Below are 122,191 nucleotides of genomic sequence, written 5' to 3'. Positions count from 1 at the left end.
GGGGGGGAAGCAGTCAACCATAAATCAAGACCAAAATTGCTTTGGATTTTAAAAGCTTATGCAATTTCTACCATGAGTCTGTAGCTAAATCTGTTCCAGTTTCATAGACCCATAGATAAAATAACAAAAGACAACAGACCCCTTAAAACAGCAACAAATGCTGTTGGCTTAAGACATTCCAAGCACTTCCTTTGACCCTCTAGTCTGAAGCATTAGTTGAATCTCTCTAGAATCTATATCAAGGCAGCAACCCCTGACTGACAAACATTGAAGAAATTGAGGAAAAGCTTATTGTGAGAATGCATAAAAGGCTAACAATATGAGAAATAATCTAAATAGGAAGGGCTTATTACAAGGGTATGAAAAGTACTCACTCTGAAACCTTGTCAGCCAAATTTGATGAAGTGATGGTACAGCCTAGACTTGTAAAAATATTTGTGTAACACTTAAGTGGTTAATTTTTAATAATAAAACACTACAGTTAAGATAGACTTTCTACCTTAAACAAACAAAACATTGTCAGCTCTAACACTTGCATTACGAATTCTGTTGTTTCTTTAASCTCAAGACTCTAGAAACAGAAACAGAAGCCTTTTGGCTTTCATTTGAAAGGAACTGCAAATATTATAGTGTAGAAAAAGTTGAAAACACACCTTGAWTCAACCCTGAGCAGAAAGACAAGAAAAGACACAAAATGGAAAGTAATAGACTACTGAGAATGGATGTAGAAGGAATATATCTGAATCACTATGGCACTGGGCCCAAACTTGAAGGAGCAAGATTCCAGCACTGCTCTGAAGTGCTGCACACCAGCTTCTCAGCCAACTTGTGCTGCACTGTGGGGAGATATTCACAGGGAATACAGATATCTAGCTGTGAAAACATCCTCCTAGGCAAATGCTAACAAATTAAACACATTTTAAACAAGGGAGGAAAAGGAAGAAAACCTGAAAATGTTTGATTTTTAGGGGAAGTTGCCTTGCTTAAGATAGTGAAGGAAAATATTACTTCCCTTTGCATCTGAGCCCATGAATGTTTGAAATGAAAAATGCTTTATCAAGGATGATCAGATTAAGGAAAAGGACAATAGCAATGTTATGCTTTTTCTCATGATGATCTGCAGTAGATGATCTCTGCTGTCCACTTTTCTCAGCAGGAATCCAATCAGGAACTGTTCACATTGTCATATCCAGCCTACTGTGACTTCATTTTTTTATTAGCTGAGAGGATTACTTAATGTAGTCCTAAAAAATAATACTTTATATGAATCTGTACTTGTTCTGTTAATTTGCTTGAATTAGTGTAATACATAAACAGTCTTAAAAATTAATGTGAAAATGGTCAATGTAAGAAAGTAATAAAGTTTGAAAAAAACTACTTCAAAAATACCATGAGTAAAAAAAAAACCCATCTCATGTGTTTGATTTCTCAGTATGAAAAGAGGGAAAATAAGAGAACATCTTGCTTATGTTGAATTWACTGCTTTTACGAAATAGAAATGTTATTTTCAGTACTTTTGCAGCACTACTGAGACTGATTATAACCACATTAAAAAGATACTTATTGAAAACCAGGAGACAAAAACTCAAATATTTCAAGAATGCAGTTATGTGAAGAAATCTAAGGTCACAGCAAACTAAGCCCCGCAACACTGATCTAGCTACTGAAAATAAACCCTACAATACTGACCTACCGAAACAGCTGCATTTCAGCTAAAAGRAAAAGGTTAAAATTTGATAAGATGAAGCTTAAAGATGCAATAAAAATAGTTGTTCTAAACCAATCCATGAATAGTTCTACTTCAAGAGGGAGTAATTCTGCCAGTGATGTTACAGGAAATAAACTGCTTCACCCAATGACTACCACACATTAGTCACTTGGATTATGCTGGTTATAAAATGGCAACCTGTTCTGGAAAGTGCAGCTGGAAAGAGGTGCAAAGGACTCCAAAACATKAATTTCTTCAGTAAAACCAAAAAGCGGTTAAAGGCATACACCTTCCTCCTCAGTGACTCACACACATATCCTGGGGAGATGCTAGAGACCTAGGAGATGCTACCCTATGCTCTGCTTCCTAAGCAATGGCTCTCTTGTAGCAGCCTGCTTGAGATACTCTCTCTTTCTATTTAGATGGCAATCCTTCAGGGAGAAGGAAACACCCCCTGTGATGTTCCACTTGTGCTGTATCTTGTCATGTGCTCTGTAGGTACAACTTTCATGTAGGAAAACCTACCCGTTGTGACATTCCATACAAGGAAGGGTAGGTTTTGGGGGAAGTTCCTTCTTTAGCTCAAATATTAATTAAACTGTAGTCTGCAGCAGAAGTGGCAGCACTTATCTTACTTAGTTATAGCAAGTTCTTAGCTGTTGYAATTGTAAAAGTCATTCATGAACACATAAATAGTTCTTTTCAATTATAAGACAAGTTTGGATTACCAGCACATACTTTGGCTCAGTATTTCATGTCCATCTCTGGTATTAAGCTGCAATTAGTGATCTATTCCCTCTGGGTTTAATAGCAGTATATTTTCAGCTGCAGAGTTGCTCTGGTGATGGCATACTTAAATTACTTGGCCACATGGGAAACTTTAGAGAGAGTGAGTGACATTACTTGGCTGTGTGGAACATAGGATAACAGTTTAAATGGAAGGAAAAACAGCCATTTTTGATAGATAGTGCTACAGAGACATCACTTAGGAGTGTATACTGGATTTTACCTTCCCTCTAAATTTAATTTTAATACTCAAATAACGACATGCTAAAACAGCAGTCTAATCTACAGAAGAGTAATTTGTTATTTTTTGGCATTTCAAGCTGACTGCTCTCACTAACACACCTTTTTCTGCCAGACTAGCACTGAAACAAGATATATCATTCTCATAAGAACACTTTGAGAATAATAAATATTTTAAATTAGTACTTAAGAAAAGTTTCTGTTCTACTTGGGTTTTAAAACACCATGGAGTCGTGTTGCATATTATATATATATATATATATATATATATATATATATATATATATATTTGCATATTAATATTTGATKTCACCTTACAAGTCTGTGTTGTTTAAAGTTCCATTTTTTTTCTGCCTTACTGAAACATAGCTCTACTTTGAGGAACAATTTTATAAAGTAACATGAGTTTACTCTGATCAAGTGTGCTCATCTCACCATGGGAGCTGTGTGATTGTTTTTTCTAGCTCTAAGAGTTTGTCTAGATACAATGTAGTCTTCATACATGTGTGCTTTTGTGTAGCAGAACATGCACGYAATGAGATTGAGACCACCTCACCCTTTGGCCCCACTATCATCAAATCCTTAGTCTCTAAACACTGACAATAAACAAAGACCTGAAAATAACTGATGAAAAATTTCACTGTCTATTCTAAAATGGTATAAGCTGAGAGCTCTATTCATGGTTTAGTTACCCACATAAAACCAACCCACATCTATTTTATAAATATTTACTGTAGAGGTTCATTATAATGCTTGCTTGCTACAAACAAGGATAGTTTGATATACGGAAGTGACATCTCTATTTAACTATACTAGCTGATATAAGCAGACAGGACATGAAGAATATTGGTGTTCTTGAAAGCCTGCCTGCTTTTCACTAAGCTAATTAGATGATGTGATAAGAGCTCATCTGCTCAGATACAAACTTTGTTTCACCTAGTTACATGCTCACAGCTTTAAGAGCAYTACTGGTAGAACACAAACATCATATTCCCATTTTTCACCTTTCTATACAAAGGACAAAGATGCCTGTAAAAAATGGTCATCTGCCTCAAATAATCATGTTTCATTTACTTAGAATTAGGTCAATAACAGGAGCAGAAATWCAAGTAGTGGAATTAGCTAATACCAATGAGATTTACAAAAGCAGACCCTATAATTAGGAGACAGCAGTACTTTTAATTGTATATTCTCCTGAAATGCAGTGACTGAACACTAAATATATATCCTGACATATATCCTACATGCGTGATGTGATTTTAGGGGTTTTCCTGTCTGGGGCCGGGAGCTGGCCTTAATGATCCATATGGATCCCTTCCAACTCATAATATTCTGTGTACTCCAAAATTTCAGGTGTACATTTCTTCATCTGTTAGATATTAGAKATTAAATGATAGTTTCTCCACACATCACCATTTGTAAACTATTTTGAATTTTATATGAGCAYAGGGTGATAAAAGATCTAAAACTGGAATGCTTACAAATCATACTTCTTCCTGGTGATCCAAAAGTCAATGAGCAGACCTGAAGTTGCCTGATTTTTCTGCTCTGTCAAAAGCTCATTCTTTCACTTGTGTGTGAAATGGAAACCTTTCCAATTGTTCATATTAGAGTTTGAGCTTTCACTTTCCTTTCATTTCTCTTCATTTTCATTTAGAACTGACAACAATGCAAAGAAATGTTTGGGGTGTAACTTTCAAGGCTCACAGGGCCCCTAACCCAGATATCAGCARCAACTGGATTATGAACATATTTTTGTATATCTGCACACTGATTGAGGTTGTCATGAAAATTCAAAGTCTAAACTATTAGATTAAGTATTGCTACCTGGGCTGTGCTGCTTGTCACCACAGACAGGGAAGTGATAGATAACGGGTCCCTCTCTCACAGCATTCCTGCTGTTCTGCTCTAAGGCTGCTKGTCCAGCTGCCTCTGCTGAAGGAAAAGGAACAGGCTGTATATCAAACTTGGAATATTGGAGGTATCTGCTGTCTGTGTTCATATTCCCACTATTCACCCTAACCCAGTTTGTTGGATCTTGTGTCTAAATGACCATGTCGGTGGTTATGCTGAAATATCCTCTAGTCTCATTGTTTCTACCCTTCTATTTTCTTTTGCAATGTATCCTTCAAATATCAATYATCTGCAATACTCATTCATAAAGCTATCACACAATTCATCATTTAACCCTTTCTGTTTTACCAAGACACTGACAATTTCAAGGTTTACAATTGCAGTCATGTGAGAGAAGAGCTCACCACTGAAGGATGTATTCATTTGCAGATTGTATCTGCAGAAGGCTACAAGGTTTTGACTGTTCTAGTTAGACTTTTTAATTACACTTCATCCTTGCCCCCAGCTTCCATAAAGCAGTACTTACATGACAAAGAGCCATGCAAAGCTGTCTGTACAGGAGTGAATTTTACCTTTGGGGATTAATTATAAAGAGGCTTTGGTGATGAACAATTTTGCAATGTTTCAATAAGATAGTTAAATCTCCCCAATGTGTTAAAAAAATTAATTCAAAATGTCAGATTTTGATGGGGTTGTGGTATCAAACTGTAAGCATCTGTGACTATTTTAATTTCTCTTTACCCCCAAATTAATATGAGATGAAACATACAGGGAAACCAGCAGTAATAATTCCTGTAGCTTCAAAAAAATTGTACTGACTTTGTACCAGAGCCATTTCTAAGTAACAGGCACTCTGATCCCATAAAAATTAGCTAGGACAGACAGCTAAAATTAACTAAATTGAAACTATCCCTCAGTGCTCCAGCTTCTGTCCTCAATCAGCTTGGAGTTTTGATCCAACCCTTGTTCAGAAAACTGAAAATGTTTCTATAAAATCGAGTACAAATCCACATAAGAAGTAATCTCTTGGCTGGAAAGTCACTTTCATAGAGAAGACAAAACAGTACCATTAATGCAAAAATAACATCCTTGAAAGTTTGATGAAATAGGATCCTTGGCTTACCTGGTTCAATTTCATTTGGAAAAATAAAACATCTGCAAGGGAGGGAGTGGTGCAAAACTARTCTCTACAGCATATCTGATTTCTAGGCAGTACTTTTAGAGGGACTCAGAGTTCAAAACCTAGGCAGCTCTAAAATTGAGCTGGGAATGCTTGCTTTCTCTTTTTCTCTTCCTTCTCTCTGGAATCTGCTCACCAAGCTTTTTAGTTGTTACTTCTTTTTCCTTTCATGGCTGGAGAAGTCTCTCAAATAGGAGAAAACTTGAAACTATAACAAAAATTATGTTAATTTTGCAAAATTAGAGGAGGGGTGTAATTCCTTTCTACCTTTCATATAATCAYGGAAACCTCAAAATAAAACTCTTCAGATGTGGAATATTTGTGTCCCTATGAAACTGATTCATGTCACATAAGCTCAGGGATTCAGTTAAACATCATTCATTTAAAATTCCTCTGTGTTGAATTCATTAAGCTCAATTAGCTGTTTTACAGAAGTGACAAAGTTTATTTTTATGAAATTTCTTTACAAAAAAAAAGAAAAAAAAAATGTGCCATCTGTTCCCAAAGCTTTGTTCATTCCAGTAGAAGCAAGCAATCCCTGAATGTGTCCTTCACCCGTAAAAAAAGAACATCTTTATGAAGTTCGGAAGGCAATATCAACCAGGTAAGGTTTGCAGTAGAAGCCAATGCACAACAGATTTTTTTTTCTAATCAATCTTATGGAAAAAAAAAAAAAAAAAAAAAAAAAAAAGAGAAATTTTTACATGAGGGCTACTATTAGTCTGAAACTGATACATTCTCTCCAAATCAGGTTACATTTTAGTTTTGTGTGAGTTTTGTGTCTTCTCTGAATTACCTCAGTTTTTGCCTTTTCTTTGAGACAAGACTSAAAATTTTTGTTGCTGTTTGGAAAGCCAGTATGAGACCCAAGGTACTTGTAACAGATCTAAGGTGAATAACGAGGCTGGTAAATTGCTGCTTTTTTGTTGCTGACTGTCATGCTGAAAAGTTAGACGAAGCAACAGGCTGCCTTTTCATCTGCACTTCCAGTCTYGCCATTCTCCTGGAATGCTCCACTAAAAGGTGGTAAGGGCTCCACTCCTACATAGSCTTGCTTCCAACAGATTACACAGATATGGAGAGGGATTAATTAGAGAGGAACATTTTGCCCTTCATTGTTCAAACTTGAAGCTCTTCYGCAGTTTTTACATGGTGTTGCTGCTGTTGACTCTGCTCATACTCTAGAACATGAAGACAATTGGGTATAGGTGGAATTATATGGTTCTTTCCAGCCTTGCTCCTTCAACCGATATAATGGAGTAAGGGGAGAAGCAATGATGCCTTGTCTTTTTAATGGGCTTATTAAAACCTGGGTTTTTTTACCACAACCTTCAAATAAGCACACAAAATGTAATTTCTTGCTGAAGTAACACTGTTAACAAAGACTTAGAGAAGGGGAGCATGAGGGAGGGGGGAGGCACTCAAAGCCCACCAGGATCTGAGAAAACTGCAATATCTAGATTTTTCTGTCTGGTGAATTAAAGACTGGTAATTGYTCTCATGCAAGGCATGGGGACTGATTGTCACATTAGACTGGTGAGGAGRGATATGTGTCTTGTGCTGGAGGCACAACACCAGGGTGACTGTGAAGAGGCGCACAACCGCCCGTCCAAGTGGTTGTCAAATGCTCCAGGTAATCCAATCTGACGTTTGTGTGTYAACTTTCTTGCAGTTACCTTAATCTGACTTTAGTTTGTAGGTTGATAGTAAGCCTTCTCAGGCGTGCTCCCAGATACTGAACTGAACTGATTTGGCTCCTAGTTTCCACACTAGTCTCTTCCAAAGGGGTGGTGGGAGMCAACGCTGTGTGACGCCAGTTCCCAGCAAACCTCTCTGTCCAGCTGTAATTGACCAGCACCTTCATAAAAATTGGACTGAAAGCAGAGCTGTAGAAAACTGCCGCGTGAACCGGGCAGCAGTTCAGAGAACTTTGAAAATCTCCATATAGAGTGAATCTGGCGAGCTGGTTCGGAAGGCACAGAGCCGTGTGACAGCCGCGTCCGTGCGGTGGTGGCAGGGACGGAGAGGGCTGGCGGCCCCGGGGGCAGATGTGGGCGAGGGGCTGGAAAAGGGRGCGAGGGCACCTGAGCCAGGAACCCGGCTCCAAGCAGCGCGCAGGGCAGACCGTGGGATGAAGGCGAGATCCGCGCCGCTTTCGAGGTGCTCTGAGAGCGGGGCTGTGAGGCGCGGGGCGCTGGAGCCGCTGACAGGGCCGGCTGTGCTGCCCACCAGGGGAGAAACCTCGGGGGCGGCGCCGCTCCCCTCCCTCAYGAACTACAGCTCCCGGCGTGCCTTGCTGCCGCCTGCCCTGGCCGGGCCGGAGCAGRTGGCGCGCTGCCCTGCGGGAGCTGTAGGCCGGGGGACATCGATGGGCAGCGGGGCAGTGGCGGGCGGAGAAAGGTTGTCGGTTGTCGGCCCGGTTCTCGGCCCGACCCGCGGTCTGTCGGGGAGAACCGGGGCCTGGGTAGGGCGAGCGGCGGGGCGGGGGCGCCGCGGGAAGCGGGGACGCGCGTCAGTCACCCCGCCAGGCGGCGCGCGCGCTCCCCGCGCCGGATGCTGAGGGGGGAAGGGGGGACGCGGGCGCGCGCTCAGCGAGGCAAAGGGGGGTGGGGGGGAGGGAGAGGAGCCGGGGGAGCGCGCGCTCGTATGTAAATGAGCGGGCGTGAGGTCAGAGGCAGATGGAAAAGGGAACAGAAGGAATGGCCGCCGCGGCTCCCGCTCCTCCTGCCGCCGCCTCCCAGTGTCGGAGCCCCCGCTGCACGGCGGAGCGCAGGGGAGTCCGCCGAGAACTCGACTCCTGGCGGCACCGGCTCATGCACTGTGTGGGTAAGAGAGGGGGCGGCAGCGGCGTGTCCCGGCTGCAGCGGGGGAACCGAGGGTCGGGGGACAGGGCGSCGAGCGGGGTCTGAGAGGGGGAACGGGCAGCGGGGTGGGCGAGGCTCTCCGAGCCCTGGTCTGTCTGGTGGGCGGAGGGGGGAAACGGGGGGATGGAGAAGCGGCTCCAGTGGCTTTCTTGGAGGGCGGGAGCGGAGACTGGGTCTGTAAGAGAGACCGAAGGTCCTAAGCCGCCTCCGGGCAACAGAGGGTGGGTGTTAAGGCTTAGGCTGGAGCCACTGGGTCCCTCCCGTCGCTGCCGACCAAGACCCTTGCTCGGCTCGGGTCCTTTTGTCTCGGCTGCTCGTCGTTCGCGCGGAGAGCGCCGGTGGCTGCCCCCCTCCTCTCCTCCTCCATCGCCAGTGCCTGGGGGGCGGAGGGGGGAAGGGAGTCCGCCTCTGTGTGTGTGTGTCTGTGTGTGCGTGTGCCTTTAAGAGGGAGCCGCTCCTGCACTGACGGTTGGGATTTGAAGTTTTCCCTCCCCCTGGAAGTTGTCATGGCGACGGCAGCTCTCCCCCCCCCGCCCCCGGGGCTGCCCCGGTGGCTCTCGTGCCGGGAGGTTCCCCGGGTCACGTGACTSCCCCGCGCGTGTCCGGCTGGCGGGGGCGCGCGGGCACCGGCGGCGTTCCCGCCTGGAGGAGCCCCGGGAGCGGGGCTGTTCTCACCGCGCTCCGCCCGGGCCCATGCAGCCTCCCCTCCCCTCCCCTCTCCTCCCCTCGCAGCCCCGGGCCCTGTCCCTGCAAGCGCTGGCATTCGGCACGTGTGCCGCCTCGGGGCGGCGAGCGCCTCGCTTGCGTTTTTTGTTTGTTTGTTTATTTGTTTGGGGGAGGTGGGGTGTGAACACTGATGCCAGGAACTGCTTATTTGTATTGTTTCAACAGACGTTTCCCTTCTTGGGGAAATAGAATCCTTGATCTTCAAGTAGCGTGTTAACAGTCAGTGCCGATCCTCTCCGATGGCTGAGCAGGGAAACAGATCTAGTGTGGCTGGCAGGGTGAGCCGCACTTCATTCAGTGTTTCTGCGTGCGCTTGAGACAAGAGCAAAGAAAGAAGTGAATGTCTGACAAGCTGGTACGCCTGTATTTGCAGGCAATTAGCACTGTCCGAGTGGATTTTTTTACATTTTTCAGTAACCCGTTATCTATTTCATAGGCACAAGCTCTTGATCTTGCTAWGTTTCCCCAGTAAGACTTGTAAACACCTGTTATAACACCTGTGTATATGCAAACATAYCTACGTATGCTTGCATTGGCTTTTTAGTCTTCCAAGTTATAGTATTGTTTAGAAAACAGTGTTTATGTATTTCTGTACACTACTATGCTATATATCACTAAAAACATAGTTCAATTACAATATAGAGGAGAGACAGTTCAATTGCACAGGTGCTGTGATAGGCTATTAAATCTAAGGATGGATCTCTCASAAATTGCACATTCTGTGGTTGCCTGTTACTTAATGTATTTCTCTTAATGTAAACTAAAATCCTAAAGGTCTACTTGACAATGGATGACTGAAGGGACATTGGGGTGGTAATTGTATACTGCCAGATGTGTTTGGGAAACGGTTGCAACCCACACTGTGGAGGAGCTCAAACAGATACCATAGGTTGAGTCCTCTGATGGGCAAATCTGCTGGGTTTAGGGAACTTCTTCAGAGTTGCCTTTTGGGTTGCCCTTTCACTGAGAATTGCACAGTGCAAAAGTGTCACATAATTACTTACATTTTACACTGATTGCACTATGATGGTGCTTCGCATTCAGCTTTCTCTTACTTGGAAGRAAATTTATTTAGGGTATGATTTCTTTGTATGTTCGCAATGTAAAATTCTGTTAATAGAAAGGAGCCCTGAAAATAGCAGCAACTTCTAAGGAGAAAGGTTATGGTTTAATAGTTAGTCAAGAGCTATCTCGGTTAAGAACTGTTACCTGGYATGGCTGTTGAGCAGCCCTTATCAGAGAGAGAGTGTAAACAAAGTGGCAAGAAAGTGAGTAGTCAGGATAATGGGGGTAGAGTACGCTGAGCAGGTTTGGGCTGGGTTTTTTGTGGGTTTTTTTTTCCCCTCCTTTGACATTCTATTGCATTAAGTTCTGTAAAATAACCTCCTACAATAGTACAATAGCTCAAAATAACTTCTAAAGTAAAAATGGTTCATTGTTCTCACTTGCCCAAGTATTCCTAAGGATTTGAAGAGTCTAACAAAATTAATATAACTGGAAGGTCTGAACAGTGGCTGGGTTGATTGTGGCTGAAATTGCACCATGGTGGAGAAAGGAGTGGTGTGTATGATTCATTTGGCACAACTTACTTTTTCTTTTTCCACTCTTCTTGAGAATCATATGTTTGTAGTAAAGTGAGAAAAACAATGTGATGAGGCAGTAGTCCCCCAATTCTTGAACTAGCTTACTGTCAATCCTAATAAAAAAACCCCCGCCACTGCCAACAGATTATTCTACCCTTAAAATTCTTCAAAATTTAAAGCWAATATTTAAAGGTGATATGGTTCTGTGGACTACCATTTGTGAAGCATTATGTTCAGAGAGCAGAGTAAGAAAATACAGACTCCTATAACAATGTCATAATGTTTCTGCTTAACTTTTTAGATGAACAATTTTATTTTTATGTCTTKTGTCATTTACTGTATTGATACTAAATTTGATATTGTCATTTCTGTAGTATAATCAATTGAGCACTTTGAAATCCTTTATCTGACAAGGATCCCGCATCTACTTTCTTTATGGAAGTGGTAAATGGAGAAGGATTTGCAGGAATACCTGCAAGTGAAAATTCTTGAGGCTCCCAGTGGGCATTGTTCATATTTACAGCAGTGAGGCTGAAATAGTATTCAGTGGAGGGCTAATGATGGTTAGGGACCTCAACTWGAAGGGCTCAGTTGCTGAATGGTTTGTCTGTCAAAACCTTGTTGCAGACTTGAGTCTAAAGCCCATATATATAAAAGCTTGAATTTCATCAGCCTAATATGTTAATTTGTGACCTGCAGAATATGATCTAGTCATGTCAAAATGTTCAGACACCTAAAGAATTTGAAAAGAAAAACAGTGATAAAATTTCACAGACATTACTGRAAATTTGTTTGTTTGGTATCTAAACATGCTTGTAGGTACAAAAGACTCCATGTGGTAAATGAATGGAATACATTAACAAAAATATGAAATATGTGTTCAGTACAAAATGTCTGTTCAACTGGAAATCTTTGTGTGTGTTATGTTGAGCACTAACACTCCTAAGATGCTTAGACTTGTTCTTATTGGATGTTCCAAACTCTTGCATGACTTGATCAGAGTTCAAAATTAGATGCTCTTCAAAGGCACCTGGTAATCTCAGTTCTGTTGGTGTCCTTACAGCTGCATAGTATGTGCTAACAAGTACTGTGCACAGCAGTGCTCACTAATATGTATTGTCTTAAGTGCAATCTTTGTGGCATAACTAACACAAAATACTCTAATTCTAAATTCAGAAAACTTAGAGTTGAAGTACCTAACTTAGCCAGTAATTGAGTTCCTTGGTGGTTTAAATTGCAAGGTATTTTATAGAGGTGAGTATTAGAAGAGTTAAAAATTGTTCTCTGTTGCTCTTTGATTAAAACTTTGTGATGTGACTTGATTAATTCTATTCCATTGGATTAAGAGGCTTTGGCAATATGGAGCTGTAAGTCTAGCTTTGTGATCAGCTTTAAGAAACAGGACTTTGCTGTTTTTTTCATGCAGTAATTGATCCTACTCCCCAATTTCATTTGAACTTCATAGGTAGAGTGTTGGCAAATACTTTCAGTTCCCATTACTTTTCATAAATAGGCACAGAGGGGAGACAGAGGAATTGCGGGGATACAAGAAAGCTTCAGGCACCAGGTTGGGCTTTTTGCTATTTTATCACAATAGCCCGTGGATGAGGTTTGGARCAGTAACATGAGGCTTTTTAATGGAAAGTGCCAGGTAATTCCAATCATGGATGTTGGAATCTTGCTAGGACCCTGTAGTGTGTTGTGAAAATATAAGAGTGTCTGAGTAAAACTTCTATTTTCAGTGAAAGATTAAAATATTATTGCCACTTTTTCTAAAAAAAAATATATTGCTACTTTAGGAAGGGCAGAAGTTTTACTGTTCCTCTGCTGCAGCTCAAGGGCACACTTTTAACAGGAAATAGCCTTGGTATTGCTTTCTTATGAAAGCCGACATTTGATCAAAGTGAAAATTCTTTTTTTTTTATGCTTGTGAAATCTAGCATACAAATACTCCTTTACTCTTCTAACATTCTTTCAGACTTCTTTTCTTCAAAACTAGGATCCATTAGTGCTTCTAACTCTGTTTTGATACGTCAAGACTTTCAATTTTTGTTTCAGTATTTGAACTTCTGCTCCAGCGTACTATTTTTGAACAAGCTGTCTCAAAAGTGCACTTTGCAAGAAAAGGAATTTACTCCAAAATGAAAGACTTACAGCAGCTTCCTTTGGTGGTATCCCCACACTTACAACACTCCTGCATTAAATCCTCCTATCCTTATTCCCACAATATGCAGCAGTGTTCTTACTTTCCATATGCAGTAAGTACTTTGCAGCAGCCTAGTGTCACTTTTTTTTTTTGTAATTCTGCCAACAGTTGCAGGTGATTTTCTATAGTTGCYATAGTAGTAGTGGGAGAACCAGTTATTTTACTACATGTGTGTAAGGTACTTGTGTATCTACTAATGATTCTTATGGCGGCTCAGTATTCTGTTATGTGTTAGGTCGCTAACAGACTGCATGCAATAATGACTTCAGTATGATACCTGCTTTGAATGCTTGCTTCCTTGGCACTCCAACATCTTTTAGCAGCCAACAAGCCTGCTATGGCCATAGTGCCATCATCCCAATATGATGGGCAGTAATACTTGCGTTAAGTGTTCCTGTGGATCTGTTGTGCTTTGAGGTGTGATGTGAAACCCTTGGAGTGATTCCAGTGTGAAGCAATTCAAGGAAGTAATCTCAGAGTTGCTGCGAATGTGGGAAGAACAGGACTTAAATCTCGATCAGAATCACAGCACAAGTTCACGGGCAGTTTTTGATGTAATGAGGGAAGATGATCTCATGTAAGGGAATAGCTCAAACTAATATTACAGAGTCAAGTGTGCAAGTTGGCATTAGCATTGAACACTAACTGTGAACCACAGTTTAAGAATGCAATAGAGTGCCATTTTGCATTGTCAAGTCCCCTGGAACTGTTACCAGAATGGAGAAATTGCAATTCTGACTGCATGTTTATACCTCTTGGATGCTTGCATAAACACTCACAGGGTCATTGTCTGGTCTGCTTTAACTTAGTAGCTGGTCAACTGGCTGTTGAGGAGTTGGGGGTTTGCAAAAATAAATAAAAATCTGGTGGATGCTGCTGCTAGCACAAGGATAGGGATGAGCCTTTGTAACAGAAGCAGCATGGGTAATAACAGAAAGGAATCCCTCAATTGGTTTAGCTGACAGGAATGGAGCACAGTCTTAAATGTACCATCGCAATTTCCCCTGAACAAAACAGGTTAACAAAAGAGGAAAAAATGGTCAGTGTGTGTATATATAGATATGCCACTGGAAATTGCTGCGATGTATATATTGCATTAGTTGTCTTTAGATTGAAGTAAGAGAAAACACATGGGGTTTGTTTTGCTTGTGTTGGAGTATCTTTGTTTCAAATATGTAGTCTTTGTTTCAACTATGTAGTGTTAAATCAGCTTCTTTTCCATATCCTCTCACAATCAACTCATCAGCTTTTCTCTCAGAAAGAAACAATTGCCCACTGCTGTCATTATGTGTTTTTGAAGGGCTATCTTATGATTGAGRGAAATTTCTATGTGGTGAAAACAGCACAAGAAAAGTTACATTAATGACACCCAGAGACTCAGTTGAAAAGGCAGAGGGAGGAAGTTCTGTGTGTTTAGCAGTAGATGCAGTACTAGTTCACTGATCCCTTATGAACCTCCTGTAGGGCTTGTAAGGATCTATGCAGCATAATTTTTGTGAAAGACGAAACTACACCTGCTACACAGACTGATCCATGGATTGTGTGGGATAGAAGCAGCGCTTTGTTTGAATTCTTTGCACTTGGAACAGAAATGTGTTGCTGGGCATGCAAGTAGATACACATATCATCAGTAGTGTTGATAAAACCTGTGATTGTTTTTGGTGCTCCTATATGTGCGTACTGGTACAGTTCAATTTTTAAGTGTTCTAGGAACTACTGTAATCTTTGTCAGTGTTTCTAGGCATAGCTTGAACTTTCTTACTGTATGTTCTTATATGGTAGCTGTTTACTTTTTATRTGGCTGATGGAAAGCTGGAAAATTTAAACTCTGATAGTCTTTCTACATTGTAGGCACTGAGAATTTCCTAAGCTGGAACTTGTGTAAGCCAATTACCATGAAGTGCAAATAAAATCACTGCAACTCCCTCTCAGTTCTTCTCTTGATTTTGCATTCAGTAACTGTGTACTTTAATGCTTGAGGTTGGTAGCTTTCAGGGGATTTAGTTTTTTGTTCATGCATAACACAATTTTATTGTTTTTCTTTCTGAACTCACTGTACCTACCATCATGATTTATTGTTGCMTGGTATGAGCATTCATTTGTTAAACAGTTCAACAAACTAGACTATAAAACTAATCTAGCTTAACTAACCTAGAAAACAGGAGAGGAAACGTGGCAAGAGGAAGAAGTGGAAAGAAAAGGTCAGGTCTAGTTTAACTTGGATCTATTTTCTAATCAGGTTTACTACGTACCTGTTCTTCCCCCTGAGGCAAGAGTAAGTAGCTTTACTGAGGAGAGCAAGGCTTCTGATTTTTAGCAACTGCTTATTTTAGCAACAGTTTTTTGTGGGTTTGAAGTGAGCTGGAAACKAAGTTGGCTGTAGAGTGTCCTAACCAACAAAACCATTGATGAGAGAGAATACAGTACCAGTAACAATAAGGTCTTTCCACTTTTTCTCCTTTTGTAGTGTAACTTGTCTGGTGTAACAGTGAGCTGCCCTTCTGTTTGGTCTAGGATGCCTACTGTTAGTTTTTTTGTCGTTGGTCTGGGTTGGTGCTTTGTCAATTGACTCTCCTGAACTGTCTTGCTATATAAGGGAAATAAYAATAGGAATGTGTTATGCTGATCARTTTATCAGATCAGTCTATATTTTTGAGGAGCTGTATTCCAGCTACTGGCWAATAGCCAGGGCTTGTASTGCCTACAGCTAAAATGGGAAAAATAAGTATCTCTTTCCCTTTTCCACCCTTGCCTTTTTTATTTTTCAGCTGYATTATATGGGTGTTTTGAGTAGATAGTTACAATGGATCCCTTCTTCTTAAATATGACTCAAGTATCAGGGCTTCAAACAAAGTTGTTATTCTAACCTTTAGAGTTCAGTGYGTTTATGCAAAGTGTAGAAGTCAGGCAGAGCTTTATAGACTTCACTAACTTAAAATTCTTTGTCCAGGTAGAACCACTGTCTTTCATGTTATTCTTGAACCTTGCTCTCTTCGATGTGCTTGGTGGGAACTTTGATAAGATAGGTTGAAACATTAATAGAGSTTGGAACAGCACTGAATTGGTGTGATTCATATGTCTAGTATCAAACTCCTGAAAAGTGAGATGAACATTATAAATTTAAGTACCCTACATTAGGAAAAAACCCACAGAACTAGAAAGCAAATACAAACTCTTTGGGGGGTTTAAAGTTGTTATGTGATACAACTCTTCTTTTTTCACTACTAATCTACCACTTCATCCTTCSTTTCACTAAGGATACTAAGAAGTCAGGGAGAAGGAAAGGAAGAGTAGGGAAGATGGATGGTAGTGGCTCATCTGTTTGAATGTGTAAAGGCACGAAAGATGTATTGCAAAGAGGAGAGGACACAGAATCTGCAGAAATGCATTGAGCTGTGGAGGCTGAATTCCTTTTTATGGGGTGTGGTCAGCAGCATGTCACTTTGCAGATCAAAGAGCCACGTGTCAGGGTTTTTTTTTTTGTTTCCACTTCTGGCACGGTCCAGGTTCTTGTGTAGTACCTTGAGAAGCTGGATTAACCCCTTCTTAGATAAACTTCCTATTCTTGGCAAAATTATTTTAGTGTCTTGGCTACTGCTTTTGTGTTTGATTCTCAACCATCCAGGTTTGTATCTCCACAGCAGCATGTACTGTATTGCAGAAGTGAGAGTTRGGTAAATGTCACTTAATGTGATTTTTTTTTTTAATATTTTTTTAAGTTTGTTGGTAAATGAAAGCTCACTGAATTTGTGACCTCTTTAACTATGTTCCTCGCTTTCAGTTTTTGTATAACTTTGTAGAGTCCTGATATCCAATTATGAGACATCYTAGCTTTGGTGGCACCTGGGGATTGATTACTCATGTTCAAAGTGCTGTTCAGTGGAAAAAATTACTGGTTTTCAGTGTGTTTTATTGTAAAATGTTGCTAATTTMTTTTAAAAATGCTTAATTTTCAAGCCATAAGTATTTATCTTCCTCCTTTCACAGTTCCCAGCTTCTTCAAATTATCTTAATTAAAGGCTAGTTAGTGTTACATGTGAATAATWGTTCTCACTGTTACAATTCCACTGCTTTATAAACCAGCTTTAGTGCATTTCTAGCCTCCTGGTCCACSAATAAGAAGTTTTATTTTCCATTCTAAAAGCACAGCACCATTTAGTAATGCCAGATTAAAATACTACTGGTGTAAAACTGCCGGACATCTTTTGATTAACAGTGAATTGGTATTGCTGCCATATATAATGTAGATTACAGAAGACTGCTTTAAAGGAGCCCTGCTTGTGATTGCAGCTGGCAGTTYGGCTCTCAGAACACAGAGTGTGCCACAGCAAGGCCCAGCTAAATACGAAGATCTGACTTTACCTAAGTGTAGCTATTAAGCCCCCTAATCTGAAAATGGGGGAGGATTATCAAATGGCTACTGTTTTGTGACCTTAGTTCAGATGTAGGTCATTCTGGTGTTAGCTACTGATGAGGGGGAAGAAAAATAGAATCTGCTTGAGTTTTATTGCTGCCTTAAACTGTTCTSTGTATGGGCTTCAGTGCTAGCTGTGACAAACTCTTTCAAAAGTTTGCTGTGCTATCAGCTAAATAATGCAGKGATTGTGGAGTTACCTGTGATTCTGGTACATACTCTTTCAATTTTCTTATTCCTCCTGTCTCTGTTCTTCTCTCCATCTGTCAACGTTCATGAGCAGTTTTTAAGTGACTAGATCTTGAAAGTGGTACAGTACAATGCCTGTTGGGGAAATATGGTGTATAAACTCACTTCTGCCATTTTGAAAGGTGTCCCTACCCACAGCAAGGGGCTAGAACTAGAGGACTTTATGGTCCCTTCCAAACCAAGCAATTCTATGATCCCTATTTGCTTGGGAATTTTTGCCACCTGTTGTGTGTTCTATTCTGTGATGACTTCTGAGATCAGAGATCTTCCTGTAATATTTAGAGTTTCAAAGCTCTCCTGACTGAAGTCTTGCCACACCTCTTTCTCTTGATGCCTATACCTGAGGAATTGTTCAGTTATAGTTGTCCTGTTATCTACCAGGAAATTAGATCCTTTGGTCAAAGTAATTTCAACTGTGTAGCTCTTACTGGATTCTTTACTTGTTTACAGGTGTGTTCCTGCACATCATTTAATTAGATGTGAAATGAAATTGTAATGTATTTGTTTATCTTTGAAGCCTACGTCATACCCTCTCTTGATTCAATGAGTCAGATCTTCAGGTGTACTTGGATGCTTCTTTTAATTGTTAGTTAAATGTATTTAGCAAGGTAAAACTTACTCTTAAGGAATTTGTCTTCTCTAAGCTGAACCATCTCCTTAAGAAATACTTGTTCTTGTCTTCCTCTTTTTTTGCCAGTTCTGTGCCTATTTTACATGCACAATTCCCCTCAAGCTTGACGAAGTTTTGTCTTGAGATGCAAATTAGTGTTTAAATTGCTTAAACCATGACAATATATCTGTCATGACTCTGACTGATGTGTATGCCATAAGCACTTAAAACCAGTCTGATGTAGTGATGTCCAAAATCCATGTCACCAGGCCCTCACAGCTATCTAAGGACATCAGAAAYGTGAGGTGGTTCTTGATTTTTGGCCTTCCTCTTTTTTCTTAGGTGTCTTACTATAGTTAGTTTTAATCCCTTACTACTTTTTAAATGGCAACAGCAAACTCTCCCTCAAACTGATACTGGCCTTCGTTTCAAAATGCCAGATGTTTTACCTTCTCAAAAAGAATTTCTTCAACAAGGCCATCAGACTGGTTAGGATATATTGGAAAGTACTTTTRTTTCCCATCTGCATCCACATCAAAGTCTACTGACTCTTGAGCAAATGGTTTCTACCCAGTGAAATAGGATTTAACAAAAAATGGTCCATTGGGAGCTTGTGGTGTTCATTCTTATCTTGAAATGCTGGAACTTTCCAGAGAGCTTTGAGCTTAGTGCTGATGTGAYAAACTACATTTCACATCAAGATCAACTTTTGTACACAGCCCTCAGAAGCAATGGTAGATTACTCAAGTCCTGGATACTTAGTACCTCRCTATGTCACTTGCACAGAGCAGAGTGTTGTCTTAAAGCTAGWGTTTCTCAGCCAAGCATCAGCGTTTCACTGGAGAATTGACATTAGAGATAAACTGCTTAGTAAATCCTAAAATACCAGAGTTTTTGAGGAAGCATTTGTCTGTAAATCAGTAGTGTCTAAATTACTGTTGCCTTCTCTGGCAAGCATTCTTTGTCCCACAAAYCTTCAAAGAGTGAATTGAAAATATAATATATCATGGATTTCTTATTTAGGTAGTCAATGCTTTTTGCAGTTACACTGCAGGAGAAAAAGCTGTGAGATAAACACACTGTAATGTGGCCTGAGGAAACTTACATGATAAATTTAGGTWATTGAAGTCTGTGACATTACTTGCTGCATGTCTGTTAATTAGTRACTTTAAGAGTACTTTTCCAGTGCTTCAGGAAGGGGTTTTGCTGGCCTTTATAAGGCCTTTACTCCAGGTTGTCACATATGGTAGTAGTTTGACGGCTGCTACTTGTTATAACTTGAAGTAATTTCTGGCTCTTTCATATTTTTTGAGGAGATCCTGACATCTTCTTGTACTGAGGAATTGAATCGCTTGCTTTGTCTGCCCCTTTTAGCCACCAGCATCATAAAATAAGAAGAGCCAAAACAGCCTCTTCTAGTGTTGTTTGTGAGAGTAGTCACTTGATAGTGGTTCGGAGGTATATTCGAAAAGCCGTTAATGCTCCTTTGCTCTGTGCAGTGCTGCTCTTCTCCACCTGCCCTTAACTGACCCGATTAAGTGGCATTAAGGGTAGTTGCAAACTGTGTACCCAACAGCTTCGTCAGTTCAACATCTAAGTGGCAATCAGGCATTTTCTCCTCTTTCATTCTCAATCTTTCTGATAGGTAATTAATGTTGTTTTGCTCTTTGTGTGAGAGATGTGAGTGTTCTTGACCTATGAGACTAAGAAATTTAGTATCAGATAACTGACTTTATARGAAGTTTTCCAGAATGCTGGAACTTGAGATTTATCTGGTTCCTGCAGAAGTTTCCCTCTTGCTGGAAATGCGGACTGTAATCACACCTTTCTTTTGAGAAATCCTATTCATGTATTCTTGACTTTGCAGTTCACTTGGCTTCCCTGTGTGGTTGCAGTTGTCTTTCCAAGTTGTTTCTTCAAGAGGGAAGAGTATCCTACTCAWAGATCAGCTCAAAGCACTGAAGTTTCCTGTTTTGTCTTGCTTGAAACTTGTGAGAAACAGTGGGGTATTGCTGTCTTGGATCAAAGAAACTCACTAAACTGWGAATGAACTAATGAACTCTGGTAAAGATTGTACCTCTTGTGTTTATTTTATAATTTACAGTTCTTATCAAGGGAAAAAAAGAACCCCAAAACAACTGATTCAAATACTTCTTTTTTAATTTTTTTTAGCAGCTTGCTCTTAGTGCAGAATTTGTGATGGGTTGTTTTTAAGGCGTAAACCAGGGACATTAACTTTTTTCCTTTTTTGCACAGTATAAAGTGAAAAGGTATCTCTTTKTTCTTAAAGCAGACTAACAAATTTAGAAGTGAAGATCACTGTCTATGGAAATAATGAATGTTTGCTTTGCTGAGGAAGAGACAGTGCTGGAATAGAGAAGGAACAGAGTGTTTCTAAGACAGGATAGCTACTGTTTAAACCCATCTGCATTGTGTAAGAGCTCTTGTCTGTTCCCCACATGATTCAAGTATTCAGAATTTTGCCAGTGGGTACTTTAAAAATGTATCTGGTTTCCCTTTGTGGTGTTCTACTCCCTGCTCCCCAACTTAGTTTGGACAGTTGTTAGTAATGTGAGTTTTATAGAGTCTAATCAGCAATTCAATACATAACTGTTTCAAAAATCTCTGAATAAATTCTCAGATCTAGTGTGTAGTTGGATTTGAGTGCTATATGAATTGTGTTCCATTGCAGATGAATTCAAGTCCCACACTTTGAAGATTACCATTTTGTCATTTATCTTTTGCCATTTAATGATTGGGAGGAAGCTTACCAAAAGTTTTTGCAGATTCATGCTAATTGTTTTTAAAATGCCAGAGCAAAAAAAAAAAACACCACCCAAACACACCCGCTTAATCTTTGAATTGTGTTAAATACTCAAAGCAAATCCCAGAGACATTTTTTCTGTTCTCTTATATGTGGCACCTTTTATCTGATGAAAATACCTAATGTGAAGCTAAAATTTGTGTTTAAAGTCTTTGTTTCTGTATTTCTGCTTTTCTAATATCCAGGGGGAAATGAAAGGATTCAGCCTTCTTAATCAGAAGTAAAACAATTGGAAACCTGTGTCTATTCATTTCAGTATATTCTGCAAGTTCAACAGATGTTGACTTAAACAATGCAGATTCCAGGCTGGTTGTCCATGACCTGTAAGCTGGGATACACTGCCTACCTGCCTTGAGCAATGTCATCTTTCCTTTTATGCACTGAGGATGTTTAAGAACTGGTTTGAAATMACGGTTTACCTGAGTTCTTTCAATCTAACTGGAGCATCTGAGGCACTTGTGATTTTAAAATGGAGCACCAAAAAATTTTTTTTAGAGAAGTAGGCATAGTTTAAAAGTTTCATTTAAAGTGAAGGTTTTMATTAGATRYAAGTGTGTTTCTTGTTAACATGTTGCTAGCTCTAAATTTTRTCTAATTTGACAAGACAAATTTTGGCTTGATTCAAAAATGATGGCTTTGAGAGGGGCTTAGGGGAAGGGGTTTTTTTGGATTAGTTTTTTAAAACTAGGTATTCATAAAAATCAGCTGTAAATTAAAGGTGAAAATATATGGCATAGGTATTATACAATGCAGAAAAGTGAACTTAAGACAAATTAAAGAAATTAACTACTATTAAAAAGGTATGTTCCACTCATTTTATGCTAACATTTTGGTATTTCTAGGATTATTAAATTTTTTTAATAACTTGTTTTCAGCAGTTGTGTTAAGGATACGTTTGAAAATAAATATTTTTAAGAATGCAACASTAAGATTTATAGAGTTGATAGTTCACTTACTGTGTTATAATTTGATATCTTGATACAAGATGCCTTTTCTTCTGGAGCTTCAGCAGGTAAGAGAAGTGTAGAATTCACTGCAGTCTAGTTGTAGGATTTCAGTCAATTTCAAACTTTTTACTTTAAATAATAGAAACCAATAAATAGTTTCTGAATAACAAATAGTTTCTGAATAGGAGGAAAATGGATCTGCTGGGAGATAAGAATGACTTCTCCGGTTCATAATTTCAAAACTGTTTGTGGGGAATAGACAGGTTGTTTAAATGACACAGAAATTATAATTGAAAAGAAACCTGAAAATTCCCTTGAAACTGATTCTCTTCTGAAATTCCTCTTYCTTGTAAGACTTAGTGTCAGGAATCAGTTTCATGGAATGCTCTGAAGGCTTGTAACTTCATTAAYTTGCAGTAAACAGATAGTGTAGTATAGAATCCTAAGGCTCAGTTTCTCAAAAGCCCGTCAGGCTAGTAATGTTTTGATTTTTGTTTAGTGAACTGGTGTTTTCTGATGAGTATTTTTTTTCTTAGCTTTTGATACTGATAGTTCAGAAAGTGAGCGAGATCTGTTTATTTGTTACTTGCCTCCTAGACTTTCTCCCAGATGCTGGTTAGATGTGTGGTACCGCACAGTACTGAAACAATGGGACCTATTTATTGTTACAGACTCATTGTGGACTTGACTTTTCTGTGGTTTAGTGAGTGAACATCTGACTAGACCTTCATGGAGGAAAGAAGAATTTGTCTAACAGTTCTAAACTTGTTAGGTAAAAYAGCCACACTTTTTATTCCTCTTGTAAGTCTTAAAATGATGATAAAGAAACAATCATATGCTTTAGGCACATGGTTTTCTGAAAGTGACAGTTGTTTCTGTGTTTTACACTTGGGCATTATTCTGCTCATGTTGTAAAACACAATGATATCTAATGAGAAAGTCGTGAGYATTTTTCCAAGCTTGATGTTATTGTATTTTACAGTGACTTCCTCCCTCTGAATTTCCTTCTCTAAGAATACAAGCTAAAARCTGGTCAAATTATTGCAAGGTCTGTTCACTATAACAGTTGGTATCTATCTAGCTCTGATGTAGAGTCTTGGAAAAAGATAGGTAGTAGGATAAGCTTCAGAGTCTGAAGAACACCAGCATTCAAATCAATTCCATATTCAAATGTCCCAGTGCAGCAGCTGGGATTAGATCACTGTTCAAAAAGAGTTTTTAGTGAGAAAAGAAATGAAGTTTTARTAACTGTCACTTGGAAGCCTTTTCTTCTCTCCCTATCCACAGAGCAGCATAGTCACTTCTGAAGTGTCTTCCTTACTCCTTTTAAATGATAAATAATGCAAGTCTCCCTCTTTAGTAGTCTCTGGCTACTAAATTAGAAATTAAATGTACTTTGAATTTTGGCAGTGTCTGGGAGGTACAGTAAAAGGTGTCATGTCCTGTTTACAAGTCTGCAAGGATACATTGGCATAGATTACTTTGGAGAATGGAGATGCTTCCTTTTTACTGAACCTTATTTTTCTTGCTGAGATTTATAAATACCCGAGCTCAGATTTGATGCTAATTGTAGTCTTTATTTAATCTACAAAAACTTCTCCCTCCCACCCCCATTTGCTGCTGCCCTTTTCTCTAAAATTGTGAACAATTGGGGGGCAGGCACRACATTTCCTCTTTTTGTTCTGCCTCTGAGGTATGGCCAATGTAAGTCTCCCTCTTTGTAGTCCACTTAATGCTTGTAACTGCTTCATGTTATAGCTAGTTCTTTTGATGTACATAATATTTTTCTGAAACKATATTTCATCACTGTCTTTATCCTCACAATGAAACACTGCTCAGAGGGTTGAAACCAAGGATTTTTGTCCTATGTGAAAAGTAAGCAGTTAGAGCTGAAAGTGGTCCGTAGTCTGATTTCAAGTTTTGGTCACCCTGTCTTGTTGGCAGCAGCAGTGTCCTCAGCTGCATTAGTTCTTGGAGTCAGGATTTGCAGAGAAGGAAAAGCATMATTTTAGCTATGGTTTGGAATTTGTATTGGAGTCTAAATAGAGGATTTCCTCCCTTTCATTTTGGAATCTCTGGTATGTTGGTTCCTGTTTGCTCAGGGAACTGAATCAATATGGTAAAGAAAATGAGTGTTTTAAGTTAAATGTTTAGAACTTTCTATTAGAAGAAAACTTCTAGTGTTGTAAACAAGAAATGGATTCAAGCTAGRCAATGTATTCAACAGAAGCCCCCTTCTTGTTCTATTCCTATGCAAAATCTGTCCTAAATTAAGTCTCAAGAATTTTTCTGCAAGAAAAATAGCCTGCATTTTACCTGGTAATCTGGCCAACACTTTACCAAATAATGGCTTTTAAGAATAGATATTCTGTAGTAACCTTACAAACAGGAAAAATATTTGAATGAAGATCAATTAATTTTTTGCTTTTTCTKTCATGCCATGTCTTGAATATTCTAACAAGTTACTTTATTGTTTTTCTCTTGACATTTGTATAAATGGCAAAAAATGTTTTCGTGTTTGATTATTGGTTGTGTGTTTATATTTTTGGGGTTTTTTTCAGGTTGGTTTTTTTTTGACTCAGTGTTTCAGTTGTTTCATACCATAGTCAATCCTTTCCAGATTGTTGTAGTAGTAGATTTAAAAAGAAACCAAAACAAGCCACCATCAACAACAAAAACCCTGTGACTTTGAGATTTATGTCAATATATAAGCAAGACTAAAATTATTAATCCGTCTGTGGCTGGGGGGGGGGCAGTGGGCAAAGAGGACAGCTGCTGACCTGTGGAAGGAAGGGAAAGGCAAAAGAAACAGCCACAGATGTTAATGCTTAATTTAAATTTCTCTGCTAAACCCAGTGYTCCACTCTTATAAATATTAAAATAACTGTCTTCTCTACAGAGAAGTATTCTCCTTTAACAAATTATRAGGGAGCTGCTGCATAATCCTAATGGTGGGATAAAGGTAAATAGGTATAATTAAAAAAATAGATGTAATTCTTTTATGTTTTTTCCARATTTTTAATTAGTGCTACACAAAGCTCATAAAATGTTTTTAAATAATTGAGAGTGGCCTGATATATCAAAGGAACTTGGTGATGGCTGAGTATTAAACACATATTCTTAAGGGGGTTGAGTTTCTGAGTTTCTGATGTAATTAATTTTATTCTCYTGTCAGTTGGAGACAAAAGAAACAATGCACGTGTTTGGAGTAGATAACCATTTTTCAGGTAAACCTGTTCCCTTCTGTAGTGCCAAATAATGGTGGACAACAGAATGCAAGCAGTACCTGGAAGATATAAGTGATACTTCAGAAGGCTGTAAYTTAATATGATTTGAAACTAAAAGATGACTGAACATGAGCTCCAGGTCCCTTTCCTGTGAAAGATATAACTTGTAGGAAAGGCAGATGACTTTTTCATTTTTAAGTAAACCAAACCAAAATAACACTTCCTACTTTTGCACATGTATTAATGATAAATAATATAATCATAACTTATCAATAAATATTGAGGCACTATTGAGAGAGAATTTGAAGAAAAACAAAAGTTTTTCTTTCAGGGAAACTGTAACTGGTGCTTTGTCTTCCTGGGGTACTTTAAAAAAAATAAGGCAGTTTTTTACGAAAACTAATAAAGCTGAATTCTGTCTGTGGTATGATTSTTTTAATCCAAGGTAGCTGTCTTAGTAATGCAAACCACAAAACTTCCTCCCTRTATACTCCTGTATTGGGCCAAGCTAAATAAGGCAGTCATGAAAACGTACAGAATGGGGAGAAGGAGAAGTGGAGTTATTTTATTTAGATACAGTACTTTTTTGAATACATGCTGTTTTCAAAAGCAATCACTTTTCAGGTGAGTGAAAGAGGGCAAAGTTACAAAGGGAGTGAGGGGAAATCTTAAGCCATTGTTCTTGTGGTTATGTCAGTGAGTTTTAGCTTAGAACTGCTTGTTTGTGTGGCATGAAGCTAATGCTGCTTAAAAGTGTGGGGTGAAGGGGGCAGGTAATGGAGAAGATTGGCCTGTTGGTTGGATCATAAACCAGTGTGCAAGATCTGTCTTTCAATCCTTACTCATCCATAATTTCTTTTCAATGTSATTTTAGTTTCTGAGACCCCTCATACAAGTTAATAGTCCTCATTGATCAAGAAATACGACTCAAAATAAAAGTTGTGTAACTTCAGAATCAGAATAGAATTTATATGACAACTAAATAAGTGTTCAGAGGCAAATGCCGAAACAGGAATTGAACTCTTGAGTTTTTGTCAAGTCTGTTTAACAACTGGGTAAAGCAACAGCTAGTTGGCTAGTTAGCTAACTAGTTAGCTAGTAGCTGCTACCACACCAAAAAATAAAAAGGTAATTTCATTTTAATGCTGTGTCTGGCACTACAGTGCTCAAGCTCATTAAATGTAATCTTATTCTTTGGATTTTCCTAATTAGATTTTAAAGATCATTTATTAAATTTTGCAATCTTTTAAGAATTGAAATCAGTCATTCTGAACTTACTTCCACATTAGTTTTGATTTTAAAAGCAGCATTAATGGACTAAATTCCACACTGCTTAGAATGTGCAATTTTTTTTCTACTTCAACTTTCAATTGTATTCTCTGCTAAGAATATTTATTTCAAAAAACTAGGAGGATACATGAATCTTCCTTGCTGATGCTTGTTACTTAACAGGATCTTAAATAGGAGTAGGAGTGAGGCCTGATCTCATGTAAGAGGCTAAATAACAAGTGTTCTGGACTTCAGTAAAAAAACTTGAACTACCATAGTTCAGATGTGGTCCTTGTTAAAATAARCCACAAAGTGAAGGGTGCTGGAAGTTAACTTTTGGGCAGATAGAAATTTTGAAGATTTCAACATACACTTCTGCTAACTTTCTTAGGTGGGTTAACAAAAACATGTTTTACAGAGCCTCAAGGTTCTTTTTTTCCTGCAATGCCTCCAGAAGCTGTAGCTAAAAGTTAGCTGGTTAAAGCTAAAAGTCTCATTTCATTGTAGTAAAAATATACATGCATGCCCTGTCCTTCAAAGCAGTGTGCAGCAGTCTTACCCTGTGCCTAGGGATATCCTGGAAAAGAAGAAAAGAAGCAAAACTTAATTTGCATGCACCCAGAACCTTCCAAATTCCTTAATACATAGTAAGAGAGGACAAYAGGATCTCATCTAGAGGGTAACTTTTAAGATGAAAAGTAGAGCAGTAACTGTGAATCAGATGAGCAATCTTCATAAGCATCTCCCTCTTTCATTTAAATTTTTTCTATTCCTGTAAGGAGCATTCATCTACTGTTTCTGGTATGCATCCAGAGGTAGAAATAAGAGTCTTTATGGCTTAGAAAAATACCAAACCAAAAGTTATTTAGAACTAGTTTTATCTTTGAGCAGATGAACTTATAAAAAGCTTTTACTTTCCTAAACTGGAAAAAGCTGCAGCAGATCAGAGGAGGGGAGAGCAAGTATAAGCAAAAGACTTTTTTAGGTGGCTTGTGAGGTGATTGGTGTGATGACAGTMTGCATTACAGTGTTTTTAATAGGATTTTCCTTCAATGTTGTTTGAGGTTTTTTCCTTACTTTAAACTCAGTGTCTAACAGCATGGCAGCTAGTTACATGGATTCTTAGTTATCCTGTTACAAGTGCCTACATATGCCCCTTGCATCAATTGTAATTATTGTAGTTTGTAAAAGTCTTGTGAGGCCCCTCTTGAGATTTAGTGTTGTTGTGTTCTAGTAAAACACAAGTAAAAGAAAGATCAAAAGTGCTTTGTTAATTTTTTTTTACTAAAAATGATTAAATTTTAGTAAAATATCCCAAATGCAGTAGGCTTAAAAAAAAAAAAAAAAAAAAAAAAAAAAAAAAAAAAAAAAAAAAAAAAAAAAAAAAAAAAAGCCCTGTAGCTAAAGCCCTAGAATTGGATTACTGCTTAAACAGCAAGGTGGAAAGGGGAAGAGGAAAAAGACTACTGAAGGAACAAAGAGTCAAAAGGTAAAGAAAATATATCTACTTTTACGAAACAGGCTTTGACCTGAAAAGGACATACAAATACAGGAGTTAATATGACCACATAGTCAAGAAATGAGTATGATGTAGAGTATACCAAACCTATCAAAAGCCTTTTAATACAACCTGTGCATATACTGCTGTTCCCTTTCCCACCTGTAGAGTAAGTACTTCTTCTATCTTCAGACCCACCAAGTGGTGCATTTGAAGGCAGTAGTCAAATGTCAGCTTCCATTTATTAGATATTTATTCTTTTTTTGGCTGTTCTAACGTATAGTCAGAGTCATTCAGAGTTTTTGAAAACCTACTGAGAGTCTCTGTTCACCTAGAGGATGTGGGGAGGGAAAGAGGAGATGAACAGTTTGACAGTATTGAATTCAACTCCAAGGCTAAAGTGACTATTTCCTCTTAGAAACATTAAGAAGATAAAGCTTTTGGAAAAACAATAGCCAAGGTATAGCAAAACCTGTCTGACCTCAATTTGTATAACTGTTCAATTACTACATCTGTCCAAAATTAACATAGACCAAGTTTGCACTACAATTTCTGTATATCTTCACCTTGTGATTTTCTCTAGGCTCCGTGCAACATAGAATGTTGATTTTCTTCCACAGTGACAGGGACCACATGGCTACTTAGGGGTTTCTGAATGGAAGAGGCTTCTATAATACGCAGCTSTGCTGCTGCTGCTGAGGAGTAGGATGAAGTTTTCTATTTGGTCATTAGGAAGAGTCCTCGTATATTCTTTGAGTACCTCTAAGTGTGTATAAGGTGCACAGTGTTGGAAGCTTCCCATGGAATGTATCCATTTAATTATTACTCTGTTTTTTTAATGACAAAGAATTTTACAGCTTGCACTGTTCATATGTGGCAGCTCTCTAATGTGTAGATAGGCCTTAAGATGTTTCAGACACTAAGTAGTTTACAGCGATAAAAYATTAGGGAAAACTCCATGATTTAAGTTTTGTGAGCCGCTGAAAGGTAGCTTATCTTTAAGAAGATTTTGAATAAAAGGTTGTGAAGACAGTTTAAAGACTTCCTTTGGATTTAGTAATCCTGTTTTAAATCTGAGTAAACTTGTAGAGACATTTAAAATAACATACTGGAATTAATTCACGAAGTATCATTTTATGAATCGCTCAGTAGTGGTAATTGCTCTTTATTTTGCAATTTCTTTGACTTTATAAAATAGTTAGTAGGGTAACCCAATAAAAACCTTGCCATAGACCCTTGACCCATATAAGATTTCTCTGGTTTACACCAGACAGTACAGCATCCTATTTCTAGTTCCACTATRCTCCCCCCATCCTGGGGGAAAGGTGTAAATGACTACTAAGCCGACAGAAAATTACTCAGCTGTTCAAGCTCCTCACTTCCCTTGGGATCTTGAATTCCATCTCATGCTGCTGTGCCCAGGATCATTGTTAACTGTCACATCACTGATTAACTCTTCCTTAATGATGAGTAGCAGCTAGATAATGCCTCCCCTACTGAGGCTGCCCACCACCTCAGTGAATTTTGTCCTCCAGACACCACAGAATCTCCTGGGTTGCTTGTGCACTGGCATGTTGCATTTCCAGCATATATCTTTGGTGATGGTGCAGCCTTTTTTCTTTTCTTTTTTCTTTTTTTTTTTTTTTTGTTAATGGTGGTGATTTTTTTTAATATTTTTGTTTTTTGAAGACTTCATCTTCAAAAGATTGGTAGATTGATAGTCTGTACAGTTTGTACACCTTGTAACAGATGTTCACTATTTCACCTGGTTGAATCCTGACCTGAAGATTTTAACTGTCCTGTAGCCCATGCCATACTAAGGCTTCATTTGTTCAAGTTAAAGTCTAAGCACTGTCCTTGACTTTCTCACTTCTCATTTCTTAAAAGCTGGTATCCATCCACTGCAGTTGTGTGAACTGTCTCACCAGTAAGATTGTTATATGCCCTGGTTTCTAATCCCTGGTGCTTGCTTCCTGTGCTGAATGCATTCATATACAGCTACTTAAGGTCTCTGCCTATGCCACTTGTTCAGGCGGAGTGTAAGGTCCTTGTTTACTCTGCCATACTCTTTCTTTCTAGGAAGGTATGTGTTTCCCTGACAAACCTACTTTAAAGACCTCATTATGAGGCAAGCCCGTTAGCACTGATGATTTGCATTATCCCCTCTTTCTCAAGCACTGTTTCTCAGAGGACCTTAAAGTGTTAAGAGCTGAAGTCCTGCCTGCAGCCATGTAGTCAGATGTTGATCCCACAGGATGTTTGTTTGCCCTAGGAAAGCCTTSACCCTGGATCTGTTGTTTATTACACTGACACCTGGTGTCATTCACCATTGCCTCTGTGCTCCTGTAGTTAGCTCTGGTCTGCTGAAGATCACTTTTGGCACTATCATGGTGGCCAGGTAAATGGACCACAGATGATATTTGCAATGGCCAGATGGGCTGGATGAGTTTTGCTGCAACATTCTGTGTTTGGACCAGAGACAAACTGCTGAACTTCTAKCTGCTGTGCAAAAGCCCCATGGGAGTCTGCAATTATTGTCACCTATTGCTTCCTTTTGGTGGCCTTGGCTGTGACCCATGGATCAGGCTTATATGCCAAACCTGATAGAACTTGTTCCTGGACTATTTGCTTTTTTGGTACCTGAATGGAAAAAAAAAACCTCCTTCCTTTTGCTGGAGAGTCACACAGCCCCAGCCTCCCTGCTCAGGGGAGTTCCTGTCCTGTCCGAGCCCTGAGTGAGGAAAGCAGTAGAGGTGATGGGGGAAGGGGAGAGGGACACCTTTAATATAGGGGGAAAAAACCCTGTTCACAGCTTTATTCAGAAATGCAAACAGTGGAAACTTGTAACTGGTTTGAGACTGGCTGTACCACAAATTTGTACTTATTGAGACTGTTGGAGGAACCTATTTTGAATTTTAAAGGCGTCAGGTAGTAAAGAAAACTGATTTTTTCTACATGAAGATATGATCAATTTATTGGAGAAAGAAGGAGTTTGACAGATTGGGGTACTGCAGGTTAATAGAGCCAAGTGTTCACTTTGCAGGTAGAAAGCATCAGATCTCAAGTAATGGTTTTGAAAGGGAGTTTGGAGTCAAAGAGGCAATCAACAACCAAAAGACAAAAAATTCTATAAAATTATTTTAAAGCAGATTTTTTCCATTAGTGAATCATAAGAAATACAGGCAAAGTGTATTTATTTCTGACTGGTTTCTGCAGGCTTTTCAGGTTCTGGAGAGTTCCAAAGGTGCCTCTACTATTTGGTTAAGCATACTGACTCAAGAAGAAAAACAAAGGTTTATTGAACTGCTTGTGTCCAGATGGTTGCAATTTAGGAATTGGTGCCAGCATTTGTTTATCAGTCCTAGAAACCAATATATATCCTCAGGTTTAGTTTGAGCTAAAATTGAATCAATTCTGCTGAAAGGCAGCAGTAGYACTTTGTGGAGCATGGAAGTAACACAGGTGATTTTCTAGGGAAATTTTAGCATAAGGTCTAAAGAAAAAGATTCCCTTGATGTTAGTTTGTACAAGTAAATGTTCTTTTCAAAGAAAAATTCAGTATCCAAGGATGAGGAAGCAAATGATCATGCAAGGTAGCTGTTGTGGCTCCCTTTGAGAAGTTCTGTAAGATTTGGAAGAGAAGCAGCACTTTGAATTGGTAGGATGGAACTAAGTTTGGTGAATTAGCAGAGAAGCAGGCTGGTGTATCCTTTCCACTGGGTAAGAAAATAAAAAACCATACAACCTTCGCAGTGTGCTAATTGCCACATTTAATATGAGCAGTGTGGAAGTCTGGAAATTGTATTCTTCCTACACGAACTACTATTTCATAGAGCTGGGGTTTCTGTGCTTGTGGTTTTGCTTAGGCAGGAGCAGGCAGTAGGGCAGGCAGATAAGGGCAAAAGTAAAGGCAGAAACAAGTAACAGCCTCCACGAAATGGGACAGGTGGTAGGTGTCCAAAGAGCAAGGAGGTTTTGGGGGCTGACTGGGGTGGTAAACAAGCTTCCTGTGGTTTGATTGACAAAGTCCTAGGAAATAGGAGTTGATGTTTGCTCTTTTGAAATAAGCAGAGTTTTCTCCAAGAGCTGCTTCATTCATTTCTTTCCCAGTGACAGTATCTTGCCAAAACCTAACTAGCTGCTGACCTGAAATGGCTTACATTAATGGTCACAGCAATACACATGGTGTGTTTTGTATTCCCAATCTGTTGTGTTTGGAGGATTGCTATCTTAACTTCAGGCTTCAATTCTCTTACCCTTTTTTTTGTCCATAACCCTTTGAAGCCAGGAGAGCAGGGAATTTGTGCAGTGCTAGTAAGATATAAATTTATAWTACAATGAATCTAAGAATCAGTGGATGATGCTTAAAAGTAAATTTTAATGTGTGCCTGGGCCCTGGGCTTTTTGCTTTCTAGTTCTTTTACACTGTTTAAAAGATGTGTGTATWTATATTTGTGAGAGGACAGTGGCTTTGTCATTTTGTTGGTGTTGTCTCACAGTACTATATTTATTTCAAAAAAAAGTGAAAAATAAAACCCATATAGCTCAAGAGATAAAGATATAAATCCATTTATAGCTCAAGTGGCAGATTGGTGTAGTTGATAATTGATTGAATTTCACAATATAGTCCATATATTAAAATTATTTTGTAATACAAATTTTAACAAAATCTGACTTGTCAAACTGAACAGCTCCTATCTGTTAAGATATGATACATTATTCTTCCTTATATAAGTGTGCATACAATCTAAACTAAAAAGTAAATATAACTTCTGATGAGAGAACAGGATGTTATGTTGTTTTAAAAGGCATCASATGATGAGCAAATTTTGTGATGCTGAATGTTCTTTGTTGATGGTACTTTGTTTCCTGAAGTATTTGGTATCTTTTATGAGTTGCGATRACAAAATAGTCTTGCAAAGTTCTGTAAAATATATAGCTACATATATTATACAGACAGGCCTTTAAGGAATGAGAACCTTGAAATGCTGCTTTGAATCATCCTCTTATTTTCAAATAAGCTTATTATATGGAAGGAGAAAGGGGGGCACTTGGAAACTGCTTCTATATTGAACAAAACTTCTGTTACAATGATGGTATAAATTCTCATCATATTTCATCAGTTGTCATGCTTTTTGTTTTTATTTTGGTTGGTTTTTGTTTGGTTGTTTTTTAAAATTTTTCAATTATTTGGTTTGCTCCGTGTCTCATCTTGCATATTGAAGTATGTGATTTTTACCAAATACCTAAACAGACTAGCTGCTAAATCTGTAAAATAATTGGATTTATCTAATCCTCAATTTTAAAACATTTTTGTAAGGATACAGAGGACTAGAGAACACTGTCAGGGTATCAGAAGCAAAAAAAGCTTGCTTTTTTTCCATTTGTAGTATATTAGTTTGCTCAAATTATGTAGTTTCAGGAGATCACAAATGAGAAGTTCCTGATTTTGAGGTTTTCCTCTTTTTTCTTTTTATATTTTCCTCTTTCTGTACATGACTCTGATTCTGAGGGTAAGAGAGAAACCCCTTCACTTGCATAGAGCTATGAGGCTAATCCTCCCACCTTTAAGATTCAGTGGTAGTTATTTTAAGTCTAATGAGGTTGTTGGGGCATGGCTTAATAGGCTGATTGTGAGCAGATGGCAGTTGCCTTGTCTTATTTTTATCTTCGAATGCTGTTGAGTAGTACTATAGTGGAAGGAGTAAATATTTGTGTGATAAATGTAATAATTTTTGGAATTGCTCTCAGAATTTGAGGATACTTGTTGCCAGTTCTTTGGAATTTGCTTTCTTTTAAAAAAACTTTCAATTTACCATTTTAAATGTTTCTTTTGTCTCTAGGTTTTGAAAGTATTTTAGAAGGGCTTTATGGACCAAGGCTACGAAGAGACCTCAGTTTATTTGAAGGTAAATGAGCCATCTTTTAGTGCAATTACCTTAACTTACTGGTTTTTGTTTTAGCTAAAGGTAGTTTAAAGTATAGCTTGAATCCGAAAAAAAAATCTTCCAATGCTTTTTCTTTCCAATGTTCCCTTAATCATTTTCTTGTCAATATTGTGCATAAGCAAAACACTAGGTAGAAGGATACCTAGGTTTTGTTCCCATAAAAGGGAATTTGGATTAGCTAAGCTTTTTTGAGAAGCTCTCATGAGAAGGACTTACACTTCTTGAATAGTGCATCTCCTACTTTGAGCATCTTTTAGAAAGGGAAGACAAGCTGCTCAGCTTCCTGTTGACGTTAATTGGTAAAAGAAAGGTAGTGGATGGTAGTTTGGTCTTGTAGTGGTCAAGAAAGTTTAAGCTTTTTTATATTCATTTTTTTTACATCTTTGTTATATATAAAGCAAGTTTTTTTGTTTTAATAATCCTTAATGTATATTAAATCATATCTTTATTTGTGTGTGTGTGTGTGTTTGTGTGTATATATATATATATATATAYACACACACACCTTTTCCATTACCCTTATGAGACCTAGCATTAGTCCAAATAGTTTTGATTATGCTGGAATAGCTGTCAATAACACCCGAGTCCTTAGTTAAGTATGGAATGATTTATCTGTCTAACAACATGAGGATTATCCAGCAAAAAATTGCTTTGAAGTGTTGAAAGAAGTGTTTTGCTAAGTTCATTTTATTACTTAAAAATATTATCTCTATTTTTGAACCTTCATGATGGTCCATCTCCTTTCTTTATAATTCATTGTCTGATAGTGTAATTCGTAAAGCATATCACTTACATAGTACATGAGACAGAATGGCATATACTGTATATCATTGGATAGAATACTTTTGGTTATAGTTTTGTCCTCTTCATAATGTTCAAGTTCCTTGGCCTCTGTCATATGCATAACACAGTATTTTCATGAGGAAAGGGGGAACTTGAAATACTACTTTGCTGATATTTTCAGAATATTTTTTCCTGTCTCAAGCTAGGCATGCAACTACTAAGACATTTAAGAAATATGTACATTTGGATTATAGGCTGTTTTCATGACTAATGATCCCAATGATCCCATCTGCTGTTATAAGCAAGCACATTTGTGAAGGAAACAGGATATTGTTATAAGTGTACAGTAGCTNGGGCTGGTACTCTGGAGGATGTGAAGAGCAGACGCTCTTTATAGCCAAGGAAAATAAAAGCTTGATTTTTCTGGAAGATGTGTTACTTCATGGAAGATTTTTGTAGGCCAGGATGAAAATTACAGTTTAGATGCTCTCCTAATTCCTTTCTGTGGCTCCTTCCAGTAGCTCTTTTTTTTTTTTTTTTTTTTTTTGAATAAGAAGGCAGAAAGTACTGACCTAATGAAGTAGTGACCAAAGTCTGAATGCTACAGTTAAAGGAGCCTGATACACTGCACAGTAAAGTGTATATTGCTCCTTTAGAGTTCATTTATGCAGGTATTTGAGCTGTCTTATGGGTAAAGTTTTAACTTTAACTTATTTCCCTCACGCTGTTGAAGATTTCTTACCTATTTTAAATGTGATATTTCCTTTGCTTGCATATCTTTGCTATTTGGTGCCCTTGTGACTTTGTCTTGCAAATTAAATTCTAAAATTTATCTAAAATGTGAAGTTTCAGAGCTATTTTTTTTAATTTCTAAAAATTTTTGTCAGTAGTGTCCAAGAGCTCTTCAACAATTARAGCCTATTTCCCTGTTTGATGCATCTGTAAAACTGATTTTAGTTCAGGAACTAACTGCAGAAGAGAGAGATGTCATGGTATGTTGAGAWGCCCACCTTACCTTACTATTTTTGGTTCATTTTTGTAGATATAGTATCTGTAACTTCAATAATGCCACATGAAATTGTTTATACTGGCACAGTAGAGGTCAGCTTTTTCATTAGTATGCTATGCAGGACTGTTTCTGATTTGAGATCTGAATTTTGTTGTAAAGATACAGAACTCTTAAGTAGAATTTGTACAAATAAGTGCCACTTTACAGATAATCAAAGAAAGACACAAAGTAAATAATTCGCCTTAGTTAAAAGATAAGGCTGGTAGAATTAAAACTTGTGTTTTTAGACTCTAAGTAATATGCCTGAATTACTGCATTCTTTTAAGCTGTTCATTTTCCTCATCACAATCAGTAAACTAATATTGTCAACTTGCAATATTATGGTTCATTAGCAGTAAGAGTATGTTTCCTCAAACATACCTCAAGAAATATGTGAGAATTGGCTTAAATATATGCTGCTTAGCTATAATGACATTTTTTCTCTTATGTTGTTGGCTTTATCTATTGTGACATGGAAAAAATCAATAATGTGCATAAAACATAAGCTGATTGATATATTTCCTCCTTAGTTTKGTCTTGAAATAGTATTTGATCTATACATTAAATGATTGTATTTTATTCTCCTAAAGTTACTTGAGTGAATAATAAATTTTAATAACAAACTACAAAGATACACTTCAATTTTACTAGATTATTATGCTTTTCAAAGAAARTACCTTGTAAACTTTTTTTTTTTTTGTATCAAGAAATTCTTGTGTATGTAGGATTTACTTTGGACTTACTTAAATGGTCTTGTCACCATTTTTCAGCACCAGGATCTTTTCCTGACTGCTTGGATTCTGCAGCTTTTGGTTGCAAAGGTGTCAAGTTCTGTATCTTGGCATCTGACCTTGGTTCATGCTCTGAATTGAGACCTCTTATATCATTGAATCTTTAGGGCTTTCTAATCCTTTCCTTATACCCATTTTCAGCTAAGTAGATTGACATTTGAATTGTTATTCTTTGCATTCTACTTACAGATAGAGCTAAACTGTTAAAAAGCTTTTCCTCTAATCAAGTGCTATGTGCGTTCTTTCTTTTTTGGGGGATTATGTGCTGGGGTTCTATTCTCTTAATCACTGAGGAGAAGCCATGTCTTGTTGGAGAAAAGCATCTCTCATTGTTCTTTCTCTGCCAGGAAAAAATCCTCTTTATACAAGATGAAAGGTTTTATTTTTCCTTACGTTGTTTCTGAGTATTAATAGTAGTGAAAAAWTACATTAGAAACACAAATCTAATAGAATTGGAGTTTTTATGAAATTAAAAATATGAAGGACATGGTAAACACTTCAGCTGTTTTAATGTACTTATTAAAAGCATTAGTGCTATATAAAAAGAAAGGGGGTGATATGTTCAAAATTGTCACAAATAGCTGCAAAATCTTATTTGAGATGTTATAATCAGAAAATACTGGAAAGTGAGGATTGAATTTTTAAGCTATTTTGTATTTAGATTTACTAGACAATTATTTCATATTTTAAGAAGTAAACATGGAATCTGTTCAGTACTACAAATGTGTGAATTAATTTACTTAATTTGTCATTCCTTGTGAAAAGTGGTTTGGGGAAACAAAGATTTGAGTGTCTTAAATGAAAAAAAAGATTTTTTTTTCAAAGTTCACCATTTTATTCTTAATAACTGGAAATAAGTTTAACAGCTTTGTGTTAAATAGTCTTGGTTTCAAGTAATAACCTGTACTGTGTTTAGTATTAAAATGCTATTTGCACAGTCCTAGCAACTTTTTCTGGTGGACTGGCAAGCATTATACGTTGTCTGCAAATCTTTCATCATCTGACCGCAAGCAAGATACAATGGGGAGGGAAGATGATCATCCTCCTAAATTCAATGCAGTTGAAGAAAGTTTGTTCAGCTTAAAGTGCAGTCTGTGCCTCTTATTSTTCTGAGAGTATGGCTGCCTGTCTGTAGTTAAAAACTCAATAGTGATCTCAGAATGTTCCATGTAGCGGTGACCTGACACTGTTGGCTGTTTGGCATTTGATGTATCTTGTATATATCTGCTATCTGATGTCAGTTTTGCTCAGCTGAGTGGCAGACTTAATATGTTTTACATGATTTATACTACTCTGAATAAAGGGTTTAGTGTTATGTAGAGCTGTTTTTCAAGGTTTGCTCTTTTGGCAATACACAAGGATTGCTCTCTAGTTTGACTTTTACCAGTGGAAATTCAGGATTCCAAGGCAGAAGAATTTCTCTGAAAGTATAAAACCTGTCTTAGAGTTAGGCGTAGAATCCCAGATTCATAAATAGCCTTTTCATGGTTGCAAGGAAAACAATGAMCTTGTTATGAAGGAGCGGTGGTTCTTTTTTCATCTATGGACRTCTTTAAGGAATAGGTCTAACAGGCTGGGACAGCTTGATTAATTCAGCAAAAATGACTCATTATCTCTTGTAACCATCCAGCCAAGAAAAATACCATGTCTGTTTGTGATCATCAGCTGTCCAACCTGTAAAAACTGCTGGTGTGCATCCCTGAGAGCATATAACACATTAATACAAAATTCTGTTTTAAATTAGTATCTTAGATATGAATAAACTTCCATTATGTTTGTGCTCAACTGAACAAGCTTTTTTTTAGTAATTTTGTTCTGATTTTGCCTTTTTAATACTATCTTGGAGAAGAAATAAAAGGTATAAATAAATAAAAGGTCAGCAGTTGAGGGAGGARGGTGAAAGACAGTGGGCAGTGGGAAACAACCCTGCAGACAGCAAGATCAGAGAAGGAAGAGGGGGTGAGGTGCTCCAGTCACTGGAGCAGATTCCCCTGCAGCCCTTGGAGAAGACCTTGGTGAAACACACAGAACCTGCAGCCCATGGAGGACCGTGTCATGACAGATATCCACACTGCAGCTGATGGATGACCCACTGGAGCAGGTGGAGATGACCTGAAGGAAGCTACAGCCCATGGAGATCCATGCTGGAAGCAGGCCTCTGTCAGGAATTTCAGCCTGCAGTAAGGAGCCCATGCAGGAGCGGGTTTTCTGGCAGGGACTGTGGGTCTGTGGAGTGGTTTCTTCCTGAAGGACTGTACCCTGTGAAGAAGACACATTCTAGAGCAGTTCATGAAAAGCTKCAGTTGTAGGAAGAACACCAAAGCAGTGTGTGAAGGCCTGTAGCCCATGGGAAGTACCCCAAGCTGGAACAAGGGAAAAAGAGAAGGAAGTAGCAGAGAGGAACTGTTATAAACTGGAGGTGCAGTCCATTTCCCATCCTCCTTGCACTGYTGGGGTGGGAGAGGAGGTAGAAGAGTCGGGAATGAAGGAGTGAAGCTGAAGCCTGGGAAGAAGGGGTGGTTAGGTGGTTTAATGTTTTTCCTTTCTTATTATGCAAATCTGTTTTTATTGGCTATAAATGAAATTTGTTTTTCCCAAGTTGAGTCTGACTTCCCTGTCACAGTAACTGGTAAGTGATCTCCCTGTCTTTATTTTGATCCACAAGTTTCCCCCCTTACTTTGGCCCCTACCATCTTATTTTCTTACCTCTACCCTGTTTATGAGGAAGTGAGAGCATCGCTGGTGTGGGGACTTGGCAGTTTGGCAGCCAGCCAAGAGCAGACTACCATCATGGACTTTTGAAAGCAGAYAATCTCAAGAGCCTCCCTAAACAGAACTGTGGTTGTAATTTAGTGGTATAGAGAAAAGGAGGAAACATACCTGGCAATTAATAATGGGACAGGTGAAAAAGTTGTTTAGTTTGTAAACACATGAACTGGAAATGAACAGGATGGAGAAGACCTTGGTGTTGCAGTTAATCATGTTTGTATTCACCTGCCTAAACTCCCCAACTATGATAAAGACTGGTGCATAACTAGGATACTGTAGGARAAGTACTGCCTGAAGTGTAAGGAAGTCTGATGTGAAGCTAATAGACATCATCTCGAGATCTTGGTGTTCAAGTGAGATGGGTGCAAAAGAGATGGAGTTGAATCTCATGAGGAAAACCAGGTGGACTAGATTAGCCACCAAATGAAGTGTAAATGGGATAACGGTAGTCTCTGTAAAGGCATCAGGGTGCTAAATACCTAAACAGTTACTGTTCATGAGTACRGGAATAATATTGCCACAAAAGCAAACTGGACTAAGTTGCTATGTAAAATTTTAAATGAGAAATTAGAAGCTTAATTTTACCTATTATCACAGTTGGTTTGGGAAAAGTTTGTAAGTAACTGGTGTTCATGAAGTGAAGGGTATTGGTTGAAAACTCTTAATTTTTGAAATGGAGCTTAGAAACTTGTTTAAAGAAAGTAGATGTGTCTCCATTCAGTAGAAGACCRATCTTGATATAGGCAATATAGGTTTAAGTTGTGCTTTCCCTCTAGACCAAAGCACATTTTCTGATAAAACATATAAAAGTACTTTCTTAGATAAATCAAGTGCTRCAAGTGAGTATAAGTCTTTGATTTACATATATTGATAGTATCAAATCAATTAAAATATTGGAAGTCCCATGCATGTAGTTCACATGGTGAAGAGYCCATACCCTAGTTCCTAGCTTGGTTTACTACAAGTTTGCACTCTTCAGTTAAAAAGAATGATCAGAGCTTTCTTTGCAGTATTCAGATGCCTCCTGTAATTATGACAGGTAATCAATTGAATTACACAAGTTTGACTTTCTTTTTAAGAAAGTCACTCTCTGCTGTTTATAGGTTGAGCTATACAAGCCAGACAAAAATTTTAAAATATCTGAAGAATTGAATASAACTGAATGCATTGTACTAATAAATACGTATCATATTTATTGGCGGTTAGGGTTTTTCCTTGTGTTTTTCTTTCTCTAGGGAATTGTCCCCCATTTTGTTGCTAAGGAACAATAATGATTTTTCATTATGTAAGAGAGACAAAAGAAGTTGGCGGGCTCAGGGGAGGAGGGCACCTGGCTGCACTTCTCTTATCTGAGGGTTTCTCCGGGAAGAGCAGAGATACCACGAGAACTGGGCCGGGGAAAGGGAGGCTGGGGCAGCTGCAGAGCTCCCTCGCTCTCGGGCTCAGAGGAGGAATGGTCGAGCTGCTAGCCCTCTTACCCTCCTTTGGCTGTGTTGAGGAGCTGGGTGGCCACTGCTTAGCCCCGCTGTTTTCCGGCCACTGCTCCGGGGTTTCTTTGCCACGTTGTAACTCACAACTCCTGCGCTGCCGGGAGGCCCCACAATTCCAGCTACAGTTGCTGAGTTTTTGCTACATCTCCTCCACCACTCCGGGACTTTACTTGTCCCTGCCTTCCCAGCTTGCCACTCCAAGGTTCCTGCTACAACTCCTTTTGCTATCCAGAGCGGGCAGTAGAATCGGCTCTCCCTGTGAGTTTGTTAAGGAAGCCCGTTCCCCATCCATCTCTGCCGCCTGTGTCCGCCATTACCGCGTGAGGGAGGCAGGGCCGGCTGAACCACAGCGCCCCCTGCAGCCATGGGGGACTCCCCGCCCCGCCCTGCCCCGCCCGGCCGGAGCCGCCAGCGCCCCTGCAGGCGGTGACCGGAGCTGCAGCACAGGGAAAGGGCCTCAGCCCAAAGGCTCCTGTTGGCTTCTGCTTTTGTTCGCTGTCACTCTTGTTGTTTGCCTTGTTATACATACTAGTAAAGAACTGGTATTCCTTTCTGCATATCTTTGCCTGAAAGCCCCTTAATTTCAAAATTATAATAATTCAGAGGGAAGTGGGTCGTATTTTCCATTCCAGGGGAGGCTTCCGCCTTCCTTAGCACACTCCTGTCTTTCAAGCCAAAACAATATTATTGATGGAGTTTATTTAAGAGAATTTTAGGATGTATAGTTAGTTCTCAACATTCATTTTTTGCTTGTTTAAAACATCTAGCTTTCTTTTCTTCCTTTAAGACTGTGAGCCAGAAGAGCTAACTGACTGGTCTATGGATGAGAAATGTTCCTTTTGTAATTTACACAAAGAAACAGCCAGTGTAAGTATGASCATTATATTAAGCATTACTCCCCAACACTCATTTTTTAGTATGAAAGTAAGAATCAGCGAATTGAATTTTGTAAATAAGTAAATTCTGCATTTTGACTCAAGGTAGTTGGATTTTAGTGGTTCTATTCCACTACATAGCTCAGTAATTTAATTGTATATTATACTACCAGCAGACTAACTTCTGAAGGATGTTATGATCTATGATCTTCATATGTTTTCTAGGATCGTGCATCAGTTTTCGGTTCTTCACAGTCAACGCCTACAGAGGAACTGTCATCTCAGGGCCAGTCCAACACTGATAAGATTGAATGCCAAGCAGAAAACTATCTAAATGCACTCTTTCGAAAGAAAGGTAATAAAAGCATGTCTTTTATATTRTGAAATATGACAAAAAATCTAGAAGAATCAAATTATTGAGGACAATTTTGATTCTTAAGTATTTTTGTATTTATCTACTAAACTAGATGTTTCYGCTGTTTCTCTTTTTTATTCCTTTGGTTTTCTTTAATCTTTTTCTTTAATCACCAAATAAAGTACTACTCTTCCTACTTGCCATTCCTTGTTGTCCTGTTTCATTATGTGCCATTCTCTTGAATCCCTGTTCATAAATTATTTTTGATTTTTCTTTTTACCATGAGTTACTACTTCGTTTTCATGTCAACTTCAGGTGTCACTCTTTGGAATTTTAAGCATTTAAATATTTTCCGTTCCTAGATTCTCACTTCTGGTTTTCAACAGGAAAACCATTTCAGGTGAGAGAATGTGTTTTGCAGATTGCAAAATGGAGTTTGGGATCTTCATGCACCAAAAGTTGCTCCTTCAAATACATCCAAGTTGGAGGTTAAAACTTCTTGTCAAAATAKAGTATTTAGTAGCTCATTAATTCTTTGGCTGTTCTTGTTCTTTGACACTCAGCAAGACACATGAGTGAGTGACAAGTCAGCTTAGTTCATGRAAGTTACTTGGTTAGTTACTGTCAACAGCAGCAGAAATACTGATTTTCTTCCTTGAATTCATGTGAATGAAGAAATGTGAATTAAGTTACTGTGAATTCAGTAACTACAATTTTCACAGATTTTTCTTGGGTTTGGTAGGTGTATGTGGATGTCAGAACAGCTGAGTATGACTAGGGTGACAGCTCTCTTGCTTTTAACAAAGAGTTAGTCAGACACATTCTCTTCCTTCACATAGATGGGAGAAAAAATGCAAAGTTCGTTTTCTCCCTTTTACATTGCTGTAGCAGGAGACATTACTATGCCCTTGAATCTGGGGTGTGTAGAATCTTTTTCTGTTCAGGCTTTGTGTCTATTCAGTCTACATTTTGCTTTTTTGCATTTTAAAGAACTTGAAATGTAGTGCAACAGCATTTTGAGTCCATCCTTTGGACTCTTGTCTTTCTTCCAAGCCAGCTATTTTCCATCTGAAATAAAATGTCCAATTGAGTTGACAYTTGTTACTTCTTAAAATCTTAGTATATTTTCATCACAGGCCCATTTGKGTGGCATCCCCCTAGGCAGGTATTTTAATACCTTCAAATTTTTGCTTTGTGAGATCTCTTCTTGGTGTGGATGTGTACAATGTTTTTCAATGTTTGCCTGCTTTGTGCTCCTGCCGCAAATGAACTCTTTTAATATTTGTTGAGAGGAATTTTTATCATGGGAGAAGTGAAACTTGGCATGACCTCACCTCAGTGGAATGAATGACTTTTAAGTGAAGCTTTGCACAAAGAACATTTGGCTTTTAGCATCTTCTTTAGGTTGGATCTTCAAGATCAGTAAAGCTAGGTTAAAAAGGTTTTGTCTATTGAAAAACAAAACTTCCAGTTGTTTTTGTGATTCTCTGAAGTACTTCTGTATTCTTGGATAAGAATTTACTAAGAATATTGCTTCAGTTCAGATTTTAGCAGAGCCTTTTGTTCAAATTACAGGACATGAAAAGGAAAAAAATGTAAAGGGCATGTGAAACCAATTTATAAAGTATTCAAGTAACTGGTTTGGATTTTAGGGGGAAGATGAAGAGTTTTACTAAGAAAATCACAAGTCTGCTTCCTGAATTTTTGTAGGTTTTTGTGTTCAAATCTCGAAAAGGAAGAAAAGGATTTAAAAAAWTTCTAGTAATTGTTTAGCTAAGAGATAAATCTTAAACCTGGTCCTAAATCAGATGTTCTTTTATTGCCAGAAAAATGTCGAATTCCTGGCTGGCTCTCTTTAAAATGGAGTGACATTGTGTAGATTGCAAACTTGTCAAGATTATCTGTTCTCTTAGTATTATTGCTAATTTAGGTCTGTATAAAGAGCTTTCTAAGGGTAGTGATAGTTGCTTTTTGGGGGCCCATCAACCTTTTATTTTGAACAAATTAGTATATGGCTTTTTAATTTGYGGACTAGTTTGAGAGGATTTGATTGTGGGTTTGGGGAATTTTTGTATATCAGGAAACTAGTTCAGAAGGTCTTAGAACTTGCAGCCATGATATATTGTTGTCTGGAGTATACAGCCTTCAGATATTAATGTATGACAATTCATCTGTAGAATCTGGGACAGAGGAAGATAGAACTACTGCCAAAATGGGTAAACTCTTGTGATGCTGTAAATAACAAAGTCATCCCATTGGGAACCCAACTTCACTATGCATTAGTGAAAGACCAGTTTGGTAGTCAGTTGTCTGTGGGAAAGTCCTGTGCTCAGCAGAAACCTCAGCAAATCCAAAGTGCTTCTTGTCATCAAGTGTTGATTGTTCTCATTTAACAGTGTATCTGAAACCCAGATGCTTCCTTCCCCCAAGTGTGGCATCTCTCTTTACCTTTTTGGTGGTGTAAGCAGAGTAGGCTGTTGTATTTTCTACTTACATAATGCTGAAGTTCAGCTTTTCTGTTTAGTTGAGGGAAAAACACAGTATGCTTTAAAAACTACRTATTAAGTCTTTTTTTACTATGAATATTATAGAATGTGACATAGGATCATGGTTATATAGCAGAGCCACAGTTGTTTAAAATCTTGATCTGACATTTTGTTCACGGACAATTAATTTTCTGTATTTCTAGTAATCCACATGGTGTGTTCTTAGAAGCTCATTTTTCCGTGCAATGTTCATGTGACCTCTTTAAACAAAACTGAAGAAAACCAGTTGTGAATCAGTTTCTATCATCAGGACATGATCCACCAAGAGAAGACTGACACATGAGAAGTTCTGGTAGAAGTTGAGGAATTGAGGCACAAAATTATAGGGAGAATGTTTGAGATTCAAGTAATCTTTCCAGATTCTCTGGGCTGCTCTTAGGTATCTTCAGTGCCATGTTTCCCATCTCAAGGTAATTTTCCTGTAAGCTTTTAAAGTTCTTTACTATTTCTAGATATCACTGTTAGGTTCTAAAATATTTCCGTTCATAAATGATGGCTTTTTTACACCATACATATACTTGAATTTGGTTTTGAGTTCTCCTGTTCTTTTTGTAGTTCCCTTTGAGTTGTGTGGCTGTCACAAGCTGATTATGCTTCTTGGACAATGTATATTTAATTTAGCAACCTATGTAATCTTGCACAATTATCTCAGACTAAGTGTTACTTTCTGAGGTGTGCACACCATTTCATCCAATACCTGCTGTTCCTTTTTATTAATATTTTTGATTTATTGATAAACTTTTTAATGAATAATTAAAATTCGAATTTTTTCTTTCAAAATCTGGAATGTTTTCTGTAATCACTGAGAGCTCTGACACAGTTTTTGTGGTAAACTTTTATGACAGCCTTGCTGTCTGTTAAAAGTTCATCAGGAAAGAATGTTTAGTGGGGTTTCAGCTGCTTTCTTAAGGAAGGAAAGCATATTTTTTGTGTYGACCACCTACCTGCCAGTATTACTCTCTTCACTGACTGAATTTCTTGATCATTTCAACTACATTTAAGAGGATTCTTAGAAATATGACCGTGTATAGAGTAGTGAAAATTGCAGCCAAAGTAGAGGAAGAAAAAAGATGGAGTGTTTATGAAAATAGAGGAGTGAATTCAGCCCTTATTCATTTTGTGTGTTGATCAGTCAAGTTAACTGAACTAATCATAATAAATGGCTCAGAATAAATAGTTGTATTCCAGAGTTAACGTGCTGGTGACCTAACAGTGACCTGAACAATTTTAGGAGTAGAACTAGGAATATTGCTGGGGCAGTTTGGTGGTTCTTGAGGCAGGGTTGCTACAAGAAAATGTGACCTTTTTGTGACAGGGGAGAGATGGAGTGACTTCAGGAAACACACTKAGAAGCAGTCAGGTGTTCTTAGTCCTGCTACTCACAGCACAGGATTTAAGGTACAAGAGGGAAACGGCCAGTCAAGTCTGTCACCATGGACGTGTCAGTCTAGTTATCACATATAATGCTAATGTGCAGAATGGTTAAGAGTACAGATCTGAATAGTTACAAGCTGGTGCAGCACATAAACTGAGGAAGTATTAATCCTAAATGTGGACTTTGAATTAAAATAAATCATTACGATTAGTCATAATTACCTTATGTTTATTACTCTCTTCTCTTGYGCTCTGACTGTTACCTTGACAAACACCAGAAAATACCAGATTCAACCAAATTCAGCCTTTTATCCTAAAAACATCAAGTCTGCAGTGATCTGAGAGAAACTAGAGAAACATCAGGGCTAACTTTTATTCCAAACCTTTAGAGACTGTTCTACTGGTTTTAAAGTAGTATGTATGTACAAACATCATCAATGGACTAAATACAGCTGCCTYGTATTTTCTATCAGCTGTGAAAAATAGGAGTTTAAACAAATGTAGGCATGTAAATTTAGAACTTTGTAAGTAGGTCTAGTCATAACTGTTAATAAAACATTAAAAACACCTATTCAGGTTGTACCAAGTATATGTGGTGCCATCTGCTGATAATAATTAAGAAATATTTGGTAGTGATACTGAGGTCAGAGATGTTATACCTTTCTTGCCCGAAAATATATTTCATTGTGTTTAAAAAATTTATATGACTAATTACAAATTTCTCATGTGTAGTGAAAAATTACCACTATGAACCACAGGATGGGTAAGGTTGGAAGGGACTGCAGTGGGTCATGTGTTCCAACCTCCCTTCACAGGATTGCATCCAGACAGGTCTTGAATATCTCTAGTGAGGGAGATTCCACAATCTTTCTGGGCAACCTGATCACAGTAAAGAAGTGTTTCCTCATGTTCAGATGGAACAGACTGGGGAATGACATGCTAGAGAGCAGCACCACAGAAAGGGATCTGTGTGTCCTGGTCAGTGGAATGTTGAATCTGAGTCAGCAGTGCCCTTGCAGTCCTGGTAGCCCTGGCAGCCAGGAGGGCCAAGYGTGTCCTGGGGGGCATCAGGCACAGCATCGCCAGCCAGGCAAGGGAGGGGATTGTCCTGCTCTGCTCTGGGCTGGGGCAGCCTCACCTTGAGTGTTGGGCAGTTTTGGGTGCCACAATACAAAAAAGATATTAATTAAACCGTTGGAGAGTATCCAAAGGAGGGCAGCAAAGATGGTGAAGGGCTTTAAAGGGGAAACCATACGAGGAGCGGCTGAGGTCACCTGGCTTTTTCAGCCTGGAGGAGACTGAGGGGAGAGCTCATTGCAGGCTGTTACTCCCTCACAAGGAAAGGAGGGAGGGCAGGCACTGATCTCTTCTCCCTGGTGACCAGTGACAAGACCTGAGGTCAACCTCAGTCCCAAAGCTCTATCAGAGGAGGTTTAGGTTGGATACCAGGAAAAGGATTTTCACCCAGGGGTGGTTGGCCACTTGAACAGGATCCCCAGGGAAGTGGTTGCAGCACTTCAAAAAGCATGTGGACAATGCTCTCAGGCACATGGGGTGACTCTTGGATCTGTCCTGTGCAGGTCAAGAGCTGGACTTTGACTCTTATGGATCCTTTCAACTCAGGATGTTCTACAATTTTAAGACAGGGTCAAAGTCTTTACAATGGTGCATAGCAGAATAGTAACAGATTACAAACAAGTTCAAATGAGAGGTTCCTTTTTACATAAGGAAAAATAAGAACAGGCAAGCAATGGAACATGCCAGCCAGAAGTTGTAGAGTCCCCCATATATGGAAACACTCCAGATCTGACTAGGTAAAATCCAGAGAAACCYGATTTGACTTCATAGATGCATACTTTGAGCAAGCAGTTTTACTAGAGACCTCCCAAGGTACTTCCACAATKATTTACCAGTTAATGATTTACATTAACAGAACAGTTGATGTGATAGCAACACTATTTGCATTTATGGAAGATAAGTTTAGACTACCTGAGTCTGACCCTGTCGATTGAATATGCCTTTAGCAGCAAGAGTACTTCAGTTGCACCCCGGGAGCATCTTTCAGATTATTTGCTCTTAAGATACACACACCATCCCCTTATATTACCTCTTTAGAGTAAATTGACTTAAAATCTGTAAACTGCCAACAGCTGTAGCAGCTGAATATATGAGAAATTCTGCATTTATTTTTCATAAGGGACTATTTGGAAATTACTAGGAAAAAATAAAACTAATACTAAAGAAAATATTATAAGAACAAAAAAAAAAACTTTCATTTTTCTAACTAGGTCCAAAGATTACTTTCCTCAAAATCAAAAAGCTGACTTGTCCTGCAGGTGTCTAAAAGCAATATATGCTTGGCTATAACCAGGATGAAGAGTCTAGAGTGGAAAATAAAGGCAGAACTCGATAGTTCTGAATTAGTTTTGTCCTGAAGTTTTATAATAATTGATGTAGGGGGTGGTGATTAATGAGAAATCTCTTCCAGGCTGTTGTGTTTTCCAGCTAATGGTAGGTCCCCTGTACTCTCTGGTCTTTTGCTTCTTAAAAGTACAGATTACACCAGGATGTAAACTAACTCTCCCATTTGCAYGGTTGATCACCTATTGTCCAGAAGTTGTCAGAGAAGCTTTTATTGTGTGCATGCAACAAATTAATTGCTCTATATAAGCAAAGTCATTCCAGACCACATATCTGGTAGACTATTCAGTCTTGATAATGTTTTGTATTATTCATTTTATATGAGTTTCTGATTACAGGCAGTCATTTTTTTTTTGTTTTTAAGCTAAGCTGTTGATCAGTAGATTTCATTGTCTAGACCTACCACTTCCCTGTCATGCAAACTCTTTTGTTCCTAGATAATTCAGGTATTTAATCTTATTTCTTAACTTTCCATGTTCTTTTCTTGTGTTTTGCTTATACATTAGTGCATTTACACCTATTGCCTAACTGTTCCCATATCTGTTGTCRAATTTTCTTTCTTTACTTCTAAGTGTATCTCTGGGATAATAAAATTCCAGTTGAACATTTATTAGGTTCATTATTTAGGAATCAGGAAATAGCAATATAAACAGAGAATACCCATGCCTGGAGGTTACATAGTGCAGAGAGATTTTTCTTTTTGTGGGTATCCTCCATCATTTAGAATTTTACCTCATACCTCTCTTCAAGAAACAYCTGTCAATTTTAGATATTTTGGTACAGATCTGGTGGAAAGATTGTTGGAAGATAGAGCTTTAACCATAAGCAGATTTGTTTTGTCATGCCTTGGGTAAGTTCTCTTTAAGCCAAGACGTCTTGCAAATGCTGGAGTTTGACCATACCTCATAAAGCACTGCTGAGAGGCCAACCAAAAGGTCTTGACAGGAAGCATCTGAGCAGTCWGTCAGCTGCCCTCATATGAGCTGTAGCCAGCAGATCTCACAGGTGCAGATTTGCAATTCCTTACAGTGCTCTATTGGTGAAAATGAATTCTCAAAATGGAATACGTTTTAAGTAAACTTGAAGCAAAGGTTTTCTGCACATTCATCCTAAACTTGAGCAACATTCTTTGATCAGTGCTGGCAGTGACTCTTTTGGTAGTAGATGGATAAAGCTTCATTGGCTTAAAATGCTTGAGCAGATAGGCTGTGTGATCCTCTGAACTTCCTATTAGGAAATGTACACTTTGCATGCAAACATCTACCCAACCCAGTTCTTTCAGTTTCTTCACTTCCATGAAAAGAAAACTCAGTTTATTGCCTGTTTTACCTGTTTCAAATTAACTTTATTATCCCAGTAACTACAGAACCATGTCTTTGGTATTTCCTCCAGGCAATCAGGGCTCACCTAAAAGCTAATTCTTCTTTATCACTTTCACTCTTGCTTTAAATCCCTGTCCTTGACTGAAAATTGTTTCACTCGTCAACCTGTGAACACAAGGATGGGCAGTAATTAAAACATTGAAAAGGATATTTGTGAGAGGAGGGGTATAGAGTTGAAGGAGAAGGGAGAGTGGGATGGTGAAGTAAGTACTGCGGCTACTGCCAGTTTGAGGGAGAACACAAACCTCGAGTAGGGTCAATTGCATTTGTCTTATGAAATGGTGTTTGCAGTTATCCTTGCAGTAGCATTGCTTRCTCTGAGTTTTTTAATTACATTGTTACTTAGGCTAAGTTACACTTACATTTTGGKTTTTCTGTTGCTTCTATAGGGTTCTCTTCGGTGATTCACAGTTGTAGTTTCACTTATGCTTGTTAATAAAAGGCTTAACTTTTTTTCTAGCTGATAGATAACATTAAAATAGGTCACAGGTGGGTTTTTTTTTTGTTTTTTGTTTATTTCTAAAATGAGATACTTCTTTCCATTGAAACATTACATACACAGGCAAAAAATAGGGTACACTCAGTTTAGAATAGGGAATAAAGCTTTTCTTCCAAGTGTTTTTTTTTATTTCTAGCACTTCTAAAATGTCTTGAAAATCTTATTGTTTTACAATAAAAGTTTAAAACTTCGTATTCAATTGCATGTATTACTACAAACTGTATGGGACATTGCAAGTAACATTATATCAGTTTTGACATTTTCATTCTGAACCCAGGATGGGGATTATAATTTGAGAGTGAAATGCATCTTTTTTTTTGTTTTGTTTTGTTTTTAAGATCAGTTCCTCAAAAGTCTAACCGTTCTATGTATATGAAAAGGACTAATTTACAGAACTACACTTCAAAATCATTTTTGTAACGKTTGTCTTTGAAAGTAACTTATTTCTGTTATTAACTCATATCTTATTTAACTTTCATGGTTTGTATTCAAAATTACTTATTTTTAAAACTGAAAATGAAAAGTCTGCAAATGAAAATTAAACTTACTTGACAACAGTAAAGAGAGTTTCTGACTCCCATAAGTAATGCAATCCAAGTACTCTTACTTATGTGCTATGATAGGGGAGTAAGGTAAAAATTACTGATCTGTGCTAAACATATTCCTCCAAGTGACTTCCAGTTAGGAATACTCATTAAAAGAACTTGTTAAACGTCCAAATTAATATGTTCATTACGCATGTATTTACTTAATACATTTGTGTGCTTATAGGAAGTATTTGTTATAAGGAAAGTAATTAAGATTGGTTCTTAATATATCTGTTGCTTGTGTTTTTTATTTCTAGATCTTCCTCAGAACTGTGATCCTAACATTCCCCTAGTTGCTCAGGAATTAATGAAAAAAATGATCCGTCAGTTTGCGATTGAGTACATTTCRAAAAGTAGCAAAATTCAAGAGAACAGAAATGGTTCATCATTTGAGCCAAGTCTGATGTGTAAAGGTATCCAAATGAACCAAACGGAAAACTCCCTTCAGGAAGAACAGGATAGCCCTCTAGACCTCACTGTGAATCGAACTCAAGAACAGAATACTCAGCAAGGTAAATTTCTATATCTGATAATCTGTGTTTTTTCTGTCACTTATTTACTTTATGGCATCTTACTCCCTTAAAATATAAATGTCCATGTCAAATAGAAACATTTTYCATCTTCTGTGTTAGCAGATAAGTATTCAAATTTCTGAGTGCCTGTGTTAAATAAGTRACATTGGAATTTCTCAGCTTTGGAATACTGAATCTAAATCCTCTCACCTGTGCTGTCACASTGGTAACAGTGGTTCAAAATTTTGTTGAAAAAAGGGCTGTCAAGAAGCCTGAGGAAAGTGAAAAAGATACTGGGATTTCAGAGAGCATATCTCACTTGGTTTGTGTCAGCTCTTGAACACTTTGGTTCTTTAAATACAGGCTGGCTAGAATGATGGGAAAAAAAAAAAAGATTAATCTGGGAGGAAATTTCCATACTTCATACCTTAATCATTATAGATCAGTGCAGCTTTCTTAACAAGAGTTTAACTAGAAAAACAGTTTTTCTCACTATCATTTAGAAAAAGGAAATAATTTCTTTGCCTCAAGGAATATTGCCATGCAAAACTGATAACAGCATAATCACAAGAGGGTTTTGGACTTTGAACTAGATTTGGATTAGCAGCAGTTTTCAGGAAGGGTTGTGACAGTCATGTGCAACTGAAAGTAGTGGCAAAAGCAGCTTTTGTCTTTTACAGATACCAAGGTCTGTGTTAATCCTGTAATACTGCAGACCAAAGGGAAAAGTTGACCGGTATGTCATGTACCATGCAAAAAAAGTTGAAAGAATCCAGAAYTTTAGGCTTTTTGGTTTTGTTTAGTTTTTTGTTTGCTTTTTTATTTTAATATACATTGTCAGAATGAGAGCAGATTTGGTATGTGTGTACCTAACGATACAGTCTTTAATTGGATGGCACATACTTGGGGGCAGGGAGCTCTGATGGATATCTTATGCTAGATATACCTTTCCTAGATAAAATTTCAAGCATCCTTTCTCTTTGACAGCAAAAGCATTAAGAAATACTGGGATTCCTGCTTTTATTCTGTATGGTTAGCAGAAACTAGTTCGTGCCAGGGTTTAATAAATATTTTCTGCACTTAAATCCTGAGAAAATACCTGTTGTGCTTGTATGTAATTTTGCTATGAATGAATTTCAGATTTTACTGGTTTATAATTGGCCAGGTTGAAGCACATTTCTTTTGCAAGGGCAATAAGAAATASTTTTCTGATATCAGCACTATAGCCTGTTGCTTACTTCAACAGCTGGTTATAAATAACTAGTCTCAAATGTTCATGAGGGARCAAAGTCCCCAAAGGCAAGTTCTGGTCTTTGCTGAACCCAAATAAATCTTAGAGAAATGAAAGGGAAGGCAGAAGGTGGGCAGGGCAGGGACAGGAAGAAAATTTGTTGCCACCCTTAGCTATCTGAAAATCCATTGATCCTTTGTCTAAGAAAAACCTAAAATATAGAGAAATTGAGTTATTTAAATCTTCTTCTTGTATAATTTGGTTTTTTTTCTTGCAGTAAGGCTAAAGAGCAAATTTAGGTGCTAGTGAAACATTGAAGTCTAGAATAGCTGCTCAGCACACACAGTATGCAAGTTATACATTAACCTATGCAAGACACTGCAGAGCCTCAGAACTTAGACTGCCTTGTTTGCTTTTTAGATGTTAAAGGTAGYTGTAATGCTGTGAAATTGAGAGATGTTAAATGAGAAGAAATTATGAAATAAGACTGCAGTTAGAGGAAAGTGGCTTCAACATCTTATTTACTAGGGAAGTTGCATTGTGCTTTTTTTTTCTATGAATGTGTTAATTTTGAGTTATTTTAGCTTTTCACTGTAGTGATGGCAACAAGCAAATAAGCCCAAGAKGAAAAATGTCAGCCTGCTCTTTTTATTTGCATTGTGTTCTATGTGCAAAGATTCRTGAAAAACTTATTTCAATTAGCTTTTGTCAGGGACTGTGTATTTTTATTACACATCTTTAAGTTCTGTACTTCTTCTGRAAAAAATGGTTACAATGAAGTGCCATATGCTTATGGTAGGGAATTATGAAGGTTTTTAAAATTGGATTATTCTTTTAAATGTATAATTCTCTGTCTAACCTCGTATACTTCTTTGGTCTGGGGTCTCATAAAAGCTGTACCATGGTTCTGGTTTTATTAATGTATTTTCAATGTCATGCAACTCTTTAGTATTGGCTCTTTGTAATTCCTGTTATGATTTCCAAATGACGTGGCAATAACAGAGGAGGAAGTTCAAATTTGTACATTGCTTTGATGGATCCTCAAAGCTGAAATCTTTTCAATTGAAATACTGTTAAGCAGGCAATGATCTAATTACAAATTCCTTAGGTTCACTTTCTGCTTTGGCAGATGCTTTGTATTTACAGTAGTTTTCTTTGAAATGAATGATCTAAATAGTTAGACAGATGATCTTGTTCCTTTGCTTTGGCAGTGATTCTTGGGTTTGAGAGGAGGGAGTAAACTTTATTTTCCAGATCGCTAGAAGGAATTGTTTTTGTATTGAGCAGATCCAGGCTAAGTGCTAGCTCAGCATTGAAAAGACACTCTGCCACTGAAGTTCTCCATTAAAGAAAGCTTCTGCTTTCCTCCAGTATCTAAAGGCCATCTCTGAAGCCAAAAAATCCTTGAGTCTGATACTTCCAGACCTGATAACCCTGATTTTTGGACCTACATGTCAAGGTTTTTGTAGTTGAGGATGGCTGTAGGGTGACATCTATGAGAAGCTGTTGGCATTTCCCTGTGTGAGGCACAGCCAGCTCTGCCACAGACCCACACCAGGCTGAAGTGGACCACATGAGCTGGGCTTGTGGTGCTGCTGTCAAAGCATGTTTAAGGAGGTGCAAAAATGCTGGACAGGCAGAGGGAGAAACAGCACAGTGAGCAACGAGGTGAGGGAAAGGGGAAGGGAGGTGCTCCAGGAATCAGAATAGGTATTTCCATGGAGCACATTGAGAGGACCATGGTGGAGAATGTTTTCCACTGCAGTTTATGGAGCAGATACTCATTCACATCGCAGCCTATGGAAGACCCCACACTGGAGTATCTTGGGTGTTTCCGGAAGGATATGTGGGCTTTTGAGGAGGAGCTGGAAAGAAGGCTTGTACTAACTTAGTCCCCATTCTCAATCTTGCTTATGCCACCTGGGGATGGGGGAAGATAGAGTAGTTGGGAGTGAAGTTGAGCCTGGAAAAAGGTAGGGGTGGGGAAGCACTTTAATTTTTATCTTTTTCTCATTATCCAAATCTATTTTAATTTGCAGTAAATTTTTTCCCACATCTGTTTTGCCTGTAATGGTAATTTGCATTACCATTTTCTGTATTTATCTTGATGACCTTCATCTTATTTCTCCCTGCCCCCCCACTGAGGATGGGGAGTGGTACAGGGGCTGAGCTGGGGTCTATCTGCTGGCCAATGTCAGCTCATTGCACCTCTGGTACTGAACCATTTAGTACTGAGTGTTTAAGCACTGGCATCCAGGTATGTCCAGCTGTCACCTGACTGGTAGCAGAGTCCCAGAGCATRCACTGCTTTCCTCTGCATGTGGAAGTGTGGTAATTTAGCAGGATGCATTAATTCCTGTGTACCTTACTGGTGACTAATCAGGCAATCATTTCACTGCCAGTCAACTAGCAGCAGCTGGCTCCAAAAATACCTATATCTTACTCTTTTTTCCTAATCCATGTAACCATTATGACTGTTAAGGAATACTCTGGATAGTGAAACAAAATTTGTTTTCCCATGCACTTCATCTAACAAAAGTGGGGTGATTGCTATATACTTTTGCAATATTGCTCTTTTTCCAAACTAAGCCAGTGAAGAAGCAGAATGGTTGCAGAATGAAATGGTGAGTAAGGAACAGTCTTGAAATGTCCTGCAGAAATTTATTTTCTCGTACAGTCTTGGTGCTGAGCTCTCAGGAATGTTCCTAGCAACAGCTAACTGATGCAGAGGTTTCTTTCCCCTTGGTAGATACAGAATTGATAGCTCTCAAGCTTCTAAGCAAAGTGACTTTAAGTGTCAGAAGTAGAAGCAGAATGAATGTAAAATCTCTTAGTTTAGCTGCACAAGTTTATTGTTGTTTCTGGATCTTCTGGAACCAATGATAGTGTGTAAACATAGCCAAAATGTGCAAGAAAATTTTCATAATTCCCTTGTTTCATTGAGCCATCATAGACAGGAAGACATCAAAAGATAGTTGGCATTGGAATTGAAACAATTCCAAACTTTACTGAAAATAGACTTCTTAAGATCCTGTTCTTACTATATGTATCGGTGAAAATACTATGCATTTTGAGGATATACATGCTGTATTCAAAGATAAATTGTATGAGCTGTAAATATATTCAAGAAACACTTTAATGATTCAAGAACAGTTCTGCATGACAAAGTCACACTACAGTTTTGAAGGGAGTAGGTGTTTTTCTTCCTTGGCTGCCGTGGTGGCTAACAGCCAAACTCCTTGTCAGASGCTTGCTTGCTTGCTTCTCTCACAATGGCCCAGGGGAGAAAATGGGAAGAACAGAAAGGAGAGCTTATGAGTTGAGATAAGGACATGATCTTTGCTTACCACCCCTTGCCTTCATGGGCTAAACAGACTTTACTTGGGAAAAAGAATTCAAATTATTGCTTATTAATATAAATATTTTGTTATTAATTCAGGTAGTGAAAACAAAAAGACTCATTAAAACACTGTCTTTCCTCCCTCCTTTCCCAGSCTCAGCTTCACTCCAGGTTCTTCCCTTGTAACCACCACCACCCTTGTAGTGCAAGGGGATTGGGCGTGGGCTGCCCATGGTCCGTACTGAATTGTTTCTCTCTGCCATTAGGCTTACCTCTGCCTTTATCTCATTCTTTTTGTTCCCATTTCCTCTGTCCATCTGTCACTTTTCTCCATTTCTTAAACATGATTTCCCAGAGGTTCTGCCCAAATGGCTGCTGGACTCAGCTTTGCCCTGCAGTGRGTCTGTGGGAGCCAGCCAGGGCCATCTGTGTCCAGCACAGGGCAGCCCCTGGCCTGTCCTCACAGATGCTGCCAAGACTGTGAGCTGTGAACACCCAGTATATGGCCCTATACTTTTAATCTGGCATTTTTTCATGTTATAAAATAGCACTTCTAGTCAAAAGGGGCTACTCACAGTGGTAGTTGAGAATTAATAAAAGGCTTTGATATTCTTACTGACAGTTTCCTGAAAACTGTTTCTGTGTTCAGCACCAYAGAAGATAGCCAGCAAAAGGCAAGGCACCATCAGGAAAAGTACTGAAGACAAGGCTGTTGTTTTGTTGCTACAAAACCCCTTATCCTGTGGATGGATAAGGTAAAGGGATTATTTACTAAATCTCACTATATTAGAACTAGGTAGGGCTTGCTGAAAGTTCTTAGAAGAATAAACAAGTAAAGGCTAAGATTTGCACAACAGTTTTTAAACATGTGGAACTGCTGTGACAGGAGATCATGGATCATTGTGTTCACAAAGGGTCTTAGGCAAGTTCACAGGTAACAGAACCAGGTCCAGAAACTAAAGCTAGAGTAGGCAGGGACGTGTCTCTGAGATCCCTAAGGCAATGATAGCTCTTCGGAGAGCAGGAAAGCAAAGTGCTGCAGGTAGTAGCCAGGCTGATGTGCTCTTCCATAGGAGTGAGGAGAGGAGTGCTTCCCAAGCCTGGAGACAGAAGTTTAGAAATAAGTGTAGAAATACATGGTAGGAACATGAGGCTGACCTAGTTTCTGTTGCTTTCTCTTCCCCTCCCTGTTTCCCTAATATCATGATCGGGAGGAGTTTCAAGTGATTGTGGTTCTGAATATTTTGAAGATGAACTTTGATCACACTTAGTTTCTACTTGATATTTCTGCACCTGATGATCTTGTGCTGAGAAGCAAAGGCCAGAGGTTGAGCCATTCCTTTGAAGATCAGAATAATTTCCATTGAAATAGCTGCATTTGAAGATCATGAGTAGCAAACGTGAAAAAACGTAATGTATTATTCTATATTATCCAGTGTTATATACTATTGTTTGTGAAAACACTCTTCTTTAGTAGCCATGTCTTCACCTAAAGAGTGAAAGTAATTTTATCTTTTATTAAAACCACCTTACAGAATGGTTTTTCTGTTCTTGGTATAATTCAGTTTGTGTACAGAATTCTTGCTCTAATACCTGTTTTGACTGATTTTTAAGAAATAATAGAAAATTCTGGCTCAGTTTAGAGAAGACTAGTCCTTCCTTTAACTTTTTTAGGAAAGACTTTGAAAGAAATGTATTCAGGCGAAAAGGAGCACCTTTGTCAAGTGGCATATTTATATATATTTGTCCCCTAATGCTGTGTATGATGTTACTTTTTCTCTCTTTAATCTCCTTCAAATAATACAAAATAGTTGTGGAAGAACAGTCAAAAAGCAGTCCAAAATAAATACGTAGATTTGATTATTACACAGAACTCAATTTCTTTGCATTATTGGTATAAAGGAGAGCTACCCAAACAATTTTCTTGACTTCTTATTTGACTGTTGGCATTTGGATCCTTCAACCAGTGCTTCATTGTCTTCATCTGAGGCTGTGGGAAAGCACATGCTTTATTGATGTTTTAGAAATAATAGACAGTAACATGAAAATGACACTGTAAATGCAATAAGGGGTCAATATAAGGGTGATTATAGAGTTGAATGTTGAGCTACATGTTGAAACTCAAAATTGAATTCGCAGAGCTCAGGCACACAAAACAGCCCAAGTTTGAAACAGACAACCAAGGAAGAAAGGTATGAAATTAAATATATTTAGGAGATTTAATTATAATTTAAATGTATTTGATTTTTTTTAAGAAAAAAAATGTAAAAGGAGTATTTTCAACTGCCAGTGTTTTTAAATAGTGATTTTTAAAAGTATGTTCTTCTTTTTTGATACTTCATAGACTTTAACAGCCAAGTATGCATCTTGAATTTAGAATTTACCAGTGACTGGACAGAGCGGACTYGCACCCAGTTTAGGTCTTTCATTTTTCTAATTTCGTTATTGCATATATGTGGAGGCAGCAGGAGGAATACCTAGCTAAAGTGTTAGAACTCTGTATTGGGCTTAAGCTCTCTTCCCAGTTACTGGGAAGTTACTGGTTACTGGGAAGTTACCCAGTTACTGSTACCTGCTCATCCAGTAACCTGGTCTGGTGTCACAGCTGACACTGCTCTGAGCAGGAGGTTGACCTGGAGGCCTCCTGAGATCCTTATTAGCTATTATCCTCTAAGCCTAGGATTTAGTCATGTCAAGTTTAACTTCAGTATCAGAATTGTTTGTTTACAGTATGTAAGTGTGAATAATAATTGTAATATCAAAGTGAATTGTTTTGGTTGCCTTGAAAGTAAACAGTGCAATATTTCCACATATGATTTTTAGGAAAGCAGTCATGTTTGTTTAATACAGGTTCTTTTAAATTTTACTATTTCTGAATGGCTTTACTTTTTTTCCCCTCAATTTTCAAGAAGTTTGGTTACAAATCAAGTATAGAAAATCATTTGCTGATGGCTGATACTGTTAATGGAATAAGGTGTCAGAAATTTTACAATTGCTTGAAAATTGTGCCTTAGGTAAAAAAAAAAAAATTGCTAATGAAATCTCTGAGATCTTGCTTAAAACCACTGTTGTCATCACTACTCATTCTTTGCAGGGGATGGAGTGCTAGATCTCTCTACAAAGAAAAACGCAAAGTTGGAAGAACCAAAATATGATCCATTGTGTTCTGAAAACTCAGTGTCTGGGTAAGCAACGTTTAGGACTCTCTTTGGCTTATCAAAAAGACAATCCAAGTTTCTCTTCTCTGGTCAGGTTTTATGTTCATAACATACCTGTATATACTGGCACACACATGTGGTTCCTATTTTGCTTTCAGAAGAATTTTTGTCACTCATAAGTGTGTGTCTATGTATATATCATATGTTTCATTTGTCTTTTTCCTTTTTTTCTGTTTAAAGAAAAGTTATCAGAACAATCACCAAACTTTAGTTCATGTTACTAAAAATTACCTGAAAATTGATTGCATAACACATTAAGAGAACAGTAGAAGAAAATGCAAATAATTCTTTTAGAATTTATTTAGGAAACTTCAATTTTGGACAAAAATGACCATGTTAATAATTAGATGTAAAATCTTCAACTAACATGAACAARTTAAATTACTATTATCTCTAGTATTCCTTAATAGAGAGAGAGAGCAAGCGCGTGAGAGAGAGCTCTTAATCATACTTACACTTGCATCATGGTTCTGACTATGGTGTGTGGTGGCAAATGGTTAAATTCCTTCATTCAGCAAGGAAAACTTTATTGCATCTGCTGAAAGCTACCACAAAATTAGTGAATTGCATTGTTTTGTTGGATTTTATGACCTTGGCATCCTCCCATCCACTAGCCTTAGCAGGACTCCTTTTGTCACCTGTACGTCTTACCAAATAACTTATTATTAATAGGACTACAGTAGCAGCATTTGTTGAATGATGTAAAAGTGCATTTTATTAATTTGCTGATACAAAAAAGATCAAAAATGAATATGACTTTGTAATTAGTGAGCTGTGAATACTGAGTAGAAGTTCTTAAGAGTGTCTTATGTTGCGAAAAATGGACTTGGTTGTTAACTACAGCACTTTTATCTCCTTGTTGTAGAAAGCCTAGTTTTGTGTAAGTCTGGGATGTTTGTGTGTAGTTATGCACTTATTGCTGCAAATTTTCTATGAGGGGGTTGACTCTTTTATTACTTGTTTAGCGGTAACGTCACGTTTCTACTAACAAAAACTCCTTCAGGATTTGGGTATTTAATGTAACATTAATTGTATAATTAAAATTATAACAGTGTTGCTCTGCAAGCATGTGAACAAGGGAATATAGCAAGCACAYGAGACTATTACCAAATACTGAGCTAGGATATAAAGTTCTTGGAAGGGCTGCTGTAGAAGCCACGGTATGATTTTTGACACACTGTCCTACCAGAACTGTTAACATTTTGCTAGGATAATAATTTAACTACCACATCTCAAAGGCTAAAAAGTATCAGAAGCAGTGATGTTACCGAAGCAAGGAGTATAATAAAGGAGTGGACCCTTCCCTTCCATAGCTGTGTGAGAGTCTCTCATACATCAGTTTACCATCGTTTCATTCCATCCATCCAGGAGACTACACAGAAACAGAGAGGACTATGTGGAAAGAAGTGCTGAGTTTGCAGATGGTTTGCTCTCAAAAGCTTTGAAAGACATTCAGTCTGGAGCACTGGACATAAATAAAGCAGGCATACTTTATGGCATACCTCAAAAAACTTTACTTCTCCACTTAGAAGCCTTACCAGCAGGAAAGCCTGCACCTTTTAAAAATAAAACTCGAGATTTCAATGATAGTTATTCATTTAAAGACAGTAAAGAAACTTGTGCAGTCCTACAAAAAGTAGCCTTGTGGGCAAGAGCTCAAGCAGAGCGCACAGAAAAAAGTAAACTCAGTCTACTTGAAACCTCAGAATTAAAATTCCCAACAGCTTCCAGTTACCTCCACCAGTTAACTCTGCAGAGAATGGTCACTCAGTTTAAAGAAAAAAGTGAAACTCTACAATATGAAACTTCAAGTCCTACTGTGCAATTAAAAATTCCTCAGCTAAGAATAAGTTCTGTGTCCAAACCACAGTCTGATACTGCTGGTCTTCTGGATGTTATGTACCACGTTTCTAAAACCTCCTCAGTCTTAGAAGGATCAGCTCTTCAAAAATTGAAAAATATCCTCCCTAAACAGAACAAAATTGAATGTTCTGGACCTGTAACTCACTCAAGTGTTGACTCCTACTTTCTGCATGGGGACCTCTCTCCTTTGTGTCTTAATGCTAAGAATGGGACAGTAGATGGAACCTCAGAAAATACAGAAGATAGTTTGGATCGTAAAGATAATAAGCAACCAAGAAAAAAACGTGGCCGCTATCGGCAGTATGACCATGAAATAATGGAAGAAGCAATTGCAATGGTAATGAGTGGGAAAATGAGTGTTTCCAAAGCACAAGGAATTTATGGGGTACCTCACAGCACTTTAGAATATAAAGTAAAAGAAAGATCTGGAACACTGAAGACTCCACCGAAGAAGAAACTCCGATTACCAGATACTGGCTTATTTAATATGACAGATTCAGGGACTGGCAGCTGCAAAAATAGTAGCAAGCCTGTGTAGAATAATTGTTAGCGAATTGTTTTGTGTGTGTGTATGTATGTCTGTATACACACACTCTGTGAGAAATACATATGCTCACTCTTGACAGAAGACAAGAAATTATACAGTTCAAAAACCACATACATGCCTTTGAAAAATAGTTTTATTCAGGGTTTTCACTGTGGACAGAATTATAGAGTTGCTCACTTAATTCTGATAGTGTGTATTTAATATAATCCTTGTATAAATAGGTGAAAAGATTCAGGTTTTATTTAGTAGTCACTAGCATAAAGATGTTTTGGGAAAACAAGTATTTGTCATGTGAAGCATAATTTTTAATTGGTGGAGAACCACTTTACCCATTCAATTATCCATCTTATTATGGAAATACTCAACCAAGGGTTATCAGACTTTTATAGTTCACAGAATACTTGCAATAAATTGTAAGTAACTCAGATTATACAAAGCAAGGGAGATTAAAAAAAAAAGAAAAGCTAGTTCCTTWCAAGGAAGTGGATTTGTGAAGTATTAGTAGGATATAGTACATTCTGTGAAAGAAAAAAAGTTCGTTATTTAAATATCCAATACAAGTAAGAAAAACATTTCTTTACAAAAATGTGTGTTTAGCAGGCATAAACTGCATTTTTTTATTATTTTAAGAAAATTTTGTTGTTGGTTTAGAAAGAAATTGGTGTTTACCAAGTGTACACWTATGAAATCTGAGAAATTACTGTAGTTATAGAATTAATAAATATGAAATAAGATGGAATACTAAGAACATAAAATAATTTAAACTTTAACATAATTTTCCTTTTTAGTTTGACAATTAAGGTAACTTGTAAGGTTTAAAAAGAAAGTTGGAATGCATCTTAGAGCATGTTCATAATGTGCACAGAATGAGCTTGAGAATGGTTTGGGTTTGTTTGTTTTTTTTTTTGTTTAAACGTGCTGGTTAGTTGATGTTATGACTACTTAAAATTTATTTAAGGATTGTGTCACACTCCTATTGAAAAACCTCACTGTAACTGTAATGTATTTGCTGCTGTGACATTTCAAAACATTTTCAGTTTATCAAAATGAATACCAAGTTACATTATCATCTTGCTAATAACCAAATTTGCAGTTCAGGGTCTTGATAGAAATACAAATATTTAACAGTGAAACTGTTTTGAACTTTCAATAATATAAAYTCTTTATAAATTTGGTAGTTAGAAGTTAGGCAGTTCATTTTAAATATGTAACTTTTAATAGAATTTAAGGGAGACCAATTACCTTCATATTGCAGTTTTTACATGAATTTTAAAGTATTCRCATTGGACTTTTTATCACACTTCATTTTTTATGTAATATCAAAAGTRTATGTCTACATATGAATGGGGCTTGCTTCATACATTCACTACTGAACATCAATGCCCTTTTCCTCTCAACACATAATTTTTTCTGTGTGTATCTRATTTGGCATAGAAAAAGACTTTCTCCAGCTTTTGTATGTATGGTGCACATGCACACATTTTTTTCCCCACTTAAATTTGCATGTGTATGGGTTAATTATAGAAATTAAATGRGATATTAGATACATATGGGCCACATCAGGTAATTTTATTTATAGATAAACTTGCCATTAAATTCAGTGGAGAGCATACTGCAATGCTGATGGCAAAATCTCGCCCATATCTATTAACACTACTGAAAAGTGATACCTTCCACTTTAAAGCAGAATAATCCTTTGAAACTGCACAACCAGTATCTCAGTTCTTTGGTCTCTCAGATCTATACTCAATCTTTTTCAGTCATTAAGGTTTACTTGCATATTACAGAATGAATCTCTCAGGCACATGGTGATTCTTGGGATGTCCTGTGCAGGGCCAGGGGTTGGACTGGGGGATCCTAATGGGTCCCTTCCAACTCAGCATATTCTATGATTTTAAGTAGAACTGTACCTGATAAGGAGTTTGCAGAAGAGCAGATGTCAGGGTCATCTTTCATTTTAAAAGAATTAAGCCATATTTTGTGAGGGCCGGAAGGCTTAATTTTTGAATTTACCCCCACTGAAAACTGCAGCTGAGAAAAACCTTAGAAGTTTCATCATCTGTATTTATACAGTTTTACTTGCAAAAATCTGGGGCTTCAATACTTTGCCTAATATTTGTACCATACTGATGTTTTCTACTCCTCAGACATTGTTAGAAGTTTGAGTCAGAACTTTATATTGAAGGCAAGTGACAGTACTCTTTTTATATCATTTAAAAGATGACCTGACCAAAAATTTAACAGGATTCATAAAATCAGGGATCATTTTACTATTGACTTAACAGTACTCAGTAGTTTTGTATGTAATATTATAATTAATTTTCAACATTTTAGTATTTGTATTTATTTTTTGGTCAGAAATAGTAATTAAAATATTTTTTGATAGTTTATAGATGATACTCAACCTGTAAGTGTTTAAAGAACAGAATTATTTGTTTCTAATTATTAGGCTAACCTTTAATTACACAACTAAGGAAAGGCAGGGAAATGTGTAAATTCTTCTTCCCCAACCCCTATGTATTTCATTAAATGTCATTTAAATTATACATTTTGAACAGTTTTATAAATTCAGTTATCACTCACTACTTAGTAATTGACGATTTCTGAAAATTCCTSTTTCAGCAGAATTTTAAATGAAGGCGAAAGCAAGCCCTACATGCTTTCTACTTATTTGAATGTTTCTCAAGTATTTTATATTAAAAAACAGTGCCTCTGTTTTTAGAACTACTGCTCAGTAAAGCTGTTTAAACCATTTCTGGTAGCTAATGACAATTTTATATTAAATTGTATATTAACTTTAGTGAAACTGATTTTTTTAGTTGTTTACAGTACAAATACTTGTATTTGTTTTTTAATTGCAGTATTTCCATTGTCGCAGTAATTTAGTAAAACTCTGTGGCTGCCTTGATTTTTGACAGATTTTTGTTAACAACTGATTTTTAGGCAATTAGTTATATTTATGCATAAATCAATTGCACTATAATTCATGAATTATTTATTACAATATTTTCTAATGAATTCCATGTATTTGTCTTGTGTTGTAAATGTACTGTAATTCTGTTTCTTCTTTGTGTTGTTATATTCCTAAATCTGATTGTATGAATTTAATTGTTTAGTTAACGTGTTTCTACGTTGTAATTTGTAGTAAAGCACTTCAATGCTTTTGCACATAAATTTACAACACTGATGTGTGATTGATTTGCTCATTCAGTAAAAAAATAAGAAACAAAAACCTGTACACTGACTTATTTGACTTATTCCTGAGGCACAAGTTGATTAGCAGTGGCATAAGATCAAGAACTATACAAATTAGGCTCATAATGGCTAATTTGCTATGAGAATTCTCTCAGAAATAGTAGCGTTAAGGAGGAATGGTTTCTTTTCTCAGAATTGCTTAATGACTCATTAATGAAAAGGAAGCAGAAAATTCATTTTCTAACTCTCCCTTTAGTTTGCATTATAAATAATATATAGCTTGTTTGCGGTATTTGTTTATTTTATAAAGTCAGAAAACAAACATTTCTATAAGACAGATTTTTATTTCTATAGTAGTTCCATGCTGTTTGTATGAGTACTTGAAAGTATGTTCTGTTCCAGTTTTGTTGCTGTTCCCAGTCTGTAAAGATCTTGCTAGATTGATCCATCTTATCTCTGTCTGAGATGACAGAGGACAGACCTCTAGGSAAAGACCTCTTTTGGGAGTCCCCTGATCAAGTGGTTCCCTCACTGTTTTTGTGGAGGAGGCAAAGTTTGATTTCTYTATATTTAAACTAATACACTGAAAGGCTGGTAATTAACCTTATCACATTGCTGCCTTTGTGCCATTTTTGGACTCTGGTCAATCTTCACTCCATGTTATTAACTGCCTCTATCTGCCACAAGGGAAATAATATCATTCCATGTTTAACCTTTGTCTTGAGCAATACTGAGCTCAAAAGGTACCAGGGGAGCAGTGCATATTGATTCTCTCACCTCTCAACCCTCTGTTTCCTGCCCACCCTCTCCAGCCGTCTTTTAGTGTGTGGTTTGRAGGAAGTGTGCAATTTATCAAAGTGATAGGTCTTCCTTCTATGAAATTATGGCTTAAGCCTTTTATCTTGAGGATAGTCTAAACTACTGTGTGACAACACAAATTTAAAGAGATATARGAAGGAATTACAGGAAACTAAAGTACAATTCCATAGTTGTATTGAAAAGCTACTAAAAATTAGTTTGTTTAAATACATTGACATCTCTACGGAGAGACACTTGAAGGAAAATGTGTTGGTTTAATGCTTGAATTTGTTTATGTAGTAACCTCTGCTCCCAAATGATGACTGAGTAAGGGCTCGATGTGTATTCAGAAACTTGGRAGATCATTTGGACTGTTGCAATAGAATAGATGGAGTTGTCTGTCAGCTTTAAAAACTAACTCACATTAAGGGAAAACAGATTATAGACATCACACRAGGGTGGATAATCAGGAAAGAAATTGTTTTAGAAGAATGTCCAGTATGTCTGTGATAATCAGAATATTGCTTTATGCGACAGGTTGATCTCCACATAGCAAATTCAAAACAGTTTTGAGGCTTGTGGAATTTTTGGTCATTCACTTTGAGAAGGTTGTAGGGCTCCAGAAGTTTCTTCAACCAGTAATCAGACTTTAAATAGCAGGTCCTCTACAATTAAAGTTCTCCAGTGATACTGTAATAGACACACCTTGCAAGTCTAGAGTAGTCTAGAAAGGTATTTGTTTAGATATTCAATCTAGAGAAAAACTGCACTATAGATACCTTTTTAGCAAATGAGTACTTAACAAATTTACTCTGGTTTACAAACAAAATACTGAAGATGAAGGCCTAGTGGCATGTTGATTTTTTTTTTTAAAATCTAGCCTTTCAAAACATTAATTAAAATTATGGCGGTTGGGAGGGCAATTACCTTTTATCGTTAAYTGTATTATTAGAATAAGCTTTGTTTTTACAAGTGTAGTGATACATTTCAACACATCGTGACTCCTGAATCTGTTGGAGTAGGTCAGACACTTCTCAGTGTAGTGGCATTTCAATAACARTCAAATCCTGATGTTGACATTCCCTTGAATAGTGCTGGTTTTACTTTAGATTGCAAGTGCAAAGAGGTTGTTCTTTTCTTTTTAAGACTTAATTATTTCAGATTCAACATAATTGTAGCTTCAACTAATACCATTACAATTATCTTATGTCTTTATGAGTTAGTATCATCTAAATTCCTGATTTTGAATATATACCATTTTATACTGAATATTACAGGAGAAGGAGAAAACAATTCTTTGAGGTTATGTAGAGTTGGCTGATTTTAAGCTCTAAACTTAAAAAACTGTAGGACAATAAAAATACAAAATTGCATGTAATAACTTCCAGTAAGAAACTTGAAGATAAAAGTTATTATTGATGTGTATAATTTTGGGTAYGACTTAATTAATGAATAGGTAACTGTATATTTAAATAAAGCACATTAAGTTTTCAAGATATTTGTTCATTGATTAATACAGTTKTAAAGCAAATCAAAATGAAAAWTTTTCAAAGTATAAGTTTAAATACAAAAAAGTTACAGGGGATAATAGTAGGGAAAAAAGTTAGTGTCATGTTCAGAGTTTGGTGATATGTTTAAACAATACATACTTTTCTAAAACAGAATTCTTCTAACATTTTCTGCTCATGCAATTGGTTTCAGTAAAACATTTGAACTAGGTGTTAACTATCTCTTGATAGTTGCTATCCAGCATAAGGATTTTGTATTTAATTGAAGAAATACCTGTATTAATTTCTACCATGGAAAATTTTCAGCTTTTCAGTATAAATGATTGATTAGGTAAGTAGTGACATTAGTTTTAATAGTTTATAAGGAATTTATTAAATAGTTAAAGTAGTATTTTATAAGTTTGTTTTTTTTAGTTAATATCTTTGAAAATAACTGCTCAGAAGTCTTTATCTAGATATAGGCCTACCCTGTATTTGACATTTAAAGGATATTAACATTTATSTCAGAAATTACTATTGCAGTGGTGATTATCTCTCCTATTTAATTAAGGAATCTTTGTGTGCACCCATGTGTGTGTTTAATATATTGCAATGAAGAGCTTGTGATGCACCACTGCAATTTTAAAGGAAAAATTTTACCTGCAAAGATCACCAGGCTATTTTTTCCATTTTCTGTTAGCCTGTTAAGTATTCTTCAAAAATAAATACACAAATAAAAATATCTTTAGAAATACCTTTAAGTGTATCCTGAAGAGTACTCAATGCACTTGAGTATTTACATATCTAAGAGTGGGATTCAGGAGAGAGGGATTCATTCTTTCCTCTGCCACAACCTTGAACCTTAGTTATTTACTTTCTCTGTGCTTCAGTCAATGAAAGGGGAGTAATACCAAGCTCACCAGGTTCTCGGTGAGATTTTCCTTCATTAAAGATTAACATAATTTGAAATATCAGGAAGTTAACATTGTTGTAATTACAGTGAGCTTCAAGAAGCTATATTTCAAATTATTCTTTTTGCCCCTAATTTCTTTATGATTATTTTTCTTAATGGTAGTTAGTACTATCACTGATAAGATGCACATCATTGCTAGTGACATTTGCAAGTATGATTGAACAGTGCAAATAGAACAGAACTGTTTCGTAAACTTCAGGTTTTTAGGCTTGAGTTTAACCATTATAACAAACATTGGATCCAGTGTTTTACTGTAATTTATATTTTGTTTCGATTTGTTTTCATTTTCAGTTCAAGTTCAACAGCTGATGCAAATTCAGAGGAAACAGCTAATTTGGAAAAAGGAAAATCAACATTAAACAAAGTTTTGGAGTCTTTTTGTTCATATCACTGGCAACAGACTTTGGCTATGTTAAAATTCCTAATACAAGATGAAAATGTTCCTATAATTTGCAGTTGCAAGCAAACACATTTGGTCCACTCTGAAACTCCCAGTTCCCTTACTGAAGAGGATGTTCACGTTCCATTTTGCAGTTGCAATGGACACATGCTGACAAAAAGGTGCTGTTTACAAAATCAAAGGCCAAGCACTTGTTTACCACCTCTGTCTGTTTGTATTAAAGATTTCCATTCTTTGTCATGCCAAGCTGTAGCAATTGGATGTATTACGACAATGGTGAACAAAGCATGTAGTTCTAAGAATTGTGCTGACCAATTGCAAAATTTTAACAGGCATTCTGTGAAAGCAGTACCATGTACATATTCAGCTAAGGACTGTGACCTCTTAAGCAGCATTAAAAACTCAAACAGATCTCGCAGCCCATCGCCACCTCCACTGTCACCTGTACACAGTAAAGAATTCGAATCGTCAGAAGGAGCGGTTATGGATTTTCCAACTTTAGACAACAGCAAACTTGAAATAGCCATCAACCAACCTCCRTCCCTCTTGCCGGCGGAAGGAAGCAAAGGAGAATTTGAGTATGAAGGTAAAATATGCAAAGGAAAAGAGATTAAATGTTCAGATGGAACATTGGTATCAACAGATCAGGAAAGCAATGATGACTATATGAACTCTGAGAAAGGTGAACATTCTGCCATTTTTCAAGATTTGATGGACCGCATAAATGAGAAGTTGAAATCAATAGACACTACAGATCTAGCAACAAATCTTGTAAAACTTTCTAGTAGTGACAGGGCACCAGAAAATGACATCAAATTAGGAGACTTCATAACTTCTCTTTTGCATAATGCTAAGGCAAGTGATTACAGCTTTATGGAATTACTTCACCAACATGATAAACAAGTGGAAAATAAAATCATCCAGACAAGATTTCGCAGGCGTCAAGAAACTTTATTTGCAACGTATAATTCTCCTGATTCACCAGTCATTCGACGACAGTCTTTGCAAATCAAGAGGGAGCTTGCAAGCCTTGATGAAACTCTTGTAAGAAAAAAGTCAATTTCTGAGAGAAATGTAAAGAAATCTACGAAAAAAATTGATAAAATGCATCCAAATAAAACACATAGTTTTCCTCTGATAGAAGATGAGACTTTGCAACATCTTGGAAGTAATCCATATGTGAATTGCCAAACCAAGCCCATGTGCTTTCCAGTACACCAAACAGAGTCTTTCAAACTACCTCTTACTGATTTTGAGACCAGCTCCAGCTTTCTAGTTCTTTCAGAAAACAGCACTATTGCAGCCAGCCAGGCAGAACTCCCAAGCACACAAGGAGATTGTGCAACCTTAAAAGAGACTGGTCAGATTCCTCTGAAGGATGAGAGTAATGAAATCTTGGGCAGAACTAGACGTAACATTGTGCCTCCTGGGTGGTACTCTGTGTATGTAACAAACAATGTCATGTTTCGAAAGTCGTCCAGTGCAAAAAAGTCTTTGAAAAGTTTGGAAAAAATGAAAATAAATAAAAATGTTCATGCTGAAAGATGCGGTGACATAAATATAAGCAAAATTGTGAGGGACACAAATCTGCAAGTTGTTGTGGAGCGTTTAGAAGATACAATAAATTTAGCCAGAAAGACTAACAATCCATTGTTGGATAGTTACAAAATAAGCCAAAAATTGAAAGATAATGCTTATGAACAGGTTATAAACCCAGGTACTAGAAGGGGCTTACCTTTCACTCTGAGGGAAATGGGATGCACAGGACAAGGTTTCCTTCCACATTCACACATGCCAAGCAGCAGTAAAATCGAAGCAATTTGTGTCACAACAAACACACAAGAAACCATTATAGATCAGGAAATTAATGACGGCCTTTTGAAATCTCTGACCTTTAATTCAACTGATTCAACTTCCAGTAATGGAGACTTGCATGTAACATCTGAAGGYGGGGAGATCTCATCTCCCTTAAACTACTCTAGTCCTATTAAGCTTATGTTTGTCTCAGAAGTTAATAGTCGTGAAGGAGTCAAATACACTTTGACATCTGCAGCTGCATCTTCTAAGGGAAGCACAGATCTTTGTTTGTTTCAGGAGCATACAAACACTTTGTTAGACAAACAGGCCACAGGAGATGTTTCTCATTCAGTCTGTCTCAATGGTTGTGATTGCAGTGAAAATGATACTAAGGAAGGGTCAAGCTGTGTTTATGCAGAAGCAATTACAAGCTCTTGTCCAGTTGGTCAAACTAACTTAAATGACTTGAAAAAAAATGATGAAGTTGTGGAGAAATCGAGCAGTAGCAGTGAATCAGTGTTGAAAAGAAAACCTGGTAGACCAAAGAAAATAGGTCCTCAAGTAGTCAAACAGGTTAAGAGACCTATTGGACGGCCTCCAAAACCAAAAGTAAACATGAGTGAAAGCACAAAACCTAGACCTGAACTTAGCTGTGGTGGTAAAAGTGTCAAGTGTGATGCAGCAGTAATGGAAGAAGTTAACAGCAACAAAAATATTACTGTGACAGTTGTTTTTGGAAGGTCAAGAAGAACTAAGAGACATGTTTCTGAAGGTAGTCTAAATCTAATCAGCATTCTGCCCACACAACACATTGATTCTAATTTTGCCAGTGATCCCAGCAAAGCAAGGCACAATGCAGAAACTGGAAATGCTTTGCCTGAAATGATAAAAGCTTTCCAGAATCCTTCTGCTGAAAACGAGGTCTCTGGTTATGACTATGTCAGGCCTATCAAGAGTAACCTGGCATCACCACACCCTTGCAGCAATGTTATACGGCAAGTTAAGAAACCATTAACCACCGTTCGGAAACCTGGAAGGCCAGCAAAAGTAAGAATTTCTGGCATATCAGTGACTGTTAGTAGACTTTCACCTCAGGAAAGAAAAGTGAGCATCAGCAATGGTTTGCCCCCTTTGCAACAGCAGAATGTTTTAGAAAAAAACAYGCCACAGGAAAGAAAAAATCAACAGTGCAATAATATGGGTCAAGTAAAGAACATGCACAAAGATTCTAGAGAGGATGGAGCACACAATGTTACTACAACAGTGTCAAGAAGACGTGAAATTCCATCAAGACATTCTGCTAGAGACAAAAAAACTTCACTGCATTTTTTGCATTCATTAGCATCTTCTAGTGCGTTTACTTGTAGAAGTGCCTTACTACATAAATCTTACAAACTCCATTTGAAAAAAGCTAAAGAGCGAAAGGAAAAATTTATGCAGTCAAATCAGAGCACAGCATCCAAAGATACCTCAGAACTGAGAAATTCAAGAAATGCTAAAAAGGATCTTAAGGATGGTGAATTYGGGCCCATTAATGAAGTATCATCGGATCCCATATTTTCATCAAATCCCTCTCTCAGGTGGTGGCCTACTTCTACTTCAAGTGACACTTTGTTGGAAGAACTAAACAATAGATTTGAACAGATAACTAATACCTGGTTGCGAGTGGGGGGAARTGAGTTTGACAAATGTGTATGTGAAAAAAGGGATCCCATTGAAAAAGACTGTAATACTGAAATGTCAGACCCTTTAGACTCCAGCCTTGTAGAACTTGAAACATCACCTATAAAAATGCTTTTCCAGAAAAAATGTAATATGAATGAACTCTGCACCTGGTTTATGCAAACTACAGAAACACAGTCTCTCTCTCTCGTGAGAAAGGCAAATGCTCGCAATCCCTTAGAAGTAGTTAGTACTAGAGAGGTAAAGATGGAAACTAAACAATCTGATCCTAGTACTTGCCCTTTCAGAAAGCACTTTAAAAAGTTTGCACTATCCACCCCTTCAAAACCACCAGGGAAATTGCAAATATTACATAACATGGTGAGGTCTCCRGTCTTAAGCATGAAAAGTAATTTCCCTTTAGCCAGATTAAAAAGAAATGAATTTAAGAAGTTGCAGCGTGATAGGTGGGGACAAACAAAAAAGCTCTATAATCAGGCTTCTGGAGGCTGGAAATCAAAAAAGAAAAATCTGCAGTTATTTTGCCAAAGCCAATTGTTTAAAAATACAAGTGGGGAAACCAATGATGAAACACCCAAGCTCCAGGAGAGAAATACAGTAGAAATCCAGCCTACTGAGACTTTGGTAGAGTCTCAGAATAGCCTCTTGCCARCTGAAAATGAAGCCAGAGATGCATTTGTTCAACAGATGATGGGATCTTCTGACTTTAACCCACATCCTGGTTTAGCAAATATGCTTAAGTCACATCCAGAGACAAATGGAACAATTTGTTGCCAGCAAAATGTTAGAAAAGAACAAAGCCAAGATAAACTRTTTCAAAATACTTGGAAAGCCAAAACCTTTAAAGACTGTAGGATTTTTCTGAGAAAAATCAAGCACATTGAGCAGCACAATTCATTTAAGTTAAATAATGTCGTTTATTCTCCTGAAGCTGTTGACAGTAACAGCAGTCAGGCCTATATGGAAGAAAAAAGGCATCCTCTTTTGAGGTCCCATTCTACTAAGCTAAATAAGAAACAAGAAAATGAAATGGAAGCATCTAAAGAATCTAATTCTTTTAAAGTGACTGAAAGACTGGATGACCAGTTTCAAAGCAGAAAATTAAGTAGTGTTGTAAACCAGGACAATAATCCTGCTGGTAGTTCTGAAGTTCTTACCAGAATAAACAAAAGAAAAAGTCCACAATGGGAGACCACTGATACAAATGTAAGAAAAAGGCATAAGAGACAATCATGCAGTAGTGGACAAATGGCACCTTATTACCCAAAGTACCAAGTAGGTAAGTTCCTGTTCCCCCCTTCATCTTAAAATTGAAATCCTAAAGAATTGGAGAAGTCAAACAACTAAGCACTTTTTTTTTAATTGCATGTAGCTCATTTTAATTTCAGAAAAGTCATAAAATTAAACATTGCATTACATCAGAATAATTCAGAAAGTGCRATTTTAAAATGTGTATAACGTTTTGCACCATTCTTTCAGCTCCAATAAGCTAACTAATGTAGTTCAGACAGACAAGAAGTCAAGTTCTGACATTGTGAAGTATGGCTATTGACTTCAAAATGAACAGAATTTCATTCCATTGTGTAGCTTCTTATATTGTGAGGAAGGGTAAATTATAAAATGAAGCATAAATTCAGTGTATTAACATACAGCTGGTTTTAAAAAATTCTCATTGAATGATTTCTGTTACAAACTTGTAATAGTTTCGTAATTTTACAATAAAATATAGTATTTTGTACTTTTGAGAATTATTCAGTCAGAGACTCATTTTAGTATGTGTTCCATGCCAAATGAAATCTGCTGACTCTGAGGGGTTTGCGCATTGAATCCTTACAGAACAATTTAAAATGCAAAATTATTTTTGACAAGTACAATATACAGTTGCTATGCTAAATATTTTGTCTTYGAATCTTTCTGGGCTAGTGTGAAATTAAATAATTTTTTTAAGATAGGTATTTATAAATGCATTGTAATACAAATGTGATCTCAGAAAGGCCATTATATTACTTAGAAAGAGGGTAAACTTGTGAAATTATTTTTTCTGTTGGGTGAAGAGATCTCCTTAAAGAAAATTCTCAACTCATTTCAACAAAATTACTGAGGTGTGAAATACACACCAAGTAAAACACAACTTCTGCAATGTGATTTAAATGACTGCCTTTGTAGAAACAATAGTGTATTAGCTAATCTGATATATTGCCCAAATAAAAAAAAAAACCTGATTCAAAATATCAGAGCAAAACCTTAGGTCCCCATTTGTATTCTCTATTGTAGAAAAATATCTCTGATAATAAACGGAAAGGTTAATTTAAGTCTTGAAATTAACAATATAATGGCTCTTGTATGCTTTATTTCTTTTGTACTTCATGTGATATATAGAATTCTTCATATTAAGCTCATTCCCTGTAACCCTGCTTTTTTCAAAGTACAGTTGGTTTGGTTTTTTATCTATAAACTACTCTTCTGTATTTTAATTCATTTATCTAGGGCCAAGCTCAACATAAATAACTTGTTTTTAAGAAGTTCAAACTGTAACACAAAATTGCTGTTAAAAAAAGTAAACTAGAAAAGAAAAGGATAGCATATATCCATTTTTATATTGCAAATGAAGAAAGAGCTCTCTCATACTTGTAACTCATTGAGAAAATGTTACATTCCAATTATATTTATCTGTAAATGTTTTATTTCTATGGCAATGCAAGACCTGTTACTGTGATACGGTCTCATGTTAGTTTTAATTGGGACTCAATTTTATTTACCTGATAACTTTCCTCCTTTAGTTTTGGATCTTCAGGAAATCTGATAACTATTTTGATATTTTACATTACTTCATTTACAGTTTTTGTTATTTTCCCTTTTACTCATGGTTTCTCATATCAGCCATTGTCTTTAGAAGGATATGATAGGAAGTTCATTGGTAAAGGAAATATTAAAAGACAAAGAATGAATATTCTGGAATTTTCTCTATACTTGTAACCCCAGGTCTTTTATAGGGGTCCTGTTGCAGTATCAGGGGATTGTCTGATACTGGAACAATGTCATGTTTTGCTGTGTTGGTTCAACATTGTACGCTCTCTGCACCAGCCAAGGAAATCATACAAACGTTTTCAGTCTAGCATAACTACTCCCTAAAAAGAGGCAACGTGATTTCTAGCTGTGTATGCATGTGACTTCAAACATAATTCCTGCATCTGGAATTTTAATGCACATGAAAACATCGTTTTGTTCATATGTTCTTTGGATTGTATTTTTGTTTATGTGATATCATAAACTATGTCATTGTTCTGTTGTCATGCTTGAAATGTTGCTATAGACACATTTATGGTCAATATTTGAAGTTTTTCTTCAATTTTGCCGATCTTGGGGGTCTCACCAAATGTTCTTGAAAGAGAGATGTTGTGATGGTTTCATTGTGGCAGGTGGGCAGAATGTTGTTACCAAATTTTGATGTATATTTGCTTTTCATTAGCATGTGCAAGCAGGAATAAACAATTGAGTTCTTATAGCTCAAGGTGTAGTATCCACCAACCAGAACTAGACATGCAGAAACAGAAGAGAGGAAATTGCTTTTTCCCATTGCCTGTTGTATTCAAGATAAGGTGGCTGGTAGATACATGGGTCCAGTTGATGTTTGTTGCTACTTGACTGCTGAACTGTTGCTTCAACATTGCATTTGATGTGTTGAGGGGCAGTTCCCTTTTATTATAAATCTATGTTCTGGCAATTTTAATTCCTTTAGCAACACTGAAACACTATTATTCTCTGTTCTGCAAAGAAAATTACWTAAACATTGTTTTAGGAAAGCTTTTGTTTTCACGAGAATGGTTCACTTGTAACACTGAAGGTCACACTCACATGTTGTGGACTTGAGCAAAATCAAAAAAAGCCAAACTAAAATACAAGAAACTATTAGTCCAACAATAAACCKGGGACATGAAATACTCCATTTGAGGATCATACATTGTACTGGGTAGTTTGAAAATGTGCTTCAGMGGGTGTGGACTTAATACAGATGGAAAAGAGACTGAATTTTCTACAGTAGCAGGCAGTGCTGACATCACAGACATGCACTTGCCCTTCATATCAGGGTAGGAGGTTGCATACAAAAGCTTTTGAAAATCAATTCCTGTCACTTAAAGTTAGGATATTTTCATCTAAAATAAGCTTTTCAATTTTCTCCTTTACATTTTGGCTTTTCTTCAAGTAGTCTGGAGTTTTAGAACAAATCTATTGGATTTGTTGGAAGAGAATATGACTTTAATTTTAACTTTTTATTATGTTTGAATGCTTTATTTAACTTCTACCTTAATGAAATCAAGTAAGTGCAGTACTTGAAATGAGAATTTGCCAATTTTTGTGGTAATTTCAAAGTTTGCTGCAAGAGTGAAGAATCTGAACTATGAAAACTTTGGTGTTGCGAGTCTAATTGGTCTCTTCATGCACWTAAAATAGTGTTTGTGTTACTATTAAAGACAAAGCTTTTCTTAAACTTAACTTGCATTAACRTAAGTTTTCTAAAAATTGGAAGGAGAAATTTTATGAACTCTTTTTTTACACATCTATGTTAGTATGGCTTTTATATTCCACTATTTTTGCTTATTTGTCTCATGGTAGTGCAATCCAGTAATGATGACACTACAAATGAGAATCACTTCCCTAGTACTGTAAAAGTCTCACACCAGTGATCTAGTGAAAAACGAGATGATTTTTTTTTAGCAGTGTTGTTCAGCTCTCCTTATSATGAAGGACCGCATTCTACACCCCTAATGAGCAACAAATTTAAAATATTAGGTTAAGTGCAGAGGAGACATAGTGTAACAGTCATTAAATCTGTTGATTTTAAGAAGGCTTTTTTCACAAAGGCTTTTCATCAGAGGGTTACTTGGCTCTAAAGTAAGTTTTACCAGTGATGCAGAGTAAGCAGATGGAAATTTTCTTACCTGTAGTTGCCAAACAAGAAGTTACTTTTTTGCAAGCAGACATAAACAAAAGTAAGAGAAATAATAAAAATGTAGGAAGAATACGAAATGAATGACTGTTCTCAGAAACTGGCCATTTTTAAAACAGAAGGATAAAAGGAGAAAGGTCCACTCGATATGTGGTTGACTATACATGTGTAATAAATCCTTACTCATTTTATGAACTTAATGCTTTCTTCCTCCTTCCCTATAATGCAACAACAGCAGCTCCAATACCACAGTCAATGCTCCATTTTGCTTTACATTCTGGAATTTTACTTGCCAAATTTCATGCTCATCTTCCCTTTTTCTCACATTGTCTGATCTAGTGTGGGGTGTGTAGGTTTTGGGTGCTCTTTAGYTTTAAGCTGTGGTTATTTACATATTGCCTGTTATTCACATATTGTACTATTCCTCATGTTCTTTTGAGGTATCTGGGCTAAGGATTTTTACTTTTTCTTCTTTGAATAATAGACTTTTTTCAAAGAACTTGGCTCTGAAGTCTTCAATTTCCTTTACCTGCTAGGAAATATCTGTAGTTTAGTGCCATGATTGTTAAGCCTTTGTGAAGGATTAACATACCCGGTTTTATAACTAAGTTGGAGTGCTTTTTTCATCACTTTATTCAGTATTGTTTTGCTATCTGTTTTTAATTTTACCTCTTCCAAAACTGAGAAACTCATACTCATGTTTTCCTATTTGCCCTCGGTCCTGAGGAAATGGCTAGATTTTTCAGCTTGCTTTAGGCAACTGGTAACACTAAATAAATATGAACAATTTTCTGTCTTTCTTTGTAAGCCTTTCTGCAGAAGAGAAAATAGCAGTTTTCCAAGGCCCGCACAGTGCTTTTGAAAATATTACAAGTACATATCCTTTTTAAATTCCCCTCTTCTGTTGAGAGTTTACAGCCTTAAAGCAGAGCTTCTGTTGCTGTTAGATAGAAAAGGCAGGAGGTCAATCAACACAGCCTGTGAAGATGTAAMTTGTAAATTAAGTGTTTATGTAGCCTGATGGTGACAGAGCAGTTTCATTTTCCTGAGACAATGCCATATTTTTGTGCTGAAAATAGTTCTGTTCAAGAAAAGATGTTTTAATTCATAGAGGGCTGTGTACTGTGTCTTAGTTTGCATTTCTCTATTGTTTATATGCTAAAGCTAGTGCTGCTTTTYTTCTTTCACCAGATCTTTGTAAAGTGTCTTATACTGGAATCTTCTCTTAATTACATCCAAAAAGTGCAGATTTGGTTTCCAGAATCAAGGGAGAAATTATAAAATTGTGTGAGATTACTGGGTTGTTGTTTGCATGTATTCTTGGTTAGATTTTCCTTCCCTAAATTCGTCTTTCACTTATCAAAGGATAGTTTTAGTCTGACCTTTGATGATTTGAAATCTTCAGATTTTCAAGCCACACATAATGCCACATTTCCTCACTATTCATGCTTTTGCTTGTGATTATCTTCATTTTGCTATAATTGCACAGTTGTGCCTTAAAGATATTTAAACAACCTTAGAGACTAATAGAAATGTTTTTGTTACTTTTAAGTATTTCAGGAGAAATCTAAACATTTATTTGCAGGGCTTCACAGAATGGTGCTACATGTTACTAAGTTACCTGAAATTTTTATTGAAATGTATGTGAACATTYGGTGCTGTAAAAAATGATATTTAATTGATTATGCTCCTTCTTCCTTGTATTCATTTGGTAACTGGATGTTAATTTAATATAAATAGTAATTTTGCCATATTATAAGGACAGCATTTCCTTATCAAATGCCTGTTTCTCTCCATTGTTTCCTGTGGCTGGGAAAAAGAAGGGCTCTCTAAAATGTCCTTGAATCTTKGGTGTCCCTAAGAATGCTGAGTGTTTCTGAAAGCTGTTGACAASGTTCAGGTTCTAATTAACACAGATATTTTTACAGTGATCGACARCTAATTAGATGAATGTGTCTGATAGGAAATTGCTGTATATGGGAAGTRAAATATTTTAAGAGCAGCGTTTTGCATTCCCATGCACATCCCACTACAGCATCACAGCCTGGCGGTTTGCCCTTGGTGGCAGTCGAGGCAGTGTTGGGCATCGTCTGTTCAATGTCATGTAAAACATGATGGTGTTCTAGGGTGTGGGATCTGGCTAAAAAAAGTTTATGGAGTCCTCATTAGCAATGCTCACCTCATAGTTATTTTAAGGTTTTATTAGGTATTTTGAAATAAATCAGAGGAAAATATTTGGAWATCAAAATTATGGGTTTTACCAAATACCATTATATAGAAATGTGTTATTTATAGATCTGTACCTGAATGTATTTGTTTCGGGATAGGTGCTGCCTATGAAGTGTGAACCTTTTTAGGGTGTGATTTTAAGAGAATATCACTTCTTTGAAAAACTGCAGACASAATCTCGATTAAGATGCCAATTGGGAAGTTATTTGGAATTTTTTCTTTATTGCTCACAGGAGTTTTTTTAATAGTTCTTTAYAAAAAGCTAGAAAAGTAGATCTTATTTCACTGCTAGTCAAATAAAAGATGGAAATTATTGTAACTGAGCAATAATTAAAAGCCACTCCACCCTCATAACCAGGTTATGACTTGATGTTTTGAYTGGTTGCAGTGTACCTTGATAAAATAATGCCTTTCTTGAGACACATCACTTTCCACTTCTCCTTTCAATGCATGAGGTATCATCTGAAATTGCTAGTTTTATCTCCTCCGTTATTTCTTTTTTCCCTTTGTTGGATTGCCAGCTTTCAGCTGACTGACTTGTTTTCTTATCTAAATGCTCACTTTATATTTCATTCTCAATGTGTGATTTTTCATGAACTTTTATTAATTACTCTCGTTAATAAGTCAGATGATCTATGTTTCCCCTGCAGTTTTCTACCTTTTTGTAGAAAGGTGTGTGCACCTTTTCATGGAGGGTGATGCACCCAATCAGGATGTCAAGTCATTGCATATCAGCTTAGCTCCTGTGGTGACAATTATACCTTTGCCATTAGCWGCCTCTTCCTGTGCTGGCTGTTCCACTGCTTTTGGTATATCATGACACTCATTTGTAATTTTACAGCAGTATAGCATTGACTTGTGCTTCTTCTGTGCTCCACGACAGTTGTGCATGCCTTTGTCACAGAACTGCCTGTCCTGCACTGGTACAGCACCGTGTCCCAGTGTGATTCTGCTGARCTGTTGTTCATTTTACAACATCCCTGTTACTCGTTCAGTTTATTCACACCCACATCTGAACCACAGTTCATTCAGGCCATTACACTCTGGTTGTTCACATTCATCTGCATCCTGTCTTCATTACTTTGCTCTCCCAAGCTTTGATTAATTCTCAGATTAGTCATCAGCTTTCCTTTTATCCCAAGCTGTGTTTGTGAGTGCCAAAGGACACCCTGCACAAGATGAGTGCAGTTTTATTCCCATTTTGATTTTTACTGGGTGTTTCTCATAGTGTACTTTGCTGGTCCATTCTSTCTGGTCCACACACCTGCTAAGAGATTTGTAATACCATGAGCAAGATGTCAGTCASCTTTTGTCACAGATTTCTTCAAACCCAGGGGTAGAAAGTCTTTTGYAAAAAGCCATACCAACTTTCTAATTCATTTTTTTCATATTGAAGACCAGGTTATTTATTTTTTTTTCCTACAGTGTAAAGATACGTATTTTCCAAGGTCAAGATATTTAAACAGATTTTGTCTTCCTAACTGCATGCTTTTGGGCCAACAACTCTGGATGTTTTATAACTCTAGACAAGTTACAGTTTCTGCTGCCATACTAAAGGCAAATTGCACATTCTGTTCTTCTGGGACAGGTCAAGCAATTTTTGTTTCTTTTTTCATGTCTGTAAGGGGACCATTATCTGATGCTGATTCCTCTCATGTTTTGAACATCAGTAAAGGCTGCTTAGATTATTCTTTAGTTTATTTGGAGTACAAATAATGGTAATCTCTTGCTGTGTCAAGAGGATGTAAACCTTTAGTGAGAAACTTCATGATGAATGGAGGCAAGGTGCTCTTTTCTGTATTCATTTCCTTGATTTTGTCAGTCTGACAGATTTTACTATTTGATTTGCCCTTTCAACAACAGAAACTCACATAACTTATGTTTGCTTTCAGCTTTTCCTTACCACAAATTAGTTCTAGACAGGAGTTTAACCAACTTTTCTTTCGGTGGCTRTACCATTTCCACTTACTGTCACATGCTCCTTTCTGTCTCCTCTTCTGGGCTTCCATAGGAGGAATCTGTCCTTCTGTCTTTTATCATGGTGGGGCAGGTATCTTGACTTGGCTGCAGCTCTTTCTTCAGTTAAGATCAACTTTAGACCTACTTTGCTTACTCCATGCATACCAGTAGAAATGGCCTTAAAATTAACTTAGGACTTGAAATCCTTTCAAAAGCCTAACTCTGAATTTCTGCTTGTTTTGGAATGTTTTGTATCAGTTGCCAAGCCATCAGTGTGTAATGTGACTACAGTCACGTTTTTCCAAGCAGGTCTTATGTAGGTATTCTGATTCTTTTATTTTGTAGCTCAGGGTAGAACATTTCTAAATCTTGATTCTGCTAGGAATTAGAATAATGAGGCTTTCACAATTCATATTAAAATACATGCATACATGAAAATTAAGGTGTTTAGGGAAGTCTTTYCAGCTGGATCTTTTCACAGGTTCCAGTTACCTAGGGTGTGGACTTAATAAATACTCAGAAATAATGCTCAGTATTTTACTGCCACAGGCCTGGCCTCWAAGTTACCTTATTTCAAACTATTGAAATCTTAGTCCAAACAATGGATTATTACCGTACACATGAATTGAAATGAAAGCCTAGCTGAGAAATTCTTGTCTAGAAGCTGTAAGAATGACTTCCAATATTTTTCTTTAAAAATAAATTCTTATTCTCACTGGGATTATGCTCTCTTCCCTCTGTGTAAAGTCCTTCATTTTGAATACAGGGTAAATTTTAGGGAAAAAAATTACTTAAAGTTAGATTTTAGTGGTTTTATTGGGGCACTTAGCATAATTTTCAAAACATTCAGTAGCAGTACTTTATAAATGCAAGAACTTTATTTACTGTGTAGGTAAATATTTAAGAGCTGTACTTAAGGTATCAATTCTTAAAATTGTGGTGGTGGTTGTCACCTGTCTTTCTACTTTAAAGTTCTAGAGATGTGTGTTTGAAGAAATTCTCTGGTGTATCTGACATTTGTTGCTGACATTTCCTATTTATCAGTTTACTACTCACAGCTGGCTTTAAATTACATTTAAGTAGTAGAAATCTCAGAAAAGGAAATTACTTATTTGCAAATTGCTGTTTGACCTTCCTTAATTCAGRAGTCTGGTGGGTTATAAACCACCCAGGGACTGTCTCATCGTATTTCTGAGATGATCTCTCTCCATAACATAATTACATTTATAAAGTAAAAAAAAACTATTATGAATTAAAGATTTGAGCTTAAAAGACAAATTACTTCCATAGCTGCAATCATCACAGTGCAGAGATGGAGGCATTGTGCTTCCTCAGAACAGCCTGAACCAGCAGTACACAGAGTTCTGAACCTCCARCCTTCACCTTACTGTGCCTCCTTCCAAACTATTTTAAATTATGATTAGGTAGAAAAAAAATAACAAAAACTTTTCTTCTGTTATAGTGTGTTTCTAAGTCAAATGCCACAGTGCTCATCTGCACAATAGGTGTTTGGGGTTTGGGGTTTTTTTCAATTTACTTGCATGCTGCTAGCTTCTAGTAATAACTAGAAATATTATATATTATATATTATATATATTATATATATAATTAGTTTTCTTTCAGAGAACTGATGATCAGAGGAAGGCTTGATTCAAGGTGGTTTCATGGCTTTCATAGAAGCTAAGAATTCATTATATTCATCATCAAATTAATGATGCTTCATTTAAATTGTTAGAGTCTTAGCTGCTTTTTGTTTCCAAGATCTTCTAAAACAGTATGCCATGAGCAATTTGAGATCATAGGATATCTTTTTCTTCAACAGTTAAATACTATTATCACTAGTAAATTATGCCCTAAAATTTTATGWCTTCTTCATGCCCACTTCAGTGACAGCTTACATTAATATTCTACTTCCTTGCTCTTGAGGAACCCTGTGTCTTCTGTGGACTGCTAAATAGTCTATAATACCACAAAGCATGATGATTCTTGTCAAAAAGATCATTGTTCTACATAACTTTCTCAGTCAGGCTGCTTTAAATAATTATAACTTAAAAAGAGGGAAGGAATGTTACTGCTATTTTAACTTGTCAGCATATATTCATATTGGGGAGCCATCAGAACAGAGCTCTGTACTCCATGACTGTGCAAGCCTGATTTTCCTTTTTTTGTTAAGTTTTATTTCCTGAGTTCTGCGATGAAATTACAATTTAAAACTTTTACTTTGCCTGTATCTGTTGTGTGTAATTTTCCGAGACTGAGTGATTTTGGGGAGAAAGCCATGTCATTTTTCTAACTGCACTCTGAAATTGTTACCATTCACTCCACTTGCCAAATGTTTACCTGAAAATGTCACCATCTACTGTTTGGTGTTACTGTTGTGCTGTGCTCTTTGAAGATGAAGTACTAATTGTTAGTACTGATGTACAATTTTGTCTCTGCAAGTTAAACTTGAAGCTTAGACAGTGTGGGTATTTCAATATATACATTCAGAAAATAGCTACCAGTAAGTAATGCTCTTTTACTTACAGTTCACAAATTTTACAAATGCTTTCTTTTACAAATGCTCACAAATTCCTAGTTGTCTCTTCTAACTATCTTTCTCATATATTTTGTATGTATTTGATTCATATTTCCTTTCTTTCCATCCTTTTTTATTTTTTTTAATCAAACCAATAAAACAATTCTGAGTTAGTCTGAAGAGCAAAATAAACTTTCCACCATAATTTCAGTCTGGGATTATGGCTGGTTCTGACTTCTCACTCCATCTTTTTGTCTCCATTCAGTTTCACTTCCTGTCTTGCTATTCTGCATTGTTTTGTCTTAGTACTCCAACTGTGATAAATCCAGATCTTATGTCTAACTTTTCAGACTCCCTRAATATTGCTTATCTGCCCAGCTTGCTTTGATTGATTTCCAATCCATTTGTTTCTCTCTCAGATTCCCAAATAGGATTCCATACACRCAGCTGAAATATGTTATTTCATATTACAATGAGAATCCATTTGGYAAATGGAAATGAGACATTAAATTTTTTCTTTTTAGATTTCTTTGTTGCTGTGTTTTGGCATTATGGAAAAATGAGTTTAAATTTTAGAGGCAATCAATGAGACTGTGTGTGGCTGGTTTACTGTCTTTCCAATATATGTTACATTGCCAAATCAATTTCTGTTGGAAATCATACTGAGGTTCCTGCAGTCACTGTAGATTTTCACCTAGTGTATTCCACTAGTTTCTTTTTCGGGACATTGTTTGAGTGGAGTTCGTAGAGAAAACATTTTTTATTATTCTGCTAAAGTGTTACTGTTTCTGCTCAGTGTTATTGAAACCTTTCTGTGAAAGCCTTGAATCAGTGCTGCATGTCACGGGTGCTCTTACCCTTTCCAAGCTACCAATTTGCACATCACTGCTGGTGGTGTTAAACAAGTGCAGTTTCCACAATTTCTGTCAGACAGGAGGGTAGGAACAAGTTTGACCTTGCTCTCAGATAGTGGGRAAGGAGATGTTTTTATCTCTAAGTGTTGCAAAAGGCTCAGAGAAATAAAACCCTGCATTGATACTTTCAGAGCCCTTTTACAGCATACAAGCACACAGCATTGATGCCAATCCCTGATGGGAAATGCTGAGGATTGACCTAATASATGAGACATTTTTTACCTTTTCTTACTTTTTTCAACATGATGTGACAGATTTAACTCAACAAGTACATGGACTTGAGCTAGCCACATTTTTAAAAATTTTATCATTTTCATATGATAGGTGCCAAATTTCCTTTTCTTCCAGAAGAATGTGGCTCCAAATTTTCCAAATAATGTGGCACAGAAAATAAGCACTTCAAAGAATATTATTTTCCTTTTGTGCTTGGCAGTCTCAACTTTTCTGGTGTTGCTCTCCTGTCCTACTATTCAAAATCAGCATTTCTATTAGTATAATGATGATTCGGGTAAAAAAAAATGTGTAATTTTCCCCAAAAAATTGTTGTATTTGGGCAGCTTTAACAAGAAGTGTGGGGGAAAAAAACAGGGTTTTCTTTAGCATTAGGAGCATGGGGAGGCCAATCRTTGCTTGCTTTAGTAGAAGGTTGAATTCAAACCTTTCTATTTATTCCTTTTTATTTAATGATAGGAGGACATTTTTGTGGGGAGAGATGATCCTTTTAGGCCCCAACAGGCCTGGAAACTTAACTACACACAGGGTTCTCTGCTTAGSCAGGGAGACCAGAGAGGACCTGAAAGTCCATCAATGTTACTCTGGTCTGGCTGCTAAGATCTGTTAGAATAAGATGGGGGTGATTTGTTAGAATAACACAGGCAATTCATCCTTYCTCCAGTGAATTCAGAGGTGATTCAGATATGGGAACTGGCAGTTCCAACACACACAAAACCATCCTGGAATCCTCACTGACAGTGTTCCGGACCCATTGGTTTGGAGTGCAGCAGCTTCCAAGGAAAGCGCAGAGCACGTGAGAGCATTCCCAGCTTGCCCTGACCCAACAGTGTCAGTGTCACCATGCACAGCGGTGTACCCATGTCGTCAGTGCCACACCTGCCACCCTCGTGCTTCCTGTGGCTCTGGGACAGTCAGAGCTCTCTGTGAGGCTGAACAGCCCCTTGCACAGAGCCGTGGCAGAGCACCTGCTGAAGGGCTGCTGAACTTGGCTCCCTGAGGCGTTTTTTCAGATTGCTCATTTCAGATCCAAAATACAGTCATGTTTCCATATCCTGTTTTTTCTCTTTACTTKCTAAGAGGAGACCATTATATGGATCAGTTATAGTGAAATAGTGAAATATAAAATCTTTTAAGTTAAGTGAAAATACGTTACCAGCACTTCAAGAGTACCTAGAGAAATGGGAAGAAATGATGGTCACAATTGCACCAAATCCTAAGATACACTGTTACCACTACCTTAAAAAAAAAAAAAGAAACAAAACAAAACATTCCTGTATTATCTTTCCTTTAGCTGTTGATTAGTTGTTAGGGGTTATGTTTTCCTACCTGAAAAAACACAAGTCAGCACGGGTGAGGAAAGCTGTCAACTGCAGCATTAACACCATCTCACACATGCACCTAATCCCATGGTCATAAGAAAAGCCTTTGAGTTTCTGAGGGCAATGATCCAAGTCTGGAGAGGCTGTAAATCTGAGAAAGTAACCTTGCTGATTGAAGTCCTGTCCATCACCTACACCTGCACTCTGTTTCCTGCAGTAAAGAAAGGATCAGAGCCATCCAGAGAAAAGGGGTACAAGGCAAAACAAGACAAAAGACAGAGGCTGAATAATGATACAGGGAAATGCAGGGCATGGGAGCAGCACACCAGTTATGGAGGGTTGGGAATTAGTTAATAAATGAGAAATGTCTGTTTCACTGCTGTGTCAGAAAGGCACACAGCCTTCTGGGGAGCTTATATTAAAATGTAAAATTAAAATTGTGTTTCTGATATCTGTGAAAAGCAACAGTGAATTATCATTTTAGCTGTCTCTCCCGTGTGCTGTGATACTGGAAATGATTTAATCAAAGTCAGTCATTGGTATTTGAGTAACAGAAGCCAATGTTTTAGATTATAGTCCTACACTGACTGACTGACTGTCCTCAGCTGCTCTGTGCACCCCTGTGAGAACTACACTACAGCACATTCAGTCTTCAGAATGTGCACCCGAGTTCTGTGATGAATCTGTTTCCTGAAATGCGAAAGCCAATTTTGCTACTCAAATACCCCTTTAATAGTAAACTGTGTTCAGATAGTTTTTATCATGTGATTACCTCCTACCTGTAATTACACCACRTAGAACATTACTTTTAGTAGCTCAGGAATACTTTCAACTTTGTATCATTCTTGAAGTTTTCAAAAACTTTGAAAAGGATGGTGAGAAACATTGTATCACACAGAGGGAAAAATCACTGCAGGAGGTAGACAGTAAAATAAATTTACAAAGAGGTTTGAAATGAGGATTGAAATTGTCTTCTGAGTGTGTTTTATATCTTAAAGCACTTCCAAGTGCAAGGATAGTGAAACACTGAAACAGGTTGTTGAGAGAGGTGGTGGATGTCCCATCCATGGAAACATTCAGGATCAGGCTGGACAGGGCTCTGAGCAACCTGATCTAGTTGAAGATGTCCTTGGTGATTGCAGGGGGTTTGGAATACATGACCTTTAAAGGCCTCTTCCAATCCTATCCATTTGATGATCCAATCCACACGTCTGTCCTAGTCTGCTTAGTGATCCCCACAAAGGACTAGGTTTCTTTCCCTTCTTGTATTGCTTTCTTTCCTAGCTTTAAAACAAAATACTGTCTMTATGTGAGTCCTTTCATAGTTGTACTAGGTTAATATTGTCAGCAATAAAAACAAGCCCCAAACCCTTACCCACTTCCTGCTCTGTGCTTTCTCAGTAGTCAGCTGGAGATGATTTAAACAAGGCCAGCTGTTATTGCACTCCTGCAAAGGAACAGCACAAGCAGGACACTGACCTGGGACGGGCGCTGCCAATGGACAGAGCCTCAGCCATCCCCACAAACAAGCCCAATCTACTTTACAACACAGCACAGCAGTCAGGTTCCAACCTCASTGTTTCTGGAACATAGTGCAGTAAAAAAGCAACAAAACCCCCCAACAGAATACAAGATCTGCCACCACCTCATCTTGCCTCTTATCAGCTTGTTTGCAGGGCAAGAGGAAAGTATACTAAACTTTTTCTTGTTTTTTTCCCCTCTCCTACCCCCACTTCTTTTCTCACAGCACACTACAAGTGAAAGTCTCGGAGCCGCAGAATTCAATAGACATGAACACAGAAAATGAACATTTGAAGTCCATAAAGATGTGCCTTAATCAGCCCACTGAGTGGAATCTGAGTTTTTCAGCAGCATCTCTCGCCAGCTGTAAAGTTTTTAACCAAAATCTCAAAACTGATGAGAACAAATAGATTGCAGCTGTTCTTGCACTATTATTTTGTACATTGTTCCTGATGTTTTTTTCTGCTAAATAATAAGCATTTATTACATTGAAATGATCTTGTGTGATTTGGCTTTATATACTACTAGCATTATTCAGTTTGATGTACTTTTTCTTTTTTAAATATGAAGTTTCACATCTGACCATCATGAAATTCTTGCAGTACAAATATCAGAATCGGATGTTCCCCTTTAATAGTATTGTGATTTTTCTATGTTCTTTAAATTTAACTATTGTTTCCCAATTTTATTTTTGTGCACGAAAGTTAATATATTATGTAATTTGTGGCATAGGTCACCATGTAAAGTTTTATGGTAATAATTCAAACAAATCTGTAACAGGTGGAGACCGACTACCTCGAAGCAAAGCAGTACAAAGGTAAATTATCTGAGGAGATCTCCTTCACCAATGGATTGAAATGTATGGAAGCACCAGTTTGTTTCTGCAGTATGCTTTCATCTTCACATATCTTGAGAACTTCTGTGTGACAGTGTTTAATGACCCTAATGTCTAAAAGAAAGACCAAGCCTGCTGGAGAATCTCATGAAAGATTGTCATTCAACAAATCTGTACCTGCACTTTTTGAGGTTTCTGCTAARTGGTCTTTCTTCCCCATTTGTTTTTATGAATTTATGCCTGCCACCAATTAAAATGGATGTAAATGCTCTTCCTATTTCGTTTTTTCCATGTACTTTGGAAATTCAATGTAAAAATCAAAATTTTATCTCTACTCAAAGAAGTAGTAAATGGTTGTAGCTGACTACATTGTAGACATTCCATGCTTAAATGATCTTAGCAAGGTTCATGTACTTCATTCATCAAAACTTTATTATTAATAGAGCTATAACAAAAGTGTTAGAATAAAACCATATAATATACTTATCTTTTCTGGAGTCATACATTCAGTAGATAGAGTAGAGGTTTCTTAATTCATGATGAGTTATTTGTCCTTTACTTGTCAGTAACTAATTTTCCAGATGGAAACTTCCTTGGAAAACACTGTATTTTATAAAACAAAGGTTTTAAGGATTTACCTTAAAAAAGTGAAGATGCAATTCCTCTTTACAGAGGTTTGTTGGTTTGCAGGTGCAATCCAGTGACTGAAATAAAGAGATGGTTATGAATTCGGGTGTCACAAGATCCCAAGAAGGTACTGAGTCACTGAAGCATGAGACATGATTTAAAAGTGCAGAATGTGACTAAAAGAATAAACAWTCATTATGTTTAGTGCTGTTTATAAGGTCTGTGTATCTCAACTATTTAATGCATGTGGATTCTGTGGGGCAAGAAAGCCAAAAGGAGAATTAAACTTCCCAGGCCAGAGGCACTGAAATTGACCTCAGTGGAGCCAAAGCACAAGAATCAGTAAGAAGTCAGGTGGGATATGAGAATCTTACAATGGAGCCAATGCCGCTGGAATTGTGTTTGTGTGCTCATGGGAGRAGATGGCTCACGGATTTTCTGATTTCCAAGACCCACTAAATACCAAAACCTTTCTGGTTTGGACATGCCCCTCTCATCTCCAAGTAGGAGCCTTTAGTTTTGTTAACAACTACTATTATTATTCCTTTGAATCACATTGAGTTTTAGTTGGCTGCTGACTCAAGAGTTTTCAGGTATAACCTGAGCTCASCAGCCCCTACTGGCCTCAGCTTCGAGAGCAGCTAGCCAAAGGCCTGTTCCCAAGAGAAGGGGTTTTAGTGTGTAGGCTGAAGACACTGAATACACRAGCAAACCAAAACCACAGAATTGGTTTTAAGAAACAAAAACTTGGGTGGGAATAAACATGGGATCTCTAAGTTTGACAAGTAACCACTACTATTTTGCTATTATTTAACAGGCAATCAAGTCTAGGTCTAGTGTGGTTCACATTTGACACAGTGTTGTATTTAGCCAGCAAAAAGAGGAGGGATGCACAGTAATSGGTCCAGAGCAACAAAGAGACCATTTTAAAATCAACTAAAGTATTTTAGGAATTAAAATTATATTCCTTAATTAAGCAGCCAGGAAGCTAGGTACTTTCAATACAYAGAATTAAAGTAGAAACATAATTTTGGCTAGAAGGAGTAAAGGATAACAAGTCAAGATTTTTTTCACTGCAAGGAAGATACCTCCAGGCTTGGGTCCTTGGCATCATTGGATGTATTCTTGCTACCATGTGACTCTCTCAGAAAGACAGCTGCATATATTTAAACCTTGATTATCAGTAATAATGAACTTTGAAAGAAAATGCACACATCTGTTCATCCCACCCTGCAATTATGCAGTCACCCCTCCTGGAAAGGTAATTTTATAAGAACACATYGAATTTTGTGTTATACAGAAAACCCTACCCTTTACAGGAAGTTGGGCAGGCAATGTGCCCAGAGGGGCTGGAAATTCAATGCCAGTTGCTGGTCAGGTTTCTGGCCTGAAGGGATCCCAGGGTAAGTCAGGTATAAAAGGACATCAGGAAGGTTCATAGTCGTACACCCTGCTCAAAGGCTGCCAGCTGTGAGTACGGAACACCTAGACCTGTCTTAAACTCCCAGGACAGAACCTGCACAGCCTCTGCGCAGGCAACCAGTTYCAGCAGTTCTTAACCTGTTCCACTGCCTTTCTCACCTTCTATTCCGGTCTGAGTTTCAATTTATACCCATTGTTTTTATATTCTCCCATCATATGCAACAAAAAGCCCAATTCTATTTCTTTACTGGACTCCTTGCAGGTAACTGGGGATCCTCCCAACACTCACAGGCTGAACAAGCCCAGCTTCCTCAGCCTCTCCCATCATGGCGGGACTCCAGCCCCACACCAGCCCTGGGAGCCTCCAGTTAGGCAAAGTCTGTTTTCTATTAACACACACCAGTGAAGCCACATCCATAGCAGAGGCATCTGCAGACTGGGAGGTGACTTAAGGGAAACTTATCTTTTCAGTCCAGCATTCCTAAGAGATGCCAAAGACAGAACCTGCATATGTGGCAAGGCACAACAGAATAGCAAGAACTAGTCTTAAATTTGTTCAGGAAGATAGATTTTTATTGCTCCTGCTTTGCCTTGAAACTCATTTTAAGAGTGGACTAGCACCAGTTGTTGAAAGTGTAGTGGTGCTTAAAGCGCAAACCACTCAAGAGAGGGAGGATGAGAGACCTTGTAACTTAAAAAAAACCCCAACACTAAAGCCCCAGTTTGAGAAATTTCCCCAGTTGAGAAAAACAGTGATATACTTTGCCTATTCCAACTATCTTCAGGCAGCATTCAAGGGGACAGAGCATCTCTGATCTAAAGGGGCTGCTATGGACACAAACTCATACTACAACACAATTGGGGGATTTGAAGAGTTACCAAAAGAGGGAAGTCAGGACCTCATAATTGTGTTTAAAATTACAGAAATAATTCATCACAGTTACAGAAGCTTCTGAATAGAGCAAATAACAGCAGAAAAGTTTGTCATGGCATTTTGAAGTTTGACAAGTTTCCAACAAAAACTGCAAAGGATGAAAAGCAAGAAAAAAAAATCTTATTTTCAAGTCTGTTGTTAACTACCATTGTTGACAAAGATACTTTCTTCTTTTGTCTTCACTAATCTGTTTCCTCATCCAACAGTCTTGAAAGATTCATTCGGGTTTTCTCCAGTGCCAAAGTTTTTGCTCGTCTTTGAGGCCTTGAACTTGACACTGGGACCGGTYCTGGAATTTGATCACAACTGAAACATAGAATATTTAAGAGTAAAGTAAAAAAGACTAAGCAAACTGAAAAGCTTTTACAGGAACAAACTTGAAACATTGTCTTAAAGAGCAAAAATACTTCTTACCAGTTATAAACTTTCTATTTTTTGAGAATATATTGGTGTCTTCAAAGTGATATAGCAGGATCAGTAAAGATAACCAAGTGATAAACAGTTGCAAAACAAGCAAAACTCCCCCAAAATTAGGTGGAATCAAAGCAAATATAGCAAACAGGCAAATGGGAGAGTCCAGACTAAATGAATTACTTGCTTAAGCAAGAGAGAGCACAGCTGAAAATTACAAAGATAACATTTTTTTTAATGCTTATATCCTGCGAGATGATAAGGGAAGAAATCCATTGTCTATAGTCACTTCTCAATCATTTCTAGAAGCTTATCAACTACTTATTGGACAATAAGCAACAAAACTGGAAAGGGCAGAAAATAATTTAAATTTTAAAAACTGACAATTCCACAGAACAAATTAAAAAGTAGACAGAACTAATTGGAAGAGCCATAATGTATACCAAAAATCTGTTTTTTTTTCAACTAGAATGTCTGTTGACTCAACACACAAAAGGCATATTAAAATCATTATTACAGGCTCCTTGATACAATCTGCCACTGTTTCAAAAGTACCAGTTCAAAKAAATTTTTTTTTCTATTTATCTGTTTTTTAGGAACAGAGGATATCAAACACACAAGTTTGGGAAAGACAAACATTTGAATTAAATTTCCTTGCTAGAACAGACATCATGGTTTTCATGGTGGGGAGACAAGGATTTACCTTTCATTACCACGTTTTACACTTGCACCAGTTTTTCTTCTGCTCATAGACCTCACTTCTGCTGCTGCTTTCTGTTGTCCTAAGTTAAAAAAAAAAAGTCTCTTTTCATATCTTGATACAATTTATTTTCTTAAACTAATTTTGTATCTATCTTTCTTCAGTGTTTGATATTGCATTGAAACACAGAAATAACAGCACAAACAGAATGTGGTCACAAAACAAAACCAATAAAAAAACTCCCACAATTTTCCACTTTTCCCAGAAACACCTGTTCATTACTGTCAATGGCTATGGTTTGGTCATCTGCAATCCTGTAGTCAGTGTTTTAATTTTTCTTTTAATCTATGTTATTGAGAGAGGGTAACAGCACAAAAATTTCCACAGAACAAACTAGTTTAATATTGTAACAAATAAAATTGTAAAAGCTATAACAGTGTATGAATGCCTTTCCCATCTACACATTCACAAGCAATTAGTATGAAATTATTTTATTAAAAACTACTAATATTGTACCCTCTGTACCTTTGCCAGCTCTGCTTCTTGTAGATCTTAATTTTGCATTTTCTTTAACTTCATTAACTGGAGTATGAAGAGCATCTTTATTATTTTCTGTTAAACAGAATAACACATGCAGAAGTCTTAAATTAAAAGTTGATTATCTTAAGTACCAGTATGTTAAGTACCAGATTATCTTAAGTAYCAGTGGCTATTATATTAAAAAGCCCCACAACTGAACCCCACCTTTTCTTTAAACCAGAAACTAGATAATAAGGCTAACAGGAAGCTGAAAATGTCCCTCAGCTGTAACTGCCCCAACAAAGGGCAATTATACCTAAACTATTCCTGACAACTGTTTAGCCCCTTTCAATGTGTTGGAAGCCAAGCAAGAGGGACAGAATATCAGCTTGTCTGAAGAGGGTCCTCCTTGCGGAGCTCAAGAGGAAAAATGAACTGTAAAATCTGAGCACAGATCATGCTTTGCAGGAAGATGAGAGTGGGGGAGAAGGCACAAAAGGCCAAAGTTCAATTACAGTTGAACCTGGTCAGTGTTTTATAAGATAGTAAAGAAGGACTTTTGAAAGTATGGTAAAAGCAGGTGGAGGTCCAAATAAAACTCTGGACAAACACTTGTTGAAGATGGTCAGTCACCTGACTAACAGGAATGGAGATAAAGCAGAGCTATTCAGTGCTTTATTTGCCTAATTCTTTAATGTTACTGATGTTACTAATGTTAGAGATGTTACTTGGGCTGCCTAGTCCTCTGAATCAGAGGATCATGGCTGCAGGAASAGTGATTTTCCATTTGAGGACACTGAAATCATAAGGGATCAGCTCTAACAGCTGAATGTCCATAAGCTGAACATGAGCCAGTGGGTRATATCCAGGCTTGTACCAGAGACTTTGTGGCCAGCAGAACCAGGGCAGTGACCATTCCCCMGTGCTCAGCATTGATGAGGCCACACCTCAAATCCTATGGTCAGTTCTGGGCCCCTCACTGCATAAAAGACATTGRGGTGCTGGAGTGAGTTCAGAGAAGGGCAACAGAGCTGAGGAAGGGCCCGGAGCACCTGTGTTATGAGGAGCAGCTGAGGGAGCTGGGGGTGTCTCCCAARTCCTATTGCTTCTTATTTTCACAATGCTTAACTATTCACTGAATTGTATACCTGTTAGTGCACCACACCTCTTCTGAATTACCTCCTTCATTGTGAACTGTATTTTCAGACAATGGGATGTCACTTTGCTGTGTCCTTTCAGAGAGACCYGTTTCCTCAGTTCCTCCAGAGTGGTTTTTGCTCACATTAGCACCCTTGGTCAATTTCATTTGGATCTTCTCAATAGCTTTTAGACACGGTTTATCTTCCACTTTCTGGAGAGCAGACATTTAATGTTAAATGCTACAAAAATTTACAAGTATTTATTTTATCTATTAAATTTGACTACTAATGGGATTAGTCGAAATGACTGCACAAGGGATACGATGTGTGACATGAATGTGACCAGTCAAGCTGAAAGGAGAAACACTTTCTCCATCAATACTAGGCACCAAAATCCTTTCTTTTTTTCCATTTTTTTTAAAGGATGCCTAGAAAAATTCAACTGGACTTGGAGTACAGCTGGAGTACTTCTGGAAGATATGCCCATAGTGGATTCAGCAATCTTTTCAACTTTTCTGTGTTCATGTGCCACACTTCAAATTTTAATCTTTTTCCACATTAATAAAAGCACCAAAGTAAAACCCTTGTAATCCCTTCCCACTTCATCTTAAATCAAGCACCCTTTTCATGCTGCCTAGTGATTTTCCCATTATATTGTAAGTTTAGGTGTAAAATTTCAGCTGTTAATAATTAACTAAAGATAAACCCCCAAACTACAAGACATTATACTGGATTTTAACTTTGAGAAAATAACTACACTACAGTTATCAAAAGAACTTACTGTATTGTAGTGTATCAAGTTAGGCACACTTTCCTGCTGGTTATACTGTCTATGGTTTATGCAGTGATACCAGCTCAGATTTTTGTAAATTACTCAAAAACTAGTTTTCAAAGACTGCTTAAAAGAGAAATTCCAGTCACATCATCATAGTAAACAGAAGGTACCCAATTTTTAAGCATATCAAAATATTAGATTGCTAATAATTAAAAAAGTAAGAACCATGGTATTTTTGTACTACCTTTTGAATCTCACTGAGCAACACCAGAAGATCCTCTGTAGAAGAACTACTGAGTTCTAATGAATTTAAAGCTTTTGCATAAATACGGACATCTGGTGCAGTTGGGTCTGCCAGGATTTCATTGCAAATTTTCATGGCTAAAGTATCATGYACTGTTAACTCCTGAAAAAAAATGAAATTAGGTATCATTTTGCTGAGAACTATTTCCAAGAGACAGCAGTGAGAACAATCTGATTCAAACAGTTGGCTAATTTTACAGAGCAAACATTTTCCTAAAATGCAGTATTTTCAATACATTCAGTGATTCCCAATATAAACAATTAGCCATGTGCAAGTTCCTGCTAGTATTTTTAACTGTTAAGAGGGAGGGGAAATTGAAGGGTGGAAGAAAACGGGAGGGAAGTGTCAAGCTAAAAGACTTCATTATCTGAATAGTCACTCAGATAATCCAACTACTGACAGWGGAAATCGCAGAGAGGGCCAGACAGGTAGCAGTAAGTAAATGGGGGGTAGTTCTTAATCTGATACAGGTATTATCTTCCTACAGTTGAACACATTGTACCTGATAGTCCTGAGATTTCTTGGACTGGCATTTTAGTCTACTTGGTCTGGTCAGGTCCACTAACAGTTCAGAAACATTACTGATATCTACTTCAGCCAAAGGTGATGTTGCAGGAGCATTTAACAGTGTTTGCAGAGTTGGAAAATAAGCTTCTTCAAAGCATTCCTGGTTAGATCTGTTTCAGTGAAGTCAAATATTAGTAGCATATAATGAGACAAAGTTTGGTTTACTCTTCCATGATGGAAGTTCACAATAGCCATCAAGATCAAGGTATCAAAACTGTTTCATAGAACCAATTAGAATTTTAGCACATCATATTTCAAGCAAATTTTAAGTAGCACTTCCTTCCTCTGAAGAATTTGAACACTCATCCTTACTACTGAAAACTCAACTGATATATAGTCATATTCTGTCTATTTGAAGGACAAAAGAATACATTTTCATAAATACATTTCTCTTAATTGTTTTCATAGATTAATCTTGTTTTCTGCTCATTCCTCCTTTCTGCTAGCATTTTTCTTTGGGGTTACTTTTCATTGTGTAAAAAAGCAAGGAAACCTGGCAAAAAAAGTATGCAGTGGTTAACAGGATTTTTGGAAGAAATATTCATGCTATTTTCTCAGAAGAGTTCATAACTCCTGCCAAGCAAGTCTAAAAATCATGTTTCACTTGGTTCTGCAGCAAGTTGTCTGAAAGTGTGGTTCCACAAGATTTGTCAAAACAATTTAACAAGTAAGATGTCAAGAAACTAAACGTACTAGTTGAAGTGAAGCCTTTGCTCTTTCTGGTATTTATATTAACTTCCTACCTGAACCCAAATAATGACAAGAGAAAACCAATACAGGAGATAATTTTTTTAAAAGCAGATCATTTGCTGCTGTATTATGGAGCCAAACCAGCTGACACGAAAACCTTTTGAACACTATAACTGGCTACAAATGAACCAAAGCAAGAACTCTCCCTTTCAGCAGCTTTAACGCTTTAGATTGGCTCAAGAACAACTGAAGTATCATCCAGATTATTTTCTGTAAACTAAAAAAATACCTCTAATAACATATAGGCACATGGCAGAAGTTTCTCCTCTTAGGCTGAGAGTTTAATACTGTATAGAAGACATTCTAGAAATAAGAATTGTTTACTGGTTACAGGATCTTGTTCCTATTACAGCATGTCATACCACATTTCTGATATGACAGATTAATTAAAAAGTCAGCATCAACATTTTTTTCCTCAGAGTTCAAATATTTCATTCCATAAGGTAAGCCTCTTGATTATATCTGTGACCAGACAGAAAGACTAGCAGAGCAGCACCCAGAAAACAAATGGCATTTTTAAATTCAGTCAGAAATCAGTATCAAAATTCAGGTGTGAGCCTCAGCCAAATYGCATTTATTACCCAAATTCTCCTTTACTGAATGGCAAGTTTGCAGACAAGTTCTGAATTACACATAGTATTATTTGCTTCTAATAATACAGTATCAGTAACTGAAGAAAGTAGATTACTCAACTTAAAATGGACCATTTGTGATCCAGGATGCAGATAATATTTTGAGATAGAAAAGAAATGAAATTTCCTAATTAAACAGAGATTCTCAATCAATGAGCCAGACTAAGACTTAGAATTTTTCTCCACAGATCTTTCTGATTTTTGCTTAACACAACACACCATGCTATTTCTTCAAGAAAAATATCATCTATGAGGTGCCACAAGAAGTTGCCTCATTTGCAAATGACATGGAAATACACAGGATTACTTAGGTGAGCAATTACTAGAACTCATTAAAAAAAAAATTCACACCACCAGAAGATGATATTCAATAGTGAACGTTTATCAAGTTACAAGCTTAAAATCATTACTCATTATCAGAGATACTGAAAACATGAAATAATTTTCTTCTATTACTCTCCTAAAAACTTAAGCAGGGAAAACCCCATTCTGTAAGAAACTGGGTATTTTTCTTTCATTTTTTTTTACTGACAACAGCAAAAATATATTGCTTAAGGGTTTTTTGCCTTTCAAAACAATTACCCTTTGTACTACAGCTCTTAATGTGGCAATATATAGGCCACAAAAATGTAATCCAATTTGGTCTGAAAAACAGATAAAGTAACATTTAATACACCTACATCAAAACTTAACCATAAAAAAGCAGATAAATACTCAGTTCATTCTAACTTGATAAAACCACTAGCAGCTACTGAAAAGTAAGCTAAATAATTTTTTTACAGCAGTTAAAAGGAGATGAGAATTGCTATTTAAGCTCTCCTTCCCCTACAGAGGCTCTCTACCTCCTTTGTCCACCACCAAAATAAACAGGAGATCTGAATATGCTGTGAATTTAAATTGGAGTATTCCTTGGTTCAAAAACAAACCAAAAACAAACCCCAAACCRTAGCCCACCAGCCTGCTGATTTGATAACTGCTGGCCACTGATTATTTTCTTTTGAAGCATTTCTGCTAGCTACATTTTAGTGACACTTCAAAGCCTACCTGTAGTGTTCAACAGCATAAATAAGTAAAGCACATCYTTTAAAATTAATTTTATTCTGTATCTTTGAGAACAGTTTCAATTATAGGCTTAGGAAAGAAAAAACATGARGAAAGCCACAGGGGTAAAAGGAAATTAATGGAAAATCTTAATGGTCACAGGTTGAGATTATTTACTTTCAAAGGCAATTTGCATAGGAGGCTGAATTAGATGTCTAATTTGCATTTGTACCATTTCTACTTGTGCAAGACCAAAAGCAGGTTCCTAAAGCTGCTAGATCAAAGTATATTGTCATATAATGAATTGCAAAGATGATTACCTATTTGCATAAGCAAATAAAGGGAAGAAAACTCCCAGACAATGTCGAAGCCGAGTATCCTCTTCAGTCACAGGATTATACCATAACAAAACAAGACGAGAAAGGAGCTTGGCACTGATCAGCCTCCCAGAAAACATCAGTTTGGCAATGCCTTCTGCAGCTTCTGTCCTAAGTTCTGAAAACTGAAGAAAAAAACTCATCATACAACCAGTACACCAACCATAATATTTTTCACCAATACTTTATTGTAATATCCTATACCAATCAATTCTCTAAATTCATGTATTTACACCTGTATAGAATGCAAGGCAGCTCAAGAGTAATGTTAGTCTGTACCAGTGACAAATTTATAGTAAATTTCTAGGACAGGTATTTTAATATTAAACCATAAATTTCAGTTCATACCACATAATATTCTGATGCAGCCTAATGGGATGATAAGCCCTCTGCAAAAATAATTTAAATATTATTACAAACAAAACTAAGGGAAATTTCTGGTATTCCTTACCTCACTGTCTAAGAAACCAGAAAGAAGCTTCAGAAGGCTGTTAACTGTGGCAGTTTCCTCTTCCTCCTCTACTGTTGCACTTTCATCCTCACCATTTTCAGTCCTACTKTGTGCACTTTCACTTTGAGAGTCATTGTCTCTTCTGGTTTTAAAAGGCTCAATTCCAAACAGCATTAGTTGATCAAAGATTGCCTTTAAAGCACCGAGCTTGATCTTTATGTTATCTATTTGTATAATCTAGGTTTGATAAAGAAAATAAACACATCATCTTCTGGTAGACTACCAATCTTGAAATTAAGCATAGTAATATTTTGCCTTCAATAAAACTGATTATTTTTGGGAAACTTTTGTAATACTTGGACCTATTTTCAGACTTAAGCAAGGTGTGATGCAAATTTAAACCAGAATTTATAATACCATCTGGGAAGCAATTTAGCAAGTCATCTATGCMATTTGCACTACACAAAATCAAATTAATTTCACCCACAGAGTAAGCATCCCTGTGTGAGATGTAATTTTATTGTTCAACCTGTAAACAGACACTGGACAAACAGAAAGTCTGTTTGCATGTGGTAGGTCCAGAATGTCCAGCATCACAGATATATAGCTTGATAAAAGTATGGCTTAATTAAAATCAACAGTATGAAAAAAGACAACAGGGACCAAGGGAGTAATAAAAGTCAAAGTTACATAGATTACTATATGTATCATAGTTTAAATTAGCATGTAAGTAAAATCATTCATCATGGGTTAGCCCAGAGAGTCTACACCTGTTTAGCGCAACACCCTCCTTCTGACAGCAGCCTATACAGAGACTGGGGTTTAGGAACTGCAGAAATAATTACTTAACTCAAAAATTTAAGCTAAAGTAACTGAAATCCTCCCTAAACAACCTTTCTTTTTTAATGGGACATACTCAAAGGCAAATTCGAAACAACAGTAAATGCTAACATTTTAGGAACCCGAAGTTCCCTACTATGACTGACAGCTCCACCATTTTGTCTGAGCCAAGCGTATCAGCTTAACACCTGCTGTCATTTCTCAAATGTCTACCGGAACACACTCTTAAAAATGCACAATGGCCACCTACACTTCCCTCAAAGCCAGGGTMAAACACATCAACAAGTGTCATATTTTCTATAATTAGCTTGGTATCAGAACATTCACCACAAGGATTGAAACATAATTTCATTTCTGATCAGACTTTTTACCTGTAACAGCAATGGAAGTTGTTGTTGGGCAAATTCTTTATTGTGAAGGGTACAGCAACCCAAACACAGGACTGCCATATTTCTTACAGCTGGGTGAACATTAGTTATGCCTGGAAGTATCTGAAAACAATAATTTATGGATTAAATATAGAGATGGAAAATAAAAGACTGACTACTAATATGCTTACCCTGAAATTAAAAATAATTTCGTTTGATAGAAGATTGGAAAATGGCAACTACCAAATATTCTGTTTATCTAGATATAAACAGAAGCAGATTGAGTATGATGTTTAAAATCAGCAACAAAATAATGGCAGAAGTCRCATGAGTGTTTTGCTTTGTGTTTGTTTTTAACAAATATTTGTTTTCAAACAAAATGGAATTGATCACTCTGGAAAATAAAAAAAACCAACACACAATAACAAGCCTACACAATGTCATAAAAGACATTAACATTCTTGCAGAGAAACAATACCCAGTTCCAAGTTGCAAAATACAGATGCCATTTTGATGTCTTTGAGAAGACAATTGTAAMAATCCACACAAAACCAGACTAGATACAGTATGAACAATAAAATGGCATTATTTTATATTTTTGCATTTACTAAAGAGTTCAAGTTCAAAAAAAAAAAAAACAAGTGTGCCAAATTGCTTAATATGTGAAAATCCAGCAGGAACATCAATACAGAAGCAAGATCTTGGAGAATGAAAAGTGGAATAAACAACAAATGAAAATTAGAGAAAGACCAAATGAAAAGCTTTTTGGAATACACAGCACTAATTAGGATTTCTAAGAATACTTCTATACATCTGAAAAACATTAGGTGTGGTTCCACTATATTTAAGCAATTTACTTTGCAGTCTGAATTCTAAGAATGCGCTTTCTGAGGTCATCCAGTCAATTGTCTCCTTATCAAAAGATCAAATCCAAATTACATAARCAGACTAAACAGATACTTCCTAAGGATTCTTGTCAAAGTCCCACGAATTTGCAGCTGAGAGACACCAGAGCTACAAAGTAGCTGTATGTACCTAATCACTCCATATGTATTTTTCTTGAACTTGCTCAGTACTCCTTGATATTTGTCCAAGTGTTCACCATAAACACATCCTGTGACAAGGAATTCCACAGATTACAGATTAGGTGAAGAAGTGACTCATTTCATTTGTTTTAAGCTTGCTAGTGGATAGGTTTGTGTGGTGATCAACCAATGCTCACTCACTTTTCTCCCATGTCTTATGACTTCTGCCCTCTTTCAGGCCCTTATATCCTTCAGTYCTCTCCAGGTTACAAAGAGAGAACCTATTTAGACATTCTTCAATAGCATCCATTCCATACTTTTCCTTGCTGCCTGGTTAGAAGTTTGTGATATTTAGAAAAAAAAAATCTCTATTTTTTTCAATGGAAACCAGGAAGTATATCTTGTAGACTACAAGAGCCCAAYAATGCCAGTCTTATTTTTCAATACAAAGATATTTTGCTCTTCAAAGGAAAAGAACGATAGGGGGGGTGAGGAGAGTCTTTCCTTGTAGAGGGAGGGAGAGGGAGGGAGGAGGGAGAGGGAGGAGGGAGAGAGATCTGTATGAATTCCAGTCCTTCATAGTTAAAAAGCTTTTGACTAGAAACAACAAAATGTCAAAGCCAAAACAAACAACCAACACCTACAAAAGTTCTCYATTAGAGCTCTCAGAACTTTGGGTGATAGAAAATCCAATTAAGGGCAGTAAGCAGACAGCTAAGCACCSCACTTAGAACACTACAATTCAGCCTTGTCACACATTTGTCAAATATTCATCATATTCCTCTTGTTCTGTAGTATCTCTCTGCCACAACCAGTTCTGAYATCGGAGCTCAGAACAACATTAAGTGTACTTATGTTGAAAACACTAGGTTCTGGGAAGGCTTAAAAGCACCAAACACAGCAAAGTCATTGTGAAGTAACCACAAAACCTCCTGCCAGTACCCAAGGGTCAGTTTTGATGTATCCATTTTCATTATAATGTAAACACTATTTTGTATTCCTACATACCAGAGACTGAATGATTGCATTAATGGTTGGACTGATTCCTTTAGAAAGCGACATGATCTTCAGAAGCTCATAACACATGGTCAGACACTTCAACACTGTTTCAGGATCATTCTTGAAGTTGGTCAGGGAAAAGAGAAAAATACTATCAATATTGAGTGGTGACTATGATAAGAAGAATGGGGCCATTAATCGTAATTTTTCTCTACCCAAATAAACATTTTATGTCCACATTTGCTGTGCACAAATATTATTCATCATCTGTCTATAAACTATGATCACAGTAAATTCCTTTTCATGTTTTCAGTTAGTTATGAGTAAAAGGAGTAAGAACAAAGCCCATTTAGAAATCTTTAGTTATTCAAAGACAAAAGAACAGTTCAACTGCAATTCATTTTTTGCTAGAGCATATACCACCACCTTCTATACTTGCAGAAAGAATACTAATRCCATAAATATTTGGTTTGAATTTTAAAAACGTATTTGAGACAAGGCCAAGCTATATCTTCTTTTAAAACTAAGTATAAATGTTAAAACATAACCAGCACTTAGGAAAACAAGAAGGGAAGGAACCTTCTCCACATGTATTTCTTTAATTTCAGCTTGCTCTGCTGCTTTTAGGAGATCATTTTTTGTGTGTTCCAACTCAGTTATTTGATCTTTTAATACTGATGCTCTGTTAAAGTCCTGAAGAGTAATGCATTCTTCCAAAGCTTGTTTTGCTTCAAAAAGTTTCACTTTTATTTCAGCCAACTGCAATACAAAGTAAAAAGAAAATGAATATACTAACCTCTGTGATATAAGCCAACAATACACTATTAACAACAGCCAATAATAACCTACTATATAAAACTCTAGATGGATAAACTTAAAAAAATATTTTTCTTATTAATTAAAATCTGCTCACCTTAAGCTCCCGCCTTCTTATTTCAGCAGCATCAACAGGCTGGTCAACTGCAACAACTGGCTCACGAACTTCTGATATAATTTCTGCAATCTATTGTTACAAATAGTATTTTAGTGCCATTAACTGCAGTTCAGATATATACTAAGCATTTAACTTTTCCAAGTTTAAAATACTGTCCTTCKGAAAAAGTATTGCACATCTGTGCAGTTTCTCTTAACAGCTTGYTCCCTGCAAATAAACCCTCATTGGACAACACGTAACGTGACCATGAGCCTGGTGTCTTCTCCCATTCAGCTGGGTAAGCAAGGAACAAGATGACTTTTAGTACCTATCTGAGCTAACAGGAGGGAAAAGAAATATGAAACCTGGAAATCTACATCATCTTCATTTTGAATGTTCTGGTCAAAACACTTTGCATCTAATATGATAAAGTATTAGGGAACAGGGTACAGTATTAGGGAGCACTTTCCTGGTTTTAGGATTGTATTTACAACACCAGTCAAGTCTTTAAACATAAAGGTCTTTAGAAAACCACAAAATGCAGATATGTTAAAAGCAAAAAAAAAAAAAGTGTGACTTGAGTCTAAGGCATGTGCGTGTCAGAATGAAAGCTCAGATCTAGACCAAGAAAAAAAAAAAAACCAAACAAAAACACACAAAAAAACCCCAAAACACAAAAACCCAAACCAACAAAACCAAACCAAAAAATATTCAAAAACAACTAAAGGGGGAGGAAGACAATATTTAAATACTGGTATTTCTTTTACAATGCTGCATAAAGGCTGTTTGATTTATGGGGAATACAGCAACTAAAAAACAATAAGGTTTTACAATTACTTACAATTTGAATCCTTCTGTCCTCATCCTTAATAATACTGAGCAATCTTTCAACAAGAAAAGGTATAAGTGCTGCTGAAGTTGAAGGTAAAATAAGAATCTTCTGTAAAATAACTAACAGATGCTTTCTGCATTAGAGAAAAAAAAAAACCAAACAAACAATGTTTGCTTATTCAAGAAAATGGTAGACATAAAGGTTACTATCCTACCAACTTGGAGATAGTATGATGAAGACTTTGTAATAAAGTATGACAGAAACTTTTCTCCATAGCTACATTAACTGCCATATAAATTTTACTTAGCAATATTTTCCTTCTGCCAATTTTACTTGGGTTTTCTTGATTAGAAAATACTGAATTTTTTTAAAATCAACTGKTACTATCGTCCAAAGAAAAGTCATACCAACAGAAAACAGACAGTATCAATACTGCAGAATGCTTTCATAGAAATTATTGACTGAAAACTAAAAGAAAAAAAAATTACAAGTTAAAATGKCCTGATAGTCTGGCACATATTTACACATTCCATTGAGAGTTTGAAATTACTGCTGTGTTTATTCTATCATAACTGCAGTTTTTCACAAAATGCCTAAAATGGTATGAATTTCTATATTCACTTGTTCTTCCYACTTCACACCAAAAGTCTGTTCAAATCAGAAGAATGACTTGGTTAACACAGTCCAATTTAGCTGGACATCTAAGATATAAACCCAAGAAACAAAGAGGCTGCTTGCTACAAGTCATCTGTTGTGAAGTAATCGATTTTTCTCCTTTTATTTTTTTAAACTATGCTCCAAAWAAACAGTCTTGTAATTTCACCTCAATAATACTTAATGAAAACATCTGAATTTGCTCTTCCCAAACAATGTTGCATCTGCATTAAAACTTACTTTTCCATAAAAGTAAGCAGACAATATCTGACACAATTTTGGGACCAATTCCATTAAGGAGATTGCTTTGTATTCCACCTAGCATTAGAACKGTATTTTGTCTGTTTGATCAGATTATTTTCCCAACAAAGGCTCTATGCCTATCCTCAGGCATAAATTGTCATAAGTAAGTAACACAAATTGGATATTTAAGTTTACCTTCCTCCCTCTTCCATGATATCCATGCAGTCTATGATTAGAATCAGTTGCTGGCCTATAAATTCTTTTGTCATCAGGTTTTCAAAACAATTAAAGTCTTCTTTTTGTTCTTCGCTAAGAACTGGCATATTTTGAAGGTAACTGAATCCAAATAGAACAGATACAATTACATTCAGATTCACTGTTGGACAGTAATAAATAATTAAATAAATAAACACAGCCTAAACAAATCCAAGTATCTACTCCTCCCCCACACCCAAGGAAAAATCCCACCACTGTCCTGTCCTGTATAAACAAGTGGTATGCTAGTTACCTTAAAAATTAATGTTTATGTTCTTTCCATAGATTAGTGTTTTCAGAAAGTTATTTATACCAAATAATGTACAGTTTCAAAATAATGTACTTAATTTTTAAAAATCCCTTTCATGAATGTAATACAATAARAAGAATGTAATACAATAAAATGACAAGTAATGCTTGTAATATGTGATTTCAGTTCTGTAAAAATGCATAAAGGTAACATCTTAGGAACAAATGTATAGAAGTACCATTTTTCTTATATTTTCCACATACTTAGGTACTATGTATTTTTCACAAGTTCAGAATTGCTATATTGCTTACAAGACAAAATACAAGAAAATCATGAAAGTGTACAGTGAATTCYTAATCTGATGAAATACATCATCACAGAATAAAAATCTGTTGTCAGATAAAATAACACTAGATACACTGAGCCATATAGCATGGAAAGTGTTCCATTTCTTTATTTTTCTAGACTCAATTGTTATTTTATCAAAATTTTATGTACCAGTGAGAGTTGAGCCTTTTCAGAAAATCTGGAGTGAAAGATATAATATACAAAATTCAATATGGAATAGATTGTCTCAAAATTTAATTCAAATATTGACATGAGCTGTGAAAAAGATGCTTTTTTTCTACCACAGCTTTGTAGATATATTTCAGCAACAACTTGCTATTTTTACCAATTTTAAAGATTTYTTCTAATTAAGAACAAAAAAGCTTTGGATATAGCTACTATCTAAGAACATCTGAAATGAAAATGTAAGTGTTTCTGATMATTTAAAAATAATGTCACCTGTACCAGATAACAGTGAATAAATTCAGCTTGCAATCCTGTCTTTTTTCTGAAATACCAATGACTTGTGTTTTCTTGCTCCTCCTCACCAACATCCTCACAGTGCACTACACAGTTGTACACTGTACACCAGAGGACTGCAGAATTGCAAAGCTTATCTGAAACAACTGATGGCACAGCTCAACAATTAAAAGATGATACCATAAACAATTACTAGCAAACCTAATTAATTCTAATAGCCTCACCCTGAAGAGGAATGTAACTGAAGGTACTTTGAGTAAGTTTGGATGGAAAGAGAACAAATCTTCTCTTGAAGAACAACTTTTTTTGGCAAAAAATGCTTATGGACTGTTAAATTCATTATGAATTAATAAATTTACATCCACCAGACTGGATATACACTTGAAAACTAAGAAAGCAGAGCTGCCTCATTTCTCAAATGTTTATGAAACATGTTAACACATCCCACACTGAAAAGTAGCAATGACTACTGTTACTACTACCAGTATACCACACCCAGCACAGTGAGAAAATAATATGTGTATTTTTAATTGGAAGCATCCATCAATACAGTGCATTTTTTTTCAGATCTAATTTATACAGGAAGTTTCACTCTGTTTTATAAGTACAATACCTCAGTTAAGATTTCCCAGCATGATCCATGCTCAAAAGCAAACCCTGTTCAAAATTTATGTTAATACTAAAGAATCCCACAGAGACAAAAAAAAAAATCCATTCTTTGCTTTGGTAAAAACATGGACTTAAAACATTCATTTCCACCCTCCTGCCCCCTCCAATTAAATAACTGTTCTGTAACTGGCTCATTTTGCAGCTCTGTCTCTGGCTTCATACATAATTTCAGACAGAAGCTTTTGGGAAGCATGCCTGCCTGAGCGGGCAAAAGAGAAGGGAAGTTTCAATTCAAAAATGTTTCTGTTAGGACAGCATCCAAATTTTACTTTATTTTCACAAATGACAACAATGGAAGAAGTGTCAGTTTCTGCAAGCTCGAAAAATATCTCAAAAATATTTTTAAAAAGGGAATAAAACTTAAAATCACTGTTCAAACACAACTTGGGGYTTGGAGGATATCTGAACATTTGAATAAAAGAAACATTATCTGCATTTAAAAATTATGTTTAAGCATTAAGAGATTTATTTTTAAATGCAATGTACCTCAGTAAATAATCTGCATATACAGCTGGTTCTGGCAACACCTGTTCTAGCAAAACTTCACCTTCTTCACCTTTTGATTTTAGGTATTCACAAAGACCTCTCCAATATAAAACATTCTCGGCTGTTAAATCCTCCAGTGGAATCAGTTTTCTAAACAAAAATAAAATATTAAGAGATGAATAAAAGAGTGTGTAAAATAATAAATACACAGAAGTATTAGAAAATAAGAAATAAAGCTTATTTCCTAGGATGCAAATAAAATCCTGTCAAATATTTCCCCACAGAAATAGATTGAGAAAAATAACTTCCACTCTCTTGAAGACACAGAGCTCCCCATTTCATCTGCATTCTCAGTATTTTAATTCAAGGGTGCTCATACCAGTTTGCAGAAATATTCTGCCCAACACTTYAGACTTTCTAGAGCAAAAACCCCAGTACTTTAACTCTATGAAACATTGTTATCATTGCACAAGTCTGGAAAACTGAACAACATTGATCTGCAGAAAGAGCATTAAAATATTTTTCAGCTTCTGTCTGTGAATTGTTTCTTCCATTCTTAATACAAGGTCTTCACACAATAATGGAGGAGCAATCACAGTACGTCAAATACAAAATGTAACAAAACTGCTTCTCAGCAACTCTGTAAGCTCATGGTCCATCTTCCATCATAGGTAGAACATCCATCATAGGACCCCCCCACTCCTTTTTAGATTCACAGTATTTTTCATGCCAAGCATGGCAATTAATCTTTGTTTTCAGAACAAAGATTAAGTTGAAGAACATTAAGTTATGCATTGTTTCTACCTCAAAACAGAAAAGACAGTATCACTGCAGTGGTAGTTTTTACTCCCTGAATCCCATTTTACTTGTAAACTTATCAACAACAATTTTGGTTTTGCTTTAGATTGTTCACATACAAAACAAACAAAAAACACCCAAGCAACATGTAGATGAAAACTGATCATTTGACAGCTTCTCATTAAGCTGGCAGGTCTTTATTTAAATGTAAATTTAGCAAACAGAAATGACAGACTTCAAAAATCTAACCATTTATCATTCTGATACTGTATCACTCAAGCTGTACTCAGAAACTTCATACAAAAACAACCCTAGTATTTTCCATAAATTAAATTAATGTAAGCTTCATTATAAACTGAATAATTTAACTTACTTTTCAAAATGTCATTAGTCTATCTACTACTACATTAGTCTATCTACTATTTAAAAAATCCTTAGACCAGCTTTCAGACTGGAAGCTTTGTTTTGCTCAGGATCAAAGCCAGACCAATGACAGTGAAATGATTTTGAACAGTGGTAGGAGTCTAATCTCAGATAGTAAAATGAAATGACAAATTGTCACTGATTAAAAAGTGATAGCAAAATCTTACTCTATTATGGGGGAAAATACACAGTATCATATGAAATGCCTTGCATTCTAGTTAGTAGCATGACAGATGTTTTGAAATCAGTAGATGCTATATGCATTGCTCTCCAAAGCCATGGGCCTGTCTGGTTTTAAAATGAATCAATAACAARTAGTGAAATAACTCTTTTATTCTCTCTCTGGAAATGTGCCAATATCTTAAGASGTTAAAAGTACTTTAATTTTATATTCTTATACAAAATATTCATCTTCTGGAAATGGAAAATGCTCTGCATACCTGCTGTCAAGGTTTTTACAGCTCTGAACAATGTCATGAAGTGGAGATAATGAGAAAATTGCACTGAGTACTGGGATGGCCACTTCTGGGCAGTCTTCTACATCCAGTCTATGAAGCAATTCTAAAACCTCCCCTTCAGTGAATTGTAACCAGGCTTTAAGTAGCTTCTTCTTCATTACCTCCTTAACAGCATCTAATAATACAGAAATTTAAATACTTTAAAACAAAGTCCAAAAAATATTAAATGCACTTTCAAAAAGCATTTTCCTATATAAGTCTTTTMGCAAAATAGTTATTATAGAGTAAAACTTAACATCACATTAAAGAAAAAAAACCAGTTGAGCAAGAACTACCTATGGCACACCACATTTTTGAGGCAATATAATTTCTCCCCTCACAAGGAATTAAAAAAAATCTTCCATCCAAAAAGCTTTTACAGSTAAAGACAGCACCTCAACCCAGAAAACCTGCAAATGACAAACTCCTGTAGAAGAAAGAAATACTCAGAATCAGAATCACAGAATGGATGAGATTTGGAGGGGCTACAGTGGCCAGCTGGTCCAACTTCCCTCTGCAAGCAGAGCCATCCTAGAGCAYRTGGCACAGGGTTGCATCCAGACACTTCTTGAATATCTCCAGTGAGGGAGACTCCATAACCTCTCTGGGCAATCTGTTCCAGTGCAAGGTCACCTGCACAGTAAACAAGTTCATTCTCATGTTCAGGTGGAACTTCCTGGGCATCAGTTTCTGCCCAATGCTCCCTGTCCYATTGCTGRGCACCACTGAGCAGAGCCTGGCTCCATCCTCCAGGCACYCTCCCTTCAGACACTCACAGACATTGATGAGGTCCCCTCTCAATTGTCTCTTCTCAAGGCTGAACAGGCCCAGCTCCCTCAGCCTTTCCTCATAAGAGATGTATCAGTCCCAAATATTTGGGTTGAGCATTGTTATACACTTGCTCTGTTTCTGGAATTGGCTACTTTTGGAGGCAGTATACTACATTTGAACTGATATACAGAACTCTTATGCTAATTCAATTATGCAAAATGGATTATGAAGTTTACATAATGCTGTTTTAACTCCCTCCTCACCACTGCCACAAGAAACAAACAGTTTCTGGATCAACACAGTACTATTTAATCAAGGTAAAAGGAATTTATGGGAACATCTAGAATACATACATCATTAATGCATTCACACAGCCTTAAGCAGGGAAGTTGAAAGGCTAATAGTGTGATGGAAGTAAAAACATAGTAACTAGGGAGAAAAAGAAGTATGGTCTTAGGATCTTTCAGAAAACAATATCCAGTAGAAGGGAAACAAGGTCCACATACACTGACAACATTCATCTTTCCTGTTATATGTAACTCATRATAATAAATACAGCACTTAAATATACTAAGAGTTCAAAAAAAAACAGTAAAAATGCCTTGAAAAAGCTAAATTAGGGTCCTAAGAATAAGAAATCTCTCCAAGAAGATGAAAACCATAAACCAGTGGAATAAAGTAGGAGTGCTGAACACACCCTGAAAAGTAGAAGCAAGCAGAATCTGGATTATGTATTCTAGATCTTATTTGATTATACGCCCTTATTCTGAAGCCAGTATTGAAAAACATTCAAAATATCACTATAAGTATCTTGAATGAGCAGGTTCCTCGCTTGTTAACTTGGGAGTTAACCCCAAATAAGCAAATTCAATAAAGATCTATATATTCAGGATTATAGAATTTGCAATATTTGCAAAATAGAAGAGCCAATTTGGAATATAAACCTATTTTAGCTGGCAAAGAGCATAGGATATCAAACTAGAAATCCTGRACGATGTTTTCCCCTGTGATTCTAGGTGTCAAGAAAAAGAAAAGTCCTGAATAGCTGTAATGAATAATCATCCTAAGGAAGAGACAGACACAGAGAAAAAGTATGTCCTGGATGATAAAAGAAGGCACTTCTTTATACTGAACACCTCAATGTCACTGAAAAACATGCCACATAGAAAGGCTGTACTTTCTCTTTAAGGGAGTACAACAAGTGAAGGGTCACATGAAAAATTAGTGAAGGTAGCTTCCTCCCCAGTTTGGAAAGATCACCAAGAAAAACTCATCCACCCTAAGAMAAAGAAGTATCTCTCAAGACCAAGCATTACTGGGGGAGTGTTGGCAGCCAGCAGACAAGCAGTAACTAGTTAAACAGCAAACTAGTATATCAGTAAGAAACAATAATTCAGAGCRTGGGCTTTACAGCGCTAAACTTCAAAAACAGAACATGACAAACTTCATTAGGATACTACAGAACAATTCAGGATAGATGGGGCAAAGTGCTAACTAAAACTTCTTATACAGTTATAAAGTGYAGTTCTATATGCCACAAGAAGCTGATTGTCTCTTCCTTTCTTGTCAAGAAAATAATATGATTCCCTAGCTGATGCCTTAGGATTTTTAGTTTCAATATWTTCATGCRTCTCTATTCTTGTTGTTCTCTAGTACAACACTAAAACTACCATTCTCCCATCTTTAGACAAAACAATCCCTCTCTGAGCCTGAATCCAAGGACACCTCACTGCCCCAGAGCCCCAAAATATGTAAACAACAGTGAGYTGGGGGGGAAGCAAGTTTGGGGTGSTTGACATCATGACCTGAAGATCATTGGAGAATTGAGGCCCAATAAGTTAAYAAGGCAAAACTTATAAAAGGTGAAGATCTCGTGACTCTGTGTCCATTTTGGGTGAAACCTCAGGACGAGGCTTTTGTCTGCCCTAACGTACCATAAGGCCTGTTAGGCCTGTATTAAAATTGTCTATTCTCATTCTCTAAAGTTTGTCTGGCCTCTGTTTCAGATTAGCCTGATTGATAAGGCCTCATAGCCAAAAAGAAAGGCATATCAATAAAAGCACATACATGCATGACACACCTTTAAGAGCTTTAGATACCAATGAACATAGTGCTGTTGTCTTGTATTCTAAGTAAATATCCTCACAGCTCATAGTTCTCCCAGTTCCCAAGCAGAACATCACTCAGCAAGGGAAACTGGCAGAGTAAAATTCAACAGGGCTTAGTGCAGACCTTCCAAACAAAATAGGGGTCAGTAAAACTGGTAGCTTCTGTTGTGAAATTCATGTATATAATTGCTGGTGTTGGGGGACAAAAAAGCCAAAACAGTGTCCAACGTAGGCAGGTCAAAATTTTGTCATTCAGATGCATGTGACCTTTGGATCTTTTGGAAACACCACTATACACAATTATGGGTACAATACTGAATGGCTCTTCTAGAGTGGCATTTTTACTGTACAAAAGAAATAAAAAAAGAATAAACCTGCTTCATGGTAAAATGCATAAGAGTCAAAGATTCGTTAGAAGAAAATTCAAACTAGTTAAAAAAAAAAGCAACTGAGAAAATTACTCTCTGAAAGCACATAAGAAAGATTTTCAAACTGATATTAATGTTCACATTTAAATTACTTAATACATTTATTATTTATAAAAATATCTGTAATTAAATGTTTCTGAATACACAAAATTAATTATATTTTTCCACTTCTGTGTTTAATTAGATTATCGGTTTTAAACTTTAATAGTTTGGTCTTATTTTAAAGCTCAGAGGCTTTCAGATTTTTTAAAGGACAATTCTTTTCTCRTTTGTTCTCTAGAAGAGGACTGGAAAACCAAAGCAGCAAGCAGAATTTCATGCATTTAAACATACCTCATTACTCCCTTCAAGCTCTTTATTACTGCCATCACAACTTCTGCATAAATCACCTCAACACATTAGAAAGTATTCTCTCTTAAACATTTGTACTATGAGATTAAGAAAGATACGATCTCTTACCAGATCTGTCATTAAGTCCTTGTTGCAACAATTTAACTCTCTGTGCTATTGTCAGAGCTCTCATGTGAACTTTTTCTGCCAAAACCTGAAAAATAATTACACATTAAAGTAGATTTCCACGGATGATAACAAACCCATTACCTACATATGGTTTTACACATTGAGTTTTAACCATTCACAAAAATCCTAAATAAGTAAAAATCTGTAATACCTATACCCTCAGCACTGTACCAACACATTAACAAGCAGATCCTCGTGCATGGACGAAAATGTAAAGTAAAATTAACAATAARGKTAACACATCTGTTGTAAGCTCATCMGCTCTGCTTGAATGTAGCACATGGATATGAAACCTATCTTCTCTCTTTAAAGTGCCCAAAGCAATTAATTACAGAAGTAGGTACTTCTCTTAAAAAGCCTACTAACACAGAGATTCAGTTAAAAAAAATTAAGATAAAAAAAAGCAGAAGATGGCTCTGTGTGAAAAAATTGAACATTTTGTCTCAAGATCTTGCCTAAGATGCCTGCATAAGAAAAAGACATGTTAGCATACTTTCTTACTTCTACATGTAAACATGAATAATGACTGATACTTCTCAAAATTGTAACACCAAAACCACACATTTTTTTACTACAGCTGTGGTCTAGCATCTCTTATGCAACAACAGAGAAGAAAATTTCCTTCAACATCTCAAAATGGGTAGATAGAAAACAACAGATTACATACCTAATTTATACTGTTACTGTCTGATCTTCAAGAGACTAATTTRCCACAAAAGTAATTTCTATCAAGCAAGTCCTGCGGACAAGTTCAGCAATTTTAACTAGAAAACTAGTATTAAATGACTCCCCTCAAAATGTTAGTAAATKAAATTATTTAACTGTTCTTAGGGTTAAGTGAAATATGATAAAAGATTTAAAGCCTTTTTCCTAAGTCAACCTTTGAAATTAATGTTAAGTGATCCAACTTACCTCATAAGCCAGCTTTCTGACAGCTTCAYTTACATCCATAGTGCGGCCTACAATAATTGGCAAAGTCCTTTCTGTTGGAGCAATACATGACAATACTGCACGTCTCACATCTGAGTTTGAATCATTTTCAAGCATTGTGCTGTAAACTGAAAATAGCCATAACACTTTCATAAGAGTTTGGAACATAGAAAAACAGAAAATACTTCAAAAAAAAATTTTCAAAAAAGGAGCAGCTGTTGCAATGAAATAATGCTTGCAATCCTAAGTAGGATCTTCAGTTAATAACTCCAAAAATTGCTACTCTAGATCCCACCCATAAGTAACCACTTCRTCATTTACTAGGGATAAAAAAAGCATTTCCTAATATTGGCTCTTTAAGACCTCTATTCACTAGCTGTATCTCTTTATTTCCTTTGAAATAGATCCTCAAATTTTCCTATGAATGGRAAACTGCAATCTCCATTAAACCTATCAAAACTCTCATGGTAAATCTSTCACATAATGCTTTTTTATTTTATTCTTGAACCCTGTTCAAAATTAAAACAACTATAAAATTAATTTAATCTGAGTATACATTAATTCATCTTGCTCTGWGAGACAATCATTAACTATGTATGTGCTGCTAAATAAGTAACCTATAAACAAACGCTTAGAAAATAAAATTTTAAAGAAGGTACCTGAACAACAGAAAACCCCCACTAACTAATTCTTCCCAAAAGACAGTATGTAAAGATTAATCAGAGCACAATTTACATACCAGCTGCGCTGGTACAAACCTACACTTTGTCTATCTTGAGGCAAAGGAAGTAGAAGCTTAGTCAAGAACCATACCTTACACAAAGAAACAGCATCAAGACACCTGTGTTGCAGAGAAGCTGATCTCTTCTAGAAAGCGATCGTAATTTAAGATGATAGCCTTAATCTCTTTTCTAAGAGTTTTTGTACTACTTCAATTCAATTAATAGTACCAAAGGTTCCTTAGAAGGCAAGAACTGAACTGAACAAACATGTATTATAACTCCATTCTAGCTTACAGCACATTTTCACAATTCTACTTCTACAATCAGTTCACAGAGCAACCTGAGCCCAGTATAATTGTCTGGCAAATCTCTCTTACGAGTTCTGTTTTCCCCTTGAACACATGATACTTYAACCTCCCTGGCAAAGAGTTTCACAGTTTATAATAATACTCTCTAAAATCCATTTACTTGATGCTTAAAAAAAAAAAATTCAAAAAAACTTTAAAGTAAAATAAATAAACCAACATTCAAAAAAAAAAAAAAAAAAAAAAAAAAAAAGACCGATACTACTTACTGTTAATAACAGGACAGTTTTCATCCTTGGGATCTTGAAGTCTTGACAGGGCCAAGACAGCTTGAATTCTCACACTTGGATATTTATCTTTAAGTCTTATCAGCATAGCTTCATTAATTTTATCAAATAAGTCATCATCAATCTCAGCATTCTCTGGCATATTTCCCAAAATCTTATTAACAAGCTGACATGTTCGAAACCTAACTGCATGACTGTTCGCATCGTGAGACTTAAAGAAAGAAAAAAAAGGTATTCTTATAATCACACTTTGCTCATTTCCAGCCTAAGGCTATTAATATGCATATCTAAGCAGCTAATATCCTACAGAGTAGATGAAATATGCACTTCTATGTTTCAAAAGCTTTTCCAATTTAATTTTCTTCTTAAGATTAAGAAGTCACAGAACTGAAAAGCAATTACAGMCCATCGCCTGGATCAATAACTGGAGAAAACCAGCAGTGCCTTCCCAAAGGAAGCAGCACGCTGACCACTCCATGCAGCCTGCAGTGCATTTGCCATCTTACTGCTCTGACTCCGTAAAACATTAGAAGACAAAAAGGACATTAGCAATAATGACTATTCATCTTGGCCTGACCAATAATCTTTCCATGGCAAATSAGTAGTTTAGGAAAATGTAATTCTATTTGTGTGTTCATGCTATTGGAACTCCACCTTTCTATATAACACTGTATAATATATATATACATAATATTCCTACGTAAGCAGAAAGGAATAATATATATGCCAATCATAGTTACACAGAAGGTCTTTTAGTAGTTGTGTTATCAAAGAAACAGTGTAAATTAATTTCCACCACAMTTCCACAATTTCATGCTTATAAATGCACTGTAGGCTTATAACAAAGCCTACAGCGACTAGTGGCCTACAACTAATGGCCAGATAGGAGAAGATTCACATTTTCTCAAAGGCCCAACTTCTGAAATCCCATTTTTGGTTATTGTGTGAGATGTGGTGCATTTGTTTTGTACTGGGGCAATGGCGATGGTAATACTTGTCATGCACTAGCTTTGCTTTACTTTGACTTTTTAAGTTCTAATTTGTAAGTATCATCTTAAGCACCAGTAAGTTTTCCCCACTGCTAAAAGTTTCCATTTGTTACATTAGACATTTAATAATAAACGTTACTGTACCTCAAGCAGAAATTTAAACACATAATTCAGAAGTAAATTATCTTCTTCTACCTCCTCACTACCATCTTCTTTTTCCATCTGATAGAAGGAAGTAACAAATCTAGCTGCAAAATTGATCACATGTTCCACTGCTGGCTCTCGTCTGTAGATTATCATAGCATACTTGAGGAAATGAATGAATTTTTCATTAAAGCCTTCTTTATCATCCAACTGGGAAAAGGAAAAAAAGTCAAATCACAACAAAAGATAACTATCCAGTTCATCCTTCAAAGCTGTACCACAGGAAAATAAAATAAATGGGTTAATAATTGACAGCTTCCAATTAAATTTAAATTGTTAAAGAGCAGTCGGGGCAYGCCCCCGTCGTGCTCTCCTGAGTATGTTGTTGAAATTCCACATTACAACCGCTGAGCTCCACCCGGTTGACAGGTTTCAGGACGACAATCAACATCCCCGTCCATTACATCCTGTGTCACATCTACATCTGGGTATCCAAATACCTTCCCGCGGCATATACCTGCGGGCAATACCTGCGGGCAGTTCCTACCCCCGCATTCGCAGAAGACAATTGTGAAGAACAGTTCAGCCGCTGGTTTTACGGCATTTGGGTGGGTTTTTTGGGGAGGGCTGGGGGTGCTTTTTATTTGTTTGTTTTTACTTAACGGGCTCTCCTTGGGCACACTGGTGTTCGTTTTAGGGGAACACTGCGGAGGCGGACCCTGCCCCCCGAGGGACCAGCGGAGCCGCTTGGRGCCCTCAACTCCCCCCGCGCCGGGCAGCCCGAGGGCAGCCGTACCTGAGCGTAAGTGCTTTTCAGAGCCACCACGAGCTTCGCGTGGTTCTGGTGAGGCTTCTGCGTCAGCTCAAAGGCTTCCTGGACCTGCAGCAGCTTCTTTTTGGCCTCCATGGCCGAGGAGCGGCTCCGGGACCGAGCCCTGCGAGCCCCGCGCGCGCTCCGGCAACGGCCACAGCGTCCGCGCGCGCAGCTTCAAACCCAGCGCGGGAGCCGCTCCCGATCTCGCGAGAAGCTGGGGCGGGCGCGCGCTCGCGGGCGCGCGCTGGAGGCGGGGCACGGGATGGCGCGCGGCCAATGGCGGCCGTTGGTGGCGAGCGCGCGCGGGCGCCGCCATCTTCACACAGTCAAAGAATGAATCGGGCTGGAAAAGAGCTCTGGGATCATCGAATCCAACTGTGAGCGAACACCGCCATGTCAACCAGACCACGGCACCGAGTGCCACGGCCGGGCATTACTTGAACACTTCCAGGGATGGTGACTTTACCACCTCCCTGGACAGTCCACTCACCCTTTCTGTGAAAACTCGCCCTAATCACCGTTTCTGTGAGGAAATTCTTCCTAATGCCCAGCCTTCAAGTGACGCATTTTAAAACTATGTTCCTCGTCCTATACCTGGTTGCTGCGAGCAGATGCCGACCCCCATCTGGCTACACTCTCCTATCAGGTAGCTGAAAAGAGTGATAATATCCTCTTGAGCCTCCTTTCCTCCAGGCTAAACAACCCCTTCCTCAACTGCTCCTCATAGGATCTGTGCTCGAAACCCTTCACATCTCCCCTTGGAGTAGGCTGGGACGGAGAGGGATCRGCTGGGGCCGTGCGGAGCTGCGGTTCTCCTCCGGCTGTTCCAATGTGGGAGCGGCTGTTCCAAAGTCCGCGCCCGGGATCGGCCCCGCTGCGGCGCGGGGGAGGCTCTCCAGAATTACATGGGCGCAAAATAGTTGAATACGCCTGACAAACCTTCTCCCAAAGTCCTCTCAGGACGTGAGCATCAGGGAAAGACAGTACAGTCAGGATTTGTAAACCGGAGCAAATGTGGCAGGAAACCGAGAAAGCTGAGCCGCTGCCTAAAGAGTGAAAGCTCATTGAAACACCGTGTGCTCTGCATCCGCTGCGAGGGGGCTGAGAAGGCGGGCASGGCGGATGCGATACTCGTTTGTGCTTCTTCCTGACTGAATCCCTTRCTAGTGGAAATCTCCCCCAAGTTTTCAAGCATTTCTTGGGAACCTAATTCTTTCCCAGAATTCCTTTAACTTGCGAATAGTAATAAACCACGTATTTCATTAAAAATAGGAAAGATAACTAAGCTCAAGCTCCAGAGCTGCGTACTGTGAGCATTTAATGAACGTACCGTGAGCATTTAATGAGACAGCTAACGAGAAACGAGCCCGGGGGTGATTAGCTGAGGGGAAACATTCTGAGCRTAAATAAATTACAGAGTTACAGACAGCATACAAAAAAGTGAACACAAGCCTGGACAGCAGGAACTTATGGTGTTTGACGTCTATCTATTTCGGCTTTAAGAAAAAAAAGTGCCTGATGAACCTCAAGGGATGACAACTATTTGGTAAGGACAGGTGACAAACCGTCAAATGGCAATAGGTCAAATAGGCAGAACCTGTCTTGAAGAAGGGTCTAAGTTAAAAAAAAAAAAATTAAAAAAAAAAAAAAAAGGAAACACTAGGGGTCAGTCTTGTTCCAGATCTGAATTTTCCTAGTGTTTTATTTAAGAAGCAAATTTTTATCAACCAAATAATTGGAATTATTTTCTCTTTACAGTGGTGTCAAAGATTATGGGATATATATGAGCTGTATGTGAAGAACTGAGGGCAGCAGCAGGAGACAAATTATTTTATACATTAAAAAATTAAAATAATTTAAATATGTGGCAGAAGGGTTTTTTTCCTGACATGTTATACTACCAAACATTTGTGTATGTTTAAAACAGATACCTCCTTTTAAAAGATGAGTTGTTTGTATTTTTTATTCTAAAACATACATATCAGGCCTAATCCTCTTCTTTCTCCTAGAGAGTAGGAAATAGATTCTATATGCACAAAYATAATAGTAATATAGAATCTTTCATGTTAACATTTTTCTGAAAGTTTACATTTTATGTTGGAGAAATAGTCACTCTACAAAACCACTATAATCAACAGCAAATCTTCGTTGAGTTGGGCTTTTTTTAAGGTTATATTTTCTGAAGAAATACAATGTGTAACAATACTTTTGTTTAATGTATTTTTACTGGATAATTAACTTCATATAGCTTTTTTCTGCAATAGAACCCTGTTTGTGGACAGGAAGGTGAGCAGGTAAACCTTTGGGGTTCTTATGACTTTAATAACACAGGACATTTATTTTAAGTGAAATAATAATGCAAACTGAATTATTTTTCATTCACATGTTTAGAAGCCCATTTGTGCCTACCTGCGTCTCAGGTCTACAGAAGAATATCTTCACTGGGGGATACCTGATAGCCCCTTTTGGTGAATTTCATCTAGGATGTGACATTTGTTTCTTCTTTTGCTTTACATTTTTCTGCTAGGCTTTTTATTTACAGGTAGAACTAGAAAATTCCCAATACAATTCATATTTCATGTGTAGGTAAATAACATGCTGAAGTAGGATCACAAATGCTGGCCATATTTCTGTAATACCAGATAACTTGTTCAGCTGATAGAAGTGTTGCCATCATAGTTTTTACAGCTTACATTTCAGGGCCTTGACTGCACTAATCAGCRTTAGTGAGCCTGACCTGCCTCATCTGAGGTCTGAAGTCACAGCCTTTGCCTGTAGGGCCAGGAACCCATTCCAGCCCTGCCCTGGGCCTTCAGTCTCTTGCTGAGTGAACTCTCAGGACTCAGTAAGGACCAGCTACTTCTTGAAGGATGGACATAATGGCTGACTAGAAGGGCAAGGATATAGTGAAGGCCCAGAAGTTGTAGCCAGTGGGGTTTCATGGTTCTATCTGGAAAGGAAAGGAATGATGAAACTCAGAACCTTGCATGGTCCTCCAGGCTCTGGAGGGAAATGCGCTCTACTAAGTGCAGCTTTTTTCCTTGTCCTTTGAAGTAGTGACCTTATCTGCCATGGTCTACTTCTGACTCACTATTCTAGATCCTTTCTCTTTCCTTTGTCAGTTCTGTTATGTGAGCAAATACAGTGCCACGGGGTAAGCCAAACTTGCTGCATGCCAGTTACTTTGTGATAATGTTAGATGTAGGTCATTGGATAAAAAACTGGTTACAAAAAAATGGAAGTTGATGCTATCCTGTTAGGCGTTCAAGGACTTTCATATCTGATGTGTCTGGTTGGTTCCAGTTTCCATATTTAAACACACACAGAGTAATGTTTCATCCATAATCAGGCCATTATTACGCAACAGAATCAGAGCTTCTGTCCACCACATTCCTCCAAAACTTGCATATGTGTAAGTCAGCTATAAAATTGTAGATACATTTTTGAATAGTTACTATTTTCAGTCAATGAGGAAATCAGTAGCCCAYCTGTTGCTTTTGGAATCCTGTCTGTTTTATGAGATGGGAAGAAATTAAAAGTAGAAAGTACTTATATATAATTTTTTATTTTATATAATTTATATATATAATTATTATCATATACATTATATATATATTTATATATATTATATTTATATATAATTATTATATATATATATATAATTTTTTATATGTAATTATGTATAATATGGGTAATTATCTGAGATGTATCAGTGGCAACACTTTGTCATTTTTCTTATACTCAATCCCAAACCACATTTTATTACAAACAGAATAGTGAATTAGGTGAGCAGGATAACTTTTATGAGTCTTCTGACTATTATTTATATCCTTATTTTAATTTTTTTATTTACCCTGTAAAAAAGAGAAAATGGTTTCTGAATTCTCTGTTCTGGGGTCAAAAAGCTACTCTAGGACCAAAGTGAATGTAAGCGGAGATCAATAATGAGGGTAGTGATTTAGAAATTGGAATCTCACTTAGGGGTGCATCTTCCTTTGTTGACCTTCTATTTTGAGACGTTTTAAGTCAGTTTTAGTAATACAGCTTTATCATKTCAAACAYAGAATCATAGGAAGGTTTGGGTGGGAAAGGAYGTTGGAGATCATCTAGTTCCAGCTGCCATCCCAGCACYGCCATGGGCAGGGATGCCACCCACTAGCTCACGTTGCCCAGGGCCCCATCCAATCAGATCTGACAAAACATGACAGTTAATGACTAACTGTGYTCTTCTACCATTTTCAAATGCAAACTTTATTGGACTGCTAAACAGCAGCAGAGTGTAATCTGGAGGATCAGTTTAGTTTTGCTCTCGTGTATTAAATCCCACTGAACTTAGTAGAACTGGTATTCAGACRAAGTGAAAGAATAGGGCTGTATTAATTGTGTTTTGGGAAAACTGTTTCTAATATGTTAAACAAAGATACAAATTTATGTATTAAACATTTGCAACAGAAATACCTTTTTTATGTCTTGGAATTTGGGGATTTGGCTCTTTTAATAGTAGCTAGTCAGGAGATTGCAGATATAGTCTGGATATTCAACAAGCAATAGGTCCCAAATATGGAAGGCTTATAGTCCTTTGCTTATGTGTGGGTTGTTTGTTTTTTTTTGTTTTAATGAAAAGGAAATTAGTTAATGTCTTAACAGCAAAGCTACAAGCTGATTGCAGCTAATCAAAGACTTATAAAAACTGTGATGACACGACCACTCTCTTTCACAACTTACCAAAACTAAGTTGGCAATAATAATTCAAGCAGAAGTGTACACATTTTTGTACAGTTAGACTTCTGTTTTTTTATTTTAAACTGTCTTTGCCATGTACTGCCCCAAATTCACAAATACTCTGTAATCTACTTGTGTTCCATGTGATTCTCACAAACCCCTTATTAATA

The 122,191-nt window shown here is 37.0% G+C and overlaps 2 protein-coding genes across 9 annotated transcripts; one reads left to right on the top strand and one right to left on the bottom strand.

Annotated features, from left to right (window-relative positions):
* Positions 1-8,390: 8,390 nt before the first annotated feature.
* On the top strand, positions 8,391-91,157 carry LCORL (ligand dependent nuclear receptor corepressor like). 8 transcript variants are annotated; one of them, XM_057377913.1, is made up of 8 exons: positions 8,391-8,594; positions 34,029-34,094; positions 41,802-41,881; positions 42,115-42,244; positions 51,311-51,565; positions 59,231-59,321; positions 68,509-73,372; positions 87,966-88,100. In XM_057377913.1, exons 1-8 carry the CDS (start codon positions 8,447-8,449, stop codon positions 88,023-88,025), a joined length of 5,694 nt encoding a protein of 1,897 aa, XP_057233896.1. In that variant the 5' UTR covers positions 8,391-8,446; the 3' UTR covers positions 88,026-88,100. The 8 variants fall into 8 exon arrangements, with proteins under 8 accessions (XP_057233896.1, XP_057233897.1, XP_057233900.1 ...); XM_057377914.1 differs by having other exon boundaries at positions 68,509-73,376; positions 87,966-88,042; XM_057377917.1 differs by lacking the exon at positions 87,966-88,100 and adding an exon at positions 60,723-61,554 and having other exon boundaries at positions 68,509-68,598.
* Positions 91,158-91,167: 10 nt separating this feature from the next.
* On the bottom strand, positions 91,168-117,485 carry NCAPG (non-SMC condensin I complex subunit G). The gene is made up of 21 exons (XM_057377921.1): positions 117,282-117,485; positions 116,486-116,695; positions 115,335-115,563; positions 114,021-114,166; positions 113,049-113,133; positions 109,226-109,418; positions 107,565-107,714; positions 105,293-105,433; positions 104,210-104,333; positions 103,369-103,458; positions 103,035-103,214; positions 102,465-102,575; positions 100,435-100,554; positions 99,224-99,460; positions 98,716-98,897; positions 95,908-96,082; positions 95,346-95,507; positions 94,367-94,538; positions 93,194-93,280; positions 92,672-92,750; positions 91,168-91,863 (listed from the first exon to the last, which is right to left on the bottom strand). Exons 1-21 carry the CDS (start codon positions 117,390-117,392, stop codon positions 91,740-91,742), a joined length of 3,108 nt encoding a protein of 1,035 aa, XP_057233904.1. The 5' UTR covers positions 117,393-117,485; the 3' UTR covers positions 91,168-91,739.
* Positions 117,486-122,191: the final 4,706 nt, after the last annotated feature.

This window comes from Malurus melanocephalus, unplaced genomic scaffold (genome assembly GCF_030028575.1).
Source record: "Malurus melanocephalus ecotype Western Australia unplaced genomic scaffold, MMel_1.1 scaffold_333, whole genome shotgun sequence".
Lineage (NCBI taxonomy): Eukaryota > Metazoa > Chordata > Aves > Passeriformes > Maluridae > Malurus > Malurus melanocephalus.
This window is presented reverse-complemented; position numbering and strand designations above follow the sequence as displayed.